This window comes from Oncorhynchus mykiss, chromosome 4, assembly GCF_057628025.1.
Source record: "Oncorhynchus mykiss isolate SJ-2025 chromosome 4, ASM5762802v1, whole genome shotgun sequence".
Classification (NCBI taxonomy): domain Eukaryota; kingdom Metazoa; phylum Chordata; class Actinopteri; order Salmoniformes; family Salmonidae; genus Oncorhynchus; species Oncorhynchus mykiss.
In genome coordinates this window covers 59,740,534-59,870,000 of record NC_143025.1, presented here as the reverse complement: position 1 = coordinate 59,870,000, position 129,467 = coordinate 59,740,534, and the positions used below count along the sequence as shown (strand labels likewise).

Sequence of the window (129,467 nt, the reverse complement as noted above, 5' to 3'; positions counted from 1 at the left end):
AAAACAAACACTGACACTCAGACACAGGCTGGCCTCTACATTTTTTTTCTTATGTCAATGACTTCAGCTATCACCATAGATATCCTGATAAAACAAAATGCCACGTTCATCCTGATGGTTCTTTATTTCTGCATCATCAGTGTGGGTTAAGGGATCACTCATAGTTAGTCCACCATGGAGACTCTGTGCTCTGAAGGCGTAGCCTGAATGAAGTAGCATATTTATTAGAGACTGGATCTGCATCCCAAATGGCACCCTATTCCTTAGTGTAATACTTTTGACCAGAGCCCTGGTCCCTATCGGTGTATAAAACATTAGGAACACCTGCTCTTTCCATGACATAGTTTTCACCTGGTCAGTCTATGGTCCCTTATAGATGTCACTTGTTAAATCCACTTCAATCAGTGCAGAGGAAGGGTAGGAGGTGCCAGGCACACATGTACTGTATGTCAAGAACTGCAACGCTGCTGGTCACGCTCAACAGCTTCCTGTGTGTTTCATGAATGGTCCACCACCCAAAGGACATCCAGCCAACTTGACACAACTGTGGGAAGCATTGGAGTCAACATGAGCCAGCAGCCCCGACGAATTGAGACTGTTCTGAGGGCAAAAAGCAACTCAATATTAGGAAGGTGTTCCTAATGTTTTGTACACTGTGTGTAGGGAGTCGGGTGGCATTTCAGATGCAGCCTGGGTCCAGCTGCTAGACTGCACAGATAACAGGCCAGCCAGACAGACAGATGGAGAGCAGACAGGGCAGGAATCAGGCTAATGGAGCATCACCTGAGTCACTTTGAGACTCACCGAGGCAGATCACCGCTGATGGATGAGCCGAGAGAGAAAGTCCAGTTGAAAACTTGACTTTTGTCTGCATTCCAAATTGTACACTACTCCCTATATAGTGCACTACTTCTAACCAGGGCCCATGCACTATAAAGGGAATAGGGTTCCATTCAGGATGCAACCGTAGATATGTGAACTTGGCAAGGGAGAGAGAAAGAGAGAGAGTTAAGGGCAGAGCAGGGGATTTAGAAGGGTCGTTTATACATTTTGTCTCACTTCTTCTTTTGCTCCACTGAATTCGTTGCTTTGGTTCTTTTTTTCTCTCCAGATGAGACACAACGTGAGGCCACACTTTCTGGGCTCGCCGTCACACAAGCTAGTGTACGATGTGATCACGTGGGCGGGCACCCAGATTGCCATTTGTTACACTGTGGTGCCTTTTGTGCTGCTGTCTGTCGGGCCCTCTATGAAGTTCTACAGGTGAGTGGCAAGAAACTATGTTTGCATCCTACAGTTGAAGTCGGATGTTTACATACACTTTAGCCAACTACATTTAAACTCAGTTTTTCACAATTTCTGACATTTAATCCTAGTAAAAATCACCTGTCTTAGGTCAGTTAGGATCACCACTTTATTTTAAGAATGTGAAATGTCAGAATAATAGTAGAGATAATCATTTATTTCAGCTTTTATTTCTTTCATCACATTCCCAGTGGGTCAGAAGTTTACATATACTCAATTAGTATTTGGTAGCATTGCATTTAAATGGTTTAAATTGGGTCAAATGTTTCGGGTAGCCTTCCACAAGCTTCCCACAATAAGTTGGGTGAATAATGGCCCATTCCTCTTGACAGAGTTGGTGTAACTGAGTCAGGTTTGTAGGTCTTCTTGCTCGCATACGCGTTTTCAGTTCTGCCCACAAATTTTCTATAGGATTGAGGTCAGGGCTTTGTGATGGCCACTTCAATACTTTGACTTGGTTGTTCTTAAGCCATTTTGCCACAACTTTGGAAGTATGCTTGGGGTCATTGTTCATTTGGAAGACACATTTGCGACCAAGCTTAAACTTCCTGACTGATGTCTTGAGATGTTTCTTCAATATATCCACATAATCCCCCCCAATGATGCCATCTATTTTGTGAAGTGCATCAGTCCGTCCTGCAGCAAAGCACCCCTGATTTCTTTTGATTTTCCCATGATGTCAAGCAAAGAGGAACTGAGTTTGAAGGTAGGCCTAGAAATACATCCACAGGTACACCTCCAATTGACACAAATGATGTCAATTAGCCTATCAGAAGCTTCTAAAGCCATGACATAATTTTCTGGAATTTTCCGAGCTGTTTAAAGGCACAGTCAACTTAGTGCATGTAAACTTCTGACCCACTGGAATTGTGGTACAGTGAATTATAAGTGAAATAATCTGTCTGTAAAGAATTGTTGAAAAAATGACTTGTGTCATGCACAAAGTAGATGTCCTAACCAACTTGCCAGAACTATAGTTTGTTAACAAGAAATTTGTGGAGTGGTTGTAAAATGAGTTTTAGTGACTCCAACCTAAGTGTATGTAAACTTCCGACTTCAACTGTAAATGGCATCCTATAGGGCTCTGGTCAAAAGTAGTGCACATTATAGGGAATAGGGTAGTGCACACTATAGGGAATAGGGTGCCGTGTGGTACACATCCAGAGAATAGTACGTTACCTCACTCAAGTCTAAAAAAAAGTATTCATAGTTTGACCTTGGATGGAAGTGCAAGAACAATTGTGTTTTTATCTAAAACTCTGACCAACAGGCTAATTTATCGCTTAAATGTAGAGGACCATTAGTCCTTCTGACAGACATACACTGAACAAAAATATAAATGCAACATGTAAAGTGTTGGTCCCATGTTCCATGAGCTGAAATAAAAGATCCCAGAAATGTTCCATATGCACAAGAACCTTATTTCTCTAAAATGTTGTGCTCAAATTTGTTTACATCCCTGTTAGTTAGCATTTCTACTTTGCCAACATAATCCATCCACCTGAAAGGTGTGGCATATCAAGAAAATGATTAAACCGCATGATCATTACACATTTGCACCCTGTGCTGGAGACAATAAAAGCCTAATCTAAAATGTGTGGTTTTGTCACACAACACAATGCCACAGATGTCTCACATTTTGAGGGAGCGTGCAATTTGCACGCTGACTGCAGGAATGTCCACCAGAGCTGTTGTTCATTTCTCTACCATAAGCCGCCTCCAACATAGTTTTAGATAATTTGCCAGAACGTCCAACCGGCCTCACAACCGCAGACCAAATGTAACCACGCCAGCCCAGGACCTCCACATTTGGCTTCTTCACCTGCAGGATCGTCTGAGACCAGCCACCCGGACAGATGATTAAACTGTGGGTTTGCACAACCAAAGAATTTCTGCTCAAAATGTCAAAAACTGTCTCAAGAAGCTCATCTACATGATTGTCGTCCTCACCAGGGTCTTGACCTGACTGCAGTTCGGCATCGTAATCGATTTCAGTGGGAAAATGCTCACTTTCGATGACCACTGGCACCCCGGGGGAAGTGTGCTCTTCATTGATGAATCGCTGTATCAACTGTACCGGGCAGATGTCAGACAGCGTGTATGGCGTCGTGTTGGCGAGCGGTTTGCTGATGTCAACGTTGTGAAGAGTGCCCCATGGCGGCGGTTGGGTTATGATATGGGCAGGCATAAGCTACAGACAACAAACACAATTGCATTTTATCTATGGCAATTTCAATGCACAGAGATACTGTGACGAGATCCTGAGGCCCATTGTCGTGGCATTCATCCGCTGCCATCACTTCATGTTTCAGCATGATAATGCACAGCCCCATGTCGCAAGGATCTGTACATAATTCCTGGAAGCTGAAAATGTTCCAGTTTTTCCATGGCTCGCATTGTCACCAGACATGTCACCCATTGAGCATGTTTGGGATGTTCTGGATTGACGTGTATGACAGCGTGTTCCAGTTCCCACTAATCTCCAGCAACTTTGCACAGACATTGAAGAGGAGTGGGACAACGTTCCACAGGCCACAATCAACAGCCTGATCAACTTTATGCGAAGGAGATGTGTTGCGCTGCATGAGGCAAATGGTGGTCGCACCAGATACTAACTGGTTTTCGGATCCACGCCCCTACCTTTTTAAAAAAGTATCTGTGACCAACCGATGCATATCTGTATTCCCAGTCATGTGAAATGCATAGATTATGGCCTAATGAATGCATTTTAAATTGACTGATTTCATTTTAAGAACTAACTTAGTGAAATATTAGAAATTGTTGCATTTTATATTTTTATTCAGTGAATTTATAATACGAATAGCGCTAGCAAGCTTTAGAGAGATTAGATGTTTGATCTCTGAGAATAGTCAAGGGCATTAAACACATTTGATGTTGACAATAATTATCCTTACACAGTAGCTTTTTTTCCCCCTTTCTGAGAAGTTGAATGAACTTGTTGTGATAGTTGATGTGAACTTTCGGTGTCCAACACCAAGAGAAATTCCTTGCAATATTTGTTATAAGTTGTCAAATTCTGATTCTTATATTGATCCCTAAATCATCCCACCTCTCGCCTCCCAGGTCCTGGTACTTCAGCGTCCACATCGGCTGTGTTCTCCTGGCCGTAGCCCTGCCAGTCAAGCCCCGACACCTGCGCCTGAAAGAGCAGCAGAAAGGCCTGCATCTGGCCCCCATCCTCTCCCACCTGGACTCCACCTCCACAGACAGCAACTGCAACCAGAAGACCAAGGCCACATGAAGCAGAACCAGACCAGCTAACGGTGGACACACAGAGAGACTAGCACCGAGGACTGCAGGGGACTGTCCAACACTGTATTAAATCCACTTATAAAGAGAGAGAGCGAGGTGGATAGAGGAGTAGATTCTAACAAACAAACTCTGACAAACCTGCCTCTGTTTGTCTCTGTTTTGGAGTTGGATGATGATTCTCATTCAGTCACATGGCACTGAGACTGAGCAGCAACCACACCATGGAGGGTAGGATGTATGGCTTTGGGATATGTCCAAAATGGCACCCTATTCCCTATTTAGTGCACTTCAAAGGGAATAGGGTGCCATTTGGGATGCACCTCTACTGTATTATGATGATTTGTGTCTGGGGTGGAGTGGGATGGATGGGTCCCGGTGATGAAATGCCAGTATTGTACTATTACTGTATTATGGGAGTATGCAGACTTGCCTTATACCCTTTGTCTCTTTCTCCACAATCTTTTTTTTTCAGCTTTTGTGTATCCTTCTCACATTGGATATTGTCTGGGCTGTGTTTCTCACTTGAGGTGAACAGGTTTTAGTATCAGGTGGGTGAGATTGAAGTGTTCTCTCAGTTAACGGTGACAAATTAGTGTTTTAGTCCTGGTGAAAAGCAAATGTAAGTTAACTTCTCTATGATACAGGAAGTTAGTTGAATTAAAGAGAAGGAAAACAAGATGGCAGCGTCCTCAATGTCTTTTTACATGATATGATTCATAGTCTCAACATGGAATGTGTACAAATTGCACCCCTTTCCCTACATACAGCAGTACAGTTATTTTGACCAAAGCCCTAAGGGCCCTGGTCAAAAGTAGTGCACTATTTAGGGATATGGTGACATCCAAGGACCTACTCCAGACTGTTTGCTTTTACTGAGTGATGTTATGGGCTGACTTCAATGCCACTGCTGTTTTATTCAGTTAAGTCATTGTATGCTTTTTACATAACGGCACCAAGAGTAGTTACTAACTCCTACTTATTCATGATTTAAGTGTGTCAGTAGTGTGAGAGGCAAGATGGTGTAGTATTTCCATGTGTAGAGGTCAATGTTTTGTCATTTCATGTACTTGTTATTTATGCGATTCCAATGGACTTGTGGTATGTTCGACAAAGGTGAAAAGGTGGTGTTAAGGTAAGAAAATCAACCTGTTAAGTTGGAGGTGAAAGGGACAACATTACAGTATTTATGAACACTCCTCTTCTTCAGACAGTTCTGATTCTATTTTCATTGCAGGGGGAAGTGAAAACTAAACCTACTTCTTCTTGAGTCTATTGTGAGTTAACTATGGTAATTGTGAGAAACCTTTTCTTGGGGCCCTGGTGAAAGGAGAATGGTGCGCTCATCCTAACCCCTCAGCCAACCGCGCTACTTGTTCATGTGGATGATGTGGATGGTTTGTTTTTGTATATGATGTGATTAAAAGATTGATCTTTTCGCAACTTGACATAGTAAGTGTGATATGCAAAAGGCAAATGAATAACTGTGGTGTAATTGTTCTTATTACAGTGTTATTACACAGGAGAACCTCAATTGCTTCTGTATAAGTTTGACAGAGAGAGCTGGCTGGTGAACAAGATTACTGAGCAGGGCATGATTGAAAAAAAAATACTTAAAGATCCCCAATTTACAACCTGCAAGGCTTAATTTACAAGTCAAAGACATTGTATTTGTTTTTGGGAAACCTTTTTTGTTTACTCCCTGACAGCACTGTTTGATTGGCTAGAGTATTACCTCCACAGAGGCCACTGTAGGTGGGTCTATTTAAGGCACAGTATTAGTTCTACTGCTAGCAGGTAAACCAGTCAGAGCTCAGAAATGTAGGCCTGTAGCTTTTCACAGGCACCTGCCTCTGTGTCAGTAACCACGTTTCCATCCAGTTTTTACGAAAGTAAAGTCATACCCTATAAAAATCACGACAGCTGTGATGGAAACAGGAAGTTATGGTGCAATTTTAGAAAAGCAGACAGATCATTTGTTCGTTCGACATGGTGGGATCTTTTTGTGTCTCAAATTAATTATCCGAGAAAGGGCGGTGGAAACACCTTTTTATGCGCAAATATTGATATAATAACCATCATATCGAAGTAAACTTGGAAGTCACATGATGATATGGTATGTGGTCCTCCCACTACGATTTGGGATATCACGCAGTTTATCAGGCTACTGATGAAATAAATTATGATGAATTTCACGGTGATCTTAATGATAATTTCCAATAAATATCGAGGGTCTTATTCTGATGCCATGATGATCGATTCTTGACTACCGTTTGACAAATACACATATTTTCGCTTTTATCCATAATATCATGTAGACGAGCCTACCCGCACAGCATACCCACACTGTATCTGCGAGTTTGGGTTAGAGCGCACGTGTCAAAACCAGAGTAGGCACATTTGTTATTTAACACAACAGTTTTTGTGATACAAATAGTGGAAAAGTTTACAATGTGATGGACACATACTGAACTTTAGATTTTAGAATTACATTTTGGGTTCAATGTTCATTGCGCTCTGGTTTTAATCTGCAAAAAAATATGAAAAATGTGCATAATAAACGGTTTATTACGAAAATCCAGAAAGAACCTATCAATACAAAAGTAATTCCCTCATTATGTAGATATCACAATTGATTTATCGCGTGATCAGGACATAACAAAATGTGTTTTGTCGAGATCACAAGATAATTTTCTGATGATCATGACATAAAAAAGTTGTTTTGTCGAGATAAAGATACACTATAAATAGGGGTGGAAAATGGATTGACAGTATGGCTGAGTCGGTAGAGGCTACGTGGATCAGCATTCATTTTTATTGATTGCTACACTAAGGGGTGGTACATTTTATGTTAACATCATGCTTTCATTTGTGTTTGGAGCTCATTATCAGTTTATAAATTAGAATGGAAGCAAGCTAAACGTCCCTTAACTTGAGCTAAGAGGTCCTGGGGCATTTAAACCCTGAATGATGCCTGACAGGCCGCCCTGTCTCCTAAACTGTGTGCCACCCCCAAGACCACAGCCAATCGCATGCAAGCAACAACGTAGCTAACTTGGCTAGTCTTGCGAGCGAGCTAGCTAGCTTGTTATCTCTGCTGGTTATTAGCTTGCATAACTGTTATGTATACACTGAGTGCACAAAACATTAGGAACACCTTCCTAATATTGAGTTGCACCCCATTTTGTTCCTAATGTTTTGTACACGGTGTAATTGGGACACTTCATGATTTATGGATCATAGCATATTTACATTTACAGAGTGGGGGAGATCCATTCCTAACAGGCTGATTAGATTTAATTTCAGCCTTGGAGCTTGAGGTTGATAAATCAGGATTCTGCCTTGAAGGCAGTTTCATAGGTAAGCTCCTTGCAGGCAGATTAGCATTATGTAAATCGAAAGGTTTTGAGAATGACACAAATATTAATTTCCACTAAGTTTGCTGCTTCAGTATCTTTAGATATTTTTTTTACTATGGAATACTGAAGTATAATTACAAGCATTTCATAAGTGTCAAAGGCTTTTATTGACAATTACATGAAGTTGATTCAAAGAGTCAAAATTTGCAGTGTTGACCCTTCTTTTTCAAGACCTCTGCAATCAGCCCTGACATGCTGTCAATTCACTTCTGGGCCACATCCTGACTGATAGCAGCCCATTCTTACATAATCAATGCTTGGAGTTTGTCAGAATATGTGGGTTGTTTGTTTGTCCACCCACCTCTTGAAGATTGACCACAAGTTCTCCATGGGATTAAGGTCTGGGGAGTTTCCTGGCCATGGACCCAAAATATCGATGTTTTGTTCCCCGAGTAACTTAGTTATCACTTTTGCCTTATGGCAAGGTGCTACATCATGCTGGAAAAGGCATTGTTCATCATCAAACTGTCCCTTGATGGTTGGGAGAAGTTGCTCTCGGAGGATGTGTTGGTACCATTCTTTATTCATGGCTGTGTTAGGCAAAATTGTGAGTGAGCCCACTCCCTTGGCTGAGAAGCAACCCCACACATGAATGCTCTCAGGATGCTTTACTGTTGGCATGACACAGGACTGATGGTAGCTCTCACCTTGTCTTCTCCGGACAAGCTTTTTTCCTGATGCCCCAAACAATCGGAAAGGGGATTCATCAGAGAAAATGACTTTACCCCAGTCCTCAGCAGTCCAATCCCTGTGCAGAATATCAGTCTGTCCCTGATGTTTTCCTGGAGAGAAGTGGCTTCTTTGCTGTCCTTCTTGACACCGGCCATCCTCCAAAAGTCTTCACCTCACTGTGCGTGCAGATGCACTCACACCTGCCTGCTGCCATTCCTGAGCAAGCTCTGTACTGGTGCCTGCAGCTGAATCAACTTAAGGAGACGGTCCTGGCGCTTGCTGGACTTTCTTGGGCACCCTGAAGCCTTCTTCACAACAATTGAACCGCTCTCCTTGAAGTTCTTGATGATCAGATAAATGGTTGATTTAGGTGCAATCTTACTGGCAGCAATATCCTTGCCTGTGAAGCCCTTTTTGTGCAAAGCAATGATGACAGCACGTGTTTCCTTGCAGGTAACCATGGTTGACAGAGGAAGAACAATGATTCTACCCTCCTTTTGAAGCTTCCAGTCTGTTATTTGAACTGAATCAGCATGACAGAGTGATCTCCAGCCTTGTCCTCATCAACACACACCTGTGTTAACGAGAGAATCACTGACATGATGTCAGCTGGTCCTTTTGTGGCATGGCTGAAATGCAGTTGAAATATTTTGGGGGGATTCAGTTCATTTGCATGGCAAAGAGGGACTTTGCAATTAATTGCAATTCATCTGATCACTCTTCATAACATTCTGGAGTGTATGCAAATTGCCATCATACAAACTGAGGCAGCAGACTTCGTGAAAATTAATATTTGTGTCATTCTCAATACTTTTGGCCAAGACTGTATATGATCTAGAGTGGGTGTGCTTTATTCCTGGCAGGCTGATCAGATTCAATGGCAGCCTAAGTGGCTGACAAGTCAGGATGCTGCCTTGTAGGCTGTCTGCAAGAAGCTTTACCTATGAAAGAGCCTGCCAGGAATAAAGCTCACCCCCTGGATCAGATATGTATCTGCCTATAAAGCACTTTGACAGGTAATCTGCATGCAAGGAGCCTTACCTAAGAAAGCCTACAGGGAAGCATTCTGATTTATTAGCCTCTAGGGTGTTCACCAATAAAATTTGAAATTAATTCAAGGTTTATACAAATATGTCCATTCAATAGGGAATTCTGTCAGAAAAACAATAGTCAAACCCCATGTCTCTCCCATATGGTGCAAACGTTACAGACAATTTAGTCTGAGAATTTAGCATGTTTAGAGTGAACAGAATGTCATCATAGGCACGATCAAAAGTGGCCACTGGTCAATAGAACTCTGATCTGCAGCAGAACGGCGCTAACTTTGAACGTTAACTGACAAGTTAACTAGTGATTGCAGGTTCGTGAGTGAAAACATGGTCATTGTCTAAATGAAATCTGCTGAATAGAAAACTGAATAAGGATAAAATATATATGTATTTACTAAGCTAAGACATAAGGCAAAGAAAACTACGTTTTGACATTCATTTCGTAGCACACTCTTGAATTTTTCTCGACATTGTACAGCAGTGAGTGAATGCCCAACAGCCCCTGAGGCTGAAATATAATCTGATCAGCCTGTCTAGAATGGAGCTCACCCACCGTAAATGTAAATATTACCCACAAAACATGGTGTCTCTTAAAATTATACACATATAAATTATGCAAGCTAACAACCAGCATACATAACAAGCTAGCTAACAAGAATATCTAGCTAACTAGCTAGCACACAAGAGTAGACAAGTTAGCTGCGATTGGCTGTGGTTTCGGGTGCTGCACACAGCCTTGGAGACAGAGCTGCCTGTCAGGCATGTTCAGGGCTTAATGCCCTACGAGCAGTGGTTATCGTGCAACTGAAAAAGTGCTACTTTTGATTATCTCGTGATCTCGATAAAACATTTTGTTGTCAATGATCACGAGAAAATTGTGATATTTTGTTATGTAGTGATCATGAGAAAAATAAATTGTGATCTCGACATTACAAGAAACATGTCATTTTTTATTCATATGCCCTCTCTTCACTTCCATAGATTCTAGAATATTTGCATGAAAATCTTGTCGCCAATTGGATGGAAACCTAGTCATAGTCAGTTTAGGTCATCAGAAGCTATTGAATATTTCTGCCATGTGAATAAACCTATACACTGCCTTCAGATACCATTGAGCAATGCTGCTATCTAGCTGATACCTAGGCTAGCTGCTACCCAGGCTATAGCAGCTTAACAGCTCAGCACATGTCCTTTACTCTCCTCATAAAATGTTGGACTTTGACCCAACATAAAATAATAACCATTAATTAGTCAGCCAGGTAAAACGTGTTATTTTCCTCACAACACAACTGCAGCTCCTTCGTAAATTAGGGTCGAGAGTGAATGTGATACCAAACAAGGGAATTTATGAGAGCAATAACCTGAAATGTGTAACACATCCACAACACACAAACAAAGCTTTGACATAATATGAAATCTTTCCTAGTCAGTTAATAAAATATGATCATTTTTTGAAGTTGCAGTTTTAGTAAATGGCTAATTCAGCTTGTACCGTATCGACTCCGCATCTTTCCAACATTTTCTTCTCAGAGCTCCCATACGTCACAGTTTTGTAGGCGGGGAGGATGAGTTGACGAACAGTGAGGAAACCACCCTTACGTGCTGTTTTTCTGGTCCACTAAAATGGCTGTTGTCGAGGATGGGGAATAAATAGCCCGTGAGCCTTTACACGCATATAAATCGAGGATTGAGACGACAACACCGAAGTGTGGAACATTTATAGACGTTTTACTCCAGAGGTATGTGACTGAGAATCGCCATTTCTCACGTACGAACATCAAAATGCGTCCTCCTTTGATCGATGCGGTTTAATTGACAGCTCGAGCAGTTCAGAATGTTCTCTTGTTTGAGATCTGGCCGTTTAGCAAATGTCATATTCGCTGTCAAACAAATGTTATCAACTAATTACGGTCATTGACATTTATTAAAAATACAGCAATCAATAATGGTCGCAGTCAGGAACGAAAGGCTAGCTATTTATTTTATTTTAGAAGATGTTAGCGCGAGAGCGCGCTAAGCTACCATTCGATGGTTTAGGTAGCTAACGTTAACATTCGATAGGGATAAATAGATGGTTTCGAGATACACTCGATCTAAATGTTGCTGGAAATTGAAATTAGCTAGCCCCTATTGGTCGAACGAGTCATTTTTGATACAGCCTGATGATGATGGTGATGAGTTTAGTAGCCGGATGCATCGTATCAATACAACAAGTGGTGTCGCACATAAACAATGCATAATTTATGTAAATCTCTAATTTCCAAACCTTGCATTATTATTTTAAGTTATTTTGAGGTACTTTCCAAGCATATGTAATTTCTCTATGATTACTTTGCAGTACTTTTGCTTTCGGGACAGAGAAGCACAAAACATAAATAGATACAGCATACAGAAACACTGCAGTAGGTTAAACGTTCAAGATTCGTATTGATAGACTAGCCTGGCTGCGTTCACATCAGCCAATTCTGATCTTTTTTCGACTATTTGGTCTTTTGACCAATCACATCAGATCTTTTCACATCAGCTCTTTTTGTGAGCTGAATTGATTAATCAAAAGACCAATACATTTAAAAAATATATCAGAATTGTGCTGCCAGTTTAAAAACAGTCATATTCCTTCTATTCTCCAGGGGTCTCATTTAGAACACTAATCAATGTCAATTAAAATCTGCGTTTTAAACCATTTCACCTGTATTTTATATTGAAAGTCAAGTGTGTTTTTTTTCCATCATAGAGGGATCAGGGGTATGCAACTGTATTTGTACTTCACATAACATGCAGCACATTCAGAAGAAAATAGCTTCATTTTTATCAGATGACAACATAAGTGCAGCGCAATTTGGCTATCGGCCACAACTAAATTTGCTTACAGTGAAAAAGCAAGGTCTTTTTTATCATAGAAAGAAAATAGGCAGCTACATTTCCTAATGCTTTTAAGTTAATCATCCATTTTACCAGAAACATGTAGGCTAGACTGAGAAAAGGAGTGAGAGAGAAGTGCACACACACAGATACTGTACAATGTCCAAATAGGGCTATAGTGTAACAATGTGTGCTGAGAGTCGGGAAGCAAGTTCAGGGAGTGCGTGTTCTAATAAATAAACGCAACATAATACAAGACAAGAAACACTAACAGCACACAGACACAATACAGAAACAATAACGCCTGGGGAAGGAACCAAAGGGAGTGACATATATATAGGGAGGTGATGGAGTCCAGGTGAGTCTGAAGACACGCAGGTTGCGCGTAACAATGGTGACAGGTGTGCGCCATAACGAGCAGCCTTGTGACCTAGAGTCCGGAGAGGGAGCACACGTGACAAATAGGCTATTCGTTGTATACCACAGATAGACAGGAAGGTCTTAACGGTTCAAACCATCCTCACAACTAGGCCTACATCATAGTATTGACGTTACCAACTGATGATGTAATAAGGGCTTTATAAAATACATTTGATTGATTGATATTATACTCTCTAGGTCAGTGGTACCACTGGCCTATATTGGGCCTGTTTTCTCCACTGTGCTATGTCCTCTGAGCATGTGCCAGAGAGGCTGAGTGGTATCTCATTCTCATACATAATTCAATATCAGCAGCCACAGCCAGGGAGAATAGCCTAGTCAATAGGTTTAGCCAGGACCGCTGTATGTGGAGACAAAAGTTACAGAGCGAAACGAGAGTAGCCAAAAATAACCCACATAGAGAACAGTAGGCCTGTTATTCCCATAGGTAAGATTGCACGGTTGTAACAGTGTAATAATTGCGCCTTGTCTTCTGTCTGTGTGCGACAGCTGACAGGTTAATGGTATTGGCAGCAATGCAGCACACAGTGATGTGTTTTGATGTTTTGCTGGCTGCCTTGCCTCCATTTTCTATTCTTTGTGGCTGCTTTCAGCTGTTGTGTTACTGTTGCTGCAACAGGCCCTGGGTGTTGTGTGGTGGAATGCTGGAGGGTGTTTGTGTGAGAGTGCTGGAGGGCTTGTGCTGTGCTCTCTCTGTGGTGATGGAAGGAATGCTTTCTTTACTGGCTGTCAGCCTGCCAGCATGGCCAGGCTGGTTAATCTAGACATTGTTTCATGTCATACAGAATGGGTTTATTTTTGAGCCTTGATTAAGTGCGCCCTGCCATGCATTTTAAGGTTACATTGTACACTGTAGGCTTGGCTGGCTGAATTGTAAGCTACATTGTCTGTATTTGTCTGTATTGTGTTGGATAAGTATATAGTTAGTGTAATAAAACGGACCAGTTTTATGGAGAGAGTACATTATGGATAGCGCTGGCACAATTACCGAATAACCGTGTAATGACGGTTATGGATGAAGACCATCATGAAAAGAAAATAAACATCATAAGCCTTAAACAATAAAAAGCTGACTGCAAAAATTCGCTAATTGACATAAAAAAAAAGCTAATTGATGTCAATTTGATATAAGCTGTACTCATCTAGACATGACTGCAGTCAGGAGCAGAGGAGAGGTGACCGCTATTCGAACGGTTATTACGGAGACCGCTGTCATTTGGCTGGCCAATTACCATCATTCAGAAATCGATGACCGTCACCGAATAATGCACGATGATTAATAAACTTGTGTTAATGGTTAGGCCAGGAAGATAAATCACTTAGGCCTGTTGCCTACCTAGCCGAATGTCTTCCCCAAAGAGCCTGTGAATAAGGTAAGTAAAGTTGTGAACATGCACTGTTGGTTTTCATTTATATATTTTGGGGTTGTAATATTTTCTATGTCATTGGTGTGTTACCCGCAAATTTCTAGTATGACTTAGGCTACTGTATATTTTTTTTCTATGCCAAAAACAAATGGATAATAACATTGTAATAACACTTTATATAGCCCAGGACTAATAACGGCACATGCTTTGAGAACTAAAAAAACACATTTAGACTAGCTACCATTTTGTGTGCCGGTAAAATAGGAAGAAGACTGTATGCATTTCCAAGCAGAGGCTATTCTCTGAGTGAGAAAATACATTAATGGCAGATAATGATAGCAGCCAGGAGAACTTGAATAAACCAAGCAAACATCTCTTTCAACTCTTCCTGCTGTGACTGCCTGGGTGAAAATCCTGTCACCAAAGTAGTGAGTGAGTGGTCTTGAGTCTCTGAGTGTGATATTGCTTGCATCTGCCAGGAGATAGCTAGGCCTGGGCCAGGTAGCACTGGAGTGAGTCGACCCACTGGCTGCCTGCCAGGGTCAGATAACTAGGCTATGTGCTCTGTTATATCTCCATCTCACATGGTCACCACCCACCATAGAATTAGAATGAATAGAATGGAGCTCCCCATGGTTAGCGGTTCCAAGCACATTCTATTAATTATATTTCTATGGTCACGGTTTCACACTGCTTTTTATATAAAAATATAGATATAGTCTAGCCTTTTTATAAATGAAAGGTAGCCTATAACAAGTGAGGGGAAAAGCATGTATGTTGCTGTTATTGGTGCTAAGCTATATATTGTGTTTATTAAGTTTTTGTTAGCTTCCCATGACTACTATCCTGTCTTTCTCCCACAGAACTAGAATGAGTAGAACGGGGGTTCCCATTGGAGTCAATTATGGGTGGTTTGGCAGCCATTTTGAGTGTACGCATTGAAGTGAAGCGGTCTATTTCTATGATCTCTCACCATGCAGGTGCAGTGGGGGTGAGGAGAAGTAGCTGCAGCCATGGACACCACCACCTCCATCAAGATGACCACTCTGGCCATCCAGAACCTCTTCAGCTACGTGGAGGAGGAGAACCTGGCAGCACTCAAGGCCCACCTGGACAAGTTCAAGGAGGTGGACGGCAGGAGTGACGTGAGTATCCTCATACTATCTAATAGGCCTACAGGTCTACTAATCTAGCTATAGTTATTATATATAGTCTGTGTTCTAACTGGCACCCTATCACCTTGTAGTGTGCTACTTTTGACCAGAGTTCTATGGGTCCTACTCAAAAGTAGTGCCCTATATACAGAATAGGGTTCTATTTGGGAAACACAGTCTAATAAATTTGGTCTAATGAAGATTGGGTCTATTACTGTATAAAGAGAGATCATTCATTGTGTTAGGTCTTTATAATTGCTTGCCTTTGCCCCCTCCCTAACAGAATGGGCAGACACCCCTGATGCTGGCTTCAGAGCAGGGCAGTATTGAGATAGTACAGGAGCTCATCAGGAGAGGAGCCAATGTTAACCTGGACGATGTGGTGAGTAGGAGAGCTCAATGGATAAACACACACACACGTTCATTTCAAGGCCGACATGAATACATTCAGTTCAGTATGACAGTCATTGGGAATGTGCCAATCACTGTGAACTTTGCCTGAGGTCTCCATCGTAACGGTAGTCATGGTCGTCTCCCTGTTTCCATGGTGACCGGTATGATGTGATGTGGTATTTTCCTTTCCTCAGGACTGCTGGTCTGCTCTGATCTGTGCTGCTAAGGAGGGCCATGTAGATGTGGTGAAGGAGCTGCTAGAAAGCAGTGCTTACATGGAACACAGAGACATGGTGAGACACTCAGTCAGTTCAACAGGCCACAATCAGTAATAACTGTAATGTGTTGGTGATTGTATAAACTTGATTTGTATGCTTGTTCAGTCCACTTCAGTTAGTACTTTCAATAAAAACAGAGTTTTTAGTCTTTGTTTCCATTCAACATGCCATAGAAATAAAGGCCTTTTAATTAATTATATGAAGAGTGCCTTGGTCCTCCTATCTTTTTGATAACCAATTTACCCCTGTTACCAAAGAGCACCTTCTGTCTACCAAAATCCACTATTGTGTACCAGAGGTGGACTGATTCTGATTTTTCAACGCCGATACGGATTATTGGAGGACCAAAAAAAGCAGAATCCAATTAATCGGCCAATTAATATTTTTGAAATTTTATTTAAAAAAAAATATATATATATATTATATTTTAAATAAATGTGTATATATATTTGTAATAATGACAATTACAACAATACTGAATGAACACTTTTATTTTAACTTAATATAATGCATAAATAAAATCAAATAATGAAACATGTTCAATTTGATTTAAATAATGCAAAAACACAGTGTTGGAGAAGAAAGTAAAAGTTCAATATGTGCCATGTAAAAAAGCTAACATTTAAGTTCCTTGCTCAGAACATGAGAACATATGAAAGCTGGTGGTTCCTTTTAACATGAGTCTTCAATATTCCCAGTTAAGAAGTTTTAGGTTGTAGTTATTATAGGACTATTTCTCTCTATACCATTTTTATTTCATATACCTTTGACTATTGGATGTTGTTATAGGCACTATAGTATTGCCAGCCTAATCTCGGGAGTTGATAGCCTTGAAGTCATAAACAGTGCTGTGCTTCAAGCATTGCGAAGAGCTGCTGGCAAAAGCAGGAAAGTGCTGTTTGAATGAATGCTTACGAGCCTGCTGCTGCCTACCACCGCTCAGTCAGACTGCTCTATCAAATATCAAATCATAAACTTAATTATAATAAAACTAACATACAGAAATACGAGCCTTTGGTCATTAATATGGTCAAATCCAAAATCTAATTTCGAAAACAAAATGTTTATTATTTCAGTGAAATACAGAATCGTTCCCTTTTATCGAACGGGTGGCAACCCTAAGTCTAAATATTGCTGTTACATTGCACAACATTCAATGTTATGTCATAATTATGTAAAATTCTGGCAAATTAATTATGGTCTTTGTGAGGAAGAAATGGTCTTCACACAGTTCGCAATGAGCCAGGCGGCCCAAACTGCTGCATATACCCTGACTCTGCTTGCACTGAACGCAAGAGAAGTGACACAATTTCCCTAGTTAATATTGCCTGCTAACATGAATTTTTTTAACAACAGTTGAAGTCGGAAGTTTACATACACTTAGGTTGGAGTCATTAAAACTCATTTTTCAACCCCTCCATACATTTCTTGTCAGTTAGGAAATCTACTTTGTGCATGACACAAGTCATTTTTCCAACAATTGTTAATTCACTGTATCACAATTCCAGTGGGTCAGAAGTTTACATAAACTAAATTGACTGTGCCTTTAAACAGCTTGGAAAATTCCATGTCATGGCTTTAGAAGCTCCTGATAGGCTAAATGACGTCATTTGAATTAATTGGAGGTGTACCCGAGGATGAATTTCAAGGCCGACCTTCAAACTCAGTGCCTCTTTGCTTGACATCATGGGAAAATCAAAAGAAATCAGCCAAGGCCAGCCAAGAATTGTAGACCTCCACAAGTCTGGTTCATCCTTGGGAGCAATTTCCAAACGCCTGAAGGTACCACGTCCATCTGTACAAACAATATTACGCAAGTATAAACACCATGGGACCACGCAGCCGTCATACTGCTCAGGAAGGAGACGCGTTCTGTCTCCTAGAGATGAACGTACTATGGTGCGAAAAGTGCAAATGAATCCCAGAACAACAGCAAAGGACCTTGTGAAGATGACGGAGGAAAAAGGTACAAAAGTATCTATATATGAAGTGCACCCGTCCTATATCGACATAACCTGAAAGGCCGCTCAGCAAGGAAGAAGCCACTGCTCCAAAACCGCCATAAAAAGCCAGACTACGGTTTGCAACTGCACGTGGGTACAAAGTTTGTACTTTTTGGAGAAATGTCCTCTGGTCTGATGAAACAAAAATAGAACTGTTTGGCCATAATGACCATCAATATGTTTGGAGGAATAAGGGGGAGGCTTGCAAGCTGAAGAACACCATCCCAACCGTGAAGCACGGCGGTGGCAGCACCATGTTGTGGGGGTGCTTTGCTGCAGGAGGGACTGGTGCACTTCATAAAATAGATGGCATCATGAGGGGGGGAAATTATGTGGATATATTGAATCAACATCTCAAGTCATCAGTCAGGAAGTTAAAGCTTGGTTGCGAATGGGTCTTCCAAATGGACAATGACCCCAAGCATACTTCCAAAGTTGTGGCAAAATGGCTTAAGGACAACCAAGTCAAGTTGTTGGAGTGGCCATCACAAAGCCCTGACCTCAATCCTATAGAACATTTGTGGGCAGAACTGAAAATGTGTGTGCATGCAAGGAGGCCTACATACCTGACTCGGTTACACCAGCTCTGTCCAAAATTCATGGGCCAAAATTCACCCAACTTATTGTGGGAAGCTTGTGGAAGGCTACCCAAAATGTTTGACCCAAGTTAAACCATTTAAAGGCAATGCTACCAAATACTAATTGAGTGTATGTAAACTTCTGACCCACTGGGAATGTGATGAAAGAAATAACAGCTGAAATAAGTCATTCTCTACTATTATTCTGACATTTCACGTTCTTATGGTTAGGTACATTGGTGCAACGATTGTGCTTTTTTCGCGAATGCGATTTTGTTAAATCATCACCCGTTTGGTGAAGTAGGCTGTGATTCGATGATAAATTAACAGGCAATCTAATTGATTATGTGCAATGCAGGACCAGCTAGTTAAACTAGTAATATTGTCAACCATGTGTAGTTAACTAGTGATTATGTTAAGATTGATTGTTTTTTATAAGATAAGTTTAATGCTAGCTAGCAACTTACCTTGGCTCCTTGCTGCACTCGCGTAACAGGTGGTCAGCCTGCAGCGCAGTCTCCTCGTGGATTGCAGTGTAATCGGCGTCCAAAAACGCGATTGTTTTGAAAACTTGAAATCGGCCATAATTAATCGGCCATGCTCATTAATCGGTCTGCCCCTGTTGTGTACCTTAGCAGCACTTCCCTACCTTCTTTTTTCTACAAAACACATAACTATTCAATTAACATGCTTTCCAATGTACAGGCTAGGTTTGTAATGTTTTGTGTGCAAAGCCCTAAAGGTACTGTAATGTGTGCAGGAGAATGTTTTTGTACAGCAATTGAGGTTGTGTGTTTGGTGTTCTGTAGGGAGGCTGGACGGCCCTGATGTGGACTGCCTACAAGGGCCGCGTGGAGGTAACCAAGGTTCTCCTTGACAACGGAGCCAACCCCAACACTACTGGACAGGTGAGCAGTCATCATGACCCGTCTCAGACATTTTACATTTGAGTCATTTAGCAGATGATCTTCTCCAGAGCAACCTACTGTCAGTGGTCCCGTTTGGCTCAGTTGGTAGAGCATGGCACTTGCAACACCAGGGTTGTGGGTTTGATTCGCACGGGGGACCTGTACGAAAATGTATGCACTCACTACTGTATAAGACGCTCTGGATAAGAGCGTCTGCAAAAAATGACTAAAATGTCAAATGCATTCATCTTAAGATAGCTAGGTGAGACAATCACAGTCGTAGTAACTACATTTTCCCTCAATAATGAATATAAAACATACCAAATAACACAACAGAAACCAAAGGCACCACAGGTGGTGGGGCCCAGGAGGCACACGTCCATCTTGTTACCCATAACTTCCAACGTAGCAGACTCCATTACCCCCATGCTCCTGGAAACAACCACACCTCTGGATTGCATTCCCTTCTGTGGGCGGCCTTTAATTCATGGCTATTCCCCATGTATTATACACATATTTATGGGTGAAGAGGGATACACTATTTCCCATGTATAGGGTAATGCATCCAAAAGTAGTGCACTGTGTAGGGAGTAGGGTGCCATTTGGAACTCAAACTAAATCTCTTTTTCGCTCTTTCTCTGCCATCAGCAATACAGTGTGTACCCCATCATCTGGGCAGCAGGCAGAGGTCATGCTGAGATCGTCCAGGTCCTGCTTGAAAATGGAGCCAAGGTCAACTGCTCTGACAAGGTGAGACAACAGATTGGGCAGCATGGCTGGGCAATGCCAACCTTTGGGTTAGTGGTGGCCCAGTTTGGCCAGAAAATAGTGACCTGTGCCAGTATTGAAGTGTGTGTGTGTGTGTGTGTCTTTCCCTCTCTCAGTACGGCACTACCCCTCTGATCTGGGCAGCCAGGAAGGGCCATTTTGACTGTGTGATGCACCTGCTGGAGAACGGAGCCGATGTCGACCAGGAGGGGGCGGTATGTCTGCAATCTACACCAGTGGTCACCAACCTTTTCTGAGTCAAGATCACTTTCTGAGTCAAAATGCATGCCGATCTACCGCTCTGAGTTTTTATTAACATGACTTAAAAAACATAAGCCTATGCACCATTAACCAATTAAAAACAGTACTGTAGCAATGAGGTTTGTGCAGTAAGCTATAGGCCCAATACAAAATCGCTGCATATTGGCTTTGCTTGAATTTACCTGCCAATGCATTGAGGTTCAGGACATTTTTCAAAATTATACACTGCTCAAAAAAATAAAGGGAACACTAAAATAACACATCCTAGATCTGAATGAATGAAATATTCTTATTAAATACATTTTTCTTTACATAGTTGAATGTGCTGACAACAAAATCACACAAAAATTATCAATGGAAATCAAATTTATCAACCCATGGAGGTCTGGATTTGGAGTCACACACAATTAACCTTTCTGATCTCCCCATCCCGGATCTGGGATCGTGAATACAGACTCAAGCTCATTACCATAACGCAACGTTAACTATTCATGAAAATCGCAAATGAAATGAAATAAATATGCTAGCTCTCAAGCTTAGCCTTTTGTTAACAACACTGTCATCTCAGATTTTCAAAATATGCTTCTCAACCATTGCAAAACAAGCATTTGTGTAACAGTATTGATGGCTAACGTAGCATTTAGCATTAGCTTTCAGCTGGCAACATTTACACAAAAAAACAGAAAAGCATTCAAATAAAATCATTTACCTTTGAAGAACTTCAGATGTTTTCAATGAGGAGACTCTCAGATAGCAAATGTTCAGTTTTTCCTGAAAGATTATTTGTTTAGGACAAATCGCTCCGTTTTCTGCGTCACGTTTAGCTATGAAAAAACCCCTGTATCCAGGATTGTGTAAATCTATCAGCAAGCTCATTAGCATAACACAACGTTAACTATTTATGAAAATCGCAAATGAAATGAAATAAATATGCCATCTCTCAAGCTTAGCCTTTTGTAAACAACACTGTCATCTCAGATTTTCAAAATATGCTTCTCAACCATAGGAAAACAATAATTTGTATAAAAGTAGCTAGCTAGCGTTAGCATTTCGCGTTAGCATTTAGCGTTAGCATTAGCGTTAGCATCCAGCACGCAACATTAACAAAAACATAAAAGCCTTCAAATAAAATCATTTACCTTTGAAGAACTTCTGATGTTTTCAATGAGGATACTCTCAGTTAGATAGCAGATGCTCAGTTTTTCCAAAAAGATTCCTTGTGTATTAGAAATAGCTCCGTTTTATACATCACATTTGGCTACCAAAAAAAATCCGAAAATTCAGTCCTCAAAACGCGAACTTTTTTCCAAATTAACTCCATAATATCGACTGAAAACATGGCAAACGTTGTTTAGAATCAATCATCAAGGTGTTTTTCACATATCTCTTCATTGATACATCGTTCTTGGACACATGCTTTCTCCCCTGAATCAAATGGTAAAGTAGAAGCAGCTGGCAATTGCGCACCGAATTCGACGCAGGACACCAGGCGGACACTTGGAAAATGTAGTCTCTTATGGTCAATCTTCCAATGATATGCCTACAAATACGTCACAATGCTGCTAAGACCTTGGGCGAACGACAGAAAGTGTAGGCTCATTCGTTGCGCAATCACAGCCATATAAGGAGAGAATGGAAAACAGAGCTTCAGAAATTCTGCTAATTCCTGGGTGATGCATCATCTTGGTTTCGCCTGTAGAATGAGTTCTGGGGCACTTACAGACAAAATCTTTGCAGATTCTGAAACTTCAGAGTGTTTTCTTTCCAAAACTGTCAAGAATATGCATAGTCGAGCATCTTTTCGTGACAAAATATCGCGCTTAAAACGGGAACGTTTTTTATCCAAAAATGAAATAGCGCCCCTAGAGCTCTAACAGGTTAAAGTGGAAAACCACACTACGGGCTGATCCAACTTTGATGTAATGTCCTTAGAACAAGTCAAAATGAGGCTCAGTAGTGTGTGTGGCCTCCACGTGCCTGTATGACCTCCCTACAACGCCTGGGCATGCTCCTGACGAAGTGGCGGATGGTCTCCTGAGGGATCTCCTCCCAGACCTGGACTAAAGCATCCGCCAACTCCTGGACAGTCTGTGGTGTCCCAGGTGTGCTCAATTGGATTCAGGTCTGGGGAACGGGCGGGCCAGTCCATAGCATCAATGCCTTCCTCTTGCAGGAAATGCTGACACACTCCAGCCACATGAGGTCTAGCATTGTCTTGCATTAGGAGGAACCGAGGGCCAACCGCACCAGCATATGGTCTCACAAGGGGTCTGAGGATCTCATCTCGGTACCTAATGGCAGTCAGGCTACCTCTGGCGAGCACATGCAGGGCTGTGCGGCCCCCCAAAGAAATGCAACCCCACACCATGACTGGCCCACTGCCAAACCGGTCATTCTGGAGGATGTTGCAGGCAGCAGAACGTTCTCCACGGCGTCTCCAGACTCTGTCACGTCTGTCACGTGCTCAGTGTGAACCTGCTTTCATCTGTGAAGAGCACAGGGCGCCAGTGGCGAATTTGCAAATCTTGGTGTTCTCTGGCAAATGCCAAACGTCCTGCACAGTGTTGGGCTGTAGGCACAACCCCTACCTGTGGACGTCGGGCCCTCATACCACCCTCATGGAGTCTGTTTCTGACCGTTTGAGCAGACACATGCACATTTGTGGCCTGCTGGAGGTCATTTTGCAGGGCTCTGGCAGTGCTCCTCCTTGCACAAAGGCGGAGGTAGCAGTCTTGCTGCTGGGTTGTTGCCCTCCTACGGCCTTCTCCACGTCTCCTGATGTACTGGCCTGTCTCCTGGTAGAGCCTCCATGCTCTGGACACTACGCTGACAGACACAGCAAACCTTCTTGCCACAGCTCGCATTGATGTGCCATCCTGGATGAGCTGCACTACCTGAGCCACTTGTGTGGGTTGTAGACTCCGTCTCAAGCTACCACTAGAGTGAAAGCACCGCCAGCATTCAACAGTGACCAAAACATCAGCCAGGAAGCATAGGAACTGAGAAGTGGTCTGTGGTCCCCACCTGCAGAACCACTCCTTTATTGGGGGTGTCTTGCTAATTTCCACCTGTTGTCTATTCCATTTGCACAACAGCATGTGAAATTTATTGTCAATCAGTGTTGCTTCCTAAGTGGACAGTTTGATTTCACAGAAGTGTGATTGACTTGGAGTTACATTGTGTTGTTTAAGTGTTCCCTTTATTTTTTTGAGCAGTGTATTTCAAAATTTGATGTAGGCTGTGTGATCACACTGGTAATAGATACATTGTTGTATTACTTGTGAGGCACAGCTGAGTGAGCAATCATTTAAATAATTTGCTTTTCATTTTACTGGGCTGACGGTGCCTGCATCTGATGGTCAGTCTCAGCGGAGGGAGAGAGCAGCAGACTGAAGGTCTGTCTCTCAACATCCCTCCGGTCTACACCTCTCACTGTTTTATCATCTGCTTAAAGTCCTAGAGAACGGCTTTGTACATTAAGCGTAGTTACTCTGTATTGATTTACTATCATCGTAATCACGCGGCTCTCTCTACTCCTCTCCTCATTCTATCTCTTTCCTGTCCTCCTCTGTCTCTCTTTTCTCCCTCTCTTTCCACTGTCCTCATTCCCTCCCTCCCTCTCTCCACCCCACCCCTTGTAGAACTCAATGACAGCTCTGATTGTGGCAGTGAAGGGAGGTTTCACTGAGGTGGTGAAGGAGCTTCTGAAGAGGAACCCTAACGTGAACATGACGGAAAAGGACGGAAACACAGCGCTGATGATCGCTGCCAAGGAGGGCTACACTGAGATAGTACAGGACCTGCTGGACGCTGGCACCTACGTCAACATACCAGACAGAGTGAGCAAAGGAGCACACGCAGACCCATATTTTGTATTATAGGTGCTGTATTGAGATGTGGATGTAGTGTGTATGCTGTATGACCTATTGTATGTGTGTGTTGTACAGAGTGGAGACACGGTGCTTATCGGGGCAGTGAGAGGAGGCCATGTGGAGATAGTGAGGGCTCTGCTGCACAAATACGCTGATATCGACATCAGAGGACAGGTAATGAGTCTGACACCTAGCTACTTCAGATAAGACACACACCGTGCATCGAAAATTGCGCCCTGTATCCTATATCAGAGGTTCTTCAGCTTTTTCAACCTGGAACCCAAATGAGAAATTCTGTGTTTTTCAGGGACCCAAGCTTATGAAAACACACAACTATACGTACATATTGGTACATTACATTGCTCTTATGCCTAAAACAAATGCAATGTAGACAGAAACAAATAACAATAAAATACCCATATAAATAGCTATTCATGTTTATTTTTCCCATTTAAAAACTCTCTTATATATCTGTCTCGGTTGGAACTGTCGCTGTTAAAATACAAGAAAGCATTATCATTCTGAACTGGAATAAACTGATTGATCACATCACACAAATGTATAACAGAACACACACACACAGGCTGAGTTTCTGATAGTGCAACCCTAAGTAACAGTACAGATGAAAAATGGTCAGGCCTACTGTACATCTTACTTTATAGGTACTGTTACTTAGGGTTGCACTATCAGTATCTAGCTAGCTTGCTTTGGCTAAAGTTGACGTTAGCTAGCTGGCTATTAGCTGTGTACAAGGGGATTGTTTGAAAGAGAAACTCACATCGACTACTGTCAGAGATAATACTCCCTTATTTCTGCTTGTCATCCATCACCTGTTATAAAATGACAACAATGCTTTGCTAACTGACTTACTCTTCCACCGTCGAAGCCCTGTTTCCTGAAGTATTCTGCCCTGTTCTGAAAGAACTGGGTTTAACTTCATGCTGTGGATGTTTGGTCAGGGTGTGTCATTTTAATTTGTTCATTTTGAGAGACTCATTTACGAAGCACTTCCCCGCACAAAACACATTGTGGGCGCTCTTCGTTATTTCTCAAAATGTGTGTGAAACCAAGAGAGAGAACTCATCGCTGTGTTTGCGCCTCATGACGATTGCGCTCAGTCAGAACTTGTGGCTAGCTTGAGTCCATTCAATGGTGAGTGGGAATGACAAGTCAGTGGCTGACAGCGCGTCATCTAGTGCTGAACGACAACGCTGCATCGTGTGGGTCGCAGAGTGATCTTCAAGAAATCTGCCAAAAAAGATCCGGCAAACCACGAAGCATACGCACTCTCCCTCCCACTCGCGCTGCTGCCAAACTGACCAGAGACACAGCTGCTAAGCAGAGAGTGCACTGAACAGATGGCGCAGTTGCACTTGGCCAAATCAATTCCAGTAATTAATAAAATAATTATAAATTTACTCTGACACGTCGCGACCCAAACCCATACTTAAAGAAAGGCTGCCCTATATAGTGGGCTACTGTTGACCAGGGTCCATAGGGAATCTGGTCAACAGTAGTGCACTATTTAGGGGATGGTATGCCATTTGAGATGGAGACACACAGTACTACATTATAGAAGAAGGTACATACAATTCACCTCAACTGCCTTACAACAATACATTTTGACCTCTTGTAGGATAACAAGACAGCCTTGTACTGGGCCGTGGAGAAAGGCAACGCCACCATGGTGAGAGATATCCTTCAGTGCAACCCCGACACGGAGACCTGCACCAAGGTAAGAGTCAACCATATTTCACTATGTGACAACCCAGACACATACACAGCCACCTACTGTAGTCACTGTTCTCCAAACCATAATCATGTGTTTTTTTGTCTCAGGATTCAGAGAGCCCTCTGATCAAGGCCATTAAGATGAGGAATATTGACATAGTGGAGCTTCTGCTGGACAAAGGAGCCAAAGTGTCAGCTGTGGATAAGGTACAAGATATTTAGCCATTTAACCTTTATTAAACCTAGCTTCCGAACGACCTGTACAATAATCTATTGCCGTCCATATGTAATGTATAATAAACCATATACATGGCACACAGAATGTCAAAAAGACACAAGTTATGTAGATAGAAGTCTGATCCTACCTGTCTCCCGCTAGAGAGGCGACACCCCTCTCCACATCGCCATACGTGGCCGGAGCCGCAGGCTGGCGGAGCTCCTCCTCCGTAACCCGAAAGATGGCCGCCTGCTGTACCGGCCCAACAAGGCCGGCGAGACGCCCTACAACATCGACTGCAGCCACCAGAAGAGCATCCTCACCCAGATCTTTGGAGCCCGTGAGTATCCTTTCTCTCCGGAAGCTCGGTCAGTGACTTTCGGCGGTGAAAATCTAGTAGAACACCATAAAGGACGTTACCTGTGTGATGGAGTCACTAAGACCGGGAGTCACACTTTAGCCACTGTTCTCTGACAATATCACCTATATAAATATTGTAGACTTGTAACCAAATAAACGGTAAATAATGTAGATATTGTAGAGCTGTAAGTAACCTAATTCCGTCTGTCTGTGTCCCCTCCAAGGCCACCTGTCCCCTACTGAGTCTGACGGAGACATGCTGGGTTATGACCTGTACAGCAGTGCCCTGGCAGACATCCTCAGTGAGCCCACCATGCAGCCACCCATCTGTGTGGGCTTGTACGCCCAGTGGGGCAGCGGCAAGTCCTTCCTGCTCAAGAAACTGGAAGGTAAGGAACTGAAACAGAATTAAGAGTATAATTATTATTTTTTACCCCCTTTTTCTCCCCAATTTTGTGGTATCCAATTGTTAGTAGTTACTGTCTTGTCTCATTGCTGCAACTCCCGTACGGACTCGGGAGAGGCAAAGGCCGAGAGCCATGCGTCCTTCGAAACAAAACCGCACTGCTTCTTAACACAGCGCGCATCCAGCTCCGAAGCCAGCCGCACCAATGTGTCGGAGGAAACACTGTACACGTAGCAACCTGGTCAGCGTGCACTGCGCCCGGCCCGCCACAGGAGTTGCGAGTGCACGATGAGACAAGGATATCCCTGTCGGCCAAACCCTCCCTAACCCGGACGACGCTGGGCCAATTGTGTGCCGCCCCATGGGCTTCCTGGTCGCGGCCAGCTGCGACAGAGCCTGGGCTCGAACCCAGAGTCTCTGGTGGCACCCAGGAGGCCCCTTAAGAGTATTATTTATACCAGGGGTTCTCAAAGTGGGGTCTGCGGCCAGATCTCAAAATATAAATATATGTCCATTTTCTTTTACATTTCATTTTTTTGGTGTGTCATTTTGGAGTTACTTTTATTGTAAACAAGAATGGAATATGTTTCTAAATACTTCTACATTAATGTGGATGCTACCATGATTATGGATAATCCTGAATGAATCGTGATTATTGATGAGTGAAAAAGTTAGAGGCATAAATATCATACCTCCAAAAAATGCTAATCTCCCCTGTAATTGTAATGGTGAGAGATTAGCATGTCTTGGGGGATCATATTTGTGCTTTTGTAACTTTTCGTAATCATGGTAGCATCCACGTTAATATAGAAGTGTTTAGAAACATATTGTATTTTTATTTACAATAAAAGCGACTCCAAAATGACACACTACATTTATTTACCATTCATTTCTATTGGGCTCAAAATAATCTGAAACACAACCAAAACAAATAGCATCACAAACTTGATGTATTCTTTGCGTGCTAGGAATATTGGACCAAATACTCAACTTTTCACTACTTCAATTCACATATTTGTCCCAATACTTTGGGTCCCCTAAAATAGGATGGACTATGTATAAAAAGTGCTGTAATTTATAATCGATTCACATTAATAATTTTTTAAAAATGAAATCTGACTGTCTGCACTTTAACTTCCTAGTCATTGTATCATAAAAAAAGTCATTTGTATCATTTTCATATACTTTTTGTATCATTTCCCAAAAATGTGTAACTGTCCCAATACTTTTGGAGCTCACTGTATCTCTTTCTATAAGGCAGTTTGATTGCCATTGCTCCATTCACTTCTATAGAGGAGTCTGAGCGTTTATGATACTGCTCAAAATAATGATATGTTAAAGGAGTAGTTCACTATTTTACAACTTGATGTTAGATGGTTCCTCACCCTGAAAGTAATTTATGGGCCAAGAGAAACTGGTAATCCAGGGTGAAAGGTTCTTTAAACAGCCACTACCACCTTAGCCATCACAAGCTAACAATCAATGGAAGTGATGGGGGCATGTGAGCATTTAGAAAATATGTCTAAATCACCTGAAATCAACTGCATATTTGGTTTGATGTTACTTAAAGGTGATTTGGCCATAAAAAAAAATAATAGATGCTCACATCACTTCAATTGATTGTTAGCTTGTGATGGCTAAAGTTAGCTGAAGTTTGTAGTGGCTGTTGGATTAACTTTTCTCCTGGCCAATAGATTACTTTCAGGGTGAGGAACCATCTAACATTAAGTTGTAAAATAGTGAACTACTCCTTTAACAATATGTTATACATGTTAATAATAAGATGGCTGTTAATATTAACAAATTATTTTATTAACTCATTCTCGCCTGATCTTACTCCTCATTCAACCCCTCCTTTTCTTCCCCTCTCCAGATGAGATGAAGACGTTTGCTGGCCAGCAGGTAGAGCCGTTGTTCCAGTTTTCCTGGATGGTGTTGTTCCTGTCCCTGCTGCTGTGTGGTTCTGTAGCTCTGGTCCTGGGCTTCACCGTCGACCCTAAGCTGGCCATTGCCGTCTCCCTGAGCCTGCTGGCCCTGGTCTATGTCTTCTTCGGTGAGACCTTCACTTTGTCCTCCATTTTGAATGTAGTCCAGTAGTATTAAGTTATTTTCAAGTGCCACACTAGAGGGCAGTATTATACCAGTAACAATAATGTAGTGACCTCTGGTAACAACGCAGTTAGCGATATCAAGGAGATTCGAAAAAGGACTCATACTTTTTACTGGACTTAATGCTTGAATAAACAGTATATTAACACACAGCCTATGCACTATACTGACTGGCTTTTCCAAACCCCTTTAATGACACAGGAACAGTTTTTTAAAAATCTGGCTGTCTTCATTTGGCCTGTAGTGGTGGTGGCTGTTAATGATCCAGTTAGGAGATAACTGTTTCCCTCGCTCTGTAGTGGTGGTGTACTTCGGCAGTCGTCGTGAGGGGGAGAACTGGAACTGGGCATGGGTGATCAGTACCCGTCTGGCACGACACATTGGCTACCTGGAGCTGCTGCTCAAACTGATGTTCGTCAACCCCCCTGACCTGCCCGAACAGACCACCCGCGCACTTCCCGTCAGGTATAACACACACATCCGCACCCACACACATACACACAAACACACACAGACCACCTGTGCTCTGCCCATCTGGTACACACACCACTCCTCACCCACCCAAAATCACTATCAAATCCCTCTTAGCAAAGCCAGAAATCTAAACTTCAATCACATGCTGTATTTATCACATCAGTCCTGGATGTAATCAACTTCTTTACATCACTTCATTATATGCCTTGATTTGTCAATTATTTCCATATTATTTATGTAGCGCTCATGTAGACTTTATGAATTCCATATAAAGTTGTTCTAAGTTGTAGTTTGTGTGTGACCAATGATTTAATATGTCCACTCCTCTCCCTCTACTGTTGTATCCCTGCAGGTTCCTGTTCACGGACTACAACCGTCTGTCCAGTGTGGGAGGAGAGACCAGCCTGGCAGAGATGATAGCCACCCTGTCTGATGCCTGTGAGAGGGAGTTTGGCTTCATGGCCAGCCGCCTTTTCAGGGTCTTCAAGACGGAGGAATCACATGGTAAGGACCAGAGGAGGACAGACTAGTCAATTCAGTTTACTTTATTGAATCCCCTTGGGCAAATGTGTTCTACTGTTGGCACTACTTTGAGTCACTATCAGTCACTACATTCGTTAATAAACAGTTTTCAGTAGGAACTAACAACAAAGGCTTGCAAACGTCCAACCATCAATACGAATGAATGTTCTTATTGAACAAGCTTAGTTAGTAGCCTACTTCCTGTTTCAAAATATTTGTATGCCCACTGAATACTTTATACCTACTGTTTTCTATGCTTTCATGATAAATTGATCATAGGCAGCAAAAATACGCATTTCTGTTCTGATTGTCATTCAAAATGTATTATAGGGAAGAAGAAGTGGAAGAAGACATGCTGCGTTCCCTCCTTCGTCATCTTCGTCTTCATCCTGGGCTGCCTGATCACCGGCATGGCCCTCCTCGCCATCTTCAAGGTTTAACTTTATTAGTCTAGCTTATTGGCCTTTTAGCATTATAGCAGGTTCTGAAATCGATGTGATTAAAAAGTCTGAATTTCTTCACCAATTTTGAATGAATAAGACAATTTCAAAATGCATAAAGGTGGACGTGGCCAACCAGACGGTGAACGCCGTGCTGATCGCCATGGCCAGCGTGGTGGGCCTGGCGCTGGTGCTCAACTGCCGGACCTGGTGGCAGGTGGCCGACTCGGTGCTAAACTCTCAGAGGAAGAGGCTGCACAGTGCCGCCAACAAGATGCACAAGCTCAAGAGCGAGGGCTTCATGAAGGTAGGGTGCACTGCAAACAGCCACACATGCATCCACACGCAAAAACAAACATACACACATACCTGCTACCTGTCTCTACATATCTTTATATCTCGCTGTACCTCTCTCTCCTCCATCCTTAGGTGTTGAAGAATGAGGTGGAGCTGATGGCGAGGATGGCTAAGACCATCGATGGCTTCACTCAGAACCAGACGCGTCTGGCTGTCATCATAGATGGCCTGGACTCATGTGAACAGGACAAAGTACTGCAGATGCTGGATACGGTAAGACTCACACACACACATAGTCACAGGGTGATAGGGTATACCGTATCACTCTGAGCACTAACCTTTTTGAACATCTCACCCTTGTGCAACCTTTTGAGTTTTTTCCGAAAACAATCTGTCCCAAGAGAGCAAGCAACACATCAGTCATAAATATTCCAGAAGCTGTCAGTAATACAATTGTCTTTAATCTGATCAATTTATTAGAGGAGCAAGGCCATCTGAACTCGCTGCTTCTTGTTTACTAATGAAATCTTTGATCTGGGGAAATAATGGGTCTTCTATGTAAGATGTCTTTGTAACGGAATAACCAACATCACTCATATGTTTAGAGTAATTCATCTAGACATTTGATAGCGGTCACAAAATGTCATATTTCAATGTCTTTTGTTCATTGGGATAATGGAGTTATTAGCTGACTGAGCTGTAGCGGAAATAGTGAAATAGAATAGAAACAACTTACACTGCATGGCAAAAGTATGTGGACACCTCTTCAAATGAGTGGATTCATGAAATGGGTTTCCATGTCCGAGCAGCTACACACAAGCCTAAGAACACCATGCGCAAAGCCAAGCGTCGTTTGGAGTGGTGTAAAGCTTGCCGACATTGGACTCTGGAGTGGAAACGCTTCACCATCTGGCAGTCCGACGTATGGAATCTGGGTTTGGACAATTCTTCCTGCCCTAATGCATAGTGCCTACTTTAAAGTTTGGTGGAGGAGGAATAATGGTTTTTCATGGTTCGTGGTAGGCCCCTTAGTTCCAGTGAAGGGAAATCTTAACGCTACAGCATACAATTACTTTCTAGACGATTCTCTACTTCCAACTTTATGGCAGAAGTTTGGGTAAGGCCCTTTCATGTTTCAGCATGACAATGCCCCCGTGCAGAAAGAGAGATCCATGGCGAGATCGGTGTGGAAGAACATGACTGGCCTGCGCAGAGCCCTGACCTCAATCACATTGAACACCTTTGGGATGAATTGGAACGCCGACTGCGAGCCAGGCCTAATCGCCCAACATCAGTGCCCAACCTCACCAATGCTCTTGTGTCTGATTGGAAGCAAGGCCCTGCAGTAATAGTGAAAAGCCTTCCCAGAAGAGTGGAGGCTGTTATAGCATTAAAGGGGGGAGCAACTCCATATTAATGTCCATGATTTTAGAATGAGATGTTCGACAAGCAGGTGTCCATATACTTTTGGCAATGTAGTGTATATATTTGATTGGTAGCCCCAACCAAGAGATTCAAACCACTTGACGGTGTAAGAGCCGATGCCGGAGATGAGAAGCAGGTATGGGGAATCAAACATTGAATCGGGAACAGACAGAACAAGACAGAAACAGCATCAGCACATGGGTAAACATGGACATATGACAATCAATGCAGAAGCAGGGAACAGAGCGGGGAACCAGACAGATATAGGGAAGATAATGACAGAGGTGATTGAGTCCAGTTGAGTCCAATAATCGCTGATGCTCGTGACTGGGGAAAGGCAGGTGTGTGTAATGATGATGGCAGGAGTGCGCAATGCTGGGGAGGGAAGGGTGGGAGCAGACGTGACAGACGGGGTTGCTAGGTGTTGAACTGAGGTCCCTTCACAGACACACACGCACACACATGCAGCGAGCACCCCACACACACAGGGCTAGCCCGCCCATTAGGCAGGATTAGGCAGCCACTTAGACTGCAGGTTGACGAGGGCGGCATCGAACTGACCAAGATGCACCTCCGACAACACATACCGCTTCATAATTCTGCCCAAAACAATGAAAATGTCTCTCTCCCAGCGGCATATGGGCCATTTAGGTGAGTGCTGATGCCGCACCATGTTAAGCAGTGCCCACTTTGCCAAAGTCAGGGCCGCAAAATATTTATCTTGCGTGTGCCCAGCGTGCCTCTGGCAGTCCACCAACGCTCAAGTCATCTACATAAATGATGTATCCTATAGTAGAAAGAGTAGTAGCCTATGTGGTTTTTCTGTAGCCTATAGACTTGAGACCATATTTATGACAAATAGCCAAAAGGGCGTGCCCTATCAAATAAAAATGCACTTCGATTTGAATATGACTTTGCATGTTAACAAACACCATATCCTAAAAACAGGACAAGTGAAAATAAAATGGGCAATATGGAATGAAATTGGGCTACTCAGGAGTAGGGCTGTGGGGGTCATGAAATGTTATACAGTGGGGCAAAAAAGTATTTAGTCAGCCACCAATTGAGCAAGTTCTCCCACTTAAAAAGATGAGAGAGGCCTGTAATTTTCATCATAGGTACACTTCAACTGTGACAGACAAAATGAGAAAAAAATCCAGAAAATCACATTGTAGGATTTTTAATGAATTTATTTGCAAATAATGGTGGAAAATAAGTATTTGGTCACCTACAAACAAGCAAGATGTCTAGCTCTCACAGACCTGTAACTTCTTCTTTAAAAGGCTCCTCTGTCCTCCACTTGTTACTTGTATTAATGGCACCTGTTTGAACTTGTTATCAGTATAAAAGACACCTGTCCACCACCTCAAACAGTCACACTCCAAACTCCACTATGGCCAAGACCAAAGAGCTGTCAAAGGACACCAGAAACAAAATTGTAGACCTGCACCAGGCTGGGAAGACTGAATCTGCAATAGGTAAGCAGCTTGGTTTGAAGACATCCACTGTGGGAGCAATTATTAGGAAATGGAAGACATACAAGACCACTGATAATCTCCCTCGATCTGGGGCTCCGCGCAAGATCTCACCCCGTGGGGACAAAATGATCACAAGAACGGTGAGCAAAAATCCCAGAACCACAGGTCATTGAGATGGTCACGGAGGAGATCATTGTCTCTAACTGCAACTCAGAGACATATGTGGAGGAGATGGAAGACTCTGCAGTCACCATCGAGGAGCAGGACAATGAGTATAGTGAATGACCTGCAAAGAGCTGGGACCAAAGTAACAAAGCCTACCATCAGTAACACACTACGCCGCCAGGGACTCAAATCCTGCAGTGCCAGACGTGTCCCCCTGCTTCAGCCAGTACATGTCCAGGCCCGTCTGAAGTTAGCTAGAGAGCATTTGGATGATCCAGAAGAAGATTGGGAGAATGTCATATGGTCAGATGAAACCAAAATATAACTTTTTGGTAAAAACTCAACTCGTCGTGTTTGGAGGACAAAGAATGCTGAGTTGCATCCAAAGAACACCATACCTACTGTGAAGCATGGGGGTGGAAACATCATGCTTTGGGGCTGTTTTTCTGCAAAGGGACCAGGACGACTGATCCGTGTAAAGGAAAGAAGGAATGGGGCCATGTATTGTGAGATTTTGAGTGACAACCTCCTTCCATCAGCAAGGGCATTGAAGAGGAAACGTGGCTGGGTCTTTCGGCATGACAATGATCCCAAACACACCGCCCGGGCAACGAAGGAGTGGCTTCGTAAGAAGCATTTCAAGGTCCTGGAGTGGCCTAGCCAGTCTCCAGATCTCAACCCCATAGAAAATCTTTGGAGGGAGTTGAAAGTCCGTGTTGCCCAGCAACAGCTCCAAAACATCACTGCTCTAGAGGAGATCTGCATGGAGGAATGAGCCAAAATAGTGTGTGAAAACCTTGTGAAGACTTACAGAAAACGTTTGACCTCTGTCATTGCCAACAAAGGGTATATAACAAAGTATTGGGATAAACTTTTGTTATTGACCAAATACTTATTTTCCACCATAATTTGCAAATAAATTCATTACAAATCCTACAATGTGATTTTCTGGATTTTTTTTCTAATTTTGTTTGTCGTAGTTGAAGTGTACCTATGATGAAAATTACATGCCTCGTCTTTTTAAGTGGGCGAACTTGCACAATTGGTGGCTGACTAAATACTTTTTTGCCCCACTGTATACCATCACAATAAATACATTATTTATTTTTGTCAGGTCTAAAGAAACATGATATGAATGAAAATGTATTTCAGAAGAACTGAAGATGAGTTTGACTACTGTAGGCCTATGTTATCTGGCTATGCTCCATGCCATAGGCTGTGGGCTAGTTCATTTAGCTGACAATATATGCATATAAGTCCTGTGACATTATTTTATTTTAGATGATTTTATAGTAAGAAGAATATAATTGAATAAAATAGAAAGGGTATTTTTCCCGTTACAGAACGATTGAAATGGCTGTGTTGAACGTATACGTGATAATTGAGAAACAGGTCCTATAGGCATCATTTTTAGTTATGTGGCAACTTTAGTTGTGAATGATACAAACCTTAGAATGCCTTAGAAATCAAAACATATATGGGCTGCATGATGCGACTACAGACTATTGATGATTTGAGAAAGTAGCAAAAAAAGCTTGTGCTCTGTCCCTTATCTCCGGCTGCACAGCTGTTCTCATCAAGTGATCATATTTTCACCCATCAGACTATACTCAATTTAATCTCGTCTTTACTAATATGTCAAATTAGTTTTGATTTAGAATGGCCCGTTATCAAATGGGCAGGAACGGGGGCAGGGGGAAAAAGACATGTCATCTGTATGCACTCCAATAGCAAATGGAGGCCACCCACTTTCCCGCCGGTCTGTTTTGTAGGCTACTTCGGTTTTATAGCGCAGCGTGTGCTTAATATGAGCAGCTGATATTCTGCCCAAACTCTGTATGCCATGGGCTCTCCAACCTTGTTCCTGCAGCTACCCAGTACTTAATATGGGAAACCAATTTAAGTCTGCGTGGGAACATCTACAGTAACATGTTTTTGTATTTAAATACATTTCACTAAACTGTTGACAGCCCATCTGCGTGCTCGAGAAAGGAGTAAAGGAGAGAGAGGAGATGGAAACGCATGGTGGTGAGACATTCTGTGTAGCTATGAAACAACATCCACAACAACCATGTTTTACACTGTTTCAACCTGCTGTTGAACTTATTTTTTCTAATTGATCATCACAGTGAGGTGAGTTTTAAAAGTACTATAGGCCTACTGCTTTGATGATGTGTGTTTTTGATATGATTTTCATTTGCATTGATGTCAGAGTGGCTAGAGGGACAGTAAAGTCCTGAGTACTAGGCCATTAGGACCTGATCGTCGTTAGCGAGTTGGGTACTACCAAAGCATGTCCAGAGTGCATAAAAGGAGATTACTGTGACTTAGCAGGCCACATGGAATTTTATTGCGGTCAATGCTCATGACTGCCGGTGTGGTGGTAATACAGTCACCTCAACAGCCCTAATCAGGAGGGCTGTCCGGGAGTTCCACTCCGTTGGCTAAATTCTCATGAATGTAAGTAAGCCTATTAGTACTTTTTTTTTTACGAGCTGATCATAGCGAATAAGAAAGTAATTCTGCATTTCTCGCTGTGTAAACACATTGATTCTAATTGCAAATATGCAAACCATTACAACTGATAAACTTGGGTAGCTCATATGCCCATCTTAAAGAGCCAAAGTGTTTAGTCTTAATCATTGGTCAGGACTAATGTCTAGGCGAATAAAGCCAACGCAAATGCCTGTTTTACAAACGTTACGACATGGATGGGCGCTCACAAAACTGCATTGCGAGCCAACGCTGTAGGCTACGCTATTCTGATTCTGCGGGGATAGGAGGGGGGCAGCGATTTCTATGTCTCGCCTAAGGAGGCAGAGCGGCCTGGGCAGGGCTTATACAGTCACACACACACACACACACAGTCAAAGGGTGGTAGGGTATACTGTATAACCTTGAACACTAACATTGATATGTTCTTCCCCAACTCCTCAGCTTGTGTGGGGCTTTTGTCTACAAATGGAATTATTTCGATCTGTCCCAATAATAGAAAGAACACACATACATTACTCACAAAGATTCCAGAAGCTGTCATGATTTTTCTTATTATTTACAGTAATGCAATTTTCTGTAATCTGATCAATTTATTTGAGGATCTAAACTCGCTGCTTCTTGTTTACAAATACAATCTTTGGTCAAAGGAAATATCGGATATTTTATGTAAGATGTCTTTGTCGTCAGAAGCAACATCCCTCATTGATTAGAGCAATTTGTTGAGACTTTGATAGCAGTCACAAAATATAATATTTCAATGTCTTGCACATTTGGATAATGGAGTTATGAGCTGGCTGCTGTGGAAAAGGTTTTAGAATAAAAAAACGAATATGCCACACACACACACACACACACACACACAGAGACACACACACACACGGCTTTGTAATGCTATCCTTGTGGGGACCAAATTGATTCCCTTCCAAAATGATATTTTCCCTAACCCCTATTTTCCTTAACCCTAAACCTAACCTTAACTCCTAACCCTAAAACTATACCTACTCCTAACTCTAATTGTAACCCTAAACCTAACCTTAGCTCCTAACCCTAAAACTATACCTAACCCTATCTCTTATCCCTAATTGTAACCCTATCCCTAAACCTAACCCCTAAGCCTAAAATAGCATTTTTCCTCGTGGGGTTTGGCAAAATGTCCCCACTTGTCTGATTTTTTTTCCCCCCTTGTTTTACTATCCTGGTACCCACAAGGATAATTAAACACACACACACACCTTTCTTTCCCCACACACCTCACCATATGTACCTTGTTTCTCCCTGCTTCACCAGGTGAGGGTGCTGTTTTCCAAAGGCCCCTTCATCTCCATCTTCGCCAGCGACCCCCACATCATCATCAAGGCCATCAACCAGAACCTGAACAGCGTACTCAGGGACTCCAACATCAACGGCCATGACTACATGAGGAACATCGTCCACCTGCCCGTCTTCCTCAACAGCCGGGGGTTGAGTAGCGCCAGGAAGATGTGTGTGGCAGCGCCTGCTAACGGAGACACCAGCAACTCAGACGGTAATCCGTACCACTCAGACGGTAAAGATGGACTTGCACAGCCACACATGACTCGCACACGCGCTCATTCACATTCATCCAGACACTGAACACATACAGCCACCTCCAAAACCCAATTGACTCCCATTGCACACAACTGTAGCTCCCAAATCGGGACTATGACTGAATGTGTCAAGTGATTGATCTGTTATTAGCTCTGATTTCTCATCTACATCTTTCCTGTATCTGTCTGTAGGCTGGCATGAGGAGCTGGACAGGAAGCTATCCCAGCACAGCATCGGAGAGATGACAAAGTTTGGCAGCAAGACCACCCTAAACCGCAGGGTAAGAGAGAGAAGTGTGTGTGTGTCAAATCCAAATCTAATTTTATTTGTCACGTACACAGTTTACAGCAGGGATAAAAGGTACAGTGAAATGCTTGTCTGCTAGCTGCCTCAACATTGCAGTACAATAATCAATAATATCAATAATTACAATAGTAAAAGAAGAGGTAGTATGCATAGTAACAGCCTTCTATGTACACAATATGGTATACAGTATAGATAATGAATGTGCTATAAGTATGACTGTACAAATATAAAGTAGTGTCTTGGTCGCGCAGATGAATTAATAGTATATAATAGTGTGTGTGTGTGTGTGTGTGTGTGTATAGGTTGAATGTTTGGAGAGTCTCTAAGGTGCAAATAGTCTCAAAGGTGCAGGTCTGTGCAGGGAGACAGCAAGGGTTGGTATTTTGGGGTCGACATTTAGTCTTGAGATATTCCAGATCGGGAGAACAAAAAGTCGTAAGGTTTGTACATTACCACAGTCACACCATTGTGTTGTTGATGATGAAGCAAACCCCTCCCTCCTCCTTTACTTTTCCTGGATGATTCCTTTCGACCTGTCCGCGCAATGTAAGGAAAACTCAGCAGTCTGGATAGCTGGATTCAGCGCGGACTCCGAGAGCCATGTTTCAGTCAGGTGTATTACGTTACTGTCTGTGTCCCGTTGATGGGAAATCCTTGCCCTGAGCTTGTCTACCTTATTGTCCAGAGACTGTGCATTTGCTAGTAGAATACTAGGAAGCGGTGGATGATTTGCCCTTCTTAGTCTGACTAGAACGGCCAGCTCTCCTTCCTCGCCTCCGTCGTTGTCTTTTTGGTAGGGCTACCAGAATGAATGGGACTGCTTCTGGAGAACAAAACAACAAAAAAAGTGTATGGTTCTGGAAAGTCAATATTTCTGGTGAGTAACCGCCGTTCTGATGTCCAGAAGTGCATGTCTGTCATAGGAATCACAGAAACGTCCTGAGCAAATAAAGTAAAAAATGACGCAAGAGTAAACAACTTGGAGCTAGCATCAGGGTGACCGTTTCTGCTGGTGCACTTCTTGCCGTGCGTGTTTGTGTGTGTGTGGCCTGGTGGATTCCCGATGAGGACTGGCATATGGGTCAACACAGCCACTAATAGTATCATCAAAAGCCTTCAGATCGGGCATGTTTAAATCAATATAATAACCACACATCTATCTACACATGGAAATTCAGTCATGTGCAGGTGCTTTGATTCTATTCCCTTTGTAGTGCACTTCTTTTTACCAGACATTTTGTTTTCTGCTCATAAGTAGTGCACTATAAAGGAGATAGGGTGCCATTTGGGATGCATCCAGGACCAATCCCATAGCTCTTTCCTCTGGTCTGAAAAAAAGCTCCCAAGGCAGGGATTGGGGACATTGCCCTTTGTAGGGTGCCATCTTTCAGATGGGGTGTTGAATGGGAGTCCTGAATCTCTGTGGTCAATAAAGATCAGATTGATGATCACCATCATACCAGGTCATTTAATGCTTAAAAACAAATGGATGAATAAGATATTAGGCTACAGAAGTGCCATGTCTTACCGATTTATACAGCTTCCGTCTTAAAACAAATCCTGTGAAATAATGTCAGCACACACACTTAAGGAGTTAGTGGCTAGCTAAAGTGGCTAGCTTGGCTAAATATCTAGTCGGTCGCGGCGCACATTACCAGAATGGCACATCGATGAACCACCAAAGGCACGCCCCATTTCTGTTAGAATTTTGAGAAAAGGGCCGAGTTGGACCTTTTTTCGTGCCCAAAGTCGACTTTTAAACAAAGTTAATATATGGTTTCGCTGTCTGTGTATAGGACACATACCGGCGCAGGCAGATGCAGAGGACGGTGACGCGGCAGATGTCCTTTGACCTGAGCAAGCTGCTGGTGACAGAGGACTGGTTCAGTGACATCAGTCCCCAGACCATGCGGAGGCTGCTCAACATAGTCTCTGTCACAGGTGGGTCACACACGCACACACACACAGTCAGACACAAACACACAGTCATGCAGGCAGACAGACGCGTGCGCGCACACACACGGTAGCTACCCCCATGTTTGTCACTGGGTTTACTACATAAACCACAATTGGCCATCTAGAAAATGATTAATGGACAGATGATTGTGAATAATATATTGTGGAGGAAACACTGTTTGTTTTCTCCAGGATGACTGGCACAATGCTGTTCTGTTTGTCTACAGGTCGTCTGCTAAGGGCCAATCAGATCACGTTCAACTGGGACCGCCTGGCGTCGTGGATCAACCTTACTGAGACGTGGCCCTACAGGACCTCCTGGCTCATCCTATTCCTGGAGGAGACCGACGGCATTCCCGACCAGGCCGCCCTCAAGACCATCTATGAGAGGTAATGTTGTCCTTTTAAAACTACAGCCAAGACCATCTAGGAAAGGTAGTGTACTGTAGTCCCCCTCTACCCCCTAACACTAGGTCACCCTCAAGAACATCTACCAGAGGTACTGTGTTGTAGGTCCCCAACCCCCTCTCCAAATCCCCCCAAAACTAAGATCTTCTTGAAACACATGTCTTAAGCATGAGTGAGGGGTTTGTTTTAAATGAGAAAGATCTGTTTTGAAAATGTGCAATATGGTTTTGTTTAATTGGTTGAATCATCATAATGGCTTTTTTTTCTGTAATGGCTTTTTCAATGTTTATCTCTGGTGTTTTTAGGATCTCCAAAAACATTCCCACCACTAAAGATGTGGAGCCCCTGTTGGAGATTGACGGGGATGTGCGTAGCTTCGAGGTGTTCCTCTCCTCCCGTACCCCGGTCCTCAACTCGCGCGACATGAAAACTTTCCTGCCCTGCACCGTCAACCTCGACCCCAAACTACGAGAGATCATCGCAGGTGAGTGAGAGTCATAGAGGTACTATAGTTTGTTTCAGGTTTGTTTTCAGTGCATTTTAGATGTAAGCCTGTTCATACGTAATAAAACTACTTATCAAATGTACTTATTAGTCCATTTACAACATCTGAGTTTTGTAAGAACTTCTTCTGTCAGCGTCCCTCTTTCCCTCTCTCGTTCTCTGACGTGCATGCCGCAGGTGAAGGGGAGCCTAGCTAACTGTGTCTGTGTGCCAAATCATTTGAGTTCCACACAATTGTTTGTAGACATGACGTAGGCAACCTGAATACAGCAGTTGACTTTTTGATGATTGGAAGAGTTAAATTACTTTTGTTTTTACTACTTTGAATTTCACATTTCTCTTTGCCTATATCTCTCCCTCTTCTCCCCCCCAGATGTGCGTGCTGCCAGGGAGCAGATGAGCATCGGAGCAGTGACCTATCCCAGTCTGCCCTTGCAGGAGGCCGCTCCCCGCCCTACCTCTGTCTACAGCCAGCAGTCAGGCATGTCCGCCTACTCCCCCTCCTTCAACGGGCCCTTCAACCCGCCCGGGGTGGTGTCCCCACCGCCACACAGCAGCTACTACAGTGGCATATCTGGCCCCCAGCACCCCTTCTACAACAGGGTGAGTGTATAGGGAAGAACACCACCATGTCGTCAACATCATGGTCTTTTCATTTCCAGGACTCTGAGAAGGGCCTGGTTCCAAACGGAATGACCAAAGCTTCAGTTGTAGACTCTGACTCAAGGCCTATATCGTGTCCAGTGTTTCCCCTGCTGCTAAATCGTCGCCGAGTTTCTTGTGGAAGAATGGTGTCGCATCCCCCTGATAGAGTTCCAGACACTTGTAGAATCTATGCCAAGGTGCATTGAAGCTATTCTCGCTCGTGTGGGTCCAACGCCCTATTAAGACACTATATGTTGGTGTTTCCTTTATTTTGGCAGTTACGTGTATGCGTACGCTAAAATGCAGTAACGTTACGCTAGCTATATCATTTTTGGGGTTAATATAGATTTGGCTGGTGATGTCATTGACATCAAGAGATGCTATTGAACTGTCCTTGATTTTCAGATGCGTTTCAAAGAATAAGAATTAATGAAATGTTCATGCATGTTGGAGTAGAATGTCCTGTAGCCCTTTACACTCATACCCAGATTTGGGCACTGATAAGTAGGTATAAGTATAAAATCAATTGTATTATTTGCTTGATGCTGTTTAGTTTTTCCAAAATAGTTTTTTTTATCCGTTTAGTTTTTCCTGGTTTCCGTTTTCCCCTGTATATTCAGTTTTTCGCTCTTTTTATAGATAAACAACAAAATGGGATGTTCTAAATCCGCAAAAAATGCTTAAACCACATCAGAAGGCCAGTTTTGAGGTCTGGGAAAAATTATAGAATTATGGGTGTATCTACCCTTTAATTCTAATGCCACCTAGCAAGAGGCTGTTTATCTATGTTTTTGTAGCGCACATGTGTTGGTAGCGTTTGCAAATCAAATACCCACTGGATTGATGCAAATAATCATATCATTCTGCCAGGTAAGCACAGGCTACTTTGTAGTTAACATTTAAATTGAGAAGGTTTTAGGGAAAGCCTTTCCATCTACCAGAAGACTTGTCATTAGCATCATTGCGATAGGCTACACAAAGTGGTAGATGTGCTCAACACAGATGGGGAATTCTTGTTGCAGAAAGATCACAGAAAGTTGCATAAAATCACTGATGCATTCTGTTCATGTCTTATGATAAACTATGGAAAATGAATGAATTATAAATTCATTTAGTTTATATCCTACTAAGTTCAAAACCATTTTCAATATTGTTGAATTCAGTTTTAATGTCTGGATTCATGATTCTGTCCGCATCACGGAATTTACAGGGCCTTAGATTTGTGCCTTGATTGGAATGCAGCTGCACAGTAACATGCGATATTTGACTGACAGACGTTCTGAACTTGAGCACCGCATACGACAAGAAGTTGCCCCCATCCTTCTCGCTAATTGGGCCACTTGCTAATTATTTGTTGTCTGAGTGAGGGAAATGCTGTAAATTAAGAGGACACGTGATGGCCTCTGCAACAAAGCAAAGGGCTTCGAACCTCAACCCATGACTTTGCCTACATTTCCCACCACCCTTCCAATCATTTTTATGTTATCGTCCCCCTTCTCACTTTGCGGGACACTTTTGGTATATCATTTACAGAGCTGTCATGTTATTTATAGTTTTGTAATGTTTCAGTTATCTGTAATGTAACATATACACGGTGCCTTCAGGAAGTATTCATACCCCTTGACTTATTCCACATTTTGTTGTGTTACAGCCTGAATTCAAAATAAATGAAGTATACGTATTTTCTCTCACCCATCTACACACAGTACCCCAATAATGACAAAGTGAAAACATGTTTTTAGAAATTTTGCAAATGTATTGAAAATTAAATACAGAAATATCCCTGAGTAATACATGTTAGAATCACTATTGGCAGCGATAACAGCTGTCTGTCTTTTTTGGGTAAGTCTCGTGGCGCAGTGGTCTAAGACACTGCATCACTGTCCTAGCTGTGCCACTAGAGATACTGGGTTCGAGTACAGGCTCTGTCGCAGCCGTCCACGACCGGGAGACCCATGGGCAGCGCACAATTGGCCCAGCGTCCTCCAGGTTAGGGGAGGGTTGGGTCGGCAAGGATGTCCTAATCCCATCGCACACTAGCTACTCCTGTGGCTGGCCGGGCACAATGCATGCTGACACGGTCACCAGGTGTATGATGTTTCTCCGACACATTGGTGCGGCTGGCTTCCGGGTTAAGTGGACATTGTGTCAAGAAGCAGTGCTGCTTGGTTGAGTTGTGTTTCACAGGACGCACGGCTCTCGACCTTCGCCTCTCCCTAGTCTGTACGGGAGTTGCAGCGATGAGACGAGTGTAACTACCAATTGGATACCACAAAATTTGAGAAAAGGGAGTAAAAGTAACAAAAGGGCTTTTCACACCTGGATTTTACAATATTTGCACATTATTCTTTTAAAAAAAATATTCAAGCTCTGTCAAGTTGTTGAGCATATTCAAGTCTTGCCATAGATTTTCGAGACGATTTTAAGTCCAAACTGTAACTATGTTGATATGATGTTGTCCTTGTAAGCAACTTCAGTTTATATTTGGTCTTGTGTTTTAGGTTATTGTCCTGTCGAGTGGTGAATTTGTTTCCCAGTGTCTGTTGGAAAGCAGACTGAACAAGGTTTTCCGCTATGATTTTGCCTGGGCTCAGCTCTGATCTGTATCTTTTTATCCTAAAAAAAAACACTCTAGTCCTTGCTGATGACAAGCATACCCATGCAGCCATCCATGCAGCCACCACCATGCTTGAAAATATGAAGTGTGGTACTCAAGTGATGTGTTGTGTTGAATTTGCCCTAAACATAACGCTTTATATTTAGGGCATAAAGTTAATTTTTCATTTTTTTTTTTACAGTATTACTTTAGTGCCTTGATGCAAACATGTAATATTTTTAAGCAATGGATGAGTCTGCCTCAGTTTTACTTTAGTGCCTTAATGCAAACAGAATGCATGTTTTGGAATAGTTTTATTCTGTACAGTCTTCCTTTTCACTCTGTCAGTCAGGTTAGTATTGTGGAGTAACTACAATGTTGTTGATCCATTCTCAGTTTTCTCCAATCAGAGCCATTAAACTCTGTAACTGTTTTAAAGTCACCATTGGCCTCATGGTGAAATCCGTGAGCAGTTTCCTTCTTCTCCGGCAACTGAGTTAGGAAGGACGCATGTATCTTTGTAGTGGCTGGGTGTATTGATACAACATCCAAAGTGTAATTAATAATTTCACCATGCTCAAAGGGATATTCAGAGTCTGCTTTTTATTTTTTTTTACCCATCTACCAATAGGTGCCCTTCTTTGCTAGGCATTGGAAAATCTCCCTGGTCTTTGCGGTTGAACCTGTGTTTGAAATGTTTGTATGTGTGGGGTACAGAAATTTGGTAGTCATTAAAAAATCATGTTGAACACTATTATTGCACACAGAGTCCATATAACCTTGTTTTAAGCGCATTTTTACTCCTGAACTAATTTAGGCTTGCCATGACAATGTGGTTGAATACTTATTGACTCAAGACATTTCAGCTTTTTCATTTTTTATTAATTTGTAAAAAAAATTGAAAAACATAATTCCACTTTGACATTGTGCTGTATTGTGTGGGCCCAAAATCCAGGTTGTAAAACAAAAAAGTCAAGGGTTGTGAATACATTCTGAAGTGTATTAGACTGGCTGTGAATGTATTTAATTTGCCTGTTTTAATTGAATTCTATTTGCCTCAGTCTGTTTCTCATATCTCATCATCAGACACCTTTTTAAGTGTTGTTTTTATTTTATTTGACCCCATGTTAAACGTGTTTCCTATCTCCCTGGTATTCCCCCCCCCCCCTCCCTCTAGCCATATTTCCCCCATCATGTTTACCAGCTGCCACGTCAGTACATGGGCACTTTCCCTGTTCATGCACCTCCACCACGTCCATTCCCACTTAAAAGTGGCTTTCCCCGGGATCCGAGCAGTGGACACGTAAGTATTAGACTTAGCCAGTACGTCATAGTGCATAGATAGAAGTAGTGCATCTAGAATGGCATCTCTGGATGTATAAACATGTACATTTTAATTAGCTTCTACATGCTTGTTTGAACCTTCTGATTCAGATTGTTTAAACATCAGAACATTCTGATCGGATTCTACATTTCACACTTTTGTCATTTAGCATACGCTCTTATCCATAGCGATTTACAGTTAGTGCATTCATCTTAAGATAGCTAGGTAAAGACGACATCACATCACTGTCGTGGGAAGTACATTTGTCCTCAATAAAGAAGTTATGAGCAAAGTCAGTGCTCGTAGATTCTAAGAGAGAAGTTAATTTCACAAGAAACACATCCCTCTGTTACAAAAACATGCTGCTCTTTCTTTGTCATACACCCCCCCCCACCCCCCCGCCCCCCACAAACACAGAAACACAATGACCTTGCTACCTCAGCATCAAACTGTCCTAAAAACCACTGAACCCTGCAGATATCAAACACATTTTTCTCATCCTCATGATGAAGACTTGCCCCCTTTCTCTCGCTCCACTCTCTTTCTTTGTATTTCTGTCTCCCTCTCCCTCAATCCACTCTCTTTTTCTCTATTTCCTGTCTTGAAGATGTCTGCCTCCTTAATGTTTTTTTCTCCACTACAACGATGATGTTTGTCAGCTGTATTTCTTCCTAATGTTCTCTACCAACATCCATCCCTGATGAACACCTGCTGTATGCCACTCCCTCCTCACCTTTCCCTCTCTCTTTCCACCTCTCATTCTCTCTCCTCTCCAAGCCGTTAAAGGTACCGTCTTTGAAAAAGAAGCAGGTACTGAAATCATCTGATTTTTGTCCCTAACTCTGGCTTTTTACTCCCTTCGCTAATGCTGCCCTCCTACTACCTAGACCGACAAACTAACCCCTTCCGAGAAGTGATCTGACCACAGTCCTAGCATGCACCTTTGGAACTCTAGCCTACTCTCTCAAATGGGAACCGGGAGTTACAGGCGTGCTACACTGGACGAGTAACTGTTTCAGAGCACGAGACGCTCCCATTCATGTCAATGAAACCTGGGCGTAAGCGGCGCGGCTCCGCGAGAAGCTTGTGTTGCTCGGTGTAAATTTACGCCCTGGTTCTACTTTCAAGAATTTGACATGCCGCTCACGCCCAAGAACACTTGATAAAGTGTCTCGCGTTCTTCTCATGCCTGCAAAAGCTACGCTTCCAGTGTTGCAACTAAAAATGGGCTGTTATTGCGACGCTCTAGCTCTCTTGTTAGGATGCTAATTGATGTAGATACTGAACTATTTGATCTGCTCATAGTGCTTCTGTCCTTAATATTGCAATACTGCTTAAGGCCTATTTTCAATGACACGTTTTGGAACCTTGTCAGATACATGTTTGATTTAATCACTTGTACAGTCTCTATAAGCATTTCAAACATTAGCTGAAGTCCTCTCCTTACCACAAACCCTTACACACTCCCACCTCCCCCACCTCATCAAAGTCGACATGTCCTATGAAGACAGCCCTTCTACTCAGTCAGTGGCATTGCCTGTGGTTTCATGAAGACCTGAAACTAACCCGTTTGAATAAATAATAGTCATGCACCATTTTATTGCTGTGTGCATTCTATCCATTCTAGCATCACAGCAATCTAGCACTAGATGTGTATCACTTACCTGTAATATTTTTTCCATTCTTCTTTGGTGAGGTGTGTGGTGTCATATCTAACTCAAAGAAATAGATTCACTAGAACGGACATCCTCATTCAAGTCAATTCAATGGTCTGAGGGGATATCCGTTATTGTGATTCTATTTCTATGGTGTAACTCTTGCGTTAGTGAGTAACCTAGTAGTAGTAATACTTTACAGATAACAGGAAGTGATGTCATTTCCTCCTCACAGATAACATCCAAGGTGTTTTACCATACAGTATTCTCTCATCCACTCACTGACAACGTTTGGTCTGGGCCTAATGCCGTGACAACCTCTAATAACCCATAGTCAACATCCCATTGCCATACTGTACCATGCTATATTCACCCTAGGATAACGCCACTCTCATCAACAACCTATTATAGATCAGATATTATATTTCTCTCATACTGTACCTACTCATGGTTTATGTGGCCTACGTTCTCTTCATGTTGCTCTCCCCTATACCATGCCTTTATACCTTTGCAGGTTTGAATGGAGTTTCAGCATGGAACTCTTATTTTATGTGATTCTATGTTATTCCATTTTTACCCAGACTGGCAGAGCATACTACAATAGTGAGATACATAATAACTTGAAAGGGGAGAAATTGTATTCGGAATTCTAACGTCCATCAAATAGCTATTCACCCAGGTTTTGTCCTTCAGCTGTATCCTGTCATTGACAATGTGTTCTGGACCTGGTTGTGTGTGTGTGTGTCAGGGTTCTGCCTCTGTGGTGTCGGCCACCCCGGGCATCCTCCTGAGCTCCATGAACACAGACGTAGTGTGTGAGCGCGTCAAACAGATCGAGGGCATCGACCAGAGCATGCTGGTCCAGTACACAGCCACCATCAAGAAGGTGAGCTTGAGAGGGAGAGGGAGAGAGAGAGAGAGAGAGGGGGAGGGTATTTCTGACATCCATTGCTTCTCTCCCTCAGGCTAATGTGAACGGCAGAGTTCTGACCCAGTGCAACATCGATGAACTGAAGAATGAGATGAAAATGAACTTTGGAGACTGGCAGCTCTTCAGAGGAATGGTGAGTACTTTGGCTCTAACTTTGCTCTTACCTGTTTCTTTTTATTGTGTAGTGTATTTACGATCAGCTTTAACAGTGGACACTGCTGTTACAGTATGGTTCTTAACTCAGTACGGTGTCTACCCACTCTGCCCAAAATGCGCTTTGGTGATGAAATTTCACCTCCTTATGTTCTAAAATAAATTTTTACTAAAACAAATAGTATTCATGTTCTGAATCGTTCAGTGGGGTCTTTCTCTAACAAATCATTAACATTATATCCAAAGAGTTGGATTTCGTACCTAATACATCCTTTGATAAGCACCGAGCTCTGTTGACATAGCTGTGCAGGTTTCTCGTAAACAACTTTTGTCACTTTTACATTTTGTGGTCGTTGTCTTCAAAGTTGTTTCTGCGGATCACGAAACGCAAAATTAGCATGACACGAGCTGAATTAAATGTAAAAGGCTTTGAAAATAAAAAGCTTATACAGATGTAGGATCTTAATTTGAGCCAGTTTGCTACAGAAGGAACATAATCCTGCAGCAACAGGAAATGTGAATTATTATGTGGATCATAGTTCATGTACATTTTTTGTAGGTGTTAATACATTCTTTGTTAGGGCAAATCAAGTCTGACATTTTAAAGTGGAAATTACAAACTTTAGAAGTCTTTTTAAACCTTGAGTACACTACAAGATTGCATTTCCGGCTGTGCAGGAAAATAGTCAGCAACAAAAGAGAGATCAAATTAAGATCTTACATCTGTAAATTCAGTGCTCCATTGACATTTCACAGCGATACATTTGTTTTTGTGAGAAATATTTGAAAAATAACAGGAATTTCCAATTACAAATGAAAAGCATATGCTAAAATATGAAAATATTACATGTCATGTTTCAAAATCAATATACATCTTACCTCTATTATTGTTTAAAATTCAATTAAAAAGTTAACGAGTTCAACAGGAAGGTGAGCCTGTCAGGTAGCCTGTATAGCCTTAATTCTTGCACAGAATCCATCCTAGCTGACATGATGCAATTTTCCAGATTTTTGACCACACTTATTCTCTGGCCTCCATTGATTTAGTCACCATAATTCTGGCCTATTCTACAAGGGAAAAAACTCCAATAACTTTTTAACAGATTACTATAGACACATGAGGTTTGGTTTTCTTAAAGGGTTATAATTTTAGCCATTGGTCAAAATATCTGTTTTTGATTGGACACCCTAAACCCAGTCATCTGTAGACCTCCTCCTACATCTTCTTCTTCTAGGTGTTGGAGATGCGTCACGTGGAGAGCCAGGTGCTTCATGAGGAGGCTCCCAGCGAGATGGGCAGCAGTGTGGCGGGCCACGGGGAACCAAGGCGCCAGGTCGCCCCGACCCAAGCTGGCGCCGCCAACCTCGACGCCAACTCACCAATGTACAGCTTCAACCTGAGCTTTGAGGAGCTAAGCAACGTGGGACTGGATGAGCCTCCCAGGAACAGCAACAACACATGGATGGTGAGTGACTGGTGGTATTTTCCTTTGTAGAGAGGTCTATATTGCATCATTATATTACATTGACAGAAAGACTGGTATTGAATAACTATATGTACAGAACCATAATTTAAGCCGTTGACCTGTATGTAAACCAAATTATAGCCGATTTGCCTTCATGTACACTACCGGTCAAAAGTTTTAGAACACCTACTCATTCAAGGGTTTTTCTTTATTTTTATTGTTTTCTACATTGTAGAATAATAGTGAAGACATCAGAACTATAACATAACACATAATGGAATCATGTAATAACCAAATAAGTGTTAAACAAATCAAAATATATATGAGATTCTTCAAATAGCCACCCTTTGCCTTGTTTACAGCTTTGCACACTCTTGGCATTCTCTCAACCAGCTTCACCTGGAATGCTTTTCCAACATTCTTGAAGGAGTTCTCACATATGCTGAGCACATTTTGGCTGCTTTTCCTTCACTTTGCAGTCCGACTCATCCCAAACCATCTCAATTCAGTGGAGGCCAGGTCATCTGGTGCATCACTCTCCTTCTTGGTCGAATAGCCCTTACACAGCCTGGAGGTGTGTTGGGTCATTGTCCTGTTGAAAAACAAATGTCCCACTAAGCCCAAACCAGATGGGATGGATGGCGTATCGCTGCAGAATGCTGTGGTAGTCGTGCTGGTTAAATGTGCCTTGAATTCTAAATAAATCACAGACAGTGTCACCAGCAAAGCACTGTCACACCATAACACCTCATCCTCCATGCTTTACGGTGGGAAATACACATGCGGAGATTATCTGTTCACCCACACCGCGTCTCACAAAGACACGGCGGTTGGAACCAAAAATCTCAAATTTGGACCAAAGGACAAATTTCCACCGGTCTAATGTCCATTGCTCGTGTTTCTAGGCCCAAGAAAGGCCTTATCTTCTTATTGGTGTCCTTTAGTAGTGGTTTCTTTGCAGCAATTCGATCATGAAGGCCTGATTCACGCAGTCTCCTCTGAACAGTTGATTTTGAGATATGTCTGTTGCTTTAACTTTGTAAAGCATTTGGACTGCAATAATCTGAGGCTGGTAACTCTAATGAACTTATCCTCTGCAGCAGAGGTAACTCTGGGTCTTCCATTCCTTTGGCGGTCATCATGAGAGCCAGTTTCATTATAGCGCTTGATGGTTTTTGCGACTGAAGAAACTTTCAAAGTTATTGAAATGTTCCATATTGACTGACCTTCATGTCTTAAAGTAATGATGGACTGTTGTTTCTCTTTGCTTATTTGAGCTGTTCTTACCATAATATGGACTTGGTATTTTACCAAATAGGGCTATCTTCTGTATACCCGCACTACCTTGTCACAACACAACTGATTGGCTCAAATGCATTAAGAAGGAAAGAAATTCCACAAATTAACTTTTAAGAAGGCACACCTGTTAATTGAAATGCATTCCAGGTGACTACCTCATGAAGCTGGTTGAGAGAATGCCAAGAGTGTGCAAAGCTGTCATCAAGGCAAAGGGTGGCTATTTGAAGAATCTCAAATATAAAATATATTTAGATTTTGTAACACTTATTTGGTTACTACATGATTCCATATATGTTATTTCATAGCGTTGATGTCTTCACTATTATTCTACAATGTAGAAAATAGTAAAAAATAAAGAAAAACTCTTGAATGAGTTGGTGTTATAAAACTTTTGAACAGTGGTGTATACTTAGACCACAGATCTAGGCCCTCCTCAATCTTTCAATGTCTTACTCTATTAAATGTAATGTTTCATAACCTCTCCTCTCCCCAGGCCCCTACCCACCGCACCCCCAGCATGTCCAGCCTCAACTCCCCGGAGTCATCCAACGACATCGTCAAGCTGACGGAAAAGCAGCAATCCGAGTACCGCAACGCCTATCAGGAGTACATCGCCCAGATGGCCACGCTGGAGGTGGGCGGAGGCGGGGGAGAAAAGCCCGTCCAGCCCCACCCCAACCAGTTCATGACCTCCTCCAGCTCCGAAGATAAGACCAAGGACAAGGCTACCGCCAAGAGGAGCACCACCAAGCCCCCCCCTGTAGACGCCCCAGACTTCACCAACGCTGAAGCCCCCCTGGACCCCATCACAGAGGAAGATGAGAAGCAGGACCCCCATGGCTCCTCCAAAACCCTGCTGGGCCGCAAGGCCTCCGGACCCAGCGACAGGGGGAGCGGCCTGTTTCTGGGAGCCGCCGATCTCAAGTTGAAGACCACCGGCGGGCTGCGTTACCAGAAGCTGACCAGCGATGACGAGGATTCAGAGAACTCCGACACTCCTCTCCTGGGCGACGGGAAGAAGCTCAGTGAAACAAAAGCATCCTCCTGCAGCAGCTCCCTGGCTAAGGGGAAAGAATATCTCTCCGATGCCATGCTGGATAAGAAGGATTCGTCGGACTCTGGCATGCGGTCCAATGAGAGCTCCCCCAACCACTCTCTGCAGGACGAGGAGGCCGACCTTTCCCAGCTGGAAAGGGCCAACCTCATCGACCTGGACCAAGAGGAGAGCCAGAGCCTGGCAGCCAGGAAGAGGGGTCTGCCCAGCAGCCTGAGTGGTCTCCAGGACCCAGCCGTGGCCCGCATGTCCATCTGCTCCGAGGACCAGTGCAGCCTGCTGGCCAGCAGCCCCGAAGAGAGCTGGCCCTCGTCCAAGAGCTACAACCTGAACCGCACGCCCAGCAACACCACCCTCAACAACAACACCAACGCCCAGCAGCAGCGTTGCCCAGGGCAGTGTGCTCCGGTAGGGTCGACCGACACTACCTGCTCCACTCCTACCTCCTCCTCCACCAGCGAGATCATCGTCTCCCCGGGTTCTGCCACCACCAAGTCCGGGCCGCAGAACGAGAATGTGCGCGTGGTGCACCTGAAGCGGGGGCTGAACCCCGGGGATCCCCCAGAGATCACCAGCGTGTCCTCCGACACCGTCACCTTTGGAGAGGAGCGCGAGAGCATCCTGTGAGCCTCCCCGCCCACGCCGTACCCAGGAGGGAGACTCCTGGAGAGCACTCAGTCAGTAGATCTTTGGTGTGGTAGTCTGAACAACGCATGAGTAGCAAGGTACCGTAGCTAGCTAAATGGGTAGATAAATGAAGATTTTAGGGCTATATGTTCCTAGTTGTGTACTATGTAGATAGCATCGTTAAACCGGCCTGATTATGCGTGCTCACATTCTGTTCTACTTCAGTGAAATAAAAGGCACAACGGTCTGTCTGGATTCACGAGGCTACTATGTACTGTAGAGGCAGCGTACTGATGTTGTATTGTGTATTTTTATCAAGTGAAGTGACCCATACTAACTATCTTGGTAGTTGTCAATTATCCTGTAAGTAACTAACTATCTGTGAATTATCCTGCACTAGAGCAAGCATTTTAAGCTTGAGTGCCAGTCTGTTTGTGCTATCAGGCCAACTTCTTGTCACTCATTGTCATGCCAAGGGATTTGACAATGAGCAATGGAGTTGGCAAGAGGTCAAATCTATCCGGGACCAGTCTAGGAGCATGTGCCAACAGTATTATTCTTAGCTGCTGCTCCCTGTGTGGGTCAACTAGTGATGTATGGAGCTTGTGGGTTCTGTACAATAGAAGATCGATGAAGAATAAATGCAAATGAACACGTGAGCCAATTGAACAAAAGTGTGTGTAGGATCTGTCTTTGCCGTGTCTCAGCAAATGTCATGGAGGAGACTCAACTGAACTGTTCTGCAATGTTGCTATAGCCACAGGACTTTTAACTATGTTGGCATCCCAAATGGCACCCTATTCCCTATAAAGTGCACCACATTTGACCAGCGCTATGGGGCCCTTCTTACAACACTAACAAACATTTGAGGATGAAAGGGAGGGGACGTTGACACTAATAATAGACAAGTGTTTTAAGAAAAAAATATGTTCAGAAAAGTTATTGCTCTCCAGAAAAATTCAGTTGCATTCGCCATGTGATAAATTGGGACTGTATGTACGCTTCTTTGTAATGAACAGTGGTTGTAAAATCATTTTGGTTTATTAAATGTCATGGTCTGTCTCGCCCCGTAACACTAGTACTATGTATCCAATGCCATTGAAATGTACATCTGATAAGCAGATGGCATCGGATTCACAAATCTGGCTACAGATTATGACCCGTGCCATGCATATGCAAATTAGTTTGACGTCTGTGCAAATGTCAGAGTGCCCTCCTATGTGTAGCATGCACTGTGATGTTCTATGGTGTATTTTACCCAGTCGGATGATAACCGTGTCGGAGTAAAAAATAAGAAAATAGGGGATTCGATCTATAAAAGGAAAATAAGTGAATTTTGCCATCAGACATTAATCGGACTGTAAAAAATCAAATCTGGATGTTGGCAGTATACAGAGTCTGACCTCGTTTGTTCCCACATAGGCGTGTTGGAAATTACATGGACCAGTATGTTCTCCTATAGCAGTTTCTTCTTAACGTCCACCAGCAGGAGGCGTGCTCCACCCATGCAAAAATAGTAGTAAGCATCTTAATATGTAATAATATAATATGCAATTTTATCCAAAGTAACTTACAGTCATGGGGCATAAGTTATTTATGTATGGGTTGTCCTGGGAATCAAACCCACTTCCCTGGCATTGAAAGCATCATGCTCTACCAACTGAGCTACAGAGAACCACCAGTGACTAGATGGGCACCAGCCCACCATCCTGGATAACTGGATATGATTAGTAACTGCAATACATTGAGTCTTGTTATGTGGTCTTCCTAATGATAAGTCTGAATCTTTCAGATACATTTAAAAGCAAGTTAAATGGAACGCAGTTCCACCATCCTTCGACGTAAGAGAAGGTCCAGTGACAATGTTGAAAATTGTCAGTTGTTGGAAATCTGTATATTTACACCACTTACAAAGTTCCAATATAATCCCTCATAAAACATAATATGGATATTAACATAATTGTACAGTATAAGGAATCTAATTTATTATTGTATAAAAGTGCAATTTACAACATTCCTCATTATATTCTCTGCAACCAATCTGATACTATACAGGCATGATTTTTGTCTTAACATTTATATACAGTGAGTGTCCATTAGTCCGTCTGTAAGAAACAGCAAACATTTCGAGAGTTCTCCTGTGTTTCATGCGCCACCTGCCCAGGAAAAGGCAGAATCCTGTCGTCGAAAGATATCTCGTTTCAATACTATCTTTTCAGTCAGTTATTCTGTCCTTGTGTTTCCATTGTTGGTGAGATATCATTCTTCCGTTGAAAGAAAAAAATAAAAGGCCAGTAGATAAATAAAAACTCTAAAACACATACTTGTATCTCCTTTTAGGAAAAAATATAAACTCAAGAGGAAATCCAGCCAGCCAGTGGAGGTGAACATGGGGTCCTGTTTAAAACACACCTGTAATAGACTGGGGAGAGAAAAGAGGGTAACATTTAGAGAGAAGCCAGGCTAAAGGACAGACAGGGAACTGGACAGTCAGACTGGCGCCTGAGAGGAAGCCACAGTTCTTTTTCTACTTTAACCAAACACTGAAATACTGGTGGATGTCTGTCCCAAATGGCACCCTTTTCCCTATGTAGCACACTACTTTTAAACAGGGCCCATAGGGCACTACTTAAGGAAATAGGGTGCCATTTGGGACGCACAGGCTGAAATACTGGGCAATCCCTGAGCACCAGATGGAGGCGTCGACACAGTCGGAGGAATAAGTAACATCCTGACAACCTCTAAGTACAACGTGGGAATAGATCTACACTTGCTATAATGATGCTGGCTGGCGCCTGCTTTTACTTACAGACAATTATCTACAGACCAGTAGTTTTCAGAACCCACACAACCACAGACTGGAGTAGCCATCCAGTCTATTATGTAGCCAGAGCCTATGATATCATGATACAGGTAGGTTAATCAGTGGTGTCAAATGTTAGTCAAGTCAACAATATAACAGTCCATGGACTACCCTTTTCAAAGTGTAACTGACGCCAAGTCTTTATGTCCTTAAAGTTTTGACCCATTTGAGCGCACCTTTTCTTTTACCTCTCAGCAAAATTACTTTTCCAAATGGAAATGGATGCAATAATGGCAGTATTAAAGGAAATACTTACCCAGTCAGAGGGAGAGTTTAGCTGTCATCAGTCTCTTTGGGGAGCTGGTCATTTGACTGTGAAAACACACAAGACAACCACTGTTCAATATCACTGTTTACAGATCGAGGCTACTGGCATTGCTGAGTTAGAACAGTGGCTGTGGTCTAGTTTCTATTAGGTTTCTATTCATTCACCACCAAGCTGTAACTTGTACAATAGCCAACAGTGGCACTTAATCAAATGTAAAAGACATTTTTAGAGATTTATGTGAAGCAGAATATAAGGCTGCTTTGGAAAGATCTAATAAATATTTGAATATAAGCCTTTAACTAAAGTAAGCATATATAACATATTACATAGACTACATGAATACTGTACATGTCATAGGAGTTAGGCTACATCAAAATATAGGAACTCCAATTGAACAAGCTAGTTTCTGTGTAGCCTACTATGTTTATGTTAGGCAATTTATTTTTCTGAACCATTCCAAAACAGAAGTTCCCTCATTGGAACAAAAAATGAAGTTATTCTATACTATTCGTAATTTTACCTGAAAGGTGAGGAGGCTGATGTCGGAGTTGATGGTTGCTAAGGGGTTCCTGGGTGATGCTGGCTGTCCCGGTCGCTGCTGCTGATGTTGGCAGCTGGAGATGATTGAGCTAGAGTCCAGTGCAATCTGAAGGTCTAATATATAGTCTATAACATGCTGCAATATCTCAATTTTACTAACGTTCTTGTTCTGCGGGAGGCTGGGCACGAGTTCTTTCAGCTTGGTGTAGCAGTCGTTCATATTGTACAGCAGACTCAGAGGATCATCCATCGGGCTTTTGCTCCGGGCGATGCCGAGGGCATGTTCCGACGAGTTGGTAATGTTGTTTCTCATAGACCGCACAGGACTTATTGCTTTCATGATGACAGTTGTGTGCGATAAGATATTACGCATGAAAGAAGCAGATATCCTAGCCCAGACTTCGCTAAATACAATCAGTGCAGTGCGCACGCTGTCAAGTCCTTTTATAAGCCTTGTGCACGGGGCTGGTCGCGCCTCAGGTCGAACTGCTCGTAGATTGGCTTCCTGGAAGTGTCACTCACTGTCCAAAGCAATGGAAATGGTTCAAATGGAGCACATATTTCCACCCCGCCCATATTTTCCGCATTCTTGAGCAAGTTAAGTGAAGGCGCGCACTGGAGTGATGTTCTTCTCTGTTCATGTGAAAGTCTATTTTGAAGTCATCTGAGTCTGTAGGCTACTTCTGACTGTGGGCCTATAGGCGATCTAAAGGCACATCAGTGTGCCAAATGTAGACTACCTCCTAATTACGCAGAGCCAATTAGGTTACTCGCCAGAGATGTTCACCCCAATAACCAACTACAGTTCCACGTCCCAGCTATTGATAGCCTATATTGGCCTTTTTTCCATAGAGGGAAATTGCACATTATTTAGTTTCGTGACCCTAGCTCATCTGGAGTGAGTTAACTTTACCATGCGTTAAAGCTGTGCGCAGTTTCCCCATTTCTTACCCACTGGACCAAGTTGAACCCAATCTCATGATTGCTTGGCACCATAGAGCTCAACGCACTCACACTGCAGTAGCTGTAGCGAGTTGCCTGGCTTCGCCGCAAGCTCCCACTTCTACCGACTGCCTGGCGCCAGCGCTGTGACGGCATCCCATTCACAGCAGCACTTGAAGCCAGGCAGGCGCCGCTCTGGCGGCTGCTATGACGACGGGAGCTGTCAGTCAGCGCGCGGGCTCTCAGCTGACTTGAGATGGAGCTCTCACAGTGCCTGGAGTGCCCGGAGCCACACACCTGCACTGGTGGTTTGAGTTTCTCAACACAACTGAACTACTGTTTTCTATCTGTTTACTGTCTTAATTCACTAGCTGCACTAGATGCCAAGGGCTTGTTGTGAGAAAATAGTACAGCGTCCCAACTGGCACCCTATTTCCAACACAGTGCACTTCTTTTTATTTTATTTATTTTTTATTTTACCTTTATTTAACCAGGCAAGTCAGTTAAGAACAAATTCTTATTTTCAATGACGGCCTGGGAACAGTGGGTTAACTGCCTGTTCAGGGGCAGAACGACAGATTTGTACCTTGTCAGCTCGGGGGTTTGAACTCGCAACCTTCCGGTTACTAGTCCAACACTCTAACCACTAGGCTACCCTGCCCCCCTATCCCTAATGGCACTGGTCAGAAGTTGTGCACTATAGGGAATAGGCTGGCTTTTGAGATAGAGCTGATATCTCATGCGTCCAGTAGTTTTCAGCTACAGGTTTATGTGCTACTTAAACGCCCTACAACAAAGCTTTCTTAGTGTCCAACAAGCATTCTGTGCCCTTAACCTTGTTCTGAACACCCTCAAAACAAAGGTTGTGTGGTTTGGTAAGAAGAGTGCTCCTCTCCCCACAGGTGTGATTACATCCTCTGAGGCTTTAGCGCTTGAGGTAGTCACCTCATACAAGTACTTGGGAGTATGGCTAGATGGTACACTGTCCTTCTCTCAGCACATATCAAAGCTGCAGGCTGAAGTTAAATCTAGACTTGGTTTCCTCTATCGTAATCGCTCCTCTTTCACCCCAGCTGCAAAACTAACCCTGATTCAGATGACCATCCTACCCATGCTAGATTACGGAGACGTAATTTATAGATCCGCAGGTAAGGGTGCTCTCGAGAGGCTAGATGTTCTTTACCATTCGGCCATCACATTTGCCACCAAAGCTCCTCATAGGATACATCACTGCACTATACTCCTCTGTAAACTGATCATCTCTGTATAACCGTCGCAAGACCCACTGGTTGATGCTTATTTATAAAACCCTCTTAAGCCTCACTCCCCCTATCTGAGATATCTACTGCAGCCCTCATCCTCTACATACAACACCCGTTCTGCCAGTCACATTCTGTTAAAGGTCAGTTTTATCTCAATCTCTTAATTCAAAGACTCAATCATGGACACTTACTGACAGTTGTGGCTGCTTTGTGTAATGTATTGTTGTCTCTACCTTCTTGCCCTTTGTGCTGTTGTCTGTGCCAAATAATGTTTGTTCCCTGTTTTGTGCTGCTACCATGTTGTGCTGCTGCCATGTTGTTGTCATGTTGTGTTGCTGCCATGCTATGTTGTTGTCTAGGTCTCTCTTTATGTAGTGTTGTGTTGTCTCTCTTGTCATGATTGTGTGTTTAGTCCTATATTTTATTTGATTTTATTTATTTTTACTTTTAATCCCAGCCCCCGTCCCCGCAGGAGGCCTTTTGCCTTTGGTAGGCTGTCATTGTAAATAAGAATTTGTTCTTAACTGACTTGCCTAGTTAAAAAAACGTTGAAATAAAATAAAAAATACTGTATAGGTCTATGTGTCAAAGTAATTTAAGTACTTTTCAGGAGTATTTAAGACAATGGAAAATGGACATTCAAAATAGAGATAAACAGTGATCAGCAACGGTTAAGATCAATATGAAAATGGGTCACTGACTCCAAGCATTCTGTACTTCTGGTCAGAAGTAGAGTACTATACAGGAATAGAGTGCCATTTGAGATGTACAGAACCCTCATCATGCATTTTCCATGGTCACTCTTCTCTTCCCAAGTTGCTGGATACAGTAGCATGTACGCACATTCCCCTGTTTCAAATTGATGATGCAAACAACCTGCACAAATAAACCGTAGACTCTTAATAAGGTAAGGGTGAAAAAGAGCACATTGATGTTTTCATGATATTCAACTGGGGAGGAAGAAGACCTGGAGTAGTTGTGAAAATATTACGGCTTTCCAGCATTCATAAGAGAGCGAATGTGTTCATTTTGTCATATTTACTGAAAGTTTCACTTTGTGGTATTTTCCTCCCGCGCGTCAAAGTAATACAGGGTTTATGTTTTGTCATAGATTATTTTCTTTAGACAAAATGCTTGTTGAAGCTGGGACAGCATTTAAATCGCATCTCAGAGCAACTGTTACTCATCCATCAGAATTAACTCAGCGCCCTATAACACCTTATAGGAAATTGGGTGCCATTTGGGATGCACACTGTCACAATGGTAAGGGCTTTTGGCTGCAACCATTTGAGTACTTATTCTCAGCACTTCCTTTTCTGGGCCCCTTTTCAAACTTACCGAGAATGTAGCAGTTCTTTTGAGGACATGTTTTATAAGAAGGGGGTTAATTGGCCAAAGTGAAATTTGGTTATTTTCCGTCATTGGATATCCATATAATTTGGTGAGCTATTTCTCACAATGCCACTGGCTGTCTGCATCTCTCTTCTTGCACACAGCCTTGACCAGGGTGGAGCCCTTTACATTCGCATTGTTCCTCTGTCCCTGGAAGTCAATCATTATCCGATACCCCTTAGGTAGACGTTCCTGATGAGAGGCCAGGTGATGGGTACCCTTTCCTGAGACTTGAAGATTTGCGTTAGCTCCCTGAGCTTATATCTAGGCTTTAGCTCAGCGAGCTAAAGCAGTCTCGTTCTATTCATTCTATTTCTATACATTTAATTGTATCTGATAGGTGAAATCCGGATGAGAACTTCTGAAAAACTGGGCCCAGGAGACCCGAATTCGATCCCAGTTGGCACTGGTTAGTTGAGGTAATTCAGGTAATATGTACATGTAGGTATAGTTATTAACATGACTATGCATAGTTAATAACAGAGAGTAGCAGCAGCATAAAAGAGCAATGTAAATAGTCTGGATAGTCATTTGATTACATATTCAGGAGTCTTATGGCTTGGGGGTGGAAGCTGTTTAGAAGCCTCTTGGACCTAGACTTGGCACTCCTGTACCGCTTACCGTGACTTGAGAGGGTGATCACACAGTCGTCAGTTTGTCAGCAGCTATCAGTTCACTCCTGTTGGTTCAATGCGTTCACGCAATCATGTCAGGATTTGTCCTAGGGAAAACTTTCAGGACTTGCACTTTCAAGGGATCCACTTTTATATGACGATTAAGTCTTCTTATTGCTCACAGTGCGGCTTTCTCTCTCTGTGTCTCTCGCTCTCTTTCTCTCTCTCTCGCGCTCTGTCTCTCTCTCAATTCAATTCAATTGAAGGGCTTTATCGACATGGGACACATGTTAACATTGCCAAAGTAAGTGAAGTAAATAATTAACAAAAGTGAAATAAACAATACACATTTACAGTAAACATTACACTCACAGAAGTTCCAAAAGAATAAAGACATTTCAAATGTCATATTATGTATATATACAGTGCTGTGACAATGTGCAAATAGTTAAAGTACAAAAGAGAAAATAAATAAATATTAGTATTTTTATTTGACCTTTATTTACCTTGACAAGTCAGTTACGAACAAATTCTTATTTGATGGCCAAAAACATAAATATGGATTGTATTTACAATGGTGTTTGTTCTTCACTGGTTGCCCTTTTTTGTGGCAACAGGTCACAAATCTTGCTGCTGTGATGGCACACTGTGGTATTTCACCCAGTAGATATGGGAGTTTATCAAAATTGGGTTTGTTTTCGAATTCTTTGTGGATCTGTGTAATCTGATGGAATATGTGTCTCTAAGATGGTCATATATTTGGCAGGTTAGGAAGTGCAGCTCAGTTTCCACCTCATTTTGTGGGAAGTATGCACATAGCCTGTCTTCTCTTGAGAGCCATGTCTGTCTACGCTTGGGTCAGGTATTCTGCCACCGTGTACTCTCTGTTATGGGCCAAATAGCATTCTAGATTTTTTGTTAATTCTTTCCAATGTGTCAAGTAATTATCTTTTTGTTTTCTCATGATTTGGTTGGGTCTAATTGTGTTGCTGCCCTGGGGGAGGGGTCTGTTTGTGTTTGTGAACAGAGCCCCAGGGCCAGCTTGCTTATGGGACTCTTCTTCAGATTCATCTCTCTGTAGGTGATGGTTTTGTTATGGATGGTTTGTGAATCGCTTACTTTTAGATGGCTGTAGAATTTATGGCTCTGTAACGGCTGTTTGAAGAAGGTATGGACCAAGGTGCAGCGTGGTACGTGTTCATGATTTTTATTAACTAAACACTGAAATAACAAAAATAATAAGGAGAACGAACGAAACTGAAACAGTTCTGTCTGGTGCAGACACAAAAACAGAAAACATAGAACACAAAACATAGAATGCCCACCCCAAATCACGCCCTGACCAAACCAAAATAGAGACATAAGAAGGATCTCTAAGGTCAGGGCGTGACAAGCTCTTTTCTGGATTTTGATAATTAGCAGGTATTGGCCTAATTCTGCTCTGCATGCATTATTTGGTGTTTTACATTGTACATGAAGGACTTTTGGTGTTTGTCCCATTTTGTGAATTCTTGGTTGGTGAGCAGACCCCAGACCTCACAACCATAAAGGGCAATGGGTTCTATAACTGATTCAAGTATTTTTTGCCAGATCCTAATTGGTATGTCGAATTCTATGTTCCTTTTGATGGCATAGAAGGCCCTTCTTGCCTTGTCTCTCAGCTCGTTCACAGCTTTGTGGAAGTTACCTGTGGCGCTGATGTTTAGGCCGAGGTATGTATAGTTTGTGTGCTCTAGGGTAAGTGTTTAAATGGAATTTGTATTTGTGGTCCTGGCGACTGGACCTTTTTCAGAACACCATTATTTTTGTCTTACTGAGATTTAGTGTCAAGGCCCAGGTCTGACAGAATCTGTGCAGAAGATCTAGGTGCTGCTGTAGGCCCTCCTTGGTTGATGACAGAAGCACCAGATCATCAGCAAACAGTAGACATTTGACTTCAGATTCTAGTAGGGTGAGGCCGGGTGCTGCAGACTGTTCTAGTGCCCTCGCCAATTTGTTGATATATATGTTGAAGAGGGTGGGGCTTAAACTGCATCACTGCTTAACCCATGACCCTCTGGAAATAAATGTGTGTTTTTTTCCAATTTTAACCTCACACTTGTTGTTTGTGTACATGGATTTTATCATGTCGTATGTTTTTCCCTCAACACCCCTTTCCATCAATTTGTTTAGCAGACACTCATGCCAAATTGAGTCAAAGGCTTTTTTGAAGTCAACAAAGCATGAGAAGACTTTGCCTTTGTTTTTTTTTGTTTTTTTGTCAATTAGGGTGTGCAAGGTGAACACATGATCTGTCATACGGTAATTTGGTAAAAAGCCAATTTGACATTTGCTAAGTACATTGTTTTCACCGAGGAAATGTACGAACAAGTTTGCTGTTAATGATTAAGCAGAGGATTTTCCCAAGGTTGCTGTTGACGCATATCCCACGGTAGTTATTGGGGTCAAATTTGTTTTGGATTTGGGCGATCAGGTCTTGGTTCCAAATATTGGGGAAGATGCCAGAGTTAAGGATGATGTTAAAGAGTTTTTTTTATCATTTCATTGAGGATACCATCAACACCACAGGCCTTTTTGGGTTGGATGGTTTGTATTTTGTTCTGTAGTTCATTCAGTGGGTTCTTTAATAGTTGATTCTAAGTTTTGTATTTGACATGTATATGTTTGTTCTTTGTTATAGGGCCAAAAAGATTGGATAAGTGGTTTACCCATATATCCCCATTTTGGATAGATACCTCTTTGTGTTGTTTGTTTAGTGTTTACCAATTTTCCCAGAAGTGGTTAGTCTATGGAATCTTCAATTACATTGTGCTGTTCCTCCTTTTTCCATACTGTATTTCTGTATTGTTTTAGTGATTCACCATACTGAAGGCGTAGACTCAGGTTTTCTGGGTCTCTATGTTTTTGATTGGATAGGTTTCTCAATTTTGTTCTTAGGTTTTTGCATTCTTCATCAAACCATTTGTCATTGTTATAAATCTTTCTTCGGTTTTGTGTTTGACATTTTTAGATTTGATAGGAAAGCTGGGGGGGGTCAAATATACTGTTTAGGTTTTCTACTGCCAAGTTTACACCTTCACTATTACAGTGGGACGTTTTGTCCAGGAAGTTGTCTAAAAGGCATTGAATTTGTTGTTGCCTAATTGTTTTTTGGTAGGTTTCACACTACATTCCATCTATAGCATTTCTTAATATTATTCTGTTCCTTTGGCTTTGATGCTTCATGATTGAGTGTTGCTCTGTTCAAGTAGACTGTGATTTTGCTGTGGTCTGATAGGGGTGTCAGTGGGCTGACTGTGGACACAGAGACTCTGGGTTGAGGTCAGTGATAAAGTAGTCTACAGTACTACTGCCAAAAGATGAGCTATAGGTGTAGCTACCATAGGAGTCCCCTCGAAGCCTACCATTGACTACAGTATGTATATACCCAGCATGCGACAGAGCTGCAGGAGTTGTGACCTGTTTTTGTTGGTTATTTTGTCGTATTTGTGTCTAGGGGGGCATATGGAGGAGGGAATGCTGTCACCTCCAGGCTGGTGTTTGTCCCCCTGTGTGCTGAGGATGTCAGGTTCTTGTCCGGTTCTGGCATTTAGGTCGCCACAGACTAGTACATGTCCCTGGGCCTGGAAATGATTGATTTCCCCCTCCAGGATGGAGAAGCTGTCTTCATTAAAGTATAGGGATTCTAGTGGGGGGATATAGGTAGCACACAGGAGGACATTTGTCTCTGTTAAGATCATTTCCTTTTGAATTTCCATTTCACATGTAAAATGTTCCTGTTTTCATTATTAGAGTGAGTTAGGTCTGCTCTATACCAAATTGGCAACCCCCTGAGTCCCTTCCCTGTTTCACACCTGGTAGTTTGGTGGATGGGACTACCAGCTCTGTGTAACGTAGAGGGCAAGCAGTGGGTCTGTCTCCTCTATACACTGTAAAAAAGTATTTGTTATTTAAAGTTAATATTTCCAGTGACCTAGTTGCGTGGCCTTTTTCAAACTCAAGAGTACTTCACATTTCACGTTATCCTAGCTTTTATTACATTTATTTTGACTAACAATAGATGTTTTTTTTTTATGTTTGTTAATTGTTAATTTAATTTGATATTATTATTTGAATCAACTTAAACCTTTGTTATGTTATCAATAAATGTGGAGTTCTAATATCTTACGCTACATTAATGTTGACAAATTAAAGACAGTTATGTCCTCTGCTTCATTTTTCAGTGTAACTTACTATTCTCATTTGAATCAACTTAAACATTTATTACGTCAACAATAAATGTGGAGTTATCATAGCTAAAGCAACATTTATGTTGACAAATAAAAAAGATTTAAAGCCCACATCATCATGTCAGTATAACCAACCATTTTAGTTGAATTCTTTTCAGATTTTGTTTAAGTAAACGTTCAATTAAGTTATTGTAACTAGTAATACAGTTGTCATAATTACATGTAAAGTTTACATAACAAAATTGTCTAAGCTTGGACAACGTGACATGTTAAGTGCTCTGAGCTTGAAAAAGGCCACGCAACTAGATGACTGGAAACAACATGTTGAAACAACATTAAAGTGTGAGTTATCTGATCTAAAGCCACATTTAAAAGACTGATCCATTCTAATAAATTTTTTTACAGTTTAATACAGTTTAACAAAGTTCAGATTTAGTAATGCTTATCTCCATTTTAAATTACTTTATAATTTCAATGATTTACTATCAAGAGCACATTCATCGATTCAACAACTTACATTGAAGTCAACTAATTCCATCTAGCTTGTAATAACATAGGCCTTTCGTGTATTTCAGAACATTTATTGCATTATGTATTACCAAACAAATAAACTTGCAACAATGTATTGTTCTCTAGAATGCATTTTGATTGTCATAAATTTAAAAAAAATCTAACAATGCATATATTTTTAGATGCATGTCTTTGGGTGCATTTAAACGGGTAGCCAAATTCTGCTGTCACTTACATTCCACTGTCCAATAAACCCATACACATTTTGTAAATGGCACCACTGAAACATGGTTTTATGGCACGGTAAATAAAACTTCAAACACTGAGCGAAGAGAACCTTCAGAATGGTTTCTAAGACAAGTTGGTGTTGAGTGTGACATTTTTTTTTTTTTAACATACTGTATACATTTTCAAAATGCACTGTAGTTAATGGGAAGAGATGATAGCAAATCAATGGTCTCTAACAAAAGACGGTTGTAGTTTGTAGACTGAAGGTCACATGTACAAATAGGGTAACTTAAGTCTTCCCAAAACTGAGATTTGTAAGACTTAGGCAAATAACAGCATCCTTGTCAAGAGAAATTAACTCAACTACTGCGAGTAAAACAAAAACACACAAATGAGTTGTCTTAACGAAGGAGACGGTTTCTCAGCCCATGGACTTTGCTGTACAGTTTTCTGCACCAATCTTCAAGAACATTTTCTGAACTACCTCAAAAGTGTACCTCAAACAATTTGGGTAATCCATGTTCGGACAATAAAGAAGTCCAATCAAAGTGGCAAAGGCATTTGGGACATTGTGAAGCTCATGTATGATCACCTGCTCTTCTATCACAAGGGCAACTTCGACATTGTCAGCTGGTATTGGGTCATCTGCTGCAGCTCCAACCACCACGACAAGGATACCGATTTTCACTCCGCAGTTGACTCCCTCAGAATCAGTTGTCTTCTGAAAAACAGAACAAAAATAGACAAAGATTAGAGGCATTGCCCTACAAAACATCCTCCAATACAATTTTTCTGTGAAACTGTCTGCAAATGTACTGTTGCATATTGATGCAGGCAAGTGGGGTGGCAGGTAGCCTAGTGGTCAAGAGCATTGCGCCAGTAAACAAGCATGGTCCTTTAGCACGTCAGTCAACCATGATTGCTTCCAGGTCTAGATAGAATGCGTTCTTAGCTGAGGTTCTTTTCCTATTTGCAAAAAACAATTGATTGTTCGCTATAGCGACGCAAAGGCCCATGGTCATCCAACACTGAAAATGAGGGGGAAAACCATATAAAGCCTCATCTATCATTCAGTGCTATTTTGGCAATCAGCTCTTTCTACAACATTCACTGTGCACTGTGTAGAATTCCGCCTCTACTACTTGACCAGCTAACAAAATCTAAAAAATATATATTTCTAGATATAAAAAAAATATATAAAAAGTTTAGATAGGACAATGAATCCCTATAATAAGCAACTAATTTGTTGCACTAAAGCACAGCCTAAAATGCTAAGTTTATATTGAAGACGGGCCAGGGCGAGCCCACTGACGAAACTGTTGACGCAAAACTGATTGCAATTCCTGTTCAAATGGCAAAAATCAGCACTGCATGGTGTAGGGATTAATTGTTCTATCAAAATCGCTTTTTAAACTTTTGAAATAACAATAAATATTGTTTTTACAGCTTTTGTATAGAATTTGGAATTCCTCACAGTGCCACTTTAATTCTGTTAATTGTCTAACAATAAGGAATTTGACATATCACTAAGGGCACTGCAGTGTTGTGTGCTGCCATACACCAGGGATGTGTGATAAGTTCAAATATGCTAAAACTTGAGCATACTTACATTTCACAACCATCGACAACAGCTATCAATAGTTGTTTACATGGTAGTTAGGTATTATCGGCCAAACTTAGTATTGTGTTTAATGTATGGTCCTGATTTTTGCTTTGTAGTCCAAGATAAAGTTGTCCAACATAAAGATTTAGTTTCTTCTGGACAAAAAGCAATGCGAAATTACTATTCTTCATTGAATGTCTAGCAAGGGAGAAAGGTTGAGTAAAAGTGAAACAAATAAAACATTGCTAAAAGAAATGTCCGTATATACTGTAGTTGGTACACATTTGATTTGGCCTGTGTGTTATAATCACTTCAGATGGCGACAGACATTCAACTTGACTCCATTGAATGCTACAGTGCATCATGATTCATCTGAAATTTCCCTCCTGGGAGAAAGCATAAAGTTATGTTGTAGGGATGTATACCTCACATGTCTTTAAAACATTAGTAGGGACTTCTCGCAGGACGTATGGCAAGCCCCCGAGCACAACCTCTCTCTTCCTTTGATTGGAACTCTAACAACAAAAGCACAATTGACTGTTTTATGACATTGTTAATGTGGTTGTCAATGTTAAGGTTTCATCCCTAATACTGATGTGTATTTAAAGAAGTAGCAATTATCAATACACCAAAATGTAGGTAATAACTGTACAGAAGACTTTAATGTCAATATAATCAAACGCTCTTTTGCCCATCTTAATTTTTTCTTTTTATTGGCCAGTCTGAGATATGGACACTGAACACAGATACTGGACAGAGGACCTCTGCCTGGAAGGCCAGCATCCCGGAGTCGCCTCTTCACTGTTGACGATGAGACTGGTGTTTTGCGGGTACTATTTAATGAAGCTGCCAGTTGAGGACTTGTGAGGCATCTGTTTCTCAAACTAGACACTCTAATGTACTTGTCCTCTTGCTCAGTTGTGCAACGGGGCCTCCCACTCCTTTTTCTATTCTGGTTAGGGCCAGTTTGTGCTTTTCTGTGAAGGGAGTAGTACACAGCATTGTACGAGATCTTCAGTTTCTTGGCAATTTCTCGCATGGAATAGCCTTCATTTCTCAGAACAAAAATAGACTGATGAATTTCAGAAGAAAGTGCTTTGTTTCTAGCCATTTTGAGCCTGTAATCGAACCCACAAATGCTGATGCTCCAGATACTCAACTAGTCTAAAGAAGGCCAGTTTTATTGCTTCTTTAACGAGAACAACAGTTTTCAGCTGTGCTAACATAATTGCAAAAGGGTTTTCTAATGATCAATTAGCCTTTTAAAATGATAAACTTGGATTAAGCTAACACAACGTGCCATTGGAACACAGGAGTGATGGTTGCTGATAATGGGCCTATTTAAGCCTATATAGATATTCCATTAAAAAATCTGCCATTTCCAGAAAAAAATAGTCATTTACAACAATAACACTGTCTACGCTCTATTTCTGATCAATGTGATATTATTTTAATGGACAATGCTTTTCTCTCAAAAACAAGGACATTTCTAAGTGACCCCAAACTTTTGTCAAGACTGTTCATAAGGTGTTTTAGCTCCATCCCTCCACCACTCTCAGCCCGAGAGAATTCAAGGAGCTTGGGAAGATTACTGTCCAGGCTAGAGGCCGATTAATTAGGGCTGATTTCAAGTTTTCATAACAATTGGTAATCGGCCTTTTTGGACTCCGATTATGGCCGATTACATTGCAATCCACGAGGAAACTGTGTGGCAGGCTGACCACCTGTTATGCGAGTGAGCCTGCCATGCGAGTGCAGCATCAAAAGGACCTTGTGGTTGCAAGGAGCCAAGGTAAATTGCTAGCTAGCATTAAACCTATCTTCACATAATCACTAGTTAACTACACATGGTTCATGATATTACTAGGTTAACTAGCTTGTCCTAATATAATATAATATAATATAATCAATGCGGTGCTTGTTAATTTATCATCGAATCACACCTACTTCAACTTCGCCAAATGGGTGATGATTTAACAAAATCACATTGCCGAAGAAAGCACAATCTTTGCACAAATGTACCTAACCGTAAACATAAAGGCCTTTCTTAAAATTAATTTAAAAAAAAATCCTGTTAGCAGGCAATATTAACGAGGGAAATTGTGTCAATTCTCTTGCGTTCAGTGCAAACAGAGTCAGGGTATATGCAACAGCTTGGGCCGCCTGCCTCGTTGCAAACTGTGAACTAATTTGTCCGAATTATACATAATTTCGACATAACATTGAAGGTTGTGCAATGTAACAGCAATATTTTGACTAAGGGTTGCGTATTTCACAGAAATAATAAACATGTTTTTTTCTTCGAAATGATAGTTTCCGGATTTGACCATATTAATGACCAAAGGCTTGTATTTCTTATTTTCGTATTTCTTATTATATTATTAAGTCTATGATTTGATATTTGATAGCGCAGTCTGACTGAGCGGAGGTAGGCAGCAGCAGGCTCGTAAGCATTCATTCAAACAGCACTTTCCTGCATTTGCCAGCAGCTCTTAACAATGCTTGAAGCACAGCGCTGTTTATGACTTCAAGCCTATCAACTCCCGAGATTAGGCTGGCAATACTAAAGTGCCTATAAGAACATCCAACAGTCAAAGGTATATGAAATACAAATGGTAGCGAGAGAAATAGTCGACGCGTCATAATTCCTATAATAACTACAACCTAAAACTTCTTAACTGGGAATACTGAACCACCAGCTTTCATATGTTCTCATGTTCTGAGCAAGGAACTTAAATGTTAGCTTTTTTACATGGCACATATTGCACTTTTACTTTCTTCTCCAACACTGTGTTTTTGCATTATTTGAACCAAATTGGACATGTTTCATTATTTATTTGAGACTAAATAGATTTTATGTATGTATTATATTAAGTTAAAATAAATGTGTTCATTGTTTTTTACATTTTTTTATTTCACCTTTATTTAACCAGATAGGGTAGTTGAAAACAAGTTCTCATTTGCAACTGCAACCTGGCCAAGTTAAAGCAAAGCAGTTCGACACATACAACACAGAGTTACCTATGGAATAAACAAACATACAATCAATAATACAGTAGAAAAATCTATATACAACATGTGCAAATGAGGTAAGATAAGAGAGGTAAGGCAATAAATAGGCCAGCCAACGAGAGCATACAGGTCGCAGTGGAGGGTAGTATATGGGGCTTTGGTGACAAAACGGATGGCACTGTGATAGACTGCATCCAATTTGTTGAGTAGAGTGTTGGAGGCTATTTTGTGGATGATATCGCCGAAGTCAAGGATCGGTAGGATGGTCAGTTTACGAGGGTATGTTTGGCAGCATGAGTGAAGGATGCTTTGTTGAAAAATAGGAAACAAATTCTAGATTTAATTTTGGATTGGAGATGTTTAATATGAGTCTGAAAGGAGAGTTTACAGTCTAACCAGACACCTAGGTATTTGTAGTTGTCCACATATTCTAAGTCAGAACCATCCAGAGTAGTGATGCTGGACGGGAGGGCAGGTGTGGGTTGGTTGAAGAGCTTGCATTTAGTTTTACTTGCATTTAAGAGCAGTTGGAGGCCACGGAAGGAGAGTGGTATGGCATTGAAGCTCATCTGGAGGTTAGTTAACACAGTGTCCAAAGAAGGGCCAGAGGTGTACAGAATGGTGTCGTCTGCGTGGAGGTGGATCGAAGAATCACCAGCAGCGAGATCGACATCATTGATGTATACATAGAAGAGAGTCGGCCCGAGAATTTAACCCTGTGGCACCCCCATAGAGACTGCCAGAGGTCCGGTCAACAGGTCCTCCGATTTGACATACTAAACTCTATCGGAGAAGTAGTTGGTGAACCAGGCGAGGCAATCATTTGGAAACCAAGGCTGTTGAGTCTGCCAATAAGAATGTTGTGATTGACGGAGTCGAAAGCCTTAGCCAGGTCGATGAATACGGCTGCACAGTAATGTCTCTTATCGATGGCGGTTATGATATCGTTTAGGACCTTGAGCGCGGCTGAGGTGCACCCATGACCAGCTCTGAAACCAGATTGCATAGCGAAGAAGGTACGGGGAGATTCGAAATGGTCGGTAATCTGTTTGTTAACTTGGCTTTCAAAGACCTTAGAAAGGCAGGCTAGAATATATATAGGTCTGTAGCAGTTTGGGTCTAGAGTGTCTCCCCCTTTGAAGAGGGGGATGACCGCGGCCGCTTTCGAATCTATGGGAATCTCAGACGACACGAAAGAGAGGTTGAACAGGCTAGTAATAGGGGTTTCAACAATTTCGGCAGATAATTTTAGAAAGAGAGGGTCCAGATTGTCTAGCCCGGATGATTTGTAGGTGTTTAGATTTTGCAGCTCTTTCAGAACATCAGCTATCTGGATTTGGGTGAAGGAGAAGTGGGGGAAGTTTGAGCGAGTTGCTGTGGGGAGGGCAGGGCTGTTGACCGGGTTAGGTGTAGCCAGGTGGAAAGCATGGCCAGCCGTAGAAAAATACTTCTTGAAATTCTCAATTATTGTGGATTTATCAGTGGTAACAGTGTTTCCTAGCCTCAGTACAGTGGGCAGCTGGGAGGAGGTGCTCTTGTTCTCCATGGAATTTACAGTGTCCCAGAACTTTTTTGAGTTTCTGCTTGAAAAAGCTAGCCTTAGCTTTTCTAACTGCCTGTGTATATGTTCCTAACTTCCCTGAAAAGTTGCATATCACGGGGGCTGTTCGATGCGAATGCAGAACACCGCCCCCTCTGGCAGTTCTATCTTGTCGGAAAATGTTATAGTTAGGGATGGAAATTTCAAGAGTTTTGGTGGACTTCCTAAGCCAGGATTCAGATACGGCTAGGACATCTGGGTTGGCAGTGAATAAAACAAACTTTGAGAGGAGGCTTCTAATGTTAACATGCATGAAACCAAGGCTTTTACAGTTACAGAAGTAAACAAATTAGAGCACCTGGGGAGTAGGAGTGGAGCTAGGAACTGCAGGGCTTGGATTAACCTCTACATCACCAGAGGAACAGAGGAGGAGTAGGATGAGGGTACGGCTAAAGGCTAAAACAGGACTGGTCATTTAGTGCGTTCAGACCAGAGAGTAAAAGGAGCAGGTTTCAGGGCGTGAGAGAATAGATTCAGGGCATAATGTACAGACAGAGGTATGGTAGGATGTGAGTACATTGGAGGTAAACCTAGGCATTGAGTAATAATGAGAGAGATATTGTCTCTAGAGACGTTTAAACCAGGTGATGTCACCGCATATGTGGGAGGTGGAACTAAATGGTAGGTTAAGGCATATTGAGCATGGCTAGAGACTACAGTGAAATAAAACAATAATCACTAACCAGGACAGTAATGGACAAGGCATATTGATATTAGGGAGAGGCATGCATATCCGGGTGATCAATAGGGGTCCAGTGAGTGGTTGGGCTGGCTGGAGACACGGCGATTCAGACAGCTAGTAGACCGGGGCTAGCAAGCTAGCAGAAGGGCCTTAGAGGGATGTCTCGACGGAGTAAAGTCTGTTTTGGCCTCCGCGTTGGTGACGTCGATTGACCAGTGGTGATGGATTAGTAGGGTTACAAGTAGCAGAGGAGTCCAAGTCCAATTGGCAAAATAGGTATAGTGGCCCAAGAAATTGGCCGATGGATCTATACAGCTAACAGTCCAATATGCTCTAGACAGCTAGCAGCTAGCGGGCTGCGGCATGCGGATGGGCATTCAGGGGTAGTCGCGATGTAGAGGCCAGTTGAGGTCCTCCTCGAGCAGATTAAGTCGTAGTCCAGTCGTTCCTTGCCCCGTACCGGCAGTAGAAGGGTTCCGGGTATTGCAGCTCGGGAGTGGCTGATGGGCCTCTTTAGCAAGCCGGGAGAAAGGTCCTAGCGTGGGCTAGCTCCAGGCTAATTGGTGCTTGCTCCGGGACCGACGTTAGCCAGTACTCGGATAGCAGCTAGCTAGCTGCGAAGATCCAGGTGAAAATGTCCAGAGCTTGCGGTAGGAATCCGGGGATATGGAAAGAAAATAGGTCCGGTAATGCTCTGGTTTGAGACGTGTTGTACAAACTCGTCGAGAGCCCTCTGAGCTAAAGGTTAGCTGATGACCGCTAGCAGTGATTAGCTGACTGCTAGCTAGTAGATTCCGGATTCGAGGTGAATAATACTTTAGAAAACCCCCCAGATCCGAACCACATTGGGTGAGGCGGGTTGCAGGAGAGTGTTTGAAGTTTTTTTTAAGATATAAAAAGGTATGCGAAAAAAATGATTAAAAAAGATATATACACAGGACGATGACAAAGGACGTCTGACTGCTACACCATCTTGGAACATCAAAATGATGATTGTTCATTCAGTATTGTTGTAATTGTCATTATTACATATATATAAAAATCGTCCGATTAATTGGTATCGGCTTTTTTGGTCCTCCAATAATCGGTATCGGTGTTGAAAAATCATAATCGGTCAACCTCTAGTCCAGGCCTTCATAAAATGTCTTCTTTAGGTCCACAGACACCAGTATCATGAACTCCAGAGCAACCTGTTTGAGGAGAATAACATACCAGGAAAGGAATTTTAGGGACAAGGCCACTATGCCTTAAGGGGGTGCCTCATCTGCCAGTGCACCAAAACAATCAGCCAGGGCACTAAGGCCATCAAGCAAAATAGCCAATTACATTGCTACAAAACTCAAAAAACACTTGTTAAAAAACCCTATAAGCATTTAATGTAGGAAAGTGATTCAAATGATCCGCTGCCACTTTCAGACCAAAATGGTTACCATAGTAATGGAGCTACAGTACTTATACTTGGGGGAAGTATATCTTGATTTTGCAGTTTAAACTGAAACTAACACAGAAAAACCCGGAAGCATGTGATTAAAATATACATATAGTTGAAGTCGGAAGTTTACATACTCCTTAGCCAAATACATTTAAACTCAGTTTTTCACAATTCCTGACATTTAATCCAAGTAAAAATTCCCTTTTCAGGTCCGTTAGGATCACCACTTTATTTTAAGAATGTGAAATGTCAGAATAATAGTAGAGAGAATGATATATTTCAGCTTTTATTTCTTTCATCACATTCCCAGTGGGTCAGAAGTTTACATACCCTCAATTAGTATTTGGTAGCATTGCCTTTAAATTGTTTAACTTGGGACAAACGTTTCAGGTAGCCTTCCACAAGCTTCCCACAATAAGCTGGGTGAATTTAACCTGTAGTGACACCCCATCCCGTGAACGGGACCGTTGTCATCATCTGACACTAATTAGCATAATGCAACGGACATAAATCTTCCTAGAAAATATTCCTATTCATGAAAATCACAAGTGAAATATGTTGGAACACACCTTATCCTTTTGTTAATCACCCTGTCATCTCAGATTTTCAAAATATGCTTTACAGCCAACGCTAGACAAGCATTTGTGTAAGTTTATCAAAGCCTATTATAACATTATGCCTTGCTAGCAGCAGGCAACCTTGTCACGGAAATCAGAAAAGCAATCAAATTAAATCGTTTACCTTTGATGAACTTCGGATGTTTTCACTCACAAGACTCCCAGGTAGACAGCCAAAGTTTTTTCCCAAAATATTATTTTTGTAGGCGAAATAGCTCCGTTTGTTCTTCACATTTGGCTGAGAAATCGCCCGAAATTGCGGTAACCACAACTCCGAAAAATATTCAAAATTAGCTCCATAATATCGACAGAAACATGGCAAACGTTGTTTAGAATCCATCCTCAAGGTGTTTTTCTAAGATCTATTCGATAATATATCCGTTGGGACAATTAGTTTTTCACTAGGACCGATTGGAATAATGGCTACCTCTGTATTTTACGTGAGAATCTCTCTTGGAGCCACCATGTGACCACTTACGCAATGTGGCCGCCTATGGCTATTCTTCAACAGAAATGCGTAAAACTACGTCACAATGCTGTAGACACCTTGGGGAATACGTAGAAAGTGTAAGCTCGTTGATGGTACATTCACAGCTGAATAGGGAGTCATTGGAACGCAGCGCTTTCAAAACCTGGGGCACTTCCGGATTGGAATTTTCTCAGGCTTTCGCCTGCAACATCAGTTCTGTTGTACTCACAGACAATATCTTTACAGTTTTGGAAACGTCAGAGTGTTTTCTATCCAAAGCTGTCAATTATATGCATATTCTAGCATCTTTTCCTGACAAAATATCCCGTTTAAAACAGGAATGTTTTTTTTCCAAAAATGAAAATACTGCCCCCTAACACCAAGAGGTTTTAACCAAATTACCATTTTATCATGGTGTGTGTGCTATGCTAACCAGCTTGCTAACATGTAACGTTAACATAATGGCTAATGTTCTTGCTATTCATGTGCTGAAAAGTTAGCATTATTTTTTATAAAGGGCACTTGTTAACTTACCCAATAAATATTTATACCGTGTAGGTTACCAAGTAGGTAAATAACATGCTAGTGGTTGTATTGTTTTAAAGGCGATACTCACCTTTTGCTAAGCTATTCAGCTTGGAAAGCTGTTGAATGCAGTAGAGGAGTTGCCGAAGCACGGTCTTGATCAAGCCACTTTCTGAAATGTGCCGCCGCCTATAAATTACCGCAGAGTTCTAAAATAAATTGTGCTAGTACGACAAGGCTTAAGTAAATAAAAGATATGTTTGATTCAAAACATTGTACACTTTTGTTTAAGAATTCATTGACTAACTACAAGAATTACAAGGGGCAAGTGCTGAACCAAATTAAGTTTGATCTATATCCCCTATCAATGTGCAAACAAGGAGCAAACTGTACACAAACATCACACAACGGGATAGGTGATCTGATGCATTCGAGTGTTTAAAAAAAATAGTTAATCTCTTTTATAACCAATTGTAACATTACACATATTACTTTCACTACATTGACCTCACCAAACACAAATTGTTAGATGGCTAACAATGAAAGCTTAGGCCCAATATTAGGATCGCTAATACATGTGCATGCATAGAGAAATAGTATATGTAAATCATTCTCCTACAGTTTACTCAGTTAGCAGACGCTCTTATCCATAGCGACTTAGTTAGTCTTACAGGAATAAGCAATAGGCCTACTTGCTAAGCAAGCAGCTTGGCCTTAGTTACACATGTGTAGACCTTCATGCAGTGAAAACCTGTAACCCTCAGCTAACACAATAGTAACCCATAGTCCATACAATTGACACAGTTCATGCTATGTGGCTCCATATTCTTTAACATTTGCTGCATTGGTGTCAGAAATTACAAAATGAGATATTGCATGTGACTTTTGCCCTCACAGAGAAAAAAATGAATTTATTGGCTACAAGGAATGTGGGGGACGTCACTCCAACAAAGTTGCACCAATCAAATTCCATTTAAAAATAACAATAAACAAAATGACAATTGTGACAATTGTTGGCACCCCATTGGGATTCTTATTTATGAAAAAAGGATCTGTATTGTGGTCTTCCATGACTCCCTTTAACTGGGGTATGTTTCATCAATCACATTGTGGAAAGGCAAACAGTCACAAATTCAAAAATAAAAAAAATGGGTTCCGCTATTAAATAGGTACACTATTAGAGCAATAATGAAGAAGTTCAAACCCAGACTCAAACCCACACAATAGTGCATGTGCACCGGAGGCAGTTGCACAGACCACTGATTTGACTTCTTGGTTCTGACTTGAAGTTAAATTAACACACAGGTCTTGTTTTAGTTTATTTTACTTATTAGTTCTGATTTGAAAGTTGACTGAACAAATTGTTCTTAGCGGATTCCAATTGTTTTTGTAAGTTAAGACAGTGCAATTAATTGTAGTTATCATAACTTGAAATGTTTAGTAAACACAACTTATCTTGGTGTTGTTGATTTGACTTATTTGGTTCTGACTTGAAAGTTAAATTAACACACAGGTCTTAGCTGATTTAACTTAATTTTGTCAGTAACATTTATGTCAAGATCTGTAGTTATCCTAACTTGATATTTAAAGTCAAAACAACTGTTGTCTTTATTTGACTTATTGGCTCTAATTTGAAAGTTGAGTGAACACATAGTTAATAGCTGATTCAACTTGATTTTCTAAGTTTAGACAATGTAATGATTTGTAGTTATTATAACATGCCATGTTTCGTCAATACAACTGGGATCTTGTTTTAGTTGATTTTACTTATTAGTTCTGATTTGAAAGTTGACCGAGCAAAAGGTTGACTGAGCAAATTGTTCTTTGCTAACTGAACTATAATTTTTTTTACAGCTTTTGTTGAGTTGAAGTCAACATGGAACACATTTTGCACATTTAGTTGACTTAAATAGATTAAATAAGCTATCTGACTTAATCGCAAAAACTCTTTTTACAGTGTACCATGTTTTTGTAGGATGACAATGTCTGTATTTTCTTTGGTGAAGTCCAGGTTCCTGCAATTTAGGCCAAACCCAGATGACCTCAAGCCTTGGATACTCCAGGATGAGATAGTAAAGGCTTTATGTTCCATAAAGGGTCCAATGTTGTTGGTCGTGTGGTTTGGCCTCAGACCGGTAAGTGTGAGCAGAGCCTGCTGAGCATCTGGTACATGCCATTGGCTTGGGCTAGTGTAAGAGTGAGGGTTGGGACTGTTTGCCTGCTCACGGCCTGGGCGTACATGTGACTTCCAGGTTGAGGTCCTCTTTGCAGGAGTGGGGGGCATCTGGTGGCCTGGAGGGGCATAGGTCTGATCTGCTGGGGCCTAAATTAGGTGTGGGCATGGTTGACTTGAGGGGGGGGGGGGAGGGGGGGGGTGTTGATTGGTTGGGTTGGGGTGGTGGATGTGGCTGGTGGTGCTGTGGCTTGGATGTAGGTCCTCTCGGCGTGGGTCCTCTATGTGTAGGTCTCGGAGAGGTGTCTTGCTGGTCTGGTTGGGGTGTCTATTGATCTGTTGCTCCTGTGTGAAGTGTTGGGGCTGTGGTTGAGGTTGATGTCCTTTAGGGTCCGGGTGAAGGTGGGCACTGCTGCCTTGTATAGGTAGACCTGGTCGTAAAGGCTGTTCAAGTCCAGGGTGGAGTGGTGGGCCAGTAAAACATTTGGTTTTGAGGCACAGTCACGGGAAATACTTGAGTTTACCAGCTGTATGGTAACAAGGTGGAAGTATTTTCATGGTATCAAGGTGGAGACAACCACTTGTGCGCTGGGGAAAGTAGGATATGTTTTTTCAATCATTCCCTTGAGTGCTGTGGCCACCCTTTCCTGCTGTGCTCTCAGGTTTTTTGTGCCTGTGTGTATTATTATGTGGCTGGGTGACCCTAGTTGGTCCTCAAACAGAAGGTTTAGGCCGCGCTGGGTGTTTGAACACCAAAGTTTAGACACTGTGTTTGGGCAAAACAAATATTTTCTTGTATGTATTTCCTGTTTCAGGAGTACAAGGAGTACAATCTGTGGCTTGTGTATGTCCTCGTGGGTGTGATGTCGTTGTCAGGAGGGCTATCAGGGTGGCTGACAGGGGGTTGCTCAGAGGGGGTGGGATCCCCTGGGCTTGGAGTTCTTCATTTGTCTGTCCTGCTGCGATGTCGACGCTATGATCTGGGGTGGACTGTTCTGCTGTGGTGTCAAGACTTTTGTCGGGAGTTGAGGTGGGCTACTCTGCTGGCTTCTCTGCGGGGGTGGCCACCTCTCTAATGGGTTGTTCTCTGTCACACGCCATCCCCCTCACCCACCCCTCCAGCAGTCTGATCCTCTCCTCTAGTGCTCTGTTGTTATTCTGCCCCTGCTCTTTCTCCTGTTGATGTTGTCTCACCACAGTCCAGAGTGCAGATATGTCTCTCTTCACCTCCAGCTCTCCAGGTATGGTTGAGGGGGTGTTGTTGCGTTGGACTATTTTTTGTGCTGACTGGAGTGTGTTCACCTCCTGTTCCAGCTCCACCTGCCTTACCTCCATCTGGGAGAATTGATCCTATATTTCAATGAGGGAGTAGTACTCTATGCTGGGAGGTTAACTTTTTGCTTGGGGATGCTCGTCTCTGGGGTTGTATAATGAAGAGGTCTGATCTGACACGCTAGGGTGGGGGTATCTTTCTCAAGAGGGAGCTTATCCTGCTGAGATATCCCTTTGATAATGTGAAGGTCCAGCTGGGGTTGCCCTGTACCATTACTGTTCCAGATTTGTACACATTCACTCTCTTTCGCACTCTTTCTCTCCCTCAATTCAATTCAAAGGGGCTTTACTGGTATGGAAAACATACAAGACAAAGGAGCTGATCGTGGACTACAAGAAAAGGCGGGCCGAACAGGCCCCCATTAACATCGTAGTGGTGCGGGTCGGGAGTTTCAAGTTCCTTGGTGTCCACATCACCAACGAACTATCATGGTCCATACACACCAAGACAGTCGTGAAGAGGGCAAGACAATACCTTTTCCCCCTTAGGAGACTTTAAAGATTCGGCATGGGTCCCCAGATCCTCAAAAGGTTATACAGCTGCACCATCGAGAGCATCCTGACCGGTTGCATCACCGCCTGGTATGGCAACTGCTCGACAAGTCGCTACAGAGGGTAGTGCGAACGGCCCAGTACATCACTGGGGCCAAGCTTCCTGCTATCCAGGACCTATTTAATAGGCAGTGTCAGAGGAAGGCCCAAAACATTGTCAAAGACTCCAGTCACCCAAGTCATAGGCTGTTCGCTCTGCTACCGCACGGCAAGCGGTACCAGAGCACCAAGTCTAGGACAAAAAGGCTCCTTAACAGCTTCTACCCCCAAGCTATAAGACTGCTGAACAATTAATTAAATGGCCACCGGACAATTTACATTGACACCCCCCCTCCCTTGTCCCTTTTGTACACTGTTGCTACTCGCTGTTTATTATCTCTGCATAGTCACTTCACCCACACCGACATGTACAAATTACCTCAACTAACCTGTACCCCCGCACACTGACTCGGTACCGGTGCCCTCGGTACTCTTCTTGAACTGCACTGTTGGTTAAAGGGCTTGTAAGTAAGCATTTCACGGTAAAGTCTACACTTGTTGTATTCGGCGCATGTGACAAATAAAGTTTGATTTGATATGTTTACATTGCCAAAGCAAGTGAAATAAACAACAAACAAAAGTGAGAAGAAACAAATGTAACAACATCAACGAAAAACGATTCGAAATGAACGGTAAACATTGCACTCAAAAAAGTTTCAAAATGACAAAGACATTTCCAGTGTTATTTTATCAGCTGTTTTAGCAATGCGCAAGTAGTTGTAGTGCAAATAGTGCGGGAAGATAAACAAATAGGTATTGGTGGTATTTTCAATGTTGTCTGTGCTCCACTGGTCGCCCTTTTCTCGTGGCAACAGGCCACAAATCTTGTCAGTGTGATTGCACATTGTGGTATTTCGCCTACCAGATATAGGAGTTTATCAACGTTTGTGGGTCTGTGTGATCTGTGTGAAATATGTGTATCTAATGTGGTTATACATTTGGCAGGAGGTTAGGAAGTGCAGCTCAGTTTCACCTCATTTTGTGGACAGTGGGCACATATCCTGTCTTCTCTTGAGAGCCAGGACTGCCTATGGCGACCTCTCTCAATAGCTCTCTCTCTGTCCCTGACTCTAAGTTGAGGATAGGAGATGCCTCGGGCATGACTTCATAGGACAGGTGTTATTTGCTCTGCTGTCTCAAGGCTGTGCAGTTGAATCTTCAAAGGGGGAGATGGGAAAGATTACCGACATAAAAGGTTAGACTTGGCGTCTCTTTCTGTTTGGCCTGGACCTCCTCTCGCCTGGCTGCTGAGCTCTGGATAGCAAATGACTACTTCTGACCGGAGGCCTATGAGCCCTGGTCAAAAGTAGTGGACTATATAGGGAATAGGGTGCCATTTGGGATGCATGTGATGCCTGTGTGATGAGCTAGAGGCCCGTTTGCTCACATGGTCCTGGTGGAAATACACACCCTTGTGCAAGAGATTGGTCACACACCTCGCTGTGTACAGTGAAGATTATTATTAGGAAGGAAAACGGTTGGGGTGGAGTATCTGGGAAGGTATCCAGATTATAGTGGCTAAGGATTTTGTTGGTTGAATGAACTGTCCCCTAAATATTTCCAAAGATAACTGAAGTCTATCAAATGTTTCTTAAGGTGGTAGAACTCCACTTTGTTCCCCTCTAACTCAACCCCTAATCAGACCTGTTTTTGATAGTGTAAACTCATACATGCATGCACACATGCAGACATACACACATTCACACACATTTGCATGTAAGGAAGTACAAGTCCGGAGGACACGGCAGGTGCGTGCTAGACATTGGTCGCTGCCCGTTTTACCTGAGGCTAAGTAGTGGATTCTCTCCCTATCTCGAATACAGTGAACAGAGCCATAGGATGTATCCCAAATGGCCCCCTATTCCCTATTTAGTACACTACTTTTGACCAGGGTCTCTGGTAAAAGGTGCTGCACTCTACAGGGAATAGGGTGCCATTTAGGATGCAGATTTACAGTCAGCAGAGAGAGAGAGAGAGAGAGAGAGAGAGAGAGAGAGAGAGAGAGAGAGAGAGAGAGAGAGAGAGAAAATCCTCTACCAGAAAACTGATATCATTGAGAATCCTGTCAGACAACTCTTCCTTTCTCTTATTCTTTCCTTTTTACCTCATCATTCATTCCCTTCTTTCACTCTTTCCTGTCCTCTGCAATAGATTGTGATGTCTTCTTTCTGTACCTCCATGTTGTTGTGTTCCCTTCCTCAACAATGACAGTGATGTGTTGCTGTACCTCTGTGTGCTGGTCCCTATCAGTTGTGTGTGTATACAGGTCAGTGGAGCGTGTGGCTGCATGGTGGGGGCCAGGCTATGGGACCAGACTACAGGGGCCAGGCCAGTTGAGGAGTGTCTTTGCCCAGGTCAGTGAACACCGTGCTGGGGGAGAGACCCAGAGAGAAACACCTGCCTGGCAGTCCCACTCCTCTCTCTCTCTCTCTCTCTCTCTCTCTCTCTCTCTCTCTCTCTCTCTCTCTCTCTCTCTCTCTCTCTCTACCCCCACTCCCCCTTCCACCCCTCTCCCCTCTTTTCTTCTCCCCTCCTCACTTCCCCCTCTCATCCCCTTCCTTCCTCCCCTCCTGCTCCACCAGCCTCAGCTGCTAACACCGTCAGGCGCCAGGAGGACATCTGCCCACCTCTGGGTAATGGAGCTGTCACTAATGTAGTCCGTTTACGCTTAGCCCAGCTTTGCCATTTATGTCTCTCTCTCTCTCTCCCTCCTCCTCTCTTCCCCTCAAACTTCAATCCTTCCCTCTGAGCGCTGCCTGCTGCTCAAGAACTGTAGAACTGCTGTAACTATGTCAAGCTTTTCTCACCCTCCTCTCACTGCTCATGCCACTGTGCAGTGCAGTATGTGTCGCTTAGGTTAGGTCTAGCTTAGGCACTGTGAACTCCTGGAGATATTCTCTTCCGTTTTATGTTATATTTTATGTTATGCTATTGTTCTATGATTCAGTACTGATGATAAACAAAGACTTTCAATTAATGTGACAGCCAAGGGAAATCCAAGTGCATTAAAGTGAATATGGTGCCATTTGGGACGTGTCCTGGGTCAGCAGCAGGCCAGAGACTGGGCTCCTCCACACAGGAAGACTGGGTGTAGTCATAAATTACACAATTACATCTACTTGGCCTTTGGTACTCACATCCATCTATATTTGTTTTATTTAAACTACACTGAATAAAAATATAAATATGCTGAGGAATATTTATGTCTGTTATAAATCCCTTTTGTGTGGAAAAACTAATTCTGATTGGTTTATATAAGGAAATCAGTCAATTAAAAATAAATAAAGTAGGTTCTAATCTATGGATTTCACATGACTGGTCAGGGGCGCAGCCATGGGTGGGCCTGGGAGGACATAGGCCCACCCACTTGGGAGCCAGGCCCACCCATGGCTGCGCCCCTGGCCAGTCATGTGAAATCCATAGATTAGGACCTTATTTATTTTAATTGACTGATTTCCTTATATGAACTGTAACTCAGCTAAATCTTTGAAATTGCTGCATGTTGCGTTTATATTCATGTACAGCATACTTGAAAACAACATAGCCCAAATGTGGTATGTACAAACAGTTTGTATCCACTTACAGCTGGACAAAGCTACACATCATGACATGAGATGTGACAATATAAAAGCTGTGTCCCTGTGAGTGGGACTACTAATCATCAATGATCCTGAGAGAGGCTTTCATTAAACTGGAGGGCTCTTCAGAGTGCCTAACAGTCTCTCCTTCACACCAAGGCCATTGTCTGTATTCTCACATGTAGGCCTGGGAGACATTGAACCATTGTATCTCCTCTGCCATGGTTGTTTTTCTCAGTAAAGTGTCATATTATTATTGTGATTCTGAATGATAGCCACTATTTGGATTATCCACATATGTATTCATATGAAAATGAAATGGGAGAGTTTGTGCAATTAATTAAGTGTTGTGTCTGTGTTACATGTTGTAGTGATGCTGAGTGTTTTTGGCATGTCGTTGTGTGGTTTATAATACAATCAATAACCTTTGTGCTATTCTGTCAGACAGCTCAGTGCTCAACTTATCTGGAAAGTGGAGACACTTTAAAGTCAGTGTTGATGAAGGGAAATACAATCGACAGTCCATGCAGAAGACTGTGTCTGATAAGATAAGGTAACACACAAGAGACAAGGAATGCATTTCTGCAGAATTACAAGTCTCCAGCTGCCATCATTCGTTAACCTTCATATTTGTGGAAATGTCTGATTATAAGGATGAGATACAAGTGGAGGAATGTTGCATGCATGAGGTTCTTTCTTTCTATGTTTTATGACATGTTGCGTATTAGCAGCTAGAGACTGGGAGAGGAGACAGGAGCTCGTGGCTGGTAGAAGGATGCACTGGTAATAAAAACGCGAAGGTAATGAGTAAATTGCATGTTTCATGGGGGGCTGTATAATATGGTAATTGCTACAGCAGATCGGGAGGGAAAAAACAGTAATCAAGCCAAGATGATATGGAGGATGGAATGGGATGGGACCAGGCAAAGCTAGGAGGAAAGCCACAAGGCACCATCAAACTGTCTCTCACTGTGCTTTACTAGCTCACTCTGACTAACAAACAACACTTTTGTCATGCCTCCTCTATCCTCTGCTGTTTTATTTGATTTTGTTTTTCATTACTCCGACAGTGGCTTCCCAGCTTGCACATTTGGTTCCTTGGAAGTTGTGGGAATGTACATTTTTGGTTTCCCATTGGTTCTGAGAACGGAAGTGGATATTTAGCCTGTTCTGGGAATGCACATTTTTAGGTTGCAGGGAGGTTCTGAGGACATAAATCCTAGGTTATTTGAAGGTAATTAAATAACGTTCTGTGAACATTCTCTAAGTGTTGTGAATGTTTTGAGTGAAATGTAAAGGTTATTTGGAGGTTATTTGGAACTTCTTTCAACAAGACTTTAAAAAACACTGCTACCTTAGTTTGAGTTAACTGTTTTGATAGAAGTACCACAGAGAGTACACATGGAAATGAATTTGCTTAGGCATTAATCATGCAAGCACATTTGTTTTTTATTGTGGCACGGTGTCAGTGAGATTCGGACATATGACCTTCTGTTCTCTATCCATAGAATTAGTGCACTGTGCCACCATTTCAAAGGAAACAAGCACTCATTAAGATCAGTTGTGGCCAATTAGTGGGTGCAGCCAACACACCTGAACACACTTAACAAGATAGAGGATAGAAAGAGTTTTGTTGACGCTGAGAATGGAATGTATATGTTTTTAAATAACATTCTTGGAATGTTACTAATGTTTTATTATGGAACATTTTCTTAATATTCTGAGAACATGACTTTAAATAGAACCATGAGGAAACCTGTAGAAAACGTTACGCTGAAGTGCTGAAATTCCCACAGAAGAACGTTGTTCCTTAATGTTCTCTGAAAGTTCTAAGAACTTGCCTTCAAATAGAAGCATGAGCAAACCTGAGAAAACGTTAAATGCTGAAGTCATAATATTGTTATTGCTATATTGTTATCAGAATATTGTTTCTTAAAACCTCTTGGCAATCCTAGCCTTGTCCTACTGAAAAAATATGTTTGCAGATGGATAGACATGAAGGGATATACCTGATTGGCAATGATGTTCATGTATCCTGTGGCATTGCTCCACTTTTATCAAGGGGCCCAATGTGTGCCATGAAAACACACACCACACCATCACATCACCACCACCAGCCTGCAATGTTGACACGCGGCATGATGGATGCATGTACTCATGTGGTTTTCTCCATACCCTAGTCCTCCCATCAGCGTGAAACAGCAGGAAGAGAGATTAATTAGACCAGGCAATGTTTTTCCAATTCTCCAGTGTCCAGTGTTTTCGTTGCTTAGCTCACTTCAACTGCTTCTTATTTTTTGCTGAACGAAGTGGAACTCTGTAAGGTAGTCGACTGCCTAACCCCATTCGTGTCAAGGTGCGACGAGTTGTACATTCTTTTATTGGTCTTTGGGCACCAATGTTGTACTAGACTGTCAGTTGACTAACTGTAGCCCGTCTGTTGCTCTGCACTATTCTTGTCAGCCTCCTTTGTCGTCTTTCATCAATGACCTGTTTTCGACCACTGGCCTGGCGTAGGGCTGGATGTCCTTTGGGTGGTGGATCATTCTTGATACACACGGGAAATCGTTGAGCATGAAAAACCCAGCAGCATTGCAGTTCTGGACACTCAGACACTCAAACCGGTACGCCTCATACCTACTACCATACCCAGTTTAAAGGCACTTCAATCTTTTGTCACCCTCTGAATGGCATACAGTACAACACACAATCCATGCCTCAGTTGTCTCAAGGCTTAAAAATCCCTCTTTAACCTGTCTCCTCCCCTTCATCTACACTGATTGAAGTAGGTTTAACAGGTGACATCAATAAGGGATCATAGCTTTCACCTGGATTCACCTGGTCAGTCTGTCATGGAAAGAGCAGGTGTTCCTAATGTTTTGTCAACCCAGTGTATAGTCACTCACTCAAAAAGACAGCCAAAAGTTTGTTGGATTTCCAATGTGTTATCACTATGCTATCGCTTTCAACCATTTACAAGTTTGTTAATGTGATTAATGTGTGATCACTGTGCTTCGTCTAATAGCAAAACCAAAATTTTAGCATTTTGCTGCTAACCTTACTTTGCTACCTGCCAACTTTACAGTTTTTACTTTTTACTTACCGTTTATATTTTTCGTTTTTTCCCTCGCTCAACTTTTTTCATTCAACTTTTTCACGCCAGACGCTTTATCTGGACGTGGTTCATTAGGACCTCCTCCAGTCTAAGCTAAGTAGTAACACGATGCCTTCGTATTGCAGTCGCTGTACTCTGTCATGACGTTGGCCTCTTTGGGTATAGCAAAAGAGGACAAAGGTTGTAGACCATTGCTGAATCTTTTAACCATACCACGTGGTTAAAGTCTTAGACTATCGATACTGGCAGAATAAGAACAAGTCTTTGATACGAATTACTAGTCTGCAGCTAGGAATTCAGTATCATTGAACGTGAAGAATGACAACAGCCGAAACATCCATACTATAACGAATGTCACTTTGAACTATCCCATCTAACCAAGACGGAGAGAGAGAGGGAGAGAGACGGACAATTCTACGAAAGACACAAACTTTTCACCAGCGATCAAGATGACACACTGAGCATAAATATACAGTGGGGCAAAAAAGTATTTAGTCAGCCACCAATTGTGCAAGTTCTCCCACTTAAAAAGATGAGAGAGGTCTGTAATTTTCATCATAGGTACACTTCAACTATGACAGACAAAATGAGGAAAAAAATCCAGAAAATCACATTGTAGGATTTTTAATGAATTTATTTGCAAATTATGGTGGAAAATAAGTATTTGGTCAATAACAAAAGTTTATCTCAATACTTTGTTATATACACTTTGTTGGCAATGACAGAGGTCAAACATTTTCTGTAAGTCTTCACAAGGTTTTCACACACTGTTGCTGGTATTTTGTCCCATTCCTCCATGCAGAATGTTGTCGAAGGGTTCCGCTGCGCTAGAAATTAAGGTGGTAAATGACCTTTTAACGGCATCAGACCGAGGCTCTGCATCTGTCCTCATGCTCCTAGACCTTAGTGCTGCTTTTGATACCATCGATCACCACATTCTTTTGGAGAGATTGGAAACCCAAATTGGTCTACACGGACAAGTTCTGGCCTGGTTTAGATCTTATCTGTCGGAAAGATATCAGTTTATCTCTGTGGATGGTTTGTCCTCTGACATATCAACTGTAAATTCCGGCGTTCCTCAAGGCTCCGTTTTATGACCACTATTGTTTTCACTATATATTTTACCTCTTGGTGATGTCATTCGGAAATGTCATTCGGAAACATAATTTTAACTTTCACTGCTATGCGGATGACACACAGCTGTACATTTCGATGAAATATGGTGAGGCACCAAATTACCCTCCCTGGAAGCCTGTGTTTCAGACATAAGTGGATGGCGACAAATGTTCTACTTTTAAACTCGGACAAAACAGAGATGCTTGTTCTAGGTCCCAAGAAACAAAGAGATCTTCTGTTGAATCTGACAATTAATCCTGATGGTTGTACAGTCATCTCAAATAAAACTGTGAAGGACCTCGGTGTTACTCTAGACCCTGATCTCTCTTTTGACGAACATATCAAGACTGTTTCAAGGACAGCTTTTTTCCATCTACGTAACATTGCAAAAATCTGAAACGTTCTGTCCAAAAGTGATGCAGAAAAAATTATCCATGCTTTTGTCACTTCTAGGTTAGACTATTGCAATGCTCTACTTTCTGGCTACCCTTATAAAGCACTAAATAAACTTCAGTTAGTGCTAAACACGGCTGCTAGAATCTTGACTAGAACCAACAAATTTGATCATATTACCTGCTAAGGCATGGGCTGATTTCAAGGTTTTACTGCTAACCTACAAAGCATTACATGGGCTTGCTCCTACCTATCTTTCTGATTTGGTCCTGCCGTACATACCTACACGTATGCTACTGTCACAAGACGCAGGCCTCCTTACTGTCCCTAGAATTACTAAGCAAACAGCTGGAGGCAGGGCTTTCTTCCACGGAGCTCAATTTTTTATGGAATGGTCTGCCTATCCATGTGAGAGACACAGACTCAGTCTCAACCTTTAAGTCTTTATTGAAGACTCATCTCTTCAGTAGGTCCTATGATTGAGTGTAGTCTGGCCAAGGAGTGCGAAGGTGAACGGAAATTCACTGGAGCAACGAACCGCCCTTGCTGTCTTGCTGCAGACAGCAGGAGCGGTAGATATACTCTGAATGATCGGCTATGAAATGCCAACTGACATTTACTCCAGAGGTGCTGACCTTTTGCACCATCTACAACCACTATGATTATTATTATTTGACCCTGCTGGTCATCTATGAACATTTGAACATCTTGGCCATGTTATGTTATAATCTCCACCTGGCACAGCCAGAAGAGGACTGACCACCCCTCATGGTTCCTCTCTAGGTTTCTTCCTAGGTTCTGGCCTTTCTAGGGAGTTTTTCCTAGCCACCATGCTTCTACACCTGCATTGCTTGCTGTTTGGGGTTTTAGGCTGGGTTTCTGTACAGCACTTTGTGACATCAGCTGATGTAAGAAGGGCTTTACGAATACATTTGATTGATTGATTGATTGAATTGAGTTTGGTTGACAACTAAACCAAATATCAACATTTAAAGGAGATGTATCTACTACTTGGATAGGTCCATCTCAGCCACTGGCTTAAACCTATTCTTTATCTTTTATTTTTGGTTGAGTTGGAGACATGAATACAACATATAATCTGTTATCTTGTCGACAGGTTAATAGGCTATTTATACTATTTCAAAAGTATCTTCTGCTTGGATAGTTCCATCTGTGCCACTGACTTAGTCTGGCTTTTTTTCCCCAGTTTGTCTACAAATTAATAATTGATATGTTGGATTCACATCTCCATCTAAACCAAAAATCTAAGTTAAAGAGTAGGACTAAATCAAATCAAACTTTAATTAAATGCACTTTAAATAAAGTTAGATTTGATTCAGTCCTACTCTTTATCTTAGATTTTTGGTTGAGATGGTAACATGAATCCTCCATATCAATTAGCCAGACTGAGTCAGTGGTACAGATGAAACTATCCAAGCAGAATAACTACTTCCTTCAAATGTTGATCCTTAGTTGCGTTGACAACCAAACACCTATTAATAGCACCACATATGGAAATAAACTAGAGCTTGAAACGCTAGGCCTATTGTATTGTCTATTATAATTTTATTTGAATTCGGGGTTGAATTGAAACAATAGTTGTTGATGCTATACCAGCCTAAAAAGCATAATTGAAGATATATGAGTGATAAAGTTGTTGATATTTTTAGGGGGCTCCTGAGTGGTGTAGCAGTCTAAGGCACTGCATCTCAGTGCTAGAAGCATCACTACAGACCCTGGTTCGATCCCGGGCTGTATCACAACAGGCTGTGATCGGGAGTCCCATAGGGCAGCCGCACAATTGGCCCAGCGTCATTCGGGTTAGGGGAGGGTTTGGCCAGGGTAGGCCATCATTGTAAAATAAGAATTTGTTCTTAACTGACTTGCCTAGTTAAATTAAAAATAAATACAAATTAGGATCCCCAATGGCGATAGCTAGTCTTACTGGGGTCCGACTCATAACAAAAAAGTAATTACTGACAAAAGACCTTACAATATAAAAACATTAAGTGTGTGCATCTATTTATAAAGTATGGTCACATTTTATTTGCTTTGCTAAACCTAGCCTTTGGAAGGACTTTGATAGCAACAGTGAATCTATTTCGTTTTTTAAGTGGAGATCTCTCAAAAATCATTCTTACGATAGTACATTGGTAACATTCATTGGTAATATTGGTAATATACATTGGTGATATCATAGCTAAGCAGGGCTGGGCTTGGTTTAAAGCCTGAATGGGAGTCCAAATGGTAGCTATAGATAGATCAATGCTCCTGTATGTGGTGCTGTCCAGCTTATATTTTTATTTGATTGTTTATAACATTGAAGATCTGACGTTGTTTTAAAGTTCCAAATTCAACATATTTTATACAAGGCTTGTTTATGATGATATTTGGTTACCTTTATGATATAATCCTGAGGTTGAAATGTCACCCCCCCAAAAAAAGTTTACGTTGATTACTTTTTGTCAAATCCAATGTATTTTCCCATGTAGATTCTTTGTCACAATAATGTTAACAAATGATGTTGCATCAATGTTTTCAAAGGTACGTGCAAAGAACCATAGGACTCACCTAGCTTTAAGAAACATAAGGTTCTCAAAACGTCATGTGCTAGCTGGGTTAAAACAAGCTAGGGGGTTATGGATTATTGCCTACTGTGTGCCAAAGCAGTTGCTACTGAGCATCTCAATATTAGCTTTTATTGTTTCCAGCTGCTGGGATGATGAGTAAGTGTCAGAGGAGAGATGCTACATATCCTATGGAGTTTGACACTAATTGCATCTTCCACCCATAATCATTCCAGAGAAACACCCAACTGCTCCCATAGAGAGTCTATGGCTGTGTCCCAAATTACTATCCTACTATCCTATTCCCTGCACTACTTTTGACCAAAGGCCTGGGGAATAGAGTGCCATTTGGGAAGCAGTCTTACCACCTTTATTGGATTCCATTCCCCCCCCACAACATATTACAGTGGAAACAATGTTCTGTCTGTCATTGTCTGAGCCACTGAGTGTCTTGATATCTCCACATCAATACTGCTCAACTAGGCCTACATCTCAATTACTTCCATTGGGTGCACATTGTATTCAGCTCCGATCTACAATACTGAATATTATTCAAAGGTATACATGACAATGGTGTGTGAAATCATCATCCACCCTTTACCAGCTTATAGACAGATAGGCACGGAGGCAGGCAGGTGGCAGACAAGCAGGCAGGAAGGCAGACAGACAGGTGATTATGCTCCTCTTCCTCCTCTTGCGCCAAGAGAAGGAACCATGCTATAATGTATATTTAATGTCAGCTATCTACCACTACCACCATGTACAGTGGGGCAAAAAAGTATTTAGTCAGCCACCAATTGTGTAAGTTCTCCCACTTAAAAATATGAGAGAGGCCTATAATTTTCATCATAGGTACACTTCAACTATGACAGACAAAATGAGAAAAATCCAGAAAATCATATTGTAGGATTTTTAATTAATTAATTTGGTGGAAAATAAGTATTTGGTCAATAACAAAAGTTGATCTCAATACTTTGTTATATACCCTTTGTTGGCAATGACAGAGGTCAAACTTTTTCTGTAAGTCACAAGGTTTTCACACACTGTTGCTGGTATTTTGGCCCTTTCCTCCATGCAGATCTCCTCTAGAGCAGTGATGTTTTGGGGCTGTTGCTGGGCAACACAGACTTTCAACTCCCTCCAAAGATTTTCTATGGGTTTGAGATCTGGAGACTGGCTAGGCCACTCCAGGACCTTGAAATGCTTCTTACGAAGCCACTCCTTCGTTGCCCGGGTGGTGTGTTTGGGATCATTGTCATGCTGAAAGACCCAGCCACGTTTCATCTTCAATGCCCTTGCTGATGGAAGGAGGTTTTCACTCAAAATCTCACGATACATGGCCCCATTCATTCTTTCCTTTACACGGATCAGTCGTCCTGGTCCCTTTGCAGAAAAACAGCCCCAAAGCATGATGTTTCCACCCCCATGCTTCACAGTAGGTATGGTGTTCTTTGGATGCAACTCAGCATTCTTTGTCCTCCAAACACGACGAGTTGAGTTTTTACCAAAAAGTTATGTTCTGGTTTCATCTGACCATATGACATTCTCCCAATCTTCTTCTGGATCATCCAAATGCTCTCTAGCAAACTTCAGACGGGCCTGGACATGTACTGGCTTAAGCAGGGGGACACGTCTGGCACTGCAGGATTTGAGTCCCTGGCGGCGTAGTGTGTTACTGATGGTGGGCTTTGTAAATTTGGTCCCAGCTCTCTGCAGGTCATTCACTAGGTCCCCCCGTGTGGTTCTGGGATTTTTGCTCACCGTTCTTGTGATCATTTTGACCCCACGGGGTGAGATCTTGCATGGAGCCCCAGATCGAGGGAGATTATCAGTTGTCTTGTATGTCTTCCATTTCCTAATAATTGCTCCCACAGTTGATTTCTTCAAACCAAGCTGCTTACCTATTGCAGATTCAGTATTCCCAGCCTGGTGCAGGTCTACAATTTTGTTTCTGGTGTCCTTTGACAGCTCTTTGGTCTTGGCCATAGTGGAGTTTGGAGTGTGACTGTTTGAGGTTGTGGACAGGTGTCTTTTATACTGATAACAAGTTCAAACAGTTGCCATTAATACAGGTAACGAGTGGAGGACAGAGGAGCCTCTTAAAGAAGAAGTTACAGGTCTGTGAGAGCAGAAATCTTGCTTGTTTGTCAGTGACCAAATACTTATTTTCCACCATCATTTGCAAATAAATTCATAAAAAATCCTACAATGTGGTTTTCAGATTTTTTCTATCTCATTTTGTCTGTCATAGTTGAAGTGTACCTATGATGAAAATTACAGGCCTCTCTCATCTTTTTAAGTGGGAGAACTTGCACAATTGGTGGCTGACTAAATACTTTTTTTTGCCCACTGTATGTATGTATGCATATATGTATGTATGTATGTACACCTGCTTGTCGAACATCTCATTCCAAAATCATGGGCATTAATATGGAGTTGGTCACCCCCCTTTGCTGCTATTAGTGAGGTCGGGCACTGATGTTGGGCGATTAGGCCTGGCTCGCTGTCGGCGTTCCAATTCATCCCAAAGATGTTCAGTGTCGTTGAGGACTGGCTCTGTGCAGGCCAGTCAAGTTCTTCCACACCGATCTCAACAAACCGTTTCTGTATTGACCTCACTTTGTGCACAGGGGCATTGTCATGCTGAAACAGGAAAGGGCCTTCCCCAAAACTGTTGCCAAAAAGTCGGAAGCACAGAATTGTCTAGAATGTAATTGTGTGCTGTAGCGTTAAGATTTAATTTCACTGGAACTAAGGGGCCTAACCCGAACCATGAAAAACAGCCCCAGACCATTATTCCTCCTCCATCATTGGGGCAGATAGCGTTCTCCTGGCATCCCAAACCCAGATTTGTCTGTCAGATGGTGAAGCGTGATTCATCACTCCAGAGAACACGGTTCCACTGCTCCAGAGTCCCATGGCGGCGAGCTTCACACCACTCCAGCCAACGCTTGGTATTGCGCATGGTGATCTTAGGCTTGTGTGCAGCTACTTGGCCATGGAAACCCATTTCATAAAGCTCCAGATGAACAGTTCTTGTGCTGACGTTGCTTCTCGAGGCAGTTTGGAACTCGTTAGTGAGTGTTGCAACCGATGATTTTTAAGCATTATGCACTTCAGCCCGCGCCGGTCCTGTTCTGTGAGCTTATGTGGCCTACCACTTTGCGGCTGAACCATTGTTGATAAGAGACATTTCCACTTCACAATAACAGCACTTACAGTTGACCGGGGCAGCTCTAGCTGTGTCCAAATTTCACGAACTGACTTGTTGGGAAGGTGCCATTGTATCATGATACCACGTTGAAAGTCACTGAGCTCTTTGTCAGTACGGGCCATTCTTCTGCCAATGTTTGTCTTTGGAGATTGCATGGCTGTGTGGTCGATTTTATACAACTGTCAGCAACGGATGTGGCTGAAGTAGCCAACTCCACCAATAGTCCAAATACTACTAGTCTGTCTGTATGTAGCTATGTACAGTATGTAAGTACATTCAGAAAGTATTCATACCATTTAACTTTTCAACATTTTGTTGTATTACAAAGTGGAATTAAAATGTATTTAATTTTTAAAAAATTGGTGAAAGAGATAGACAAATTCTCAAAGTGGAAGAACAATTCTAATTTGTAAAACAAAACAAAAACACTAATACTGAGTATTCAACTCCCTGAGTCAATACATGTTAGAATGTGTGAGTCTTAGATGTCAGTCTTTCTGGGTAAATCCCACACCTGGGTTGTACAATATTTGGACATCATTCTTTTTTAATTTGTTGATGGACAGCCATTTGTAAGTCTTGCCATAGATTTTCAAGCCGACACAAATCAAAACTGTAACTAGGCCACTCAGGAACATTCAATGTTGTCTTGGTAAGCAACTCCAGTGTATATTTGGCCTTGTGTTTCAGGTTATTGTCCTACTGAAAGGTGAATTTGTCTACCAGTGTCTGTTGGAATGCAGACTGAACCAGGTTTTACTCTAGGATTTGTGTATGTGTTTGTCTTTATTCTCTTTCTTTTTATCAACAACAAAAACAATTCCATAGTCCTTGCAGATGACAAGCATACCGATGACATGTTACAGCCACCCCATGCTTGAAAATATGAAGAGTGGTACTCTTGATATGTTCGATTTGCCCCAAACATAACACTTTGTATTCAGGACATGAAGATAATTTCTTTGCCACAGTTTTTGCAGTTTTACTTTAGTGCCTTAACGCAAACAGGATGCATGTTTTGGAATACTTTTATTCTGTACAGGCTTCCTTCTTTTCAGTCTGTCAATTAGGTTAGTATTGTGGAATAACTACAATGTTGTTGATCCGTCCTCAGTTTTCTCCTATCACAGTCATTAAACTCTGTAACTGTTTTAAAGTTACCATTGGCCTCATGGTGAAATCCCTGAGTGGTTTCCTTCCTCTCCGGCAACTGAGTTAGAAAGGACTTCTGTATCTTTAGTGACTGGGTGTATTGATACATACACATTAATAACTTCACCATGCTCAAAGGGATATTCAATGTCGGCTTTTTTTTTTTATACCGATCTACCAATAGGTGCCCTTCTTTGTGAGGCATTGGAAAACCTCCCTGGTCTTTGTGGTTTAATCTGTGTTTGAAATTCACTGCTCGACTGAGGAACCTTACAGATAATTGTGTACGTGGGATACAGAGATGAGGTAGTCATTAAACACTATTGAACACAGAGTGAGTCCATGCAATTTATTATGTCACTTGCTAAGCACATTTTAACTCCTGAACTTGTTTAGGCTTGCCAAAGTGAATAGTTATTGACTCAATACATTATAGCTTTAAAAAATGTATTAATCAGAAAAAAATACAAATAATTACATTTAAAAACATAATTCCACTTTCACATTATGTGGTATTGTGTGTAGGCCACTGACAAAAAAAACTCAATAAATCTATTTTAAATTCAGGCTGTAACACAAAAACATTTGGAAAAGGTCAAGGGGTGTGAATAATTTCTAAAGGCACTGTATGTCATCTTGTTTCCATAAGGTCACTTATGGAAACAAGATATCTATTGTCAGAAATGTTGGTAAATTCGCTTTTATTGTTTAAAGAACTTCTGATTTGTGTGTTTTTCCACCATCTAATCATGGGATGGGGTTGTTCAATGACAGACATTTATTTGAAATCTATCACTTGTTATTTTTTTGTGGGGGCAAAATGCTATATATCTGCCTCACTCTCAGAGGAATAAGTTGTACTGCTATGTTTGCTTTGTCATTATGATGTATTGTGTGTAGATTGATGTGGATTTATTTATTTTTGAATCCATTTAGGAATAAGGCTGCAACGTAACTCATGTGCTGGTTGATAAAACACCTGTATTTATGGGAAACATGTTTAAAAAGGTTATTTTGTTTTAAAATGATATTGTAAACTGGAATGGTAGAGTTGTGTATTTCATGGAGTTATCAGAATTGTATGGGAAGGTCTGCTCAATCCAAGAATACAACCCATTGATTACAGCATTACCCCAAAAATGGAGGAGGCAGGTGGCAGCGGGAGTGCTTAGGGAACTGGTCTGTCTGCCCAATATAAAACATCAAAACTGGCGGAGGAACAAAAATAGCATAAATAAGAAAGTATACCAGTTTCATTTGAGGACCAGGTGTTGGACAGCTGTGCCATACAGATTGCAAAATAGCTGGGAAGAGAGCTTTGATGTACTGATTCCATGGCACAGGGTGTATGAGTTGATAGAGGGGGGGGGGGGGGGATTGTTGAGGGGCAGCTCTCTGGGAGCTGTGGGGGGGTCTTGGATGGTTGGTGGCCTGGCGGTTGGGAGCTGGGGCCAGTGGGCGATGGGTCGCTGGTTCGGGTCCCTGTTTTGTCTTGGTGGGAGATCTGTCGACGTGCCTTTGACCCTGGTTGCTCCTGTGGGTCGCTCTGGATGGGAGACAGTTAGATAACTGAATGTAATTTAAATGTTGAGCATTTTCACTGCAGGTAGATTGTATGTTTGTATGATTGTATGATTGTATATTAAATCAATTAAATCAGTTTAAATGTACTTTGCTCAGGTGTGTGTAAACATCCGACTTCAACTGTATCACTAGGAATAAAGTGACTAAGCAACAGGATAGATAATAAACAGCAGCAAAATAAGTTTGTGCAAAAAGGGTCAATGCAGATAGTTAAATAGTTAACCAAATAGCTACCGGGACGAACTATTCTAGTCTTATGGCTTGGGGGTAGAAGCTGTTCAGGGTCCTGTTGGTTCCAGACTTGATATATCGGTACGGCTTGCCTTGCGGTAGCAGGGAGAGCAGTCTATGACCTGGGTGGCTGGAGTACTATACACTATACAGTATAGGGAATAGGGTGCCATTTGGGACACTTTCCCACGGCCCTTCCTCTACAGGCTGTTACACCACCAGATTATCTATGACAATGTTCAGACAGTTCCCTTTCCACTGCAAAGCCTTATCGACCCAAACCCTCTGTTTGTCTCCAGTATCTTCGGCTGATAGTTGAGGTAGTTTCTTGCACGCTCCTGTAGCGCTAAGGAACTGTATGACAGGAGTTGTCAGTGTGGAACTGATTTTATATGATGCTCAGGGGTTAAATTGAGCTAGATCTGTGGACATGTTAGGGTCAGAGTCATTTTTTGGGTTAGGGTTGAGCCGGGGTGTGGACATAGAGTTAGGGTTAGGGTTGTGGCTAGGGTTAAGGTTGAACCGACGTGTGGACATAGGGCTAGGGTTGTGACTAGGGTTAAGGTTGAACCGATGTGTTGAAATGAAGCTAGGGTTAGGGTTGTCATCACTGAGCATGCCTCCAATCAGCTGTGTGTCATAGGGCGTTACAGAGTGAGGAAAAGGGAAATGGGAATAGATAGGATAAGACATGTCCTGTTGTGCTGAGATTTTACAGTAGGAGCCTGTCTCTTTAAAACTCTGGTGGCCTTTCTCCCCTCTCTTTGTGTCTGTGTGTCTTTGTGTCACTCTGTCTCTCAAAGATTGGCATTGCTGCTGCATAATCACGGGGACATCCCAAATTGCACCCTATTCCCTATGTAGTGCACTGCGTTTGAACCTTTTGACCAGGACCCATAGGGCTCTGGTCAAAAGTAGTGCATTATATAGGGAATAGGGTGCTGTTTGGGATGCACTCTGGGCACCAATGCACCCTGGGCACCACCTGTATTAACTCCCTGAATGGTGTCTAGACACATTAAGGACCGATCTAAAATCGCTATGTTACGGCTCTCGGGAGGACACAGTCAATGTATTGTGAGGTTATCTTATCTCAGCTCTACTAGTTAGCCTTTTGACTGTCAGACACAGCAAGTTAGAATGCTCTGTTTATCTTTGCTGGCTTATTTTGTACCACTTTGGCAGAGAGGACACTGAGATTTCCCCACTCTTCATAAATCCTTTAATGTTTTAGAGTATACTATCTACAGTACATGAACAATATTGTGTTGGTGCCAACAATTGTTCTAGCTTGCCAAAATGTACCTTCTTGTGCCTCAAAGGCATAAAGCTCAGGACAATTACAAACCAAATTACAGTCCAATGGAGAATCCCTACTTTATGTTTAATATCTGATTGAGAGATGTCATTTCCCTCTGACATCTACCCTGTACGGTATGTGCTGTGCTGACTTGAATATCCTCAAGCTTGGAAAAGCTGTAAAAGATTTACATTTTGATCCCCTCGAGTAATGGCCACTTTCCACTGTCAATGATGTTAGCCTTTTCCATTACAGTGGACAGAATCGGTGAGGATTTGCAGAGGGTGCAATTCTATTCTGCAATTTCACTGTGGAACTATATATTCTGTCAGTCCCCCTAGGGAGAGGTTGAGAAGCCACCTCAGTAATAACACCCCTGTACTTAATGTCACAATAGCCTAAGCAGCTATGGTTGAGAGACAGAGAGAGAGGGCGAGAGAGATGAGTGGTATGTGGCTGATGGGTTTGATGGGGTGATGGAGGGAATGGATGGAGGAGAGGGGATGGGTCTGACGGGGTGATGCTCAGCTGGGGGATGTGATGAGGGGAAATGGGTGACTCTCTCTCTCAGGCAATGTGGGTCATACAGCCAGCCGCCAGTGAAATAGAGAGTGTGAGAGAGTGAGAGAGGAATTGTAATCTGATAGTTGGAAAGAAAGGTGGAAGATGCCTGGAGGGAACACACTCGAAAACAGGTATGTCACACTATATGCATGTGTATGTCAAGGGATATATAGTATTCCTTCTAACAAAGATATCTACATACAGTGCATTCGGAAAGTATTCAGACCCCTTGACTTTTTCCATATTTTGTTAGGTTACAGCCTTCTTCTAAAATGTGTTAAATTGTTTTTTTCCCGCATCAATCTACACACAATGCCCCATAATGACAAAGCAAAAACTGTTTTAGATATTTTTGTAAATGTATATAAAAAAAAAGGAAATATCATATTTACATAAGTATTCAGACCCTTTACTCAGTACTTTGTTGAGGCACCTTTGGCAGCGATTAAAGCCTTCTTCTTGGGTATGACGCTACAAGCTTGGCACAACTGTATTTGGGGAGTTTCTCCCATTCCTCTTTGCAGATCCTCTCAAGCGCTGTCAGGTTGGATGGGAGCGTTGCTGCACAGCTATTTTCAGGTCTCTTCTGAAGCCACACCTGCGTTGTCTTGGCTGTGTGCTTAGGGTTGTTGTCCTGTTGGAAGGTAAACCTTCGCCCCAGTCTGAGGTCCTGAGCACTCTGGAGCAGGTTTTCATCAAGGATCTCTCTGTACTTTGCTCTGTTCATCCTGACTAGCCTCCCAGTCCCTGCCACTGAAAACATCTCCACAGCATGAAGCTGCCACCACAATGCTTCACCGTAGGGATGGTGCCAGGTTTCCTCCAGACGTGATGCTTGGCATTCAGGTCAAATAGTTCAATCTTGGTTTCATCAGACCAGAGAACTTTGTTTCTCATGCTCTGAGAGTCTTCATGTGCCTTTTGGCAAACTCCAAGCGGGCTGTCGTGTGCCTTTTACTGAGGAATGGCTTCCGTCTGGACACTACCATAAAGGCCTGATTGGTGGAGTGCTGCAGAGATGGTTGTCCTTCTGGAAGCGTCTCCCATCTTCACAGAGGCACTTTAGAGCTCTGCTAGAGTGACTATCGGGTTCTTTGTCACCTCCCTGCCAAGGCCATTCTCCCCTGATTGCTTAGTTTGGCCGGGCGGCCAGCTCTAGGAAGAGTCTTGGTGGTTCCAAACTTCTTCCATTTAGTAATGATGGAGGCCACTGTGTTCTTGGGGACCTTCAATGCTACAGGAATTTTTTGGTACCTTTCCCCAGATCTGTGCCTTGACACAATCCTGTCTCGGAGCTCTACGGACAATTACTTCAACCTCATGGCTTGGTTTTTGCTCTGACATGCATTGTCAACTGTGGGATCTTATATGGACAGGTGAGTGCCTTTCTAAATCATGTCCAATCAATTGAATTTACCACAGGTGGACTCCAATCGGTGTAGAAACATCTCACGGACGATCAATGGAAACAGGATGCAACTGAGCTCAATAAGGGCTCCCGAGTGGCACAGCGGTCTAAGGCACTGCATATCACTACAGTCCCTGGTTTGATTCCAGGCTGTATCACAACCAGCCATGATTGGGATTCCCATAGGGCGGCACACAATTGCCCCAGCATCGTTAAGGTTAGCCTGGGTTAGGCCGTCATTGTAAATAACAATGTTTTCTTTTCTGACTTGCCAAGTTAAATAAAGGTTAAATAATATAAATTAAACCTGAGCTCAATTCTGAGTCTCATGCAAATAAGTTTATAGATATTTAAAAAAAAAAAAAAAAATCATTTTTATCATAGGTACACTTCAACTGTGAGAGACGGAATCTAAAACAAAAATCTCGAAAATCACATTGTATGATTTTCAAGTAATTAATTTACATTTTATTGCATGAAATAAGATTTTGATACATCAGAAAAGCAGAACTTAATATTTGGTACAGAAACCTTTGTTTGCAATTACAGAGATCATATGTTTCCTGTAGTTCTTGACCAGGTTTGCACACACTGCAGCAGGGATTTTGTCCCACACCTCCATACAGACCTTCTCTAGATCCTTCAGGTTTCGAGGCTGTCGCTGGGCAATATGGACTTTCAAGTGGGACCTTGCTTGCGCTGCAGGATTTTAATCCATGACGGCGTAGTGTGTTACTAATGGTTTTCTTCAAGACTGTTGTCCCAGCTCTCTTCAGGTCATTGACCAGGTCCTGCCGTGTAGTTCTGGGCTGATCCCTCACCTTCCTCGTGATCATTGATGCCCCACGAGGTGAGATCTTGCATGGAGCCCCAGACCGAGGGTGATTGACCGTCATCTTGAACTTCTTCCATTTTCTAATAATTGCACCAACAGTTGTTGCCTTCTAACCAAGCTGCTTGCCTATTGTCCTGTAGCCCATCCCAGCCTTGTGCAGGTCTACAATTTTATCCCTGATGTCCTTACACAGCTCTCTGGTCTTGGCCATTGTGGAAAGGTTGGAGTCTGTTTGATTGAGTGTGTGGACAGGTGTCTTTTATACAGGTAACGAGTTCAAACAGGTGCAGTTAATACAGGTAATGAGTGGAGAACACTTCTTGTGGAGGGCTTCTTAAAGAAAAACTAACAGGTCTGTGAGAGCCGGAATTCTTACTGGTTGGTAGGTGATCAAATACTTATGTCATGCAATAAAATGCAAATTAATTACTTAAAAATCATACAATGTGATTTTCTGGATTTTTGTTTTAGATCCCATCTCTCACAGTTGAAGTGTACCTATGATAAAAAATTACAGACCTCTACATGCTTTGTAAGTAGGAAAACCTGCAAAATCGGCAGTATATCAAATACTTGTTTACTTGTTCTCCCCGCTGTGTGGGGGGCAGGTAGCCTAGTGGTTAGAGTGTTGGACTAGTAACCGAAAGGTTGCAAGATCGGCCCCCTGAGTTGATAAGGTTAACATCTATTGTTCTTCCCTTGAACAAGGCAGGTTAACCCACTCTTCCTAGGCTGTCAAATAAGAATTGGTTCTTAACTGATTTGCCTAGTAAAATAAAATAAAAAATACTAATAAAAAAAGGTCAAGGCATGAGTGAGTTATGAGGGTATCAGGCCATATACCAACTCCAGTTGTGTGGAGAGGAAGAACATGTTGGCGGAAGTACTTCCCTATTTCTTGGTTCAGGCATTCCATCTGCCCATTGGTCTGGGGATACCCGGAAGAGATCCTGAGGGCGACCCCCAGCTCGCCACACCCGGAATTTAAGAACAAATTCTTATTTTCAATGACAGCCCAGGAACAGTGCCTGTTCAGGAGCAGAATGACAGATTTGTCAGCTCGGGGATTTGAACTTGCAACCTTTCGGTTACTAGTCCAACGGTCTAACCACTAGGCTACCCTGCCGCCCCAAATTTTAACATACACCATTTAATTTTTTAAAAATACATTTTAGTATAAGGCTGTAACGTAACAAAATGTGGAAAAAGTCAACGGGTCTGAATACTTTCCAGAGGCACTGTATATTTCAGGATGTTGTGTATCTCTGGAAATAGTCAGAATTAATGTAAACAAAACAGTTTTGAAAACATAGTGTAGCTTGTCAAAAAAGTGGGTATGGGGTAAGTTAAACATAGGTACAGGGTAAGTTTAACTGCCTTGGGGTAAGTGGCTGATGGTGTCCTGTGACTGTAGGTGATGGGGCTGGTAGGTCAGGGTAGTGACAAGGTAGCCTATAGTGGTTAGAGCGTTGGACTAGTAACCAGAAGATTGCAAGTTCAAACCCCTGAGCTGACAAGGTACAAATCTGTTGTTCTGCCCCTGAACAGGCAGTTAACCCGCTGTTATTGAAAATAAGAATTTGTTTTTAACTGACTTGCCTAGTTAAATAAAGGTAAAATAAAAATAAAAATTCATGGAATGGTGGGGTATTGTATGTCTTAAATGTGTGCCTACTTTCAGATATAGATCTCTCTGTTCAATATCACTTACCCTTCCTTTTCTTGACCAGTTTCCTGGACAGGGATGTTGTTTCGATGTGCCAATTTGTAGGACGTTTTCTGCATTAGAGGCACATCGAAGCCCAGTTTTTTCATGTATTTTTTATTTCACCTTTATTTAACCAGGTAGGCCAGTCGAGAACAAGTTCTCATTTACAACTGCGTCCTGGCCAAGATAAAGCAAAGCAGTGTGACAAAAACAACAACACAGAGTTACACATGGAATAAACAAAAGTACAGTCAATAACACAATATAAAATCTGTATACAGTGTGTGCAAATTAAGTAAGGAGGTAAGGCAATAAATTGGCCATAATGACGAAGTAATTACAATTTAGCAATTAACACTGGAGTGATAGATGTGCAGATGAGGATGTGCAAGTAGAAATACTGGTGTGCAAAAGAGCAGAAAAAACAAAAAACAAATATGGGGATGAGGTAGGTAGTAGGTTGGATGGTCAGCGATCGTTAACTGCTGCTCTGACAGCCGATGCTTGAAGTTAGTGAGGGAGATATAAGTCTCCAACTTCAGTGATTTTTGCAATTCAATTTTGCAATTTTTGCAATTGGCAGCAGAGAACTGGAAAGAAAGGCGGCCAAAGGAGGTGTTGGCTTTGAGGATGACCAGTGAAATATACCTGCTGGAGCACGTGCTGCAGGTGGGTGTTGCTATGGTGACCAGTGAGCTGAGAGAAGGCGGAGCATTTCCTAGCAAAGACTTATAGATGACCTGGAGCCAGTGGGTTAGGCGACAAATATGTAGCAAGGACCAGCCAACGAGAGCATACAGGCCGCAATGGTGGGTAGTATATGGGGCTTTGGTGACAAAAGGTATTATACTGTGATAGACTGCATCCAATTTGATGAGTAGAGTGTTGGAGGCTATTTTGTAAATGACATCACCAAAGTCAAGGATCGGCAGGATAGTCAGTTTTACTAGGGTATGTTTAGCAGCATGAGTGAAGGAGGGTTTGTTGCGAAATAGGAAGCCGATTCTAGATTTAATATTGGATTGGAGATGCTTAATATGAGTCTGGAAGGAGAGTTTACAGTCTAGCCAGACACCTAGATATTTGTAGTTGTCCACATATTCTAAGACAGAACCGTCCAGAGTAGTGATGCACTGAACTCTATCTGAGAAGTAGTTAGTGAACCAGGCAAGGCAGAGAAATTAGAGAAACCAAGGCTGTTGCGTCTGCTGATAGGAATACGGTGATTGGCAGAGTCGAAAGCCTTGTCCAAGTCGATGAAGATGGCTGGACAGTACTGTTTTTTATCGATGGTGGTTATGATATCGTTTAGGACCTTGAGCATGACTGAGGTACACCCGTGACCAGCTCGGAAACCGGATTGCATAGCGGAGAAGGTACGGTGGGATTCGAGATGGTCGGTGATCTGTTTGTTCACTTGGCTGTCGAAGACTTTAGAAAGTCAGGGCAGGATCTGTAGGTAGGTCTGTAACAGTTTGGGTCTAGAGTGTCTCCCCTTTTGAAGAGGGGGATGACCACAGCCGCTTTCCAATCTTTAGGAATCTCAGACAATACGAAAGAGAGGTTGAACAGATTAGTAATAGGGGTTGCGACAATGGCGGCAGATAATTTTAGGGAGAGAGGGTCCAGATTGTCATCCCAGCTGATTTTGGGGGGGGGGGGGGGGGGCGCTTGGGCCAGTTACTGTGGGGGGTGCAGAGCTGTTGGCCGGCGTTGGGATAGCCAGGTGGAAAGCGTGGTCAGCCGTAGAGAAATGCTTCTTGAAATCCTTGATTAACGTGGATTTATCGGTGGTGACAGTGTTTCCTAGCCTTAGTGCAGTGAGCAGCTGAGAGGAGATGCTCTTATTCTCCATGGACTTTACAGTGTCCCAAAACTTTTTGGAATTAGTGCTGATGGATGCAAATTTCTGTTTAAAAAGCTAGCCTTTGCTTTCCTAACTGCCTGTGTATATTGGCTCCTGACTTCCCTTAAAAGTTGCATATCGCGGGGACTATTTGAAGCTAGTGCAGTGCGCCACAGGATGTTTTTGTGCTGGTCAAGGGCAGTCAAGTCTGGAGTGAACTAAGGGCTATATTTGTTCTTAGTTCAGATTTTTTTTGAAAGGGGCGTGCTTATTTAAGATGGTGAGGAATGCACTAATGAAGAACAACCAGGCATCCTCTACTTATGGGATGAGGTCAATATCCTTCCAGGATAGGTCGATTAGAAAGGCCTGCTTGCAGAAGTGTTTTAGGGAGAGTTTGACAGTGATGAGGGGTGGTCGTTTGACCACGGACCCATAACGGACGCAGGCAATGAGGCAGTGATGTCTGAGATCCTGGTTGAAAACAGCAGAGGTGTATTTAGAGGACAAGTTGGTCCGGATGATATCTATGAGGGTGCCCATGTTTACGGGTTTGGGGTTGTATCTGGTAGGTTCCTTGATAATTTGTGTGAGATTGAGGGCATCTAGTTTAGATTGTAGGGCGGCCGGGGTGTTAAGCATATCCCAGTTAATGTCACCTAACAGTATGTACTCTGATGATAGATGTGGGGGGCATACAATTAACATTTGGTGTCCAGGGCACAGCTGGGAGCTGAGGGGGGTCTATAACAAGTGGCAACAGTGAGACTTATTTCTGGAGAGATGGATTTTCAGTAGTAGCTCGAACTGTTTAGGCATAGACCTGGAAAGTAGGACAGAACTCTGCAGGCAATCTCTACAGTAAATTGCAACTCGCCCCCTTTAGCAGTTCTATCTTGTCAAAAAATGTTGTAATTGGGGATGGATATTTCAGAATTTTTGGTGGCCTTTTTAAGCCAGGATTCAGACACTGCTAGGACATCAGGGTTGGTGGAGTGGGCTTCTGATGTGAGCATGCATGAATCCAAGGCTTTTCCGTTTACAGAAGTCAACTAATGAGAGCGCCTGGGGACACACAGGGCCTGAGTTAACCTCTACATCACCAGAGGAACAGAGGAGGAGTAGGGTAGGGTACGGCTAAAGGCTATAAGAACTGGCCGTCTAGTGCGTTCAGAACAGAGAGTAAAAGGAACAGACTTCTGGGCGTGGTAGGATAGCTTCAGGGCATAATGCACAGACAAGGGCATGGTAGGGTGCGAGTGGGTAGCGAAAGAGAGGTTGAACAGGGTAGCCTAGTGGTTAGAGCGTTGGACTAGTAACCGGAAGGTTGCGAGTTCAAACCCCCGAGCTGACAAGGTACAAATCTGTCGTTCTGCCCCTGAACAGGCAGTTAACCCACTGTTCCCAGGCCGTCATTGAAAATAAGAATTTGTTCTTAACTGACTTGCCTGACTTGCCTGGTTAAATAAAGGTAAAATAAAAAATAAATAAATAAAAAGTAGGGTGCGAGTACAGTGGAGGTAAACCTAGGTATTGGGTGACGATGAGAGAGGCTGCATCTCTGGAAGCGCCAGTTAAGCTAGGTGCGGTCTCCGTGGTGGGTGGGGAAAGGGAGCTAACTGAGGCATGTAGAGGTGGGACTAGGGGCTCCGCAGTAAAACAAAACAGTATACAAGGCAATTTGACATTAGAGGGAGGCATAAAGCAATCACAGGTGTTGATTGGGAGGGATAATACAACAACGGGTAAACAGCTAAGGCAACAACAACGGGTAAATGGCAATGAATGGGCAGAGAGGGTCAGTTAGTTACACACAGGACCTGAGTTCAAGGCTGGGACCAACAGATAAATAAAATGAAGTACCGTGTTAATGAACAGTCCAGTAGGCATCAGCTGTGTAGCCGAGTGATCATAGGGTCCAATAAGCAGCAATGGACGAAACAGGGAGCCGCTCGGCAGTTGTCACTACGCTAGGCGAGCGGGAGACACGGCGCTCAGAGAGCTAGCAGGCCGGGGCTAGTCGCTGGGTCTTCACCGACATCAACGACAGAGGCCGGTTGAGAGCACACCGGCCGAAATACGTCAGCAGACCAGTCGTGAGGGATCGGCGGGTCTCCGTGTCGACAAAGGGACCAGGCCAATTGGCAAGAGAGGTGTTGTAGTTGGTGTACTTTGTTTGTAGCCTGTGGAATGGGCCTAGCTCGAGGCTAACTGGTGCTTGCTTCTGGACAAGGGCGTTAGCTACGATAGCCACTCAGTAGCAGCTAGCTAGCTGCATTGATCCAGTGTAATGGTACAGAGCTTGCGGTAGGAATCCGGTGATGCAGTGGGGCGAAAGAAGCAGTCCGATAAGTTCCGGATTGATATCGTGCTGTGCAGACTGGCGGATGTTATCCAGGCTATCCCGGCTAAAGCGGCTGGTGTCTGTGCTAAAGGTAAAGACAGTGACTAACAATGACTAAATAGCTAGTAGCTAAATGGCTGGCTGGCTTCTGAAGGCTAGCTTCTGAAGGCTAGCTTCTGAAGGCTAGCTTCTGAAGGCTAGCTTCTGAAGGCTAGCTTCTGAAGGCTAGCTTCTGATGGAGGTTCCGGTTATAATGTCTAAAAAAATAGCAGATCCGTACCACGTTGGGTGAGGCAGGTTGCAGGAAGGTACATTATATTTAATTCAAAAATGAAAAAAGAGATTGAAATGTATACAGAAAAAAATAAAAAGCTGAATATTTACACGGAACAATGACGGTACAAAAACAAACATGTCTTGCTGCTATGCCATCTTGGATCGATGAAATAGGTCTGTGAGATTCTTGAGATGTATAGCAAGCTCAGACTTCATGCCATCAGGTAAGACCTTGTGTGCCTCTGCTACTCTATCATAGCCTCTTTTTCACACAGGTACAGTACATGTTCATTTTATTTTTTGTCAATGTACCTCTTCAGTGTTATTCAGTCTGTTTTTTCATCCTGTGCTGCTGCTCGAATGGACTTCTTCCATTTTCTCACTTCCTTGGCCGCTCCCTCAAGAACCCCAAGGGGTTCCAGACCCCTGCTTGTTTTACGTGTGTATACAAGGGGCTGCTCTGTAACAATACAAATCTTGAGTTCATATGCATGACACATAGTGTCACGGATCCCTCTGGATCTGCCATTGCACACACCTGGCCCCTATTCCCACGGATTGCATTTGTAAATATGTGTCCTTTGTTCCCCATTGTACTGTCGATTATTGTTGCTATGTCCGTTGGTGCGTGTGAGTACCGTTGCTGTGTGTTTTGGGCTTCCATGCCCTTGTGGATTGCGCGCAGATGATTACGGGTCTCGTCCCGTGCAGTAATCATCGTGCGCATGTGTTGTTTCTTCAAGGTAGTCCTCGCTCTTTTGTTTGGTCTTCGTCCCCGTGCCTTTACGCGGCATGCCGTAATTTGGCCAAAATAAAAAAAACTATTACGCATTCCTGCGTCTGTCTTCCGAATCATTCATGCCAATGTGACAGAATAATCGACCATTAAGGGAGACGTTGGGAATGGCCAATCCGACAACCCTGCAACTGGCCTGTCCGACGACGCCACAACCGGTCCAGCCAACGCCATTGCTACTGGTCCGTCCGAAGCAGCCGCAACTTTGGCAGCGGCAACTTCGGCAGCGGCAACTTGCTCATCTGATGACGACGCAACTTCAGCAGCTGCATTGGGTCCTGATCAACACGCACTGCATTCCTGTGATCGTCCTCGATGCCGGTGTCATTGCGCTTGGGGTGGCGGTTACTGTCACGGATCCCTCTGGAACTTTCATTCCGTACACCTGGCTCCTATTCCCATGGATTGTATTTGTATATATGTGCCCTTTGTTCCCCATGGTGCTGTCGACTATTGTTACTATGTCCATTGGTGCGTGTGAGTACCTGTGCTGTGTGTTTTGGGCTTTCGTTCCGTTGTGGATTGCGCAGATGATTACAGGTCTCGTCCCGTGTGGTAATCATCATGCCTATGTGTTATTTATTCAAGGTACTCCTCTGTCTTTTGTTTGAGTTTCGTTACGTGTGTAACGGTCGTCGTATGAAGGAGAAGAGGAGGACCAAGGTGCAGCGTGGTATGTGTCCATATTTGTTAAAATGAACACGGAAATAACAAAAAATAACAAAGAGAAACAACCGAAAACAGTTCTGTTTGGTGCAGACACACAACAGAAAACAATCACCCACGAAACACAATAGAAAACCGGCTACCTAAATATGGTTCTCAATCAGGGACAACGAAAGACAGCTGCCTCTGATTGAGAACCATACCATACCTCAATACCAGGCAGTGTCAGAGGAAGGCCCTAAAAATTGTCAAAGACTCCAGGCACCCAAGTCATTGAACACAAAACTGTGTTCTCTGCTACTACATGGCAAGTGGTACCGATGTACAAAATCTGTAACCAACAGGACCCTGAACAGCTTCTACCCCCGAGCCATAAGATCGCTAAATGGTTAGAAGATGGCACATAAAAGCATTAAAAACACTCATATGGTCCTCTGTGTGCAAACATCACAATCAGAATCCTATTTGTATCCTCGTTGAGATTTCTTGGACCCATCTGTTCAAATATTGTCATTTTTTATTTGGTCATGTAACGACAATTTAAAATCCAATCACAATGGAATGTTCTTGTCTACAATCACTTCACAAAACATACAGTCTTGAAACAGATTAATAATTCCGTAACTGCAAGGTTGGAATTTTGATAGTGACGAGCGTTCACCGGAAAACATAATTGATATTGATTTTAAAAAGCTGAGGGAAATAGCGTAATAGCTAAAGGCAAATGAAGGACAAATGCAAATGAAAAAATCCAATTCCATTCAAATCCCATTGCAGGGATGTAATTACGACAAGAGCCTGACTGTTGAATGAGGTCAATCAGTGCGTTGGTTGATATCTGATGTGGGTGGCTGTTCTGCTCTGTAGTTACATTGATCAACAGAGGTAAATGGCAGTGATAATGTACTGTTATGAGGAGAATGGGTTGCATGAGAAGAACCAATACCAAACATTTAAACATTGATTTGAAAATAACAATGTTTAAACCTTTAATATGTATATTTACAGTGGGGCAAAAAAGTATTTAGTCAGCCACCAATTGTGCAAGTTCTCCCACTTAAAAAGATGAGAGAGGCCTGGCAACTATGACAGAAAAAATGAGAAAAAAAATCCAGGAAATCACATTGTAGGATTTTTTATGAATTTATTTGCAAATTATGGTGGAAAATAAGTATTTGGTCACCTACAAACAAGCAAGATTTCTGGCTCTCACAGACCTGTAACTTCTTCTTTAAGAGGCTCCTCTGTCCTTTAGTCGTTAGCTGTATTAATGGCAACTGTTTGAACTTGTTATCAGTATAAAAGACACCTGTCCACAACCTCAAACAGTCACACTCCAAACTCCACTATGGCCAAGACCAAAGAGCTGTCAAAGGACGCCAGAAACAAAATTGTAGAACTGCACCAGGCTGGGAAGACTGAATCTGCAATAGGTAAGCAGCTTGGTTTGAAGAAATCAACTGTGGGAGCAATTATTAGGAAATGGAAGACATACAAGACAACTGATAATCTCCCTCGATCTGGGGCTCCATGCAAGATCTCACCCCGTGGGGTCAAGATGATCGCAAGAACGGTGAGCAAAAATCCCAGAACCACACGGGGGGACCTAGTGAATTACCTGCAGAGAGCTGGGACCAAAGTAACAAAGCCTACCATCAGTAACACACTACGCCGCCAGGGACTCAAATACATGTCATGTACAGTACATGTCCAGGTCCATCTGAAGTTTGCTAGAGAGCATTTGGATGATCCAGAAGAAGATTGGGAGAATGTCATATAGTCAGATGAAACCAAAATACGTGGCTGGGTCTTTCAGCATGACAATGATCCCAAACACACCGCCCGGGCAATGAAGGAGTGGCTTTGTAAAAAACATTTCAAGGTCCTGGAGTGGCCTAGACAGTCTCCAGATCTCAACCCCATAGAAAATCTTTGGAGGGAGTTGTTGTCCAGCAACAGCCCCAAAACATCACTGCTCTAGAGGAGATCTGCATGGAGGAAAGGGCCAAAATACCAGCAACAGTGTGTGAAAACCTTGTGACGACTTACAGAAAACGTTTGACCTCTGTCATTGCCATTATATAACAAAGTATTGAGATAAACTTTTGTTATTGACCAAATACTTATTTTCCACCATAATTTGCAAATAAATTCATTAAAAATCCTACAATGTGATTTTCTGGATTTTTTTTCTTCTCATTTTGTCTGTCATAGTTTAAGTGTAACTATGATGAAAATTACAGGCCTCTCTCATCTTTTTACGTGGGAGACCTTGCACAATTGGTGGCTGACTAAATACTTTTTTTGCCCCACTGTATGTAGTGTTGTCTCTCTTGTCGTGATATGTGTTTTGTCCTATATTTATATATTTTTTAATATTTTGAATTTTTAATCTCAGCCCCGTCCCCCACAGGATGGGCCATTGCCTTTTGGTTGGCCATCATTGTAAATAAGAATTTGTTCTTAACTGACTTGCCTAGTTAAATAAAGGTTAAAGAAATAAAGAAATAAAATAATATGCGGTAGTTTGTTTCACCATATGTAGACAGTAATGGAATGAATGATATTATGTTCGTACACTGTTTTTAAAAATTCAACACTATTAAATTGCAGAAAGCTTTTCCCTATTCATGCAACATGGAATTGTTTAGTTCCATTACCATGCACTGTTTTTTGAGTGACTTGTTAAATGCTTGATTCCAATTCATCTCCTGAGTAGCATGGGATCCATTTGCTCACTGTTGGGGAAAATGTTATGCATGTAAAAAGCATCTCTGCCAGAGCAAAGTACAATGTCATTATGATAACTGATGGTTTTTGAACACTTAAGTTCAGGCTTTTATCCATTGTTTTGGCACTGCTTGTTGTCAAGGCCTCTGGGAGATAATGCATTATGTTCAGATACACAATTATGTTTCATTATAAACAGGCACTCCATAACCAAACCAATGACCAAAACAATTAACAAGGAAAACAACAACAAAAACATGGAGTCTCAACAACATGATGGATAGCTGAGAATGTGTCTGTCTGAAAATGTCTAAATTGCCCCTGGGAAAGTGCCTTCAGTCTTACAGTTGAGGCGTGACTGCTGAGAGGCCCAGAGGAGCTGTGTTTTTCTTGCCTTCAGCTTCAAAATATGACAAGACAAGTGGGGCCCACCATTGGGGTGGGTGTCTGTCTGTCTAAAAACAGAGAGAGAGAGAGAGAGAGAGAGAGAGAGAGAGAGGAGGATGGGTGAGAGGGAGAGAGAGAGAGAGAGAGGAGGATGGGTGAGAGAGAGAAACAGAGATATAGAATTAAATCAAGTTATATTTGTCACATGCTCTGAATACAACAGGTGTAGACCTTCCTGTGAAATGCTTACTTACAAGCCCTTTAACCAACAATGCAGTTCAAGAAAGAGTTAAGAAAATATTTACTAAATAAACTAAAGTAAAAATAGTAACATAAAAAGAAAAAGTAACCCAATAAAAATAACAATAACGAGGCTATATACAGGGGGTACCGGTACCGAGTCAATGTGCGCGGGTACAGGTTAGTCTAGTTAGGTTAGTCTAGTTTGTACATGTAGGTAGGGGTAAAGTGACTATGCATAGATAATAAACAGTGAGTAAACAGGAGCCTTTTGGTCCTAGACTTGGCGCTCCGGTATCGCTTGCCGTGGTAGCAGAGAGAACAGTCTATGACTTGAGTGACTGGAGTCTTTGACAATTTTTTGGGCCTTCCTCTGACTGCCTAGAATATAGGTCCTGGATGGTAGGAAGCTTTGCCCCAGTGATGTACTGGGCCGTTCGCACTACCCTCTGTAGTGCCTTAAGGTCAGATGCCGAGCAGTTGCCATACCAGGCGGTGATGCAACCCATCAGGATGCTCTCAATGGTGCAGATGTAGAACTTTTTGAGGATCTGGGGACCCATGCCAAATCTTTTCTTGTCTCCTGAGGGGGAAAAAGTGTTGTCGTGCCCTCTTCACAACTGTCTTGGTGTGTTTGGACCATGATTGTTTGTTGGTGATGTGGACACCAATGAACTCTCGACCGCTCCACTACAGCCCCGTCAATGTTAATGGGGGCCTGTTCGGCCCGCCTTTTCCTGTAGTCCACGATCAGCTCCTTTGTCTTGCTCACATTGAGGGAGAAATTGTTGTCCTGGCACCACACTGCCAGGTCTCTAACCTCCTCCCTATAGGCTGTCTCATCGTTGTCGGTGATCAGGCCTACCACTGTTGTGTCGTCAGCAAACGTAATGATGGTGTTGGAGTCGTGTTTGGCCACGCAGTCGTGGGTGAACAGGGAATGCAGGAGGGGACTAAGCACACAATATGTCTGTGTTTTTCTGTTTTGCTTACGATAAGTGGCACCAAAGAACATGCAGGAAAACAAAAACACTTGTTTTCAGGTCATGTTTTTAACACAGCCCATGGTAGTATAAGATGCTCATCAATGTCATATTGTATGTCAGGAGTGGTGCATCTTCTCAAAGAATGTTGTGTTTCCCCTTTGAATCTGTCGCTCGGCATGCCGTTACTGTAAAATCCCTTTGTCACCCATCACAGTAAACCAGCCTTGGTCACCTCACAAACATTCAAATACACTCCTAACTGTGTGAGAATCCATAGAGCGGCCGAAGAACAGTGAGCTAGCTCAAGGCTAGTGTTTTGTGTTTTGCATGCGTTGATACTGGATACCCATAGCAGCGCTGGCTAGCTGAAAGGACAGACAGATCAAGAGCCGGTTAAGATGCGGTGTCTGAGTTGATCCCGCTGAGGCTGTTGTTGTGCAGGTGCAGTAGATCGATGTAGGTAAACGTCACACTCCTTTGTCATGGGAGCAGAGACACCTGTGAGTTAGGACAAACTCCCTGGACCCGGGGGACAGGACATTTAGAGGCAGCATCGTTAGTGAACATAGTTAGTGAACATATATAATAGCTAATTGATGAAAGAAAAAATGTAAGAGGCTGACTTTGAAGGTCTGAAAGGTTGTCTTGATTGTTTTTTTTGACTTAAACGGATATCAATTAAACCCTATTTGTTGTGATAGTCTATTTTTTGTTCTTTACGGGTATAGAAGATCTGTCTTTTTAAAATGACTTTTTGTTAAGACAGATATCCATGCATACTTAGTGTTTTTTTTAAGAAGAAAAAAACGTCTAAGCAGCAGGAGTGTATTGGAGCCCAAGAACTATAGAAAGGGCTATTCCATTGAAAGAGGCTGAGCTAGAAAAGTGAAGGTGTCTTATGATGTAACAGAAGTGGTTCAATGAACCATGCTCAAATGACCTTGCCTAAGACCTGAAGACTTGTGTTAACTCCCCAAGCGAATGCCTTAGCTTTAGCTCAGAGAGCTAACACAGTGTAGGAGTCTCGAGTTTGAACACAGTCAATCACACATACAGGCTGTGGCAGCAGTCTCTCTATGCCATCTATGTAGATCTCTTCCCCACCTGCCTGGCTAATAGCAGGTCCTCTCTTAGAGCTGGGTCAAATTCATTAGTACGCACCATTTCAAAATGTAGCAAAACATTTTGCAATGGAAAAGGAATAGTTTTTTACTGGACAACTTCAGGTAGATCTCTCCCTGTTTAGTGTTTTCTTCCGTTTGATGATTAAAGATAGCCCCCTTTTTTTTCAATTTTTGCCTAAATGACAAACTCAAATCTAACTGCCTGTAGCTCAGGCCCTGAAGCAAGGATATGCATATTCTTGGTACCATTTGAATGGAAACACTTTGAGGTTTGTGGAAATGTGAATTGAATGTGCGAGAATATAACAGAACAGATCTGGTAAGAAGAAAATACAAAGAAAAAAAACAAACAAAAAAATTCTACCACCATCTTTGAAATGCAACAGAAAGGTCCTACTTCCAGGATGGCAGCAGTGTATGGGCAAAGTTTCAGATGGATAGCTTGAGGTATGAGCGAACTACAAGACTTTTAGTGTGAAGTCCCCAGGTACATTTGGGCAAATCGTAAAGGAGACGTTCACATTCATATTACATTTTTCTGCAAGAATATTGTCAAATCTGTATACTTTGACTTTGATTTAGCTCCCAAGTATTAGTAGCCATATTATAAGTTCAACATTTGCAAAACAACCAGTTTTCATAACTTCATAAAAAAAGTATTGTAGTTCGCTCATACCTCAAGTTATCCTGAATATTCTTCTAATTTTTGTCCAAAAGGAAATGGCATGCTGTCGCAAAAGGTTAGCACCTACATTTACAGGGTTTCCGGATACTCCCGTAAAGCCCAGCTCATTGGTTATCTAGCTAGCTTTGTTTGACCCCGATTGGTGCTTATTTGACAAAGTTAAAATCGTTCAAGTGAAGACTGTCCGCGTGATCAGAGTGCCATGAGGGTGTCACTCTCTGACCAAATATGGTGTCCTATAGAATATACTACACCCCTAATGATATAGTGAAGTCTTGTTATGTTCTAGGATCTCTGAGAAATACATACAAATATGATTTGACTCGTTGAAACAACATTTAGGGTGAGATTTTCACAGATTTCTTTGCAAATTGAACAATTGGAAATACAAAATCGATCGTGCATGCTATATAGACCTTTTTAGGATATGAAAAATTATTTTATCTAACAAGACGACACTTCATTTTATCTCTAGGACCCTTTGGATGATAAATCAGAGCAAGATTTCAGAATGTAAGTACACATTTCACCTTCATGGGTGAATTTATCAAACCTATCGCGGTGAAAAAAAGTGTTTTGTTGTTACTAGCTCTCCTCTAACAATAACAAGGCATTATTTCACAGTAAATGCTTCTGTAAATTGGACAAGGCAGTTATATTAGCAATAATTTAAGCTTTCAGCCGATATAAGCCACTTATATGTACCGATATTTGTTGTTTCTCTAAAATCTGCAATCTTGACATAAGGCGCTGCATGATTTACAACTGTCCCGTTAACGGGAGCTGATCCCTAAGAAATACGACCCTGTTCAGGCTTGTGTCTAATGTCTATCTCCTGCCATTAATTGTCTGTCTTAAGGCTGTCTACTGTTTTTATCAGTCTAATTATGCCATATGTTAATAGGCAGGGACCCGTGAAGAGTATCTCTCTCCACAGACACAATTATATATATTTTATCAGATAGCAACCAATTGGGCTGAAGAATGAGTTTTGCATCACAGTGACTTTATGAATTGGGAGGGTTCAAGTAGAATAAAGAGCACAGTGTTGAATTGAATCATGATCTTAGGGGTCAGTAAAGGAGCATGATGAACGATCAGTGCTTAGGATGGAGGAGGGGTGGAAGGGAGGAGAGAGAGAGGTGGAGGGGAGGAGAGAGAGGGGAGTATGAAGGCACCAGTGTGGCCTCATCTCCTCTCCAGATTCTGGCTAGACTGAGTGGAGCCGCTGTCTCTCCTCTGGCTCCGCTGGCCCGGGGAGCTCCAGGTGTGAAGCCTCACATTGATCCCCAGTTGTTTTTCATGTAATCTCTGGCAGCACGGTCGTAAAGCATTTCACACTTGTCATGTTTCGACTCCAGGGTTGGCTTTGGGTCAGTGCAGAGTGTTGCTAGATGAGAGGAGAGAGAGAAGGGTGCTGCGCGAGAAGGAACGGGAGCATAATTTGCTAAAGTGCCATTTCCTGCTGCTTTGCGTTGTCTGTTTCCATTAGCGTAATGAGAACATAAATATGTCTCTTCTTTTTCTCATAAAGAAAACAGTTGGCTGGCACAATGAGACCCCGTTTTCAGAGTCGGCAGGATCTGCCTATGACTGCGTTGTTCCATTGCACAACCAGAGGACTTTTTCCTTGAGGTGACAGTGGCTGTTTTGTAAGATGTTTTTTTTTTCTGTCAGTTGTACAAGCAGTGCAGTAAATGTCCAATGCTCTATTGGAGGAACACTTTTGGTTTATGCTATCAAGTCCATTGATACCAACACGTTTAACAAAGGATACGATTTTAGATGGGCTTAATCCCACATCTCATTATAAAAACATATGCTGATCGTGGTTGGCTTAATCTTCATTAGTCAAATAAAAATGTATCCTAAATCTGGATTTAATTTGGAATAAAGTTATGACATTCCTCTTTCTTGCTGGAATGACTCAGTTTTGGGCAGTGGTGTAAAGTACTTAAGTACAAATACTTTAAAGTACTACTTAAGTGGTTTTCTTGGGTATCTGCACTTTACTTTACTATTTATATTTTTGACAACTTTTACTTTTACTTGACTACATTCCTAAAGAAAATAATGTACTTTTTACTCCATCATTTATTTTTACCCCCTTTTTTTTTACCCCCTACCCCCTATTCAATTGGTAGTTACACTCTTGTCTCATCGCTGCAACTCCCATACGGACTCGGGAGAGGCGAAGGTTGAAAGCCAGTGCGTCCTCCGAAACACAATCCAACCAAGCCGCACTGCTTCATGACACAATACCCACTTAACCCGGAAGCCAGCCGTACCAATGTGTCGGAGGAAACACCATACACCTGGCTACCGTCACAGCATGCACTGCACGAAGCCCGCCACAGGAGTCGCTAGTGCGCGATGGTACAAGGACATCCCTGCCGGCCAAACCCTTCCCTAACCCGGACGACACTGGGGCAATTGTGCGCCGCCCCATGGGTCTCCTGGTCACGGCCGGCTGCGACAGAGCCTGGACTTGAACCCAGAATCTCTAGTGGCACAGCTAACACTGGGATGCAATTACATTTACTTTTGATACTTAAGTATATTTAGAACCAAATACTTTTAGACTTTTACTCAAGTATTATTTTTCTGGGTGACTTTTACTTTTACTTGAGTAAGTTTCCATAAAGTTATCTATACTTTTACTCAAGTATGACAATTCGGTACTTTTTCCACCACTGGTTTTGGGTCAGTAGAGTTGCAGCAACAATTTTAAGGGGCTGAGATAACAAACTGTTAAAATATCTAACCGAGAGAGACCATATCCCAGTACGCCTGATGGCTCTGTTAGCTGGTACAATCTTGGCAATTCACTCTAATAAAATGTTGTCACTACAATGTGGATTCTTATATAATATATGTCCCAAATGGCACCCTATTCCCATAGGGCACTGGTCAAAAGTAGTGCACTACAGTACATAATATAGGGCATTGGATGCCATTTCAGACACACATTGGTAATACACTGGAATACAAACTATATCACTGAAATATGGATTCTTATGGATGTTCACCGCAGTTCTATGTGTTTATACAGAACTTATATAGAGAGAGGGAGCATAATGATGCTGATTTATCACTATTTCCTGGAGCCAGGACTAAATTATTCCCAGCCGTAACCGCAAAAAGATTGTCCTTACAGTCAGTGGGAGCCAGCCTATTGCTACAATGAGTGGCCTGTGGCTTTTGGACTCCAGAGTTTGTAACCGTTTCGTAGGAATACCATTGCTTTAGGAGGAATTACACTGTAAAAAGTTAAGTCTATGCAAGCCTAAATATATTATATTGAGTGATAATGCACTTAAAAAAAACACAAATGTTGTATTTTTGTACGAAGTTAAATGATCTATCATTTGCAGATATTTTTAAAGATATACTTATATTAAGACTTTTCTTTTTAGGTTAAAATAAGACCAATTATCTGCCAATGACATGAGACTATTTAGCTTGATACAAAAAAATAGAAACATACTAATTTTGAGTGAATTTTCACTCAATATAAGATATTTAGGCTTGCTTAAATGTACATTTTTCCAGTGAACACAATAGAGATACCAGCACTGCACAAATCCTCCACCAACTATCAATTGATAAAAGTATCACAATCAAGAAAATGTCAACCAGAATAGATTTGCAATTATCAATATCATATTAGATGTTCTTGTCATCCAACAATGGACCTTGTAAAAGTTAAACAGCATGTGACTAATGTTGTCATGTATGTGATTTCATGAAACATCTGATGAATCTTCTGTTCTTTTTTCTAACTGGAATGGATCTAATCACATTTTAAATTAATAATTGGCTACAGTCTCCAGGTAACTAGTCTGTGCATTGCAATTGTACATCATGAACAGGGAAAATAAAATAAAACCACATTTACAGCAACATAAATCAGTTAGGCCTAATCCTCACAATTATACAGATCTAAACTGAAAATGGATCCATGCCAACAGGCAGGCAGGCTGATAGTCAGATAGGCCGGGCAGACAGGTAGACAGGCAGACAGGCAGACAGGCAGTAGGCAGACCAGGCAGGGCCATGGGCTGCAGATCAAATGGGCCTGGGAGAGAGGGCAGATGTTGCATCTGGATGGCTGTGTGGTGGGCTAGGCAGGCCCCGGGCAAGAAGCAGCACCAGCTGGGGAGAGCAGAGCCGAGCAGAGCTGAGCAGAGCCCAGGACCTAGCTGGCTGGCTGGAGTAGTTAGTTCTCCTCTGGCTGGGTTGTCTCCAAGGCCCCTGCCCTCGCCTTGCCCAGCCCAGGTACCCAGCCATCTCGCCTGGGGATGGATGGAAGGGGGGATGGAGGGTGGGATGAAAGGCAGCTTCACAGATGTCACCCCTGCTGGGGTTCACTGGCCCAGCCAGGAAATGTCATGTTCGGCATCTGGTGTGAAGAACCGACTGCATTGCACCTCCTCTTCCCTCCCCCCTCTACCCCCTCTATGTGTCCTCTCCTAAAACACAGTCCAACATACTCACTTATAAAGACACACATAGACACTGACTGACATACATAACGAGCGCATGGACCAGCACACACAAATGGTTTGTTTTTCATTCACTTGAGTAAAGAAAACCTACTTACTTTACCCATGTATCCCGATCGCAGATCATGGCTTGCGTTGCTATCACAGGAGTCCCCCAGTGAGTGCATTGGATCACCATACAACACGCAGTGAAACAAAATCCTACTGCTGCATATGACCAAGATTTGGGCTGTAGGACACCTGAAGAAGTACTTATTTTTTACCTTTATTTAACTAGGCAAGTCAGTTAAGAACAAATTCTTATTTTCAATGACAGCCTAGGAACAGTGGGTTTGGCAGATTTGTACGTTGTCAGCTCAGGGATTTGAACTTGCAACCTTCCGGTTATTAGCCCAACACTCTAACCACACGGCTACCTTGCCTCCCCAGGGTAGGACTTGTCACTGTAGCAACAAAAACACTGCTTTGACATTGCATAGGGGGCTGTTCGACGCGTGTGGCGTGTGTCTCAGGGAAGTTAGAGAGGAGTTTGCAGTGTAGTTTAGTGTAGAGTAGTGTCATAGAAAGAAATCATGATTCATCAGTAGCGTAGCGAAGTGTAGCCTAGTGTAGTGTAACCGAGTGTAGTGTAGCATAGCATTGAGTAGTGTTGTGTAGGTCGTAGAGGAGAAGCAGGGCTCATCATTAGAGTGGCAGCTGCTCAGGCCAGATTCTCCACCATGCGTCTCACCCACAGGGAGAGAGCGAGACAGCATCTGTCTGCCTTTCCCCACGGACACAAACCTCCTGCTACTGTACCAGCCATACCAGCCGGGCGAATTCAGCCTGAAATGGTAACAAGGTCACCTTTACCACCCCCCCGCCCACCTCCTCACCCTGTTCAGTCTATTGCTATTATCTGAATCTGAAATCTGTTGCTTTGTAGAGCAGCAAGTGTTATGTCGTAAATAAACTCAGCAACGTCCCTTTTTCAGGACCCTGTCTGTCAAAGATAATTCATAAAAAATCCATATAACTTCACCAAAAGAAAGATGCACGTTTGGGACCTGTTGGATCGGAGGGTGAGGGCTAGGGCCATTCCCCCCAGAAATGTCTGAGAACTTGCAGGTGCCTTGGTGGAAGAGTGGGGTAACATCTCACAGCAAGAACTGGCAAATCTGGTGCAGTCAATGAGGAGGAGATGCACTGCAGTACTTAATGCAGCTGGTGGCCACACCAGATACTGACTGTTACTTGTGATTTTGACCCCCGCTTTGTTCAGGGACACATTATTCAATTTCTGTCAGTCACATGTCTGTGGAACTTGTTCAGTTTATGTCTCAGTTGTTGAATCTTGTTATGTTCATACAAATATTTGTTAAGTTTGCTGAAAATAAACGCAGTTTCTTTTTTTTTGCTGAATTTAGGTAATCTCAGTTAACACAGAACTAAATCCAATAATTGCAAATCCAATAATTGTATCCTTTAAAAAAAAAAACGTAACTTTTAATACAGTACTTTTATTGTACGCACATCACATTCTGTCGGTTTCTCTCTCTGGCAGACTGATGGGGTGTGAGAGGATGTTTTGTCTTTGATACTCCGCTCTTAACTCTGTGTCTGTGTTCTGTGCAGTTCTGCTACTCTAAAGCAGACAGCATCCGAGATGAGACGAGATGCGCATCTCTCTCTCTCTGCTGAGTCTCCCTTGAGTCCCCATCTGTTAGTGCCACAGCGGCACCAGCCTGCATAGCATTCAGACAGAGGAGAAAGAGAGACAGCTGGACTCAGGAACTAAACTCTTTCATGTTAGCTTCTGTTCATGTAGAGGTAAAGTCATACAGATCTGAAACATTTCACATTTCCAACAGTGAACAATTGCTTTGCAAAAAACTAAAAGAGACATCAGATGTTTTTTGAAGGAAAATCCAAGAGAATTATGCAGTGGATGTGAAATATCTCACTGACAACCTCAGAATGAGTATTAGTTGAGAGCCACATACTGTAGCCAGTGTGCACAGAATCACACGGTGTGGGGTTGGCAGCTCGTAGGCACAGTGAATCACAGAGGGGCTCGCCGTGGGCAGGGGGGATGAGGTGATGAGGTGGGGAGGATGGAGAATGAAGGGACCAGTGAGGCTGCATGGCTCCATCTGGAGCCGGGGCTGGTAATTATGGGTAAGAGAAGCGCCCTCAGCCTGGTACCATCTGCCAGGGGGTCGACTGAAGGAGTCTGGGGGAGGCTAGGTAGAGGCTGGGGGAGAATGGGGGACACAGTATGGGGGAGGCTGGGGGTGGTAGGGGGCAGCTGGGGGAGGCATTTGGAAGGCAGGGGGTGGGGGTGGAGAGAGGGAGACTGAGCTGATTTACTGGGGCCCAGAGGAGGCTGAGATCGGGGCTCTGACAGGAGGACCAGCACCTGCCTTAGGGCCAATGGCCAGGCCCTCTCTACACTGCCTCAGACCAGCCAGCGGCCACCACACCAGGCCATCACCAGCAGCCGGACTAGGGGCTGCAGCACGGTGTGAAGGTACTGTAGGAGTGGGATTGACGATCTAACACTATACACTTTGACCTATTCACAATATTATTTATGAAAATTGATGAATGAGAGACCTGCTTCCCAGAGAGCGATTTACAGTGTGTTTGACTACCTGTCAGGACAATAGTGATACAGCCTATAACTAACTGTACATGTGTTAAGCTTAATTTATACTTCACATGACCGATCACATGATCAATCCGAGGAATATACATCTATCTTATAATTGAGCTGTACATGCTGCAGGATTGCCATTTTGCGTAGCACATTTTTCAAATAAAATGTTATTTGTAACATGCGCTAAATACAAGCTCTTAACCAACAATGCAGTTTTAAGACAAATACATAAACAAATAAGAAATAAAAGTAACAAATAATTAAAGAGCAGCAGTAAAATAACAATAGCGAGGCTATATACAGGGGTATCTGTACAGAATCAATGTGCGGGGGCACCAGTTAGTCGAGGTAATTGAGGTAATATTTACATGTAGGTAGAGTTATAAAAGTGACTATGCATAGATAATAACAGAGAGTAGCAGCAGCGTAAAAGAGGGGGGGGGGCAATGCAAAAAGTTTGGGTAGCCATTTGATTAGATGTTCAGGAGTCTTATGGCTTGGGGTAGAAGCTGTTTAGAAGCCTCTTGGACCTAGACTTGGCGCTCCGGTACCGCTTGCCATGCGGTAGCAGAGAGAACAGTCTATGACTAGGGTGGCTGGAGTCTTTGACAATTTTTAGGGCCTTCCTCTGACACTGCCTGGTATAGAGGTCCTGGGTGGCAGGAAGCTCACTACCCTCTGTAGTGCCTTGTGGCCGGAGGCCGAGCAGTTGCCATACCATGCAGTGATGCAACCTGTCAGGATGCTCTCGATGGTGCAGCTGTAGAACCTTTTGAAGATCTGAGGACCCATGCCAAATCTCCTGATGGGGAAAAGGTGTCTTGGTGTGCTTGGACCATGTTAGTTTGTTGGTGATGTGGACACCAAGGAACTTGAAGCTCTCAACCCGCTCCACCACAGGTCCTGTCGATGTTAATGGGGGTGTGCTCTGTCCTCCTTTTCCTGTAGTCCACAATCATCTCCTTTGTCTTGATCATGTTGGGGGAGAGGTTGTTGTCCTGGCACCACATGGCCAGGTCTTTGACCTCCTCCCTACAGGCTGTCTCGTCGTTGTCGGTGATCAGGCTTACCACTGTTGTGTTATCGGCAAACTTCATGATGGTGTTGGAGTCGTGCAGTCATGAGTGAACAAGGAGTACAGGAGGGGACTGAGCATGCACCCCTGAGGGTCTCCCGTGTTAGGATCAGTTTGGCAGATGTGTTGCTACCTACCCTTAACACATGGAGGCAGCCTGTCAGGAAGTCCAGGATCCAGTTGCAGAGGGAGGTGTTTAGTATAGTGGCCTTAGCTTAGTGATGAGCTTTGAGGGCACTATGGTGTTGCACACTGAGCTATAGTCAATGAATAGCATTCTCACATAGGCGTTCATTTTGTCCAGGTGTGACAGGGATTGCAATAGAGATTGCATCATCTGTGGATCTGTTGGGGCGGCATGCAATTGGAGTGGATCTAGGGTTTCTGGGATAATGGTGTGGATGTGAGCCATGACCAGCCTTTCAAAGCACTTCATGGTTACAGATGTGAGTGCTACGGGTTGGTAGTCATTTAGGCAAGTTACCTTAGTGTTCTTGGGCACAGGGACTATGGTGGTCTGCTTGAAACATGTTGGTATTACAGACTCAGACAGGGAGGGGTTGAAATGTCAGTGAAGACACTTGCCAGTTGGTCAGCACATGCTTGGAGTACACGTCCTGGATGAGCGTTTTCCTGTTTGCTTATGGCCGTATACACCTCATTGAGGGCGGTCTTAGGGCCAGCATTGGTTTGTGGTGGTAAATAGACAGCTATAATAAAGATTATATATGAAAACTCTTTCGGTAGATAGTGGGGTCTACAGCTTGTCATGAGATACTCTACCTCAGGTGAGTCAAACGTTGAGACTTCCTTAGATACAAGCTGTTGTTTACAAATATACACAGACCGCCACCCCTTGTCTTACCAGACGCTGCTGTTCTATCCTGCCGATACAGTGTATAACACGGCAGCTGTATGTTATTTATGTCGTCATGTCGCCACGACTCGGTGAAACATAAGATATTACAGTTTATAATGTCCCGTTGGTAGTATATTTTAATTGTTGTAATGTGTCCACTTTATTATCCATCAATTGTATGTTTGCCAATAGTACCGATGGCAAAGGCAGATTAGCCACTCGTCGCCTGTACCTCACAAGGCACCCCGATCTCCTTCCACGATACTCCTTCCGCGATATCTCCTGTGAATGACGGGGATGAGGGTCTGTTTGGGTGTCCGGAGTAAATCCCTCTCGTCTGATTGATACAATCAGAAACAATATAAAGAAACAATATTTGTCCAATTCGAGGTGAGTTATCGCTGTTCTGATGTCCAGAAGCTCTTTTCGGTCATAAGAGACGGTAGCAGCAACATTATGTACAAAATAAGTTACAAACAATGTGAAAAAACAAACAAAATAGCATGGTTGGTTAAGAACCCATTAAAACCCATCTTCTTCTCTAATTGTAGTTCTTTAAATAAACCAACAGTATGAATACAGTAATTTAATTGACAACCTTTATTCTCATTAGTACACTCTTAGAAAAAGTGTTCCAAAAGCATTCTTCGGTTGTCCCCATAGGAGAACCCCTTTTGGTTCCAGGTAGAACCCTTTTGGGTTCCATGTAGAACACTCTATGGAAAGGGTTCTACATGGAACTCAAAAAAGTTCTACCTGGAACCAAAAGGGTTCTACCTGGAACAGTCGAAAGAACCCTTGTTGGTTCTATATAGCACCTTTTTTTTCTATGAGTGTACTACATAACTACATTTAAAATCCTATATGAGGTTATGGAACCACCTCCATGCCAATTGTCAAAATCTTTACTTTTGCTATAATGTTGTTTAGTGTGAGTTATTTGAGCGCCGCTATTTGTTTCCCAAGACCAAATCCTGCCTCCATCTCTGCCCATGTGGGTTTTCTAATCCGGCTGGTTCAACAGATTGGTAGAATACAAAATGCAGCAAGGGGCTCTGTAGTGGAGATAAAATGCTCTGCTTTGATCTCTACTCACTTTGTCCCCCCCCCCCACCCCCACCCCTCGCACATGTGCTTGTCAGAGTCTATGACAGTCAATGGCCCAGTTGTACCTCTGGCTGCTTGAACTCGGGCCAAGCCAGGGTTGTACTGGCAGACTGTCCAGTAGCTCCCTCCAGCAGCTCACCTGGGGATATGAACGAAGTCCCTCAGGTCCAGCTCTCTGCTCTCTCCTGCTGTTCTGCTGTGAATGTTGTGAGGGTTTAGTTGGAAGAGACTCTGCACATGGATGAAAGGATAAAAGCGAGAGATATTCTGTAAGCAGATTTTTTGTGAAAAACTAAAAGTTAACAGGCAAAACAGATACTCTTGATACTGACACAAAGTTAGCATCCATGTGAGCAATTGGGCACAGTATTAAATGCTGTGGTTTTAAGAATCCTAGATTTAGAATGCCCCCTTGTGGCCGTAAAATAGTCTTTCAGCTCACTACTCACAATCCTCAAAATTCCAATCAGTAGCCTACATTGAAATCGAGACGCAATAATCGCATCATTCCTTTGTACCAGCATTGTCTGCAACATCTCTAGTAAGATAACAACATGCAATCTAGCCTCTGATGGTGTGTTCTGTCATTCTGTGTGGACCGGAGTGAACATGGCAGTGCTGCTGTATTCCTGTGTGGTGTGTGGCCCAGGCCCAGACAGATGGCTGAGGTGGTCGGTGGAGAGGCACATGAATTGATTAGGCTTGGTGGTGAACTGTTGCCATGTGAGGCAGCTGCCCACCTGCCCCAGCTGAGTTCCCGTGCCAGGCCATGCGTGGTCCAGGGCGTCAGCACCAGATGCTGCACCCTGTGCCCCCTTTGCTCATGCCCGGTTTAGACCACATGCACCAGATGTTGCCACTTCCTGACTTGGTCTGGGGGAGCCTGTTCGTATCAAGAGGTCCAGCGAGGGTTTTGGTGTCCTCTTCAGATGACTGACTTTAAAGGCGCAGATGCTGGTGGTCTGTCTGTTTACTTTTCAGATGTGGTTATTTCCCAGGTATAAACTTCAGTCATACTTTACTCCAAGTGGTGATAATGTCGCTTTCATCAAGCATGCATTACAATGTTTGTAATATAGTCTTACTGTACATGATTTGTAGTCCCCCTGTAAATTGTGCTCCCCACTCTATGAATTATATTAGAGATAACTGCACTGAAACATCATCTTATCTTACTTTCCCTCTGCATCTGTTATGATCCGAAGCCTGTACAGTGCAGATAGCTCATCTCACATTTCATTTTCTATAATGCCCTGTGGTCTCTCTATGTGAGACATGTGACTACCCCCTACACATGCGCAGGCATTAAAGTACGTGTGTTGTGCATTGTGTCAAACGTTTAACTGAAAGGTTTGTAAAATAGAGTATCTATCGCTACAGAAATACTCAGGCGCGACCAAGCTGGAACTGTGGTCTGTCCAGGAAAAAGTGGCTGTCTATCGGTAGAAACAAAAGCTAAGGAGTGACGAAAAGGTTCAGCAGGGTCTATCTAGGATGCAATGGCCTCATCTGGTCCTGATGATGGTAGAGGAGGACTGAGACTCACGTGCCCAGCCAGTAAGTGCTGACTAGTTTACTCTTGTTCAGTGGAACGTTAACGGTTGGACGGATTTGAACTCTGAGCTAAGACAATTTACGTTACTTTCACTGAATCCTGACAATATATTCCCGAACGAGTCACATCTAACAGGTCAGCATTCAATTTAAATGGACGGGTACACTTGGTTTTGACATAATAGGAAAACGCATATAAGAGAGCATAAAGTTGAGTTAAAGGTGCAGTTAGACGTTTGTTTAGAAACAAGATACTTGAGTCTTATAAAGTAAATGTGACTGACAAATCAGTGGATGGCATAATGGGACTGAGCATCGAATCTCAGAAAACATTGGTTTGTTATTTTCTCTTCTTATTTGCCTCCTGACGGCTCTACATGGGGACGCGATTCTAGGTCTTTCTCTAGCCACCTGCTGCCTAAAATGTAAACTTTTTCTGTGGGCTATTTACCTCTGTGGAGATTTAAATCATTTTAAACCAAAGAAAGCTACAGGAATTTCTGATTTGTCTAATTTTGAAGTCACCTAAATTGTTCCAAATACTATTTGAACTCTTCCAGGCTTGTTTTCAGAATGGCGTTATTCCATCTGTATGGTACAAATGGAACGGATATTGTCCTCTTCGTCTTAGGAGGAGTAAGGATCGGACCAAAACGCAGCGTGGTAAGTGTCCATATTGATTTATTCAAAAACACAACTGAACACTGGAACAAAATATTAAACGTGAAATATACAAAACCGAATTAGTACCGTGTGGCCCAAACACCCACGGAAATAAACACCCACAACCCAAAAGTGAAACCCAGGCTACCTAAGTATGATTCTCAATCAGAGACAACTAACGACACCTGCCTCTGATTGAGAACCATACTAGGCCGAGCACAAAACCCAACATAGAAAAATAAACATAGACTGCCCACCCCAACTCACGCCCTGACCATACTAAAACAAAGAATAAATAACAGAACTATGGTCAGAACGTGACAACAAATCCATAATCAAGCCCGATCTCATTCAACTATAGAGGGATAAGTCTCATTAGCACTGTATGTAAATTGTATTCTTGCATTCTAAATAACAGGCTGTCTGGTCAGATTGCTGATGAAGAGAATGGCTATAGGAAAGCCAGAGTGTCACGCCTGCTCCCGCTCTCCCTCTCTGGCACTCGAGGGTGCCAGGCTGTTCTTCATTACGCAGACCTGTCACCATCATTACGTGCTTCAGCACTCATTGGACTCACCTGGACTCCTTCACGTTGTTGATTGCCCCCTCTATATCTGTCTGTTCCTCAGTTTTTTCCCCCATGTCAATATTATTGTCGTAATGTCGTTTTGTTCCCCCCCCTTCCAGACGCTGTTCTTGTTTTGTTTCATGTCCGTTTCCCCATTAAATGTTTACTCCCCGTACTTGCTTCTCGTCTCCAGCATCGGTCCTTACACAGAGTGTGTATATCAGTGCCTTTGGAAAGTATTTAGACCCCTTGACTTTTTCCACATTTTGTTAGGTTACAGCCTTATTCTAAAATCAAGAAAATATTGTTTTTTCCCTTATCAATCTATTTACAATACCCCATAATGACAAAGCAAAAACTGCTTTTTAGAAAAAAATCTAATTTATAGAAAGAAAAAAACGGAAATATCACAAAAACCTGACCTTTTACTCAGTACTTTGTTGAAGCACCTTTGACAGCGATTACAGCCTCAAGTCTTCTTGGGTATGATGCTACAAGCTTGGCACACCTGTATTTGGTGAGTTTCTGCCATTCTTCTCTGCAGATCCTCTCATGCTCTGTCAGGTTGGATGGGGAGCTTTTGCTGCACAGCTATTTTCAGGTCTTTCCAGAGATTTTTGATCGGGTTCAAGTCCGAGCTCTGGCTGGGCCACTCAAGGACATTCAAAGACTTGTCCCGAAGCCTCTCCTGCATTGTCTTGGCTGTGTGCTTAGGGTTGTTGTCCTGTTGGAAGGTGAAACTTTGCCCCAGTCTGAGGTCCTGAATGCTTTGTTCATCTTTGCCTAGATCCCGACTAGTCTCCCAGTCCCTGCTGCTGAAAAACACCCCCACAGCATGCCACTGCCACCAACATGCTTCACCGTAGGGATAGTGCCAGGTTCCTCCAGACGTGATGCTTCGCATTCAGGCCAAATAGTTCACTCTTGGTTTCATCAGACCAGAGAATCTTGTTTCTCATGGTCTGAGAGTTTTTAGGTGCCCTTTGGCAAACTCCAAGTGGGCTGTCGTGCTTTTTACTGAGGAGTGGCTTCCGCCTGGCCACTTTATTGTAAAGGCCTGATTGGTGGAGTACTGCAGAAATGGTTGTCCTTCTGGGATGTTCTCCCATCTCCACAGAGGAACTCTAGAGCTAGAGTTTCCAACCCCTTACGGTGTAAAGCAGAGAGACTTACTCTCGCCCATATTATTTGCTCTAGCCCTACAAATCAAACATGCTAAACTTGATGCTGAAGTTGTGGATACACTGTATATTCCTGGGCATCTTGTTGTACTCTGATTAAATAGTTATTCTTCCTGAGACCGAAGATGGCCTCCAGAATATGTTGAATATTGTTAATTTATCGTGTACTAAATGGAGACTAGTGATAAATCAATAGAAGACCCAGATTGTTCATTTCAGAAAGAAGGGCGTGCAGAGAAGTGCACAGAACTTTTGCTTTGGTACAACTAGTGCTGTGGCAGTCAGCCGGTGATTGTCAAGCAAATAACTGCCGGTCTCACGGTAATTGGCCTGTCAAATATCATAAACAAGTTTAGCATCTCCTGGCTTCCACGC

At 42.6% G+C, this 129,467-nt stretch overlaps 2 protein-coding genes and 1 long non-coding RNA gene across 8 annotated transcripts in view; 2 read left to right on the top strand and 1 right to left on the bottom strand.

Annotated features, from left to right (window-relative positions):
• Nucleotides 1-6,018, top strand: part of mboat2b (membrane bound O-acyltransferase domain containing 2b) — a 67,927-nt gene extending 61,909 nt beyond the window's left edge. The window contains exons 12-13 of the mRNA XM_036975606.2: nucleotides 1,112-1,263; nucleotides 4,390-6,018. Of these exons, the coding sequence (XP_036831501.1) occupies nucleotides 1,112-1,263; nucleotides 4,390-4,567 (330 nt within the window). The 3' untranslated portion in view covers nucleotides 4,568-6,018. The remainder of the gene's footprint in view (nucleotides 1-1,111; nucleotides 1,264-4,389) is intronic.
• Nucleotides 6,019-11,087: 5,069 nt separating this feature from the next.
• kidins220b (kinase D interacting substrate 220b) lies at nucleotides 11,088-54,286 on the top strand. Of its 6 annotated transcripts, none has more exons than XM_021600121.3 (31): nucleotides 11,088-11,454; nucleotides 15,366-15,530; nucleotides 15,823-15,921; nucleotides 16,127-16,225; nucleotides 19,601-19,699; nucleotides 20,348-20,449; nucleotides 20,584-20,682; nucleotides 24,370-24,567; nucleotides 24,676-24,774; nucleotides 26,237-26,335; nucleotides 26,440-26,538; nucleotides 26,711-26,888; nucleotides 27,133-27,297; nucleotides 29,188-29,367; nucleotides 29,723-29,888; nucleotides 30,250-30,401; nucleotides 30,750-30,853; nucleotides 30,981-31,166; nucleotides 31,289-31,429; nucleotides 38,008-38,245; nucleotides 38,481-38,569; nucleotides 40,392-40,536; nucleotides 40,779-40,941; nucleotides 41,265-41,443; nucleotides 41,837-42,066; nucleotides 45,882-46,007; nucleotides 46,806-46,838; nucleotides 48,432-48,569; nucleotides 48,649-48,747; nucleotides 50,003-50,233; nucleotides 52,026-54,286. In XM_021600121.3, exons 2-31 carry the CDS (start codon nucleotides 15,399-15,401, stop codon nucleotides 53,211-53,213), a joined length of 5,256 nt encoding a protein of 1,751 aa, XP_021455796.3. In that variant the 5' UTR covers nucleotides 11,088-11,454; nucleotides 15,366-15,398; the 3' UTR covers nucleotides 53,214-54,286. The 6 variants fall into 6 exon arrangements, with proteins under 6 accessions (XP_021455796.3, XP_090088521.1, XP_021455800.3 ...); XM_021600120.3 differs by having other exon boundaries at nucleotides 11,091-11,454; nucleotides 38,008-38,266; XM_090232395.1 differs by lacking the exon at nucleotides 46,806-46,838.
• An 890-nt stretch (nucleotides 54,287-55,176) lies between these two features.
• LOC110522055 (uncharacterized) lies at nucleotides 55,177-58,023 on the bottom strand. The gene is made up of 3 exons (XR_002473254.3): nucleotides 56,865-58,023; nucleotides 56,333-56,388; nucleotides 55,177-55,635 (listed from the first exon to the last, which is right to left on the bottom strand). It is a non-coding gene; the product is annotated as an uncharacterized LOC110522055 (long non-coding RNA).
• Nucleotides 58,024-129,467: the final 71,444 nt, after the last annotated feature.

Coding starts and splice junctions, on each gene's coding strand:
- kidins220b (XM_021600120.3), top strand. CDS start 15,399: ATGGACACCACCACCTCCATCAAGATGACCACTCTGGCCATCCAGAAC. Junction 20,683..24,369: donor ATGTCGACCAGGAGGGGGCG/GTATGTCTGCAA, acceptor CACCCCTTGTAG/AACTCAATGACAGCTCTGAT. Junction 30,854..30,980: donor CCCTCCTCGCCATCTTCAAG/GTTTAACTTTAT, acceptor AAATGCATAAAG/GTGGACGTGGCCAACCAGAC.